Source organism: Antennarius striatus, chromosome 23 (assembly GCF_040054535.1).
Source record: "Antennarius striatus isolate MH-2024 chromosome 23, ASM4005453v1, whole genome shotgun sequence".
Taxonomy (NCBI): domain Eukaryota; kingdom Metazoa; phylum Chordata; class Actinopteri; order Lophiiformes; family Antennariidae; genus Antennarius; species Antennarius striatus.
The window spans coordinates 1,350,719-1,472,614 of record NC_090798.1 but is presented as its reverse complement, the minus strand read 5'-3'; the positions used below and the strand labels follow the sequence as shown (position 1 = coordinate 1,472,614).

At 43.6% G+C, this 121,896-nt stretch overlaps 4 protein-coding genes across 6 annotated transcripts; 3 read left to right on the top strand and 1 right to left on the bottom strand.

Annotated features, from left to right (window-relative positions):
- The first annotated feature begins 6,167 nt into the window (after nucleotides 1–6,167).
- Nucleotides 6,168–35,304, top strand: rbpjb (recombination signal binding protein for immunoglobulin kappa J region b). Of its 2 annotated transcripts, none has more exons than XM_068308098.1 (11): nucleotides 6,168–6,311; nucleotides 26,353–26,391; nucleotides 30,957–31,052; nucleotides 32,269–32,434; nucleotides 32,643–32,817; nucleotides 32,995–33,132; nucleotides 33,225–33,337; nucleotides 33,588–33,728; nucleotides 33,810–33,965; nucleotides 34,046–34,149; nucleotides 34,598–35,304. In XM_068308098.1, the coding sequence occupies exons 1-11, from the start codon at nucleotides 6,292–6,294 to the stop codon at nucleotides 34,914–34,916; spliced, it is 1,467 nt and encodes a 488-aa protein (XP_068164199.1). In that variant the 5' UTR covers nucleotides 6,168–6,291; the 3' UTR covers nucleotides 34,917–35,304. The 2 variants fall into 2 exon arrangements, with proteins under 2 accessions (XP_068164199.1, XP_068164200.1); XM_068308099.1 differs by lacking the exon at nucleotides 6,168–6,311 and adding an exon at nucleotides 26,051–26,137.
- Nucleotides 35,305–35,406: 102 nt separating this feature from the next.
- cckar (cholecystokinin A receptor) lies at nucleotides 35,407–44,912 on the bottom strand. The gene is made up of 5 exons (XM_068308630.1): nucleotides 44,745–44,912; nucleotides 43,894–44,145; nucleotides 41,418–41,679; nucleotides 40,741–40,868; nucleotides 35,407–40,620 (listed from the first exon to the last, which is right to left on the bottom strand). Exons 1-5 carry the CDS (start codon nucleotides 44,869–44,871, stop codon nucleotides 40,034–40,036), a joined length of 1,356 nt encoding a protein of 451 aa, XP_068164731.1. The 5' UTR covers nucleotides 44,872–44,912; the 3' UTR covers nucleotides 35,407–40,033.
- Nucleotides 44,913–47,048: 2,136 nt separating this feature from the next.
- Nucleotides 47,049–61,246, top strand: tbc1d19 (TBC1 domain family, member 19). Of its 2 annotated transcripts, XM_068308575.1 has the most exons (21): nucleotides 47,051–47,243; nucleotides 47,324–47,396; nucleotides 47,538–47,583; nucleotides 50,351–50,426; nucleotides 50,582–50,656; nucleotides 51,150–51,213; nucleotides 51,856–51,902; nucleotides 51,980–52,087; nucleotides 52,166–52,238; nucleotides 52,719–52,757; nucleotides 54,402–54,514; nucleotides 55,354–55,428; nucleotides 55,570–55,632; nucleotides 56,364–56,448; nucleotides 57,642–57,686; nucleotides 57,800–57,832; nucleotides 57,942–58,051; nucleotides 58,134–58,225; nucleotides 58,894–59,009; nucleotides 59,156–59,226; nucleotides 59,786–61,246. In XM_068308575.1, the coding sequence occupies exons 1-21, from the start codon at nucleotides 47,088–47,090 to the stop codon at nucleotides 59,858–59,860; spliced, it is 1,635 nt and encodes a 544-aa protein (XP_068164676.1). In that variant the 5' UTR covers nucleotides 47,051–47,087; the 3' UTR covers nucleotides 59,861–61,246. The 2 variants fall into 2 exon arrangements, with proteins under 2 accessions (XP_068164677.1, XP_068164676.1); XM_068308576.1 differs by lacking the exons at nucleotides 59,156–59,226; nucleotides 59,786–61,246 and having other exon boundaries at nucleotides 47,049–47,243; nucleotides 58,134–58,229.
- Nucleotides 61,247–61,490: 244 nt separating this feature from the next.
- stim2b (stromal interaction molecule 2b) lies at nucleotides 61,491–88,813 on the top strand. The gene is made up of 12 exons (XM_068307872.1): nucleotides 61,491–63,068; nucleotides 77,644–77,774; nucleotides 81,970–82,081; nucleotides 82,259–82,370; nucleotides 83,376–83,491; nucleotides 83,566–83,743; nucleotides 83,821–83,998; nucleotides 84,074–84,235; nucleotides 84,959–85,059; nucleotides 85,245–85,483; nucleotides 85,572–85,761; nucleotides 86,460–88,813. The coding sequence occupies exons 1-12, from the start codon at nucleotides 62,933–62,935 to the stop codon at nucleotides 87,097–87,099; spliced, it is 2,295 nt and encodes a 764-aa protein (XP_068163973.1). The 5' UTR covers nucleotides 61,491–62,932; the 3' UTR covers nucleotides 87,100–88,813.
- Nucleotides 88,814–121,896: the final 33,083 nt, after the last annotated feature.

The following is a 121,896-nucleotide window of genomic DNA, read 5'->3' as shown; positions in this document are numbered from 1 at the left end:
TCACTTCTGCTCGCATCCGGCTTCGCTCATTCGCTCCTTTTCTCGGTTTCATTTCTGTAATCAGAAATCAGAAATCTGGTTAACGCTTCAAAAATGGCTCCGTTTTTATTACTGTATGGCTGTGATGCTAACAGGTTAGCAATCAAGATGCCAACATTTTGATTTAGCATTTGCAGTCATAGTTTAGCACGTTTATCGTCTATAAAATAATGATTCTTGTGTAAAAATATCAAAGTAAGGCCAGTAATCCGTGTGTGTGTTTTATTAAGGGCCACATCAGCATCACGGCTGTCCTCAAAGGGCCAGATGTAAATAATACATGTGACTAAATGTAATGTAAACTAAATGTAACTACTCCTTAATGCTGAATAATGTTTGACACATGTGTCCTCAATATAATAAAACCAGGACGAACAGGTAATCACGACGGAATCAAACGGTTCTGATTTCACCATCTTGTTTACGTGCAGAATAATTTCATTTATTTACACCTCAGATTAACGAGAACCCGGTAATCTGACCTCTCTTTCGACCTTTTGTGACAGCGTTTGGCCGCTGGAGCCGGGGCTGATGGGAAGGTTGTTGGTTTTACAGGTTTAGGTCATAAAAATAATCATCAGACCAACGTCATTACGATCCATCCTCAGGGGACCATGACCGTTGTTTTCAGTCCAAACAGAGCCGCTGCCCGTCGTGAGTGGACGTCCTCTATCTAATCTGAGGGTGGGGGTCCGTCACAAATATTTGCAGCCCCCCCCCCCCCTTTCTGTACTCTCCTGGAGCGGCCGGGGCAGCTGCCAAGAATGGGACAGAGGGTCAGGGGTATGTTCACCCCCCCTATACTAATCACCAGTCCCCTTCCTGTTGCAAAGCCCCCGCCTCCTTCGCCTCCATCGGCCACCAGACACACAGCCTGGATGGGGAGGGTTGTGCATGTGTGTGTGTGTGTGTGTGTGTGTGTGTGTGTGTGTGTGTGTGTGTGTGTGTGTGTGTGTGCATCGCCTCTTCCCTTATTTTTGCAGATGAGGCTGCAAAAACCCTCGCTGGGGGAGGGAGGGAGTGTGTGGGTGTTTCAGAGGTGAAGGTCAAGGTTTTAGAGGTTCTTTTGGCTGAAGGCTGGTTCCCTCCAAACCCCCCCCCCCAGCAGCCAAACACTGCAGTTCCCAAACTGAAGCTTTCTATCTAAACTCCGTCTCCTAAACAATTGCAAAAGCAGGCCGGAATTTTTTAAAGTAATATAAATATCCGATATATCACGCTTTACGAGTTCACGAGTGCACAAGCTGCAGAAAAATGAGAGCAAAGCTGCAGGAATATTAGTTTCCTAATCACCATTATTCTTTTGGAGCGATCCATCTGAGATGAAACCGTTATTTCCTGGGGGTTCGGCTCGACCTCACCATACGTTCTCCGTCCATCAGTCATGTTGTGATATAACACAACCCGTCACTCGCTGTTGTTAAAAAAACATTAACATTCAGGGCTCAGAGAGCGACGAGCCTTCGCTTTAGAAGTCTCTCTGACCGGGGGGGGGGGGGGGCGGGCCAAACTAAACGACTTATGCTCTTAGTTTACTGGATGTTGAATCTCCCAGGAGGGTTTCCACAAAGTGGAGAGCTTTACTTTTGTTGGAAGGTTCCATTGTTATGACATTTTGACCCTGTTCCTGATTAGTCTCTTAAGGGTTTGGATTTTGGAGGAGTTGTTGCTCTTTTCTTTCTCTCCGGGACAAAACCTCTCAAAAAAACCCCCCAAAAAACAACGTCTTTCTCCATCACAATACCAAATCTGAAGGCCTGGGAGATGATGTTTCAACCACATCCTGAAACAAACAAAATAAATAGCATTTGTAGATCAGGCTTTAGATTTCTGGACATTTAAAAGAAGTCAAGAAGAAACCAGAACCAGTATTTAGCCAAAGCTCCTTATTCAAAGTGTAATGATCACAGTTTATCACTCTGTAATTGCTTCTTTATGAGAATTCAATCAATTCCAACATCATCTTTTCATGGTTTTCAGAGTGTGATAAACTGAAGTGGAGATGTTAGATAGTTAGCATCACTTAGCATGAAGACTAAGCAAAGCAAAGCAGCTAAAATCCATATAAAACATTTAGCGCTCACAAGTGAACAATATAATATCCTAAAATCTTGACTTTTATTTTAAACTGATTTTGGAGAGTCAGATTAAGCTAAGTCTGTGATGCGCCGGCGTCTTATCCGGGGTGTACCCCATCTTCTACACACAAGAGGGATAAATGGCTTCAGACAAGAAGATTGCAATGGAAAATGGATGGATGGACTAAAATAAGTAAACTAGTGTTATAGTGCATTGTCTTTGTGCAGAGTCAGGGTAGATTTTATAGCATCTATGCTATGTTTAAGATAAGTAATATCTGAGGACAGTTAATATCCTTAACATCCATGAAATACCGAATAATAGTACTATAATTAAATCATTGAAACAAAAGCGTGATGAAAGTAAGGCAAACGTAAAGCATGAAGACAAAATTCCTTTCATACTTTTAGCTGAAAATGAAATTTAAGTATGCTCTATAATATATTGTATTCAGTATATCGTGATCAGATTGAAGGAGACGTGACGGCCTTTGTTTTCCTGTCTCTCTGTGTTTGTAGCTTCTGCTGATAAATCCATTACAGTATTTATTGGAATTACGGCTCCTTCTGATTATGTCATGTGTATGAAACCTCACAATCAAGCCCTGCTACCACAGTGGGAAAGACTGGAATTATAAACTCTCATTGCTCTTCATTATGAATCTTGGGTGCATCAGTATGAACAAACTGAACAGATTGTAAAGATTTGAATTAAAGCCATAAACAGTTGGACGCTTTATCCTCTGCAGAGCCACTATAATATAAATCCGTCATATCTCAGTGCTTATTTTCCGCTGTCGTCTCCAGGCTGTGTCAGAGGCTCCACATCGCGTGCTGCGCCGTTCTCACCCCACATCCATTTTGGCAGCTTGAACTCGCCGTGAACCGAGCAGGTCGACGAAAGGGGAAACGTCTCGTTCCTCACGCTTCTGATTCCTCTTTTCTTTCAAAACAGTCAGCTTGCAAAACAGGCTTTAGTTCCTTTGACAGTCTGCAAACCGGGCGTTCTGTCGCTGACGTGTTTGGACGCTAAAGCTGGGATTTGGACAGGGCGTTAGGGCGTGGCCCCTCCTGGACCGAACTCGCCCCTGGCCCACCCTGGGTTACCCTGTGAAGCTGGGGAAGAAAGACAGATGGACTTAACGGATGGATGGACGGACAGACGGGGATGCCCTTTCATACGCTGTAAACTTAGACTGAATCAAGCCTGACTTAATTAATCCTGACTTAATATTTTTACATATAATGAGGGAATATGATATTAACTTTCTGTCATTGCTGCTTGGGTTGAATACTTTCAGGGTATTTGTTGCTCTGTCTTTTTCTGATACTCATTTCCACCTGGTTGTGTTGAATAAGTTAATCTCAAAGTTAACCTGCATTTTCTTAATTATCTCACCTTCATTTCTGAGCTTTCCTTTTGCTTTTTTTATAACAAATGTCGTCGATTCATCAGCTCGGCGTGATAAACTGGGTGTGAAAGTTTCTTGAACCGCAGTGTGAAACTTTCTCATTTCGCAATTTCAGCTAAAGCGCTCAATAGAAAAGGATTACGAGACTTAACTGTCGATCTGTGCAACGCCAGTCGCAAAGTTGCTTCATCTGGTGACCCTTTCAACGTTTTTCAAGAGCGAGTACGTGTGCTGGAAGACAAACACGGTTGAAAAATTGACACACGTAAGCGTAGGAGGCCAAATTTAAATAGAGATAACACGGATGGGATGATCTATTGGTGAGTAATGTTTCCACATTGGGACCAGAATCTTTCAATCTAAATCTCTCTTTCCTTCTGAGCCATGAGCTTAAGCAGTCAAGTGAGTGGATTTATAGACCTGAGGCTTATGAGTTAGTCACAACGGCTGGAATTGGCCGTGTCTCAATTAATATAAATGCTTTTACTCCTAATGGGACGTGTGGGAAGGTTGAGACATTTGTGGAAACTCGATGACGTCTAAATGATTAAAATAAAATTGTTGAAAATGTGAGTTTTGGTCTTTTTTACTGAATATATTTTTAAGAAATGACAAAAATCATCTTTCCAGGTATGAAAAAAAACAAGCTGTATGTTCAAACCCCAAACAGCTCCAGATTTAGTTAACATATCCTGAAAAATTACTTCTAGTCCTCTATTTCGCTCTCATTTTCGGTGTGAAGCTCTTGCACTTGTACTCTCTCTCTCCATATTTGTCTTTCTTTCATTCTTTTTTTTTTTTTTTAACTGTGTTCAGCTGTAAAACATTTGAGGAAACTTTACGCTCCCCCCATTCAAGCCGGAGTGTAACTGGAGGTTCTCTGCTGACCATAAAAACGAGAGGGAAAGGAAAAATGGTTGAGGGCAGGATGAGGTCCTGGTCCCAGCGTCTTCATAGCACGGGCCCGGGGCCAGGCACACTCTCATGCAAAACCTCATCCCTCCAAACTCTTCTCTCTAACCCTTTTTTCCTCCTTCTTTCCTTCTGGCAGAACAGTGAAACTCCATAAAATTGAAATATGCCTTTGAAAAATCTGAAATGTGTAGATTTGTACGGTTTAAATTGCACAAAGCTGCATTAAATGCACTACTTTTGAGTGTATTTATTGATTAATATAAATATTAGCCTCTTAATTCCTTAGTTTCTTTTTTATTCATCTCTAAAAGCATGTTTTTTGTTGTAAAAACTCTTTCAGGGAGAAAATTGATGTGAAGCAGGTGTCAATTAGCCTAGCTATGACGAAAAAGAACAAGGGGGAAATAATTTGTATTTTCTGTACAAAGGCATCAAAATTCACTGCAAAAAAAGTTCCATCTGCACAAAAAGTGTAAAAATGAACAATTGAGCTTCTGGTATCTTAGGAAGAAAATTGATGAAGCTTATTTCCTAAAACTCTTCACCAGTCACACCCACCCATTTTAAGAAAACAAGTAAACCTAAACAGCTCAAAATATTCACTGCATTCCAACATCGTGGCAACTCTGCCAACTTTTCACTTTGTATTCGTCTTTTATGGTGTTATTTCATCCAGCCAACAGCGACTTTTTCCACACAAAACAGCCCCGGGGCAGATAAGACAACATCTAACAAATGAGAGTATTGACTTGAGATCACTGTAGTCTCACAAGTATTCACTTTTATCTTTAAAGTTGGAAAACTCCTTCAAGAGATACGTGAACAAAGATGCCAAACATATTTAAATTAAGGCTTTAGAGATAACAACATGCAGACCTACATGAAGGTTTACGGCTTTCTGACCCTCCTCTCAAATAAAAAAGAATGACCTGACAAGCTTGAGGTGGGGAAGATAATACACACACACAAACACACACACACACACACGCACATGCATATTTTTGGAAATGCAATCTAGCTGGAGGAGAAACCAAAGCAGTCAGAAACAGAAGGGAAAATAAAGCCAATGCCACATTTCCAAGCATGAGCCTTTTAAATAATAGCCTCTCTTGTGTTTTAGCTGAGGTTTGGGTGGTGATGATGGTGGTCATGGGGCTCCCCAATGTGATGGCAAAGTGCTGCTCTGTCCTGTATGGCCCATTCACACGTGTTCACACCATTGTTTCCACATTCTAAACAGGAACTGCAATGTTACCCAAGGGAATTTTAAATGTGGCGTGTTGAAACCATCTATTACTGTCTGCTTTTCTTTGAAAAAAGAAGAGAAGACATCATTCTTGTTTCACTTCTAGGAAAAGAATATGAAATAAAAAAAATATTATATTACGATGAAGGAAACAGGATGCAAATTATGACATCTGTGTGAGTCTGGGAAAAAAATCAGCGCAACCGTTTTTCTTCCTCAAACCAACCGGCGCTGCTCTTTATTACACGGTAAACACGTGGGAATAGTATTTCAGCGCCACAAGATAAACAACTAGTGGACTTGGAGCAAATCTCGCGATATCTGACGTCCCCTCTGTGCTCGCCTATTGTGAGAGTTTTCCAACTCTCGCGAGAGTTCGGAAGTTTCCCACGCCTGTTTTTGTGGCGTCTGCCCTTTTCTCTCACTCTCTCTCGCTCTCCGCCGCCTCCCCTTTTCTCCGTCTTCCTCACCCACCCCCTTTCTCTCCGACTCCCTCGTCCCTACACCTCCAGTCTGCTTCTGTTGTCTCGGCGGATTGTTGCGCTGCTTGGGAGAGAAAGGATATCGCGAGTATTGGAGTTTTGGTGAGAGTTTGTGGAAGATGGCGCCTGTTGTGACAGGGTGAGTCTGAAATTCGGGGTCGGCGGTGGGGAGCGGAGTTGGGGAGAGCACAAGTTATTCCCTCTAAACTGATCAATTTCCATAAATGCGTTCCAGTTTGTTATTCCGACTCCAGGGACGTCTGATAGAAGTCATTTCTTCCCTTTAACGTGTTTGCGTGCGGGTGTTTTTGCCCCCCGGAGCAGTGAACGTGACTTGCCTGACTGTTGCTGCGGTGTTTGGTGAGCTAGCCTCGGCTACTTCGCCCTCGGTGGTCCCTCTCGCCAGACAACGGCGAGCTGTTAGCTAGCAGGCTAGCCAGCGAGCTAAACACAAGCAGTCAGACTTGGCTTGGAAATATTTAACTCTGATATGCTAATGTTTAACCCCAAATGAAAGTAATTAAATAATTCCTGACCGGTTTTAGTTGTTCGGTTCTAATGTTTACGGTTTGCGTGTGCGACTCACTCTAGCTAGCTGTCCGATAATGGAAGCCGGCTAGCGATATCTGACTGAAACACGTTGTTGCTTTTGTGATCGAGGCATCCTCTGCTTGTGTTTTACAATGTTTTTTAAACTCGTATTTTTTTGGTTTTAAATATTTAAACCCATTCCTGCCACACTTTTACAACCTCCACCTATTTTAATCAGGCAGCGGTGTCAGAATAGAGTAGTTGTTGGTGACATGGTGACAGCATCTGGGCTGTAAGCAGACACAAGCTGTGGACAGGTCACCGCTAATCACGCAATTACGTTTATTACCTACAAGATCCACGTATTATTATTATTATTATTAAAAAAAATTTTATTATTCCAAACATTTGGTTCAGTTTTAAATGTTTTCTATTAATGCAAATTTTTCTTAAATTGTTTTTATTTTAATTTTATGTACTTTTGTGAAGGGAAATTAAGTTACATGAAGTTGCTTTTTTTTATTAACATTTTTTTCCTATAACTTTAAAATTGTTTTCCTTCAATGATCTCGAATTATTTTTCAAAAAAACCAGCTGCTTTAGCTTTAGATTTGAAATACTTATTCGACTGGGAAAATGTAGGCTTTATTCATGTTCAGTCATGGCTTCTAGGTGATTCAGTGAGTCTGTAATAAATGAAATAGTGAAGGATTCATTCATTCATTCATCTTCCAACCCGCTTAATCTGCTAACGCAGGTCGCGGGGATAGTGAAGGATGTTGATGGAAAAATTGTGTTGGTTAGTATTTCCAAGCTGTCTATTGAATTCATTGTGGAGGATGCCACAAATGTATTTATAGGAGAGCTGTCTTGTTTTGTTTAATTGCATCATGGGTAATATGATCATATTATTTGGTATAAATTGGCTTCTGTCAGGATCTGCTTGTTTACATTCCTTATTGTCAGTCCTTTCAGTAAAACCTTATTAAAATTATTTTCCTGCACATTAGCTGGACACAATCCTATTTCTGCTCTCTTAAGGCTGTAATCCCTACAGATAGCTCAGTGGGCTGCAGACATTTCATTTGGGGTTTTCCAGCAGACCTGATTTCAGTTGCAGGGGGTGTTTGGTGGAGGGGGGGTAGACAGAGGGAGGGAGCTAGAGGGCAGGGGGGTCAGGTCTGGGTGGCTGGCCACCTGTCCAGATGATACCTCCAGATTCATGTGTGTTTGGCTGTGTGTTTTTCCATGGGTGGGGAGGGAGAGTGGGGGTCAGTGTTTGAGAGGAACATGGGGGGGGTGTACATGCATGAGAGAGGCTTACAGGAAAATTAGAGTGCCATAAGGGGTCTCTTTAGCCGATTGCAGGCCATGTTCTCAGTAATGGTTGGTGGCATCATGGAGCTCGACCACAGCCTAATGAGCGTGTATGATATTTGAATGGATCAGATTTTACAAAGGCAGGGGCTTTACAACCACAGGTTTTCACAGCTCTCCCTTTAGTACATCGTGTTTGTGGTATTTGATAAGTATAAAAAAAATCTATAAACATGTATTAGATTATGACAAATTAGTAATAAAACCAATAAAACTGTTCTAAATCGTAAATGGCTCGTTTATTACAGTCTCTACGCATATAATGTCAGGATGGGTGTTTTATCATTTATTGTGATATGTTTTGCAGTAAGCCACAAAATATTGCCATGCAGAAATTCATTGCTATGCCCGACCCTGGTAAATTATTAATGTGACCGTAAAGCTTTTGTTATGCAGTGTATTGTAAAGAGCATCTATTTAATGTAGAAGCTCCTGTCGTCACCAATCAGATTGAGCTGCTGAGGAAAAGTAGACCAAATGTCAAAAATATTGTGAATTCTGATGCAGCATGTTTAACAGGAGTGTAATGGATCGCCAACCAGGGAGCAAAGCTGTTGATTTCATTTTTTAAAATGTAAAAATATGTCGTACCTGTTGAAGTCGGGATCAGACTGGAAAGATGAGTCACATTCTGAGAACCGATGCTGCAGAATTCTGTGTTTATAGGTCAGATGCACCCCCACCACCACCACTAAAACAAACACGTAGGAGGTGTGATTATTGTCTGCGGATATTTTTGGGGTTTTTTACATCTGGTGTTGGTTGTGCAGTGGGAAATGTTGATTGAAAGGGTTGTTTCCATTCCAGGATCACCAGCTCTTAACCAGTAGAGAATAATGAGGACACGTCAAGACCGAACTGGATGGTGGACGTTGTAGACACACTCACCTGTTGTTGTTGTTGTCACTTTCAAAGGGTTTTGAGCAGTGAATGAGAAAGGAAAAAGCAGTCATAAACCGGAATTAACTGTGCACATAGAAGATTATGTCCTATTGTTGCTTTTTAAATGTGTTTGTTCAACTAGGAATATTAAGAAACATAAATAGTGTTTACACAACCCAAACATGACGACTATTGTTCTAAAATTCAAATCATTCACAAAATATTATAAATGAATGACTTCTGGGGAAAGAAATACTAGTTTTACATAAACCATTGTGAAATTGAAACTGTCGGATCAGTTAAAAAACATTCCTTAAAGATAAAATGAATAGAAACACAAAGAACTGAACACATTTATTTGAAACGCGTCTCAGAAACGACTGAATTTTCAGGTCGTATTTTTCTACCTGCCGTCTTCTCCCACAATGCAACAGCAGCGTCACACCCATGACCTCCGTTTGTCACAATAAGACAGATTCGACAAGGAGAGATCTTGTCAGAAAGGCGGTCGCCAAAATCCGTGAAAAAAACTGTTGCTTTGTTAATTTTTGCGCCTGTTTTTCGGAGTAACTGATGAAGCGATAGCTGACGGAGCAGCGCTGTTCACCTGGGATGATAAAAGCATGAATCACCTATTTCAACACGGCTCTGCCTTTCGCTGTGCCCCTCGGGGATGGGATTCCATTTAGCTCCCCCCCCCCCCCTTCCATCCATCCATCTGCCAAAAAAAAAAGAAGAACGATGGAGTCTTTCAGGCTGAAAGCCAAGCGTCTGTTATGATACCGAGTCCGTCTGCGAGACGCAAACCTGGTGCTCTCGCGTTTGTTAGCAAGTGAATGAGTGTTGTGTTGGAGCTTTAAGGTGATTGTGGAAGAGAGTGAGTGTACCTTGACATAATTATATGTGTGTGTGTGTCTGTGTGTGTGTGTGTGTGCGTGTGCACGTGCATCCATTCCCCAGGGTCCTCTCGTCTTCCCTGCTTCCCTTTATGAAAGGAGAGGTTCATAGAGAGCAGCAGATGTTGAAGCGCTGACCTTTATGGTGGCGAAGGCTTGGGCTGGAGTTAAAAGGCCCCCTGCTCCCTCAAAGTAGCAGCCCCCATGTCCACACACACACACACACACACACACACACACACACACACACACACACACACACACACACACACACCCAGTGCTACATCGCTGATAGGTTAACGACAGACGCTACCTGATCTGCGCCTCACCTTCGTTTCCTGCAGCCTCCTGCGTCCACACAGAGATGTGAAAATCTTCAAAGTGTGTGTGGATGAGTGTGGTACAAGCCTGTGTGTGTGTGTGTGTTTGTGTGTGTGTGTGGTGTGGTGTGGTGGTACAGAAGTCGCAGGAAAAAGTACCAAAGGAAATGCACTCCTGCCAAATATCTTCAGGGGGATTTATCCTCATGCTTACAGTAGCCTATTGTTTTGGAAGTTCATGCATATACATTACTCCACATGGTTGAAATATCCCCCCAAAGATTGTAGTTTCATCCAGGGTTCAGATTCATCTCTGCTAGTCGACTGATGATGATGACTGCCTTCATTCTGCTTGTTTGTGTGCGTCTGTCTGCGGGGAAACAACCGCAGGAGACCCCCAGGGGTTCGAAATGCACATTTTTGCATAATTTGTCCTGGTGAGTTGCCAGATTGGTACTTTGCATTCTTGATCCTCAGCCACGTGCTATATGTGTGCACGATCCAGATACACCAGGACGCACACGCGTGTCCCAGGTATTCCCATCATGCCCTGCACCAAGGAGGTTGTGTTTTGCATCAGTTTGCCTGTCGGTCAGCAGGATTACTCAAGACGTTATGGGGTTGTGCTTTCGTTACCTTTATTTCTCCCGGGGGTGATAAAAGGTTTGCATTTCTCCCACTAAGCCACGACAAGGGGACTTTTATTTACTTGTGAAAGACTTGGAATGCATTAGCGTGAGCTCATATTTCGAATTTTCTCTCTCTGCTGTTAGGATGAGACAGAATATTCTGATGTAAATCTAAAGCCGGTGGGGTTTTGAAAACAGCCCCAGTGTTATGTTTGATAGGGGCCCAGATCCAGTTGCTGATTGGCTCAGACATGAGTGATCCTCCGGTGTTCTCCATTCCCCGTCCTTCACTGTTTTTAACGATTGCTGCCTCATCAATGGAAGGTTGGGTTCTTCTGTGTCAGCAGTATTTTGCCCTTGCTGTCCCTCCACGTTCAGGACATTTTATTGTAAAAACATGGACAGATTTTTTTTGTGGCCTTAAATCGTTTTCTGTGTTCAAGTCTTTTAATAGAGGATACATGCTAAAGGCTTGAAATGTGCAGCATGAGGTGAGAAAATGCTGCTCCAGTCTCCCAGGAGAGCCAGGCTTAAAGAGAATAGCTTCATTTGCTGCATCCAGCAGCAGAGATAGGGTCGACACATCCCTGATATTCATTAATTTTATTGAACCATGTGTTTATTGAACCGTTTTTATCCACTGAAGCTCTATAGAAAAATTTTGAAAAGTTGATTTTTCCTGCAAAAACACTAACTGAGCCGTAGAGCTGGAGTTTTGTGAGTGTATAAATACGTTTATGAACCCGCAGCTTTCCCGAAATTCACTCTTGTTTTCAATCTGGCTCCAATAATCACTTTTTTAAAAAAAAAATTTTTTATTTGAGGGATTGCTCAAAGACCCCCTGCTGCTGTCGGAACCGTCTGTCTATTGTCTGACGGCTACTTTTAGCCCCGTTCTGCATCCACATAGAGGAAGGTTACAAATACGCCTCGGATCTCCCTGGTTGGGAAATCCCCCAACGAAGCCACCTCCCCAGGCAGTTGCCACTATTGCTGAATTAGATAACATGGGAGTGGCGAGCTGCGAGCCGGCCTGTTGTAACGCTTCTGGAAAGAAACGTGTTATTGAAGCCTCAGGACATTTAGTGGCGGTATATACGTTCTGTTGAGCAGCATCTCACTTCCTTTGTCTGTAGGTAAATTAATTCAAACTCGCCCATAGACTAAATATAGGAATAACACTTCAGTAGGACCTTCCCAAATAGATTTAATTATCTTTTGCATGCATGCAAGCGAGTTAGCTTTTTGTGACTCATTAAACTGCATGCACGGCAACATTTAGCATGCATGTCAACTCCAACACCCTCCTGATTCCTGCAAGCTAACCCTCCAGGGACCCGACTGCCGGTGTTTGCACAGACAAGCGATGGCAGCCCTGGGGGGGGTGTTGAGAAAGAGGCAGAAGGGCACGGAAAGGAGTGAGCGAGTGTCAGGGAAATATTCAAGGGAAAGGGTAAAGACAGATAGGAGCTGGGATTCCGGGAAAAGGCTCATTGTTATCTCTCGATGTTTCTTTGCATTGTCTGGTTGTTTAACTAAGGCTGCTGGAGAGTTTGACTGAAGAATCTGCCTGGTGGCATTCCAGTGGCCGGTGACGTCAGGAGGTTTTGGCCTTTAGCTGAGAATCACAATGAAGTAATAGACATAGTGTGCCTTTTTGTGGAACACTCTCTTGATTGTGGTTGAGCAAACAATGGCATTTTTTTTTTTCCCAACGTTGTTCATCTTGCGGTTGATCGACTCACACTTGCGGCCGGAGTTCTGATGTTCTTCACCGTTTCGCCGTCTAGTTTGGAAGCGTTGCTGAAGAATTGTCCGTGAGGTTTTCACATGAGCTCATGGAAGGAATCTAATTTGTTGGTTTATCCTTAAAAAAGTAACTCACCAGCGAAGTTTCTTTATTTATCGCCCCCCACTAGATTTATTAGAATTGGACCTCAAATATTCTAACCTCAACCCCCAGCTCGCCAAAGTTACTGGCAGACAAATGAAGTTGGCTTCGTTGGAATTTACCAGCATTCAACTTGTGTTTATTATTCCCCTACTTCCCATTTATTTTATTTTTTTTTACGTTTTATGCGTTTCTCATTCATGCTGTTTGAACTGGGGCTTGTCAAACACGCGTTTAACCAGCAGCATCACAACACAGAAACCAGACAGTCGTCTACATAACGCACAGAAACTGTTCAGACTCTACGTTTGGTTCAGTTTGCCCAGGATCGTCTCTCCGTATGTTGGCTAAAGGTCACGTCTGTCCCTCTCCCTCCTTCTCTCTCTCTCTCTCTCGCTTTCGCTCTGTTTCTGCCAGGAATTCTATTTTTTTCTTGTGCCACAACACAACCGATCCTCCAGACGGTTTTCAGGCAACGAAGACGGCGGTTAAATAAACCGATAGACGCCGATAGAGGGTCGGTGCCTCCTTTCAACAGTTAGGCAACAGTCGCTGTTGAGCTGAAATGAGTTGCAATTAAGTTGATTGGTCAGTTATGCTTTTATTCTCAGGTTATATTATGAGTATTATGAAAGAATAAAGTTCTGATAATATAAACTCAAAAGAATTAATTTAACTGACTTCAGACCCTAACCCTATTTCTCACATTACCTGTATCCAGATAATGCATAATTATTTGCATTATTAATTTGTGTGGACACTTTATCTGACTTTTTCTTCTTCAGCATGTAAATATTTATAATTTCAAATTATTCAACTCATTTAGGACATGTGTGGTTGTATCAGTGTCTTTTATATTTTCAGTTTTAACAATAGTGACTGCAAACCGTTGATGGTGATTGGCTGATCAGGCTGTTGCTCTTTTGTTCGTATTACAGTTTATTAGCGCTCAACATGCAGATTGTTTTGTGCATCTCTAAACTTGCATGTGCAGGTGTGAGTTGATGACCAGCGATGCGTTTAAACTGCACATGTCTGAACACACACACAGCTGTGGGGAACCCATCCTTCACCAGAACCGCTGTCTGCTCCCCACTGATCTTCTGCACAAAAGCACCGCCTTACAGTAGAGCTGCAGACGTCCATCGGACTCCCAGGATTCCCACTGAGATCCTTATCGTTCCAGTGTTGAGTCATCAGCTCAGCAGGGAACGGGAAAAGGAGAAAAGGGGGGAAAAGGGACGGGGTATCTTCTGGTTCATGCAGGGTTCAAGGCTCGCTTGCCTCATCCCATCTCTTCTCTTTACTGACAGTTTCCCCTGAGCGAATGACCTGTCCTGACCCCAAAACCTCAGGCGTTATATGTGGCTTTGTTGCTCCAGTCCCGCTTGTCACTACAAGGCAGTCATTTTGTAAGATCGCCTTTCTTGCGTTTCTTCGTTCCAGACTTGAAAACTTCTGTTCTTTCTTTTTCAGCTGTGTTTATGTACAACACCCCACCTGGCTTTGACCTGTCATCTTTTTTTTTTTTACATTACCAATACGAACGAGCAGACAAGCCATCACCAGCTGTAATCGACTTGTTGGTTCAGGAGTTTTCTCATTCACCAGATACTGCTTTGATTTTTTCCCGAAACTAAACACTGTTGTGATTGGATCGACCTGATTATGTACATTTTCATTCCAGTACTAACTTATCACCCTTTTTTTGTGTGCACAGACGTGTTTTAACTGCTCCTTTACAAGACTGGAGAGTAAAGCACATGCTGAATTTATTGTAGTCTTGTGCAATTTTAGCAAATCCAAATACCTCTGCAAGATTTCTGCACGACAGCTTCAATATTTCTCCATCTCCTCCTTATTCGTGCAGCATGATGAGAACAGTAACTGTTGTAGGCTGTGGTTTGCATGCCAGGCCAGTAGTTAGCAGTGTAACAAAGACATGCATGCTTTGAAAACAGCTGAATTTGAACAATGAAATTGGTTTGTTAATCAAAATGTTCCCAGAGAAGTCTTAACAAACTCAGCAGATTCTGCAGCACAAACAAAATTTGATAGTCTTGTATTATTTTTGTGGTTTTGTGGTCACGTTTGATTATTAGGCTGAAATTGTAAGAGAAATGCGCAAATTAGGGTTGCATCACTTCAGTTTTTACAAAAATTGCTTTTTGCCAGTTTACATGCGTCACCACGTCCATCTCCAAGGTGGAGTGACGCCGACAATCCCGGTATACCTGCATTACTTTCATGCCTACCACTGCCCTACCTTGAACCAGTCTCGGGTAAATGGGGTAGGAGCTACTGGGTTTTTGCAATGGAGACTTCATCAGAGATAGAAGGAGAATCAGGGACGTGCGTCTGCAAGTTTGGCTCCACAGCAACACACTGGAAATTTCATTATTGTGCGGAGGGACATACTGTACTAAACGCACACGAGGGCTGCAGCGCGGAATCGCTGCCAGATTACACTTGTTTAATATGTACAGTTTGTGTGCAAGTGTAAGTCAAGATGTCTTATTGATTGTGTGCCAGGCAGAGACAAGTTTTAAAAAGTCCGTCCAGAGAACTCCATATGGAGCATTGATGTTGGAGCGTGTGGTCAAGAAGGGGGGGAGGACGGGGGAGGGAAACGAAGGGAGGGAGTGAGGGAGACGGAACGAGGAGCCTTTTCTTTGGCTTTTCTGCCTCTGTCATTAAGCTCTCCCATGTCAAAGACAGATGGAGCTTGTGCCCTGTGTGTGTGTGCGTGCGTGCATGGAGGCACTTGTAAGTGTAGACTGATCTGACCGCCCTAACTCCACACACACACACACACACACACACACACACACACACACACACACACACACACACTGGTGTTGCCCTGCCCTTGGTTCTGCCTGAAGCGGGGCGTCTCGGGGCAGCCAGCAGACCTCTGCCATCTGGAGTCAGTCAGCCTTGAGGGTCGGACAGCATCATCAGCCGTCGTTTAACTTCTCTGCTTCTGCCTCGATCTGCAACAGTTAACATTTTATTCCTGAAAAAAGATCCATTCCGCATTTTCTTGCCTTTTCTTCCATGTCAACGAGAACTTCCTTTTTTTTTTTTGTAGACTAATATTTTTTTTAGCTTGCAGCTCGACTCTAAAAAGGAAGAGATTTGAATGTTGCTTTAGGAAGCAGGGCGGAGGAAGTCATGTGAGACACGAGATGAATTTAACTTCCAGTTTTGCAATAGATTAAGTAAAGATGCACACTGTGCAGCCTTTTAATTCACACGCCTGTTAATTCATGTTCATGCATTAAAAACGCTGTCACTGCCATCGTAAACGTTCTTGTAGCTCCGTCCTGCAGGTCATCCTGTGATCTCCCTTTCTTTCCTGCACCATTATCCTCTCCCCATCCACAGGAATAATGTGGACACTCCGCAGTGTATTCGCAGCGACTTTGCCCTCGCCGCTCCTTGCGGCTGCTGTGATTATTGGCATGCATGCTAGCACATGCCAGGCGCTGATGCCAAGCACCCAGCGAGCCTCCAGGCCACATCTCTCTGGTGTTTCGCTGTCTGTCTGCAGACCTTCTGCCAGCGCTTCTCCTTCCTGTTGACGCGTCTCATTGTCCCTCCTGCCCTCGTTCCCTCTAGAAACACTCACACAGGGTCGACTTTGTGCCCAAACTTGGCCGCGTTCACTCCCGACGGTTGATTGAATACGTGCTAAAGCGATGCGTGCACGCTTACCTTCCCTACAGGCCACACACACACACACACACGCTATGAGGTGAGAGTGTGTGTTAAGCAGGAAAGGCCTGCGTGTTTCAAGCTGTGACGAAAACATGCTGGTATTTTTAAATTTTTTTATTTTTTTTTAAATTTCATGTGGATTCCAGAGCGAGTGTAGCCAACGGGCTTGAATTTCCAAATTTTTCTTTCGTGGTCTTGTGTTCACACAAACGTTCACTCGCCTGGCGGGACGTGTTATTTCCACCCATTTTTCCTCGTCCAGTCTTGACTGTTTTGGAAACAATGGCATGTGCAGGTAATTGTAGCGCGGAGCACAATGTCTCGATTCCAGCCTGCTCTTGTCTCTTTCATAGAGCTCAAAATTTTGGCAGGACTTCAACAAGTAAAGACACGACTTGGCACTTCTCAGAAATCCTTTTAGAAGCCCGATAGCGAGTTAGCCTGGAAACTCCAGTCCAGGGTTTTTTCCTTCTGATTACGTCTGAAGAATATTAATAATGCTGCAGACGGGCATCAGTTTGTGATGCAGCTGCAGATTCATTAATAAAATGTTGTTTTTAAGAACTAATTTGATTAATTCTCCTGGAGTTACGAGCGGTACGTCAACACCACTTACTCACGTCATCTTAGTCAACATCACTTGAATAACGACGTGTTATTTAATACCCAAACCTACACATAACCTCGCAGACATGGAAACAATAGAAGGCTTTCTGATTGGATGAATTATTTCACACGGCTGCTCCAAAGTTAGTAAAGTAACGCGAGGCGAGTTATGGCTGCCAGCGTGACGGATGACGAGTGTGTACCGCGTCTACATCAGGGGTGTCAAACTCGTTTTAACCAAGGGCCACATCAGCATGATGGCTGTTCTCAAAGAGCTAGATGTAACTAATAAATGTGACTAAATGTAACTCAACGTAATGTAAAATACTACTCCTTAATGTCAAATAACTGAATTTATTTTAAGAAAAATAACATCAAACACAAGTTAGGACATTAACTTTGTTCAAAATGTTTTAGTCAAAGTTAAAATGGGCTGAATTACTGCATTATGGGAAATGTAGTTTTTGTCAAAACACACTTTTGACCTATTTATTTTTGACACTGACCTTTTATGCTCTCGTGGGCCACATAAAATGATGTGGAGGGCCACATTTGGCCCCTGGGCCTTGAGTTTGACACATGTGGTTTACACAGAAGAGAGGAGCTTTTTTTAAAATTTGTTTATGAGGGATGTTATTGTTCAGAAGCACCTCATCCACTGTTTTATTGTTGAGTTTTCACTTTATTTTCTAGACTTCCTGTCTGTGTTACCTTCCAGGTCCTGATAATACACGTAAACTCAGTTGTAGACAAATTGATTTTGTTTAAAAGACTGAATAAACTTGCTATTGGAAATAACTGTCGGTAGAATCTGTATGCAGGCTTCTTTCTCATATATTTGGTGTCTCCAAAAGGCCTTTGGCGATGGAGACCGCTGGACGCCGGGGGGGGGCCACGGGGTCGATAATGAGGTGTACAGCCACACGGAGGAGTTGTGATATCTGCTATCATCCCTCAGGCGGAGAAACCAGACACCTTTTTATAGGCCTAATCCCTCGTCCCTACCCTCCTGTTGGCCTCACACCAACGTGTGTGTGTGTGTGTGTGTGTGTGTGTGTGTGTGTGTGTGTGTGTGTGTGTGTGTGTGTGTGTGTGTGTGCGCGCACTGTCCTGGAGCACCGTGTGTGTAGTGTGTCAAATGTAAATCCATGTATGCACAAGGACAGATATGTGGACTTGTATGCACACAGAGTGTCGTCGACCCGCCCTGGGGTGTGAAAAACGGCGTGATTGGGCGCACGCAGAAGCTTTATGCAGCACGTTTTATGAAATTAAAGATTTAGAGCAGACTGTTAAATATCCTTTAAGGGGTCTTGATGATGCAGGAATAAACTCCACCATAAAAAAACATCGACACTAGAATATTTAAATCCTAACAAGCACCTCACACACACATCCGAGTTACTTCTTAATTAACAGTAAGTAGGTCGGGGCTGTGGAAACACGTTCACCTTCCTCTGAGCTCAAAATATCTGCAGTCGTTATTTAATGAGTCGGAGATAAAAACACCGACATCAGCTGTGTTTAAGCGTGAAACTCATCTGGTGTAGTCGCATTTCAGGCGGCATCAACACGCGTGACCGCACCACCTCCCACATGACCCCAGAGGTCACAGCCCAACCCTTGACCTTGAGGATGTGAATACGGCGTCTGGCGTCCGTTGGTCGTGTTTGGGTCCCTTGGGAAGTTCTGTGTCTAAGTGTGATCGTCCCAAATTTAGACTAAACAGGAAAATGTTGAGCCAAGTGTTTGTGTGTGACGACACCTAGTTTTCTTGGAACCATGACGATGAGCGTTGCATGCTGGGTTGAGATCAGTCGAGTGCAGCATCGGCGGGTAAGCCCACAGGTAGAGGCGGCGGTGTGGATCTCATGACGTCTGCCTCCAGGACGTTTGACTGAAAACTGCTCGTCTTGTTTTTGCGTCAAACCAAAAGTCAACGTTGACTTTTGACTTTTTCGCCTGAAGCCGCGGTGACCTAGAAAGAACCGAGGAGCTGCTTAAACTTACATGAACTGTGACCAATGACCAAAAAATGCATATGAATTTCTTTTTTTTAAAGAAGTCTGTTGGTTTCACAGAGGACACAAACCTCCTGGTAGAACATCTTGTGTTTGACCATGTCCTCGTCCATGACAGCTTTATTACATACGCCATGATATTGCTTTCCTTGCTTATTATGTCTGATATGTTGTCGCTTCACTATCGTACATTTGTGTAAAGCATACGGGTCAAACTCAAGGCCCGGAGGCCAAATGTGGCCCTCCACATAATTTCATTTGGCCCACGAGACCGTAAAAGATCAGTGTCTAAAAATAAATAGGTTGAAAGTGTGCTTTGACCAAAAACTACATTTCCCACAATGCAGTAATTAATCCCATTTTAACTGACAAAAACGTTGTGAACAAAGTTAATGTCCTTACTTGTGTCTGATGTTATTTTTCTTTATTGATTGATAGTTTCATCCTTGATTGATGGAGTTCTGTGGTTTTAATAACCTGACAAATTAAAAGTATATATGTTATAATAGAGAAACAAGCAAACATGTTTCCAAGTTGCAAACTTAAATGTTTGTAACTTAAATTAGTCATAAATTCAGCGTTTTTTTTACATATGTTACATTTATTTTACATTTTTGTTACATTACATCGAGTTACATTTAGTTACATTTATTAGTTACTTCTGGCCCCTTGAGGACAGCCATGATGCTGATGTGGCCCTCGGTGAAAATGAGTTTGACCCCCCACTGCCGTAAAGTTTGCTAAACAGAAAACTTCTGTTCACGTTTACATGTGTGTACTATCTTTTCCGAGGCGTGGGAGTGCGTTTTGGTTCGTTTCCGAGCTATATTTATTTATTCTTTGGACTGTCATTCAACGTCGTCAAACGTCGCCGTCTGCCCTCACCTCAACCGACGTCGGTTGGCGTGCGCGCGTGCGCCGACGCGTGTCAAAGCGTGTTTGTTTGTTAGCGCTTGGAGGCGGGTGGTCGATGCTCTAGATAACAACCGTCATCTCTCTCTGTCATCAACGCATCATGTGTCACACTTCCTGTCAAAGACGGATGAGCGACGATGTTCCATATGTTCACACAATGTTCAGATGTTTACCTGAGCTAAATATAAACCCTGCCTTCTCAGTTTTAGTCTTTACTTTAAGTGTGTGTAGGAGTTTCCTGGAGGGAATTTAAAGTCGGGTCCTTCCTGAACGTTTTTGAACGCATTCGTACCTGCTGTCGGTTGGAGGTGTTGGATTTTTAATAAGCTGCAACAAAAAAATGTGGTCAGTCACACCCTGCATATGTGGAGCCGCTGAGTAATTTTACTGTCAGTCGCTGCATATTTGTGGGCATATTTGTGTTTGCTGTAAAGCAGCTAATGTGTTGTTGTTGGAAATTCAGTCAGGAAAATTAATAATTTGTCATTGTAATTTAGAAAATGTGAAAATTGTGTGTAATTAATTAGCAATGTTCAATTTTAACATTTTAATGGCCACGTTTTCTCTCCGTTGCAATGTTGTAGGAAAGTTGGGGCTTTTATTATTTTATTTTATTTTTTTTCCCATGATTCTCATGCAGTTTCAGGCCATCCATCAATGTTACAATGTCACGCCATCCATCAATGTTAACAGAAAAACCAACAATGTCAAAGTGTAAATCTTGACAGATGATTCCCCCCCCCTGCCTCAGATTAATGCGTACACACACAAACAAACAGCTGACATGACGAGAGCAAGTGTGTGTGTGTGTGTGTGTGTGTGTGTGTTACCGCCATGCTCCGCTCATCTGATTTATATTTCCCTTCCTGAAAACTTCCAGCCAATAGGAAACTCTCGCTGTGGTTCAGTTCAGGACCCTCAATCTGTCAGTCACAAATCCGGTCGAGCCAAAATGGTTCGGTCCGTAAAGTTAAATGGAAAATAAATTTAAAGTATTTTCTTTCAACGAAGGCATAAAAAGACAAAGAAGTCGAGGTTTCCTCTTGAATAACTCCAAAATTCCCGCCTGGAGATGAGATTCACACGACGTGAATAATAAAACGTCCTGCATCCGATGAAAAAGTAGACCTGCAACCAACATAAATCTGTCAGCTCCTGTTTTTAATGAGCTGCTTGTGTCGTCTTTAGCATGTAGTGTAAATAGGGACATCACGACAAGTTCCCAGTGAAAGAGTCAGCTTCCTCCGATTCCACCGCTCAAACATTATAAACCGAACAACAGTTTGTTCACAAGCCAACTCAAGCCACACGTGAGCAGTTTAATGGGGTTAAACTTTAATCAGGTTCCTAATTCAATTCTATTATGGATATAATAATACATATTAATCATAATTAATAACTTAATAACATAATGATGGGCCTGGAAGACTTGAGGAAATAGTCTAAACTAACGGACATTTACATTGGTGTAGAGCAGGTGGGTCAAACTCAATTTCACTTGAGGGCCACATCAGCATAATGGCTGAAAGGGCCGGATGTAACTAATAAATGTAACTAAATGTAACTCAGTGTAATGTAATATAAATGTAACTACTTCTTAATGTTAAATAACTCTGAATTTATTACTTATTCAAGTTACAAACATTAGTTACACAGAAAAAAATGTGTTTGTTTCTCTGTCATAACATAAATCCTTGAAGTTGGGACATTAACTTTGTTCACAACATTTTTGTCAGTGTTAAAATGGGCTGAATTACTGCATTGTGGGAAATGTAGTTTTACTCAAAGCACACTTGTGACCTATTTATTTTCAGACACTCTTGATCTTTTATGCTCTCGTGGGCCACATAAAATAATGTGGAGGGCCACATTTGGCCCCTGGGCCTTGAGTTTGACACGTGTGATGTAGAATCAGACTGTTGTGTGTTCGACGACTCACGTTGCTGGTACTGTTTTCTTATGCCTTTCAAACTCTAATGGGGATTTTTTGCTGCAGTTTTTATTGTTTCTCTCTAAAGGTCAAAGGACAGCAGATTTGAAATCCCCTTGTTTGTTCCACTGTGAACAAACAAGGGAATAAATAAAGGAACATGTTTTTATTACAGCTTTATAAATGTGCGCCGCTACGCTCTCTTTGCTGAAGCCTCCAGAAGAGTCGCTCCTCGGGGCGGGACATTGAGCTCCGATTAGATGTGTTATAACAGCAGCTACACAATCAGATAAATAAACGGCATTCACCACAGAGCAGTTTTCCTTGTTACGCGACATTAAACTGTGATTCAATTGAATTTTACGATCCTTCGCAACCCCTAAAACTAAATATGTTTGAAATAGTGCAGATGCAGACTAAAGAGATTTCCCGCTGTGTTATTTGTGGTCTCATTACAGTTGATTTAGGCGTTTACTGACACATAAAGTAACGTCTCCTGAGAAAACAAGCAGGATGTTTTAAAGGGCATAAAATGTGATCCACAGGTGATTTTTCTTTTCATGTTTAATACATGTAATGGTGTGGAAATACATAAACAATTTGCTCATTCCCAGGTTGTTAAATTGCTCAATGAGGTTTGTATTTATACTCTTCTTTTTCTCCGGTATTAAGTCTTATTGCTATTGTCATGTTGCTTGATTTCTCGCCACTGCAGTTTCTGCTGCAGCGTTTGTCATCCTCCTTGTTTCCTGAGGATCGGTGACAGCGAGCAGGAGGTGAGGAAACGAGGGAGAGAGAGGAAAGGAGGAGCGATAACCCCTCTTATAACAGAGCCTCCTCTTCCTCCATTAACCTCTGGTCTTATGAGAGTTCCTGCGTCGGAACTTTGAATACTCGTGTTTGCTTGTAGGGCATCATTTAAATGAATTTTAGTTAGGCCTGAAAAGGTTGCATATTTCTTACAGAAAAGAAGCTGCTTCACAAAATGAATTTAAATTGGATAACAGAGTTTGGTAGAATTACATTTAAATTAAATTTAGGCGTGAAAAAGTTGCATATTTTTTTCTTTTTTCTTTTTTGCTCCTTCACAAAATGAATTTAAATTAGATAAGAGAGTTTGGTAGAATTACAGCAAAAACATGTCATATGAATACATTTAGTGATGGAAACCAAACCATGGCAACGGCATAAACAGTTATAAGAAATAAAGCAACACAAATAAGGCAAGTGTATCATGCTCTCGGTTTGTTTGTTTTTTTTGTTTTCTCTGTGAAACTTTGTGTGTAGCCTCCAGCCGTTGAGTCATTTTGATTTGATTGAGATAATTCTTGAGCTCATTCAGACTCTCCTCTTAAATGAAGTCAGGATTCGCTGCTTGAACTTTCTTGAACTTTTGCTGTTTTTGCATGTCGATTCAATCCGAGGCCGCTCTTGGAAAAACTGCAGATGCATCAGTCAGCATTGCCTTTGTTTGCCTTCATGCAACTTTACCTTTTTTTTGTGGTTTCCTGCCTTTGGTCTCCTGTGTCTTGTTGGTGTTTGCATCTCCAGTGTGTTAAAATGAGTTTTTTTCGGAGGTGGTACAAACGGCGGTTTTTCACAGAACTTGCAAACCCGACTCTTTTAACACATCTGACCGCCTTCGCCTCTCGTTTTTACACCAGTGTCATCAGCATAAAGTATTTCTGACTGTCCACAATAGTTTCACATGTTCCCTTAGATCGCTTGTAGATGCCAGGGATTAGCGATGTGAATTTGCATGAATAGTATAGATAAAACAAACATATATATATGTATATATAATATAAAACACTGTCTTCTTTGACGTTGGATGTTTAGAATCCCTTTTTTCTCCCTTCACCTCCCTCTTTATTCAGCACATTCACTTCTAAATCCTCACAGTTCATCTCGGCATCTTTCCCAACGCGCCAGCCGTTTCTTGCCTCTAATCTCACCTCACACTTTTTTCCCCGCAGTATCCTCCCTTTCATCGCCCCCCCCCCCTGTTTGCGGTGGAAGGGGTGAGGTGGGGAAAGCGAGAGGCGAGCTGCCTGGAATCCATTAGCTGGTCGGAGCATCACTGTTTCTCTGTGGGAACCTTATTGATCGCCCTCCTTTAAAATTGTAATTATTCCACCTCCGCTCCCTCCTTCCGCCCCACGCGCCAATAAGATCCTCCAGCTCCCTCTCCCTATTTCTGCCACGTCCTGCAAAAAGAGCACGTCTGACTCGCATTATGTGGACCTACGCTTGCATTATGCTACGCTAGCCGTGTCACCTCTTTGGACAGATACAGTAGTCAATATTGAGCAAGTTTGTATTTAAAGATTGTAAAGACCTGAACTCTGAACGGTTGTGCATAAAGCTGCTGATAACATTTCTGAGCAATCAGAAGGTAAACTGAATGACAACAGAAGAACATGTGCAGTGCTAACGCTCCTAGCGGCGTGGAGATTATTCCGGCGATAGCCAATGTTGTTTTTGTGCTCACATATCTGTGGCGGCTATCTGTGAGTTTGCTGAAGCTGATTGAAGGCCGTGAGGTGGACTCTGACGCTGACCCATAATGCACCTCCAGAATCTCCCAACACCTCGTGGATGAGAGCAGCGTGAATGTTTGGGGATCCCTACCCCCCACCCCCGATTCTCCCTCCATCGCTATCAACCGATTTTTCAAAAATAAACAAGAAACATCTGTAAAAAAAAAAAATCAACTGGGAATCTCTTTTTTAGGGGGAAACTTTTTTTTATTGGTGGTGTAGGTCAGGGGTGTAAAACTCATTTTCAGCATCATGTCGGTCCTCAAAGGGCCAGATGTAACTAATAAATGTACCGTAATGTAAAGTAAATCTAACTACGGCTTAATGTTAATTAACTCTGAATTTATTACTTATTCAAGTTACAAACATTAAAGTTTGTAACTTGAAAAAACATGTTTGTTTGTTTCTCTGTTCTAACATAAATCCTTTTAATTTGTCAGGTTATTAAACCCACAGAACTCCATCAATCAAGGATCAAACTATCAATCAATAAAGAAAAATAACATCAGACACAAGTTAGGACGTTAACTTTGTTCACAACGTTTAGTCAGAGTTAAAATGGGCTGAATAACTTCGGAAATGTAGTTTTGGTCAAAGCCCACTTTTGACCTATTTATTTTTAGACACTCTGATCTTTTATGCTCTCAGGGGCCACATTAAATGACATGGAGGGCCACATTTGGCCCCCGGGCCTTGAGTTTGACACATGTGACGCAGACGCTGTTAATCTGACCGTTTTAGGCCATTAAGGTGAAAGTGTTTTCATTTGAACGGAGCCCTGAGCGGAGAGCCTTGTACTTACTGACCCGGTGACGAACACGTGGCGTTCACACCCCCCAGGAGAAAGAAGCTTTTAGAAGGAAACGGAAACTTCCTGCTTTTCACTTTTCACTCTTTCTGGTCTTTTGCTCTGGTCGTGATGGCGTTTGCGTGTGGCCTGGATCTGTTATAACTCAGGGAGATGTCAAAAAGCCCAGATCGGAGTGTTAGTCGACGAGTAAAAACGTCTTTAGCTGTGATGTGAAGCACGATTACAGCCGTTTCTTCAGACCTTTCCTTTTCGTATTGAATCTATGACGATCTTCGGTTAACATGAAAATGAAACCAAAATGCTGGTTTCTTTCATATTTTTTTAAGCAGGAGAAGAAAAATTCTTACTCTATTTCAGCGAATGTTTTGATTCACATCATGCTTTTAATATTTATTTTGAAATATTTGTAGAATTTTCATCATCTAATGGAGAATTTCCATCCAAATGTGAATCAGTGTTGATAAAATAATTTTTTTCCCACTGTTATGAGATTAAAAACAAAGCAGCGCCTCATTTTGTCCCCGGCAGCGTTTTGGTTTTTAAAATCCTGCGTGATGCTTCAGGCCGAATGAAATCCGCCTTCAGCAGTCTGAATGTCAGGAAACGATCATGTCAGATACTCTAGTTCTTGTTTTTACAATGCAGATCGGCAAACAAGAAGACTCAGCGCTTCTATTTCTATTTCTACAGCTCTGTTTTCACTCGTCTTTGGATTAAAACCTGTGGTTTCTGTCACCACCTCTGTCTCATGTGGCCGTCTGATCATCTCTGGTCGCTCTGCCTTTATTTATTTTTGTAGGATTGATGTGAATGACAAGAACGACGATAATCAAACTCCAAACTCGTGTTTCCTGATGTCTGATTGTGACTGATTGTTTGACAGCTGGAAACCAAAGGTACAAAACGTACACACGCTGTCCGTTGATTCTGTTTGAGCTCAGTGCCGCTACGCAGTGTCAAGGCCACAGTGATAAGTGTGTGTGTGTACCAACATGTGTGTGCGTGCGTGTGTGTGTGTGTGTTTGATGGCGTTCTGTATTGCAGTGTTTGCTCTTTCTGTGCGGTTGATCTCCATCCAATCATGCTCTCTTCTCACTTTGTGTCTTTGCAGGAAGTTTGGGGAGCGCCCTCAGCCACAGCGCCTAACACGGTGAGTGCACACACACACACACACACACACACACACACACGCACATGCATACAGTGAAATCTGCTTGGATTTCTGCAGCACATCAGAAGACATCGTCTGCACGCGAATCCGAAATGTTGCAACGACCACATTAAACATAATTCTGATCGGCTGGATGTTTTTGCTGCAGCAATTTTTACGAAACCAAAAAATTCAACTTGGAAAATGTCTTGAAAAACGTTGCTTTGTTCCTCGTTTTATCTGCTGCGATTGTTTCCCTGCTGCCGTTTGAAATAAATCGCACTCCTGTCAGTTATTTGTGAAGAAAGCGATGATTCACCTTTTCAACTTCACCTTGCGGTCCATCGTGTGTGTGTGTGTGTGTGCGTCACGCCGTTCTGTTCACGGCTCAGACCTGCGGCGCTGCAGCTTTGTGATTATTCCTCTTCCTCTTCTGTTTGTTCCAAGTCGGTTTGAGCAACGTTTGAATGAGAACACGACGATAAAAGGATGTTACGGTTCGCTTCTGGTGATTCACTCGTTTGCCAGTTGACTTCTGTATCTTACTGGGAGTCTGTGTGTGTGTGTGTGTGTGTGTGTGTGTGTGTGTGTGTGTGTGTGTGTGTGTGTGTGTGTGTGTGTGTGTGTGTGTGTGTGTGTCTGTGTGACCTGCGTGTGCTACCCTTTACATGCGGTGCTCAGCAGGGAAAATGAAAGGCTGTTTCTAGCCTGGAACGGCCGTGCCTGGTTTTTGGGAAACGCTTGAACCTCCGAACTCTTCCTCCAAACGCCGCCAGCGTGTGAGCGTCCTCTCGATTTCCCGTCCGTCCGATGTCCAGAAATATGACGCACACGCGCCGTCAGCCATCCAGCGTGTTGATGTGTGTGTTTTTGCAGTGTGGAGGTGTGTGTGTTCATTCATATTTGCCTTCCTACCGTTGATTCAAGGCTGCACCCCATTGGTGTCAATGAAGCGCGTGTCCTTCCAGGGATCGGATAGCAGCAGACGTAGCACCTGGCTGCAGACCCCCCCCATACACGCACACACGCGCGCACACACACACACACAGTCTGATTCATCATCTCTTAACCGAAGCGTGACACCGCGGACGTGTGTAATCTACCTTTTGTGATTCACAACAGCGTACACTAATTGGAGTCTGGTCATCTTAATTGAGCTATTTCGCTGCGCATATGTGTGTGTGTGTGTGTGTGTGTGTGTGTGTGTTCACAGGAGGTCCTCGCTTGGCTGTAGACGCTGTGACAGATGTAGAGGACAGATGCCTGTCTGCTCTGCTGCATCTGTAGCCCGGTTTAACACACACACACATGCACACACACGCACGCACACACACGCACACATACACACACTCCTGACCTCTCATTTACTTTCATTTGATCAGAACCTCACATCATCAAAGATCTTTCTCTCTTTTGTGAGACCCTTTCCTCTGCGTGGCTGTTTTGCATAAACCGTACAGTCCGGTTAGTTCAGGTAAACGGTTACCGTTGGCGACGCAAACCCGCTTGGATCTACGATTAAAACCTGCAACCCTGCAGATAAAACAGCGTTTTGTTTCTGCAAAGTCTCCTGGTTGGGCTGTAATTGCCGATTGCGTTTCTGCTCGTTGTTGTGTGACACGCGGATGTGGTTTTTGTTTGTGTGTTCAGGGACAATTGAAATGCCCCTTTACCCCAATTCAGTGTGAGAAAGCTGATTAAATAGGACACCGCATCCGCCGCTAGAGACACGCGTGAAGGTGTTTGAAAAGCATCCTGACCTTTATTCTGTTTCATAGTAAGTAAATGAGTCGATTCTGGATGCACAGAGTGTGTGTGTGTGTGTGTGTGTGTGTGTGTGTGTGTGTGTGTGTGTGTGTGTGTGTGTGTGTGTGTGTGTGTGTGTGTGTGTGTGTGTGTGTGTGTGTGTGTTAAAGTCTCTCTAAATCCTTTTGTTTTCCTCACAACCCCAAAAACATCTCAGTTCCGATCCAAAACCCGACCGCAAGAGAGAATGATCTGGAATATCTGCTGCGAGTTTTTCGCTGCGGAGCCTCAAAACAGAATCGTTAGGTTAGCATGAAACTTGGAGGCGCGGCGTCGTCGTCGATGCCAACATTTGAGAAACTGACTCTGAAACGTAACTCGTTGTGGATCCGTAACGACGTTCCACCACAAGCTAGTTTGAGATTTGGCTGCCCCGTCTTTTCCCCACGCAAAACGAGAGGTGAAAGTTCATTTGGATGCTGAATCTTCCATGTTTCAGCTGGACCCTCGCCGCCCGTGTGCACGCCGGCCTTGGACAGGAAGCGGCGTTTGCGTTACTGGTCACTGTCTCTCTCACTTCTGCTTCCCTTCAGCTCTCAGGAAGAGACCCGATCCGACGTGTGTTTTTGTTCCAGCGGGCGCGAGAGAAACCAGCCATTACTCACATTCCCCTTTCATCCCCTGCAGACTCATCGATCGCCGCGGTTATGACTTTCAGTTTACATAGTTTCCGCCCTCTTTTCCTGGACGTTAGCGCCGGCGCGTCGCGTCACCGTCTTTGTTTTGTTTTGTTCCTTCTGTTTCGTCTTTTTTTTTGCTGACGATGCACTCCTCCGTATTTCCCCCTTCTCTGATGTCATCAGTCTTGATTTCACTCGCACCGTCTCCATCCTAAATGTCATTCTCTCTCTCTCGTCATTTATTTTCAAGTCTTTTTCCAACGTTTTGTCGTTGTCAGGAACTAGTAAACGTATTCCGTATTCCAATTTTTACATCCCATAAAGCGGTGATGTGTTGTTATTGTCAGTGTTCGGCTTTTTGTCCACCAAATATCTTCAAAACCGCTGCAGATGGAGAGATGAAACAAAACGCACATTACTCGGGCAGCAGATGGGATGATGACCTTGACCTTAAGGAAACTAGGTCAAGGTCAGATTTTAATTTTTGTACATTTTTTTGCCCACATCTCAGGAACCGGATTAGATAGAAAGACGAAACAAAAGGCGTTATATTCAGGGGGGCAGGGGGATGAACATTAGATCGCAACCTTCACCTTGAAAAAGTAGGTCAAGGTCAAATTCGCACTTTTATACGTTTTTCAGGTACACGTCTCTGAAACCTGATGAGATATAACCACGAAACAAAAAGCAACATTTTCAGGGAGCCAGAGGCACAAAAACGTGTCGGTCAGGGTAGAATGTTGAATTCAGGGGTGTCGCAGGATGTTACAGTCTCTGACTGCCTTGTTTGTTGTTGTTGTCACGCTTTGGGGCATCTTTGCGTGTGTTTGGGTGGACGGGAGACGGACGGTGACGCGTTAAGAACGACTGAGAGCGAAGTGTTAATCTTCTCTGTCTTGACGGGGGGAAACCGTCTCCCTCCAGCCTCGCCGCAGCGGTTTGGAAACATCGGCGAGCGGAGAAACGGCGTTAACCACAAGCTGGGCCGATCACACGGGAGACCGACGAGCGGCGCTTTGAGATCCTGATGTCATAAAAACTCCCGGCGATGGTTTTGATTCCGTCCTGACAGACGGCTCCACAGTAGAGGATGACATTCATTATAGAGACGTTTAGATGTGGAGGGGCTGATTAAACGTAAATGCGGTGCTGTTGTGGGTGAGATGCATGCTGGGACATCACGTTTGAATATGGTCGGTGACATAAAAAGGAAATGACTTTTTCCCCTCCACGTGGCGTTAATGATGTCAGATTATCGTGAGTGGGTTTTAGCGGCTTCATGCTTGTGGAATTCCAGGATTGTGTGTATTAAAATGTTTTTAAAAAAATCACGCCTTCGCTGGAGATCACCTGAAAAATAATCGTCCCGTCGCACGGTGGAGCGAAAATAAAACGTTTCCCCATCGAAGCAGATGAAGCAAAATACGCTTCACCCTTCATCCAACCCCCCCCCGACACACACACACACACACACACACACACACCGCGAGGGGCCCCCTTGCTTTTCATAACAAAGGCTCCGTCTAACCCGAGCGTGCGGCCTGGTATTACATGGCTGTGTGTGTGTGTGTGTGTGTGTGTGTGTGTGTGTGTGTGTGTGTGTGTGTGTGTGTGTGTGTGTGTGTGTGTGTGTGTGTAGCCCTCTGAGCGCCCTGGCGTGTCAAGTGTCACTGACATCTGGTCCTGCGTGCTGATTGGGTCGTGCTGTCTTAATATCAATAAGTGTGATGACTCTCAATTGAACGTCTGAGTTCGTGAACTTTGACCTTTCTTGCTCCAAAATATGAGTAGAATTTGAGTGGAAGAGGGACTTTATTTTTGTATTTTGACACAAAACTCAGCTCTGGTGTTTTCATCTCTTACTTTTTTTACTTTTTTTTCCCTCCCCCCCGTCTCCCTCCCCTCTTCACTGTCCCTCTGAGGCACCCCCCCCCTCCGATGAACCCAGCTGGGGGAGAACTCAAGTCTTTTTCCAGAGGTCACAGCGAGTGTATTGTTTGTGTTTCTGCTTCAGCTTTGAGCTTCAAGACGTTGTTTTACTTCAGCTCTTCTGCCGGACCACAAACGCCCCCCCAATGACCCCCGTAATGACCCCCGTAATGACCCCTCTGTTCCTCTTCCTCTCTCCTCGTCATGCAGAGAAGCAATGAGGAATTACCTGAAGGAGCGAGGCGACCAGACCGTCATGATCCTCCACGCAAAAGTTGCACAGAAATCTTACGGCAATGAGAAAAGGTGAGTGGAAAAGACCAATCTGGTGTTTCTCAACCTGATTGTGGGTCGACTCCAAGTTTCAGTTCCTTCGTGGACGTATGAGTGGGCCACCCGTCACTGCTGGGGGGGGGGGCATCCCGGGCCCGAGGAGCGACTGGAAACCACATTCCAGCCTTCCCCTGAGCTTTTTGACCCTCCTGACCTCCCGTATCAGAGGAGGTCAGAGGAGGAAACTAGGGCCGACCTCCTGGGAAAGGCCACGCCCAGGTGAAGGCCACAGGAAAGGGAGTTGGGGGTGGGGTGGGGCGATGGGAATAGAGGAGATAAACCACTCCTGGGGGGCCGCGGGTTTGGGTTTGAACCCCAAACGGGTGCAGAAAGGATCCGCAGAAAGAGTGTGAGATGAATTCCTCTTGTTTCTGTTCGGTGTGACGCTTTGTGGTGAAAGTGAAAGCGGGATCTTATGTGTTGCACGGGTTCGACCGGCTGCGGGACCACAGATCGGTGTATTGATGGGACGTCCCAGAGGGGGAATTCTGCTGCGTTATAGTCGTGTATACAAGTCATGCAAATCCCCACGGTTCTAGTTCTGTTCACGAGTGTCTGGCACCTCTGATTCCTCCTGAACTGAGTGCACAGAAAATGCAAATACAGCCGTCGTCTTCTCCCCAGCAGCCTCTCTGTTTCTTTTTTTCTCATAGGAGGTGAAAGTAGACAAACACCCACAGAGACTGACACCGGCGTTGCGAAATAGGTCGCTCTGCAGTTCCACGCTGACGCACACCGACTCGGATTTTTTTTGAAGTGCGCAGCAGCTCCGGAGCTGCTTTTCACGTTTTTTGTTTTTCTCAATGGGAGCGCTGGATTGGACGGTGGGATGGGATTGATAGTAGGAAACAGTCTGAGGAAAGAGAGAGAGGGGGGGGGGGAGAAAAGTATGAAATCACCGAATGGAAAACACTGACCTTTATCCCCCAAATTCTGTTTTATTTGTGCTTCTGCTGATCTGATGCATTCTGGAACCGCTCGTGTTCACATCTGCTAAATGAGGCTCGACCAAAGAGTTCAGCTGCACGTTTGAGCAAGAAAGAAGCGCGGCTATCTTATTATAGTGCAGGTCTGCCCTCTAGTGGTCAGGATCGGGATGCACGCGTTCGCCATCACAGAAAATAGTCGTAAATATTTGTAGACGTCAGGTTTTAACGAAAAGTCTTCAACGTTTCCACCGTTTTTCCAGGTTCTTCTGCCCCCCTCCCTGCGTTTACCTGATGGGCAGCGGCTGGAAGAAAAAGAAAGAGCAGATGGAGCGAGACGGCTGCTCCGAGCAGGAGTCGCAGCCGTGCGCCTTCATCGGCATCGGGAACAGCGACCAAGAAATGCAACAGCTTAACTTAGAGGGAAAGGTACCAACCCCCCCCCAGAATCAACCAATCCTGACACAGATGCTTCAAAATCACACACCCCGCCTACAGGAATCCTAATTTGACATTTGTGCATCTTAAGCAGATGATTAATCTCCTCGTGATGCTTCAGACGATGCACGGGATTCTCTCTGCAGCGGAGGACGTGATGTAACGCGTTGTGATTTGTTGTCTCCCTCTTGTCCCGCAGAATTATTGCACAGCCAAAACCTTGTACATATCCGACTCTGACAAGAGAAAGCACTTCATGTTGTCTGTCAAGATGTTCTACGGCAACAGCGCTGACATCGGCGTCTTCCTCAGCAAGAGGATCAAAGTCATCTCCAAGCCCTCCAAGAAGAAGCAGTCGTTGAAAAACGCTGACTGTACGTCTTTATATAATGTTATTAATAATATGTGACCCGCAAAATAAAATAAAAGTATCATCTCATAAATATTAACTCCCTTTTAATTCTGTTTTTTGGGTCAAACATGTTTTTCCCCACTAGGGGGCGGTATATGCTCCCATCATAGGTCATATTTGGGTTTGTTTTTCCTCACAGTGTGCATCGCATCAGGGACGAAGGTGGCGCTGTTCAACCGGTTACGGTCCCAAACAGTCAGCACGCGCTATCTCCACGTGGAGGGGGGCAACTTCCACGCCAGCTCCCAGCAGTGGGGGGCCTTTTACATCCACCTGTGTAAGCACGAGTCGTCCCGATTCGCCGCTGACGCGCAAAAACGTAGACGTGATGTCGGGTTTGAGGCTGACTGACGTGTTCTTTATTGTCAGTGGATGACGAGGAGTCAGAGGGGGAGGAGTTCACTGTGAGGGACGGTTACATCCACTACGGCCAGACGGTCAAGCTGGTCTGCTCCGTCACCGGCATGGCCCTCCCCAGACTGGTAAAAGAAACCATGTGAACCATTGTTCAAATGGGCTGAACTACTGCATTGTGGGAAATGTAGTTTTTTTTTTGGTCAAAGCACACTGTTGATCTATTTATTTTTAGACCGTGACCTTTTATGCTCTCGCGGGCCACATAAAATGATGTGGAGGGCCACATTTGGCCCCCGGGCCTTGAGTTTTACACCTGTGGTTTCGAGCTAGATCCTTTCACATCGCCTGACATCGGTTTCTCCGTTTCCGTTTCAGATCATCCGTAAGGTGGACAAGCAGACGGCGCTGCTGGACGCCGACGACCCCGTCTCCCAGCTCCACAAGTGCGCGTTCTACCTGAAGGACACGGAGCGCATGTACCTGTGCCTTTCCCAAGAAAGGATCATCCAGTTTCAAGTTAGTGACGCCTCCGTTCACACCTAGCGGCCGTCGTTCGGCGCCACTGGAGCTCATCTCTTCCCTCCGTTCGCTCTCCAGGCTACTCCATGCCCAAAGGAACCCAACAAGGAGATGATCAACGACGGCGCCTCCTGGACAATCATCAGCACGGACAAGGCCGAATACACTTTCTACGAGGGCATGGGTCCTGTCCACTCGCCTGTCACCCCCGTGCCTGTTGTGGAGAGCTTACAGGTAACGCCGCTCCGTGATGTCATCACACTTACGCCTCGTAGCGCTCCATCCTGATGGAGGCCGTCTCCTTTTGTGCGCAGCTAAACGGCGGCGGCGACGTCGCCATGTTGGAGCTGACGGGACAGAACTTCACTCCAAATTTGCGGGTATGGTTCGGAGACGTGGAGGCGGAGACCATGTACAGGTACATCCCATCTCTCCTTCCAGTTTTAATCACATGACCTCATGGTTGGGTTTTTTTTTTTGTTTTTTTTGCTCTGTAATTTCCCACGACACACCAAAGCCTCTTTCCACATCTTAGCCGGAGGGACATTAGCATGCTAATTGTCCATTACAGCTAAGTGGAGGATTTATTTGGGATCCTGCAAACATGGAGAACGATTAAGTGTAAATCTAATTAATTAAAGATTTCAAACTTCTCTGTGTCAGATCCTGTGATTATCTGATAGAACTTTGTCCCGACGGAGCGGATAAAGTATTTTCTGCAAAATAAATGTCCTTTTTAAAAGCTTTTTCATACATAAGGCGCTCTGGATTATAAGGCACACTGTCGGTTTTTGAGGACAGACTTTTGGGGTGGGGCTTGTAGTGAATAAAGTCCTGACCCATCCGTGTCCCCGTGAACCCTTCAGGTGTGCGGAGAGCATGCTGTGCGTGGTCCCCGACATCTCGGCCTTCCGCGAGGGCTGGCGCTGGGTGCGGCAGCCCGTGCAGGTGCCCGTCACGCTGGTCAGGAACGACGGCATCATCTACTCCACCACGCTGACCTTCACTTACACGCCGGAGCCGGGGCCGCGGCCGCACTGCAGCGCCGCCGGCGCCATCCTGAGGTCCGGGAACGCCAGCCTGCTCAGCAGCAACAGCCAGGAGGCCGGCGTCTACGGCCCCAACAGCACCTCCAACGCCGGCGTCACGTCCTCGTCCTCCACCGCCGCGGCCGTGGTCTCCTAACGCACACACACACGCGGGGGGAGGGGGGGGGTCGCCAAACACGATATGCCTTGACAGGAAACGTACCGACAAGGCGTGCAAAGACTACGGGAAACCACAAACTGACTCATTCTGAAGTGCTGCGTCGAAAATTCGGATACCGAGAAGCTGAAAAAAAAATTGGTGTGAGAAAAAGGAGCGACCAGGTGGAACCTCGCCCCCCCCTGTCCTACCCCCCCCCCCCTCCCGTGGTTACTTTCGGGACCTGTCTATCCAGTTCTGGTGTTTGGAATGAGTCAAAAGTTCCCGCAGGGCTCCGAACACCAGCAAGAACGGGAACCACGGCAACGATACATCCAAAGTGCACAAAAATAAAATCTTGAAAGGAAAGTATACGCCCCCACCCCCCCACACCCACCCCCACCTCCAACTCCACCCACTACTCTAATTTTTAATTAATTCCTATTTTTTTGGTGTGGTTTTTTTTAAACTTTTTTTTTTTTGTCGGTTTTTTAACGTGGGGGGGGGGAGCTGGATGTATTGTTGTTGGGGGGGGGGCGCGAGGATGCAGAGGGACACACGGAAAACGTGATAACATAGTTTCTATGGACCAAGGATCCTGTATAAGCTTTAGTAAAGGTACATTTTTCTCCATACCTTTTTTGTATTAAACATATAGTAAAACTTTTGTTACCAAATAGTTTCTATTCTTCCTCTGAGCGCCGGCTTTATTTAAGGTCCACCCCCCCCACCCCCCCAATCTATACGTTATTGCGACCTTAAATCAAACGCCGGCTTTCTCAATCTCTTGTTTTTGTTTTGATACTCTTCTGTTTTTTTTTGTTTTTTTAATTTTTTTGGGGGGGGGTTTAAAAAAAAAGTGAGGTCTGGGTTGTTTTAATTTACACGAGCAAAATATTTTTTGTTCTGTTCATTTGGGAATAACCTCAGAGGGCCTTTTTTTTGTTGTTTTACGGTTGGTTTTTATGAAGTCTTTAAGAAGAAAAAAAAGCTTTAAGCAACGCCTCTGCCTTGCCTGCGACGCGCTCGTGTGCGCGGCGGCTACGTCTCCTCTGAATCGTGTGAACACATCCGAAACATCCCATAACGGAGCCATAGCAACGCCTGCAAGATCACATCCATCAACTCGACTTTGTGACGGTTACGAAAAAATGAGCGACGTAACCAGATCGCAGTCGCCGATTTAAGGATAGCCTTAGTACTGTATATTCAGACTCACATATCTAAACCACGTCTCTTGTTATCCGCCGCTTTTACTCGTCGCCGACGACGACGCGTCGTCACGATGATGTTGTGGAACTCGTCTCAACACCCAGACAGGTGTCTTCCTCTTCCGGTTTTGTTGTATTTCTGGTGGCATTTAAACGACAAAAAAAACAACAAAAATTAAAAAGCAACCAAAAAAAAAAAAAAAAAAAGATGGACACTTTCCAATTTGATGTGGCCTTACTAATAATTAGAAAAAAGGAAAGACTTCTTTCTTTTTTTTCCCCCCTTCTCTGCTGTTTATTCACCTCGGAAAGAACATTTGCATAGCACAAAAACAAGCTCACGCCTCGTCCGTCGTATCCCAGGATTCAGCTGTTTCTGCCTTCGTTTAATGTTGTATTTCCAGTAGTTTTTATTCTCACGCGGCGCCCAGCGCCTCTTCACCTTTTTTGGTACAACGTCTCGCGAGCGTCAGCTCCTCATCTCTTGTTTTTAATGACCTTTTCGCAGCAACGAGAGGTTTTTTGGTTTTTTTTTACGCTCGTCTTGTTTCCAACTTCTTCTCCCGGCGTGGAGGAAATAAACGGCCTTCTAAATGTGTAATATTGAAGAAATGTGCATTTGCAAAACAGAAAAAACAGCAATATTGTACAGGTCATTTCATCTTTGTCTTTGTTCCGCCTGAGCACTAATTCACCAGCCAGCAAACGTACGCGCCTGTGTGTGTGTGTGTGTGTGTGTGTGTGTGTGTGTGTGTGTGTGTGTGTGTGTGCGACTTTTCAAATGTCGTGGCTGGAATGGAAGATCGAGTCAGACTCGCTCCATTTCAAAGTGAGCTTTTTCCAAGAGGTTTTTTTTCTGTCTTCCACCGGAATCCAAATGTCTGAAAATTTTTCAAAAAATAAAAGGTAATAGTTGGGAGTTTAGTCTAAAGTCACACCAGGAAAACAAACAAACAGTAAAAGTGACGTGAATGTCTGCTTGATGAAGTGTTTCTGATTTTTCTTTACTCAAAAACCCTTGAAATAGGAAGAAAAAAACGGATTCTCTTCGACCACCCCCCCTCCTCTCATTCTGCCGCTCTCACCTGCCCCGCCTGTCCGTCATTCATGTTAAATGTTTTATATTGTAATATTGATATTTTTTTAAATTATTGATACCAAGCTTCCCCTTGTTTTTTTTTGTTTTTTTGTTTGTTTTTTTTGGTCAAGATAAAAGTGCATTATTGCCCGTTGCTGCCTGGGTATTTTTAAAAAATAAAAATAAAAAAAAATAAGAGGCCACTTCCTGTCTATCCTGGAAGCTGGATGGAGACGGTGCTGCAGCGTTGATGTAGCACCCAAACCCAAAAAAAACTTTGACGCGTCATCACGCCGAGTTCCCGCGGGAACCAACTTGAACCCTTTATCATTGCAGGATGGAGGTGGTGAAATCATGAAATCACGACTGTAGATCTTTAAGTGTTTACTAGTTTGAAACAAAATCACACCCCGACTTCCGCTTTACGTTTGGTTTTATTTGGGTTTTTGTTGATCTTCTTCTCTTCTTCTTCTCGCTCAAACTGCTAAAAAAAAAAAATAAGGGGGTGATGCATCCTTTTTTTTGCATCGCCATGACAATCCCAGCTGGTTTACAGTTTTTAATTTCCTCTCTAAAGGCGTGGAGATTTTAAAAAAAAAAGAGAGAGCGATGAATACAAAATACAAATCGATAAGACGCTCTTTGGGGTCACGAAAGATCTTAAAATTGGTTTCTTTTCTGTGTTTCTGGTCATACTTGTTTTGCTCTTCCAAAAGCAGCTCTACTTGTGTGTGTGTGTGGTTTTTTTTTTTTTTTTTTATATATAAATGAGCTCTGAACAATGTATGTATCCTCTAATATGCCAAATGTCTTTTTATAATGTAGTTTTCATGCACTGCTAAACGAAACGGGCGCCGAGCGAGAGGCAGCTTTAAACAAATACGAAAAAGGAGTGTGGAGCCCTTCTCTGTCGCACTCAGCCTTACTTTTCTAGAAGACTCTTTTTGGCTGTTTGCACTAACTTTCTTTCCCTCCCACACATTTCATCTTCACTCTTGACCTGCTCTTTACATTTGTTTTTTCGCTCTTAACATGCAGCCTGTCGTGCTTTAGCTTCGCTACCGTTGGATCATACTTTTATTTGGTCATCATTTCCTTCTTCCTTCCCTCCATATCCTTTCACTCTTGCTGTATCTGTGTATTATTCTAGTAGATGGTAAGCAGAGGTGTCATTGTGGTAGTTTGCTCAGTGCTCAAAGGGTTGCTGATGGTAGAAACCTGTGCCGTTTGTAACATTTAGCAATAACGTCAAAACAAAGGGGACAGATTTTTTTTTTTTTTTTTTGATAACATACGTTAGATTGTTTTTGTACATATTGCAGCTCCAGGTCATGCGCAAAATCTGTATGTCATAAAAAGAAGAATAAAAAAAAAACAAGAAAAAAAATTTGCAATATTGGCATAAAAACAAGAAATAAAAAAGTGATATAAAATGTATTGGGGTTTTTTTTTGTTGTTGTTGTTTTTGTTTTTAACCGGAGTTTGTCTTTCTTTGACTTATTGATCCGGTTCCATCTTAACACAAAACCATTTTCTGCTTATAATTTAAAAAAAAAAAATCAAATTCAGTTACTCGTCCACAGCTTTAATATGACTTCTGTCAAAATGAGGCACATTCTCATGCGATAAAACAGGAATATTTTATGCGACAACATTATACAAACAAACGATAAGAAAAAAAACAAAAAACGAAATGTGAGCGATGGTACAGTGTGTCCGTTGTTATGCTAACACTGCAGTATTTTTAGTGTGAACTGGTGGACATCAGGTGGGTCGTGGTGGGAAACCACAGGTGTGTAAAGTGTGATGGCGTGATAAGGCCTCGCGGCTGCTTTGGGATTGGAACTGAACAATTTGTACGCCGGAGGTTTATTTTGAAGGCGTGGCGTCTGAGCCACCTGTCATGAGTCATCGGAGGTAAATTTTTGGCTGCATGGACGCTTATCCATCACGTGGAAACAACTTGGCCAAGAAGTAGTTAGCTCCTAATCAGCCTAAACCAGGAGCAAACTAAACTAGTTTTAAATAAGCTAGTTTTAAACTAGTTTTAAACTAAGCTAGTTTAGTTTAAAACTAGCTTTAAACTAAGCTAGTTGTTTTTAAAAGGCTTGTTTGAGTGTTACACAACTGAGATCAGTTGCACATGTGAAAACAGGGCTAATTGCTAAGCTAACTACCTTTCAGTGCTGAATACATAAATTGTGTATATTTTGGACTAAGGCGAATTAACGACTTAAGACGACGTCTTTAATGTTGCTTGTTTTAATCAGTGGATCGGCGCCAAAATGTGATGACTTGCACTCCGGATTAAGACCCACCCTTCCATCGGATAATCCTGTCCACAAACAAAAAAACACTTGGGTGAAAACACGCAGTGGTTGAAATACGATCATATTCTTCAGATTACACGAGATTAATAGATAAAGTTCAGTCGTGACATTTGGATTTCCCCTCCCTTTGTTTATTCTAAGAGCTTTTGTCCCATGACACTCGGCGGTGTGCGGAGTGGGCGGGGTTTTACCGCAAGAGGCCTTAAAGGGAAAAGATTCCATTCCATTGTTGTGCTGATTGTAGTTTCAGGTATTACCTCAGGTAAACTATTCCAGGCGTGTCTGTGAGATGGCGTTGGCTCTGCGGGTTCTGGAAGCTTCGGAGAACATGTTGGCGCGGCGTCGACCCGGAGCGGCTTCACGCCACCTGGCCTCCAGCCCGCTAATGGATGTACCCTCTTCATTCCGCGCTCCAAACCGAGCGTGGAGCTGCCGAACCGGTCCGGTGAGGACTCCGCACCACAGATTCCCTTCAGGTGCTCCTCACCACCAACCGGTTTAAGTCAGCTCGTTCCAGGCTGACCCGCGGACGCCGTTGCAGGCCGATCGAGCGACCTCGCCCGGCATTGCGCGTCCGTTCTGCTCGGCGACCTTTGGCGCGCCTCTCGTTTTACCCGCCTCGCCTCTAGCCCTCCTGATTGGCTCTTTGGCCCTCAAGGAGCCGGCGATGCGTTCGCTGGTCTTCCTGAAGCAGGGGAACGTGGCCAGCATGCCCTGACGGAAACGTTTGTTCATGAAGCAGTAAATGAGGGGGTTGACGCAGGCCGAGGTGTAGGACAGCAGGTGGATGAAGGAGATGGGCGCGCCGGTCAGGCGGTAGGCCGAGCGCCGGTCGAACGCCTGCCACGCGTTGACAACGAAGACGGGAGTCCAGCACAGGAAGAAGAGGAAGACGATGACCAGCAGCATGCGGATCACGCGCTTCTTGGCCACCAGGCTTCCCGCGTAGTTGGTGCTGCAGACGCGACCCAACGACTGCTGGCCGCCCATGTTGCCGTGGTTACCGGTGATGCTCCTCCTTTTCGGCAACATGTAGCAACCGTCGCTGTCGCCCGGTTTGATGCTGCTGGAGCGAGATTGTTTGTCTGTCAGGGGAGAGGAGGTGAGAAGATGGAGCTGGTTATCAATGTCGAAGAAGAAGAGGGAAAAAATACGACTTTCTCTGGATTTATCTCCGAAGCTTTCTCCGCGTTTTGTTTCCATACCTTTGATGGATTTCCGGCTGGAGATCTCAAATCGGATGCCCCGGTAGAGCTCCATGGAAATGTGGCCGTAGGCCGTCATCATGATGATCCCTGGGATCAGGAAGAGCAGCAGCAACAGGGAAACGTACCTATGAGGGGCAGATTCAGGGTAATCAGCGGAGGCAAAAGAGCAATAGTTGTGTCTAATCCAACGTGGCACAAACAGCCGCGCTAAAATTAGAATCCGCCGCCTTCAAGTCGAGAGTAATACCATCACATCGTCATCGTATCGGCCGTCGTGTCGGCATCTTTTATGGTATCTTTCATCACATTTTTTTAAATTAAACCTATTTTTCAGCGTGATGATAGCATTTTTAATTAAAGCAATGAGTCCAGTGATGGTTCTGGAGGATTCGATCTGTTTCAGATTCCCCCCATGTGGTCGTCTCTGGCCGGCGGCACCAGACTGACAATATCAATAAAGGGGCCTTCTGACATTAGCCGCGAGCTAATTTAGCCGCGCTCTTTGGTAGAGTGCGTGCTTAGCATGCTTCAGTCCCTGGCATCTGCATTCCTACGGGGGCAGAAGCCTGTGTCAACAGTGTCAAGCCCGGGTAAATGCAGAGGATTGTGACAGGGAGGGCATCCAGCACAACAAGCTTTGCCAAATCAAATGCGAGAGTTCGTCTAAGCCTCACCAGGCCTGCTGGGTGATGTCGTTGGGCCACAGCAGGCGACACATGTGCCCCGTGCTGTTGTCCCGGCGGGTGAAGGGCTTAAGGGTGCTGGAGATGGGGTAGGGCAGCATCAGAATGAAGGACACCACCCAGGTGGCGCTGATGACCTTGGCAGCGTGAGATTTGGTCTGCCACACCCTGGAGGTCAGAGGGTTGCAGATGGCGCTGTAGCGCTCCAGGGAGATGGCCACCAGGTTGAAGGTGGACACGCTGACGGAGATGCCTGGGAAACGAGAACAACACAGGAAGTGAGAAGACGGCAACAATAAGAAGGATCGAAATGTAGGAATAAATATCTTTTCTTTCCAGAACAGCGATAAATAGTTCTCTATGAGGAACTGGATCCTGTCAGAGAGACGCCACAGCCATAAATTTGAGAAACATCTGGCCTCCATCGGAACAGAACCAAACTACCAGCGCCGTAATTATCACATTAGACAGACTGTTTCTTTACTGCGAGCCTGTTTCTGTGTTCGAACAGGATCAGATGTCTCAACTCAAATTGTGAGCACAAACGCCACACGAGCAGGAATGCAATTCCGAAGGAATTGTGTGTTTGATACGTGCAAAAAAAAACCAAGTTGTCAGCGTAAAAACACACGTGGTGATTGGTTTGTGGTCCTGTTGTTGAATCCAGTTTGAAAAAAATCTGCTCTAATCTTGTGATCTGCCTCATCTGCTGGTCCTCACATCCCACATTCCCCAGATTTCACTTCGGGGATCATTACAGTATGCAACATACATGAAATAAAAATTTAGGTGACGTCATAAAATAATATAAAATAATAAAAAGGTAATGAAAACGGAAAAGAACAAACAGATTTCACGTTTCAGTGCAGAATCCAGATTATAATCCAGTGTTGTCCTTCCGTCAGAGGTCTCAATGCTGAAGAAGTTCACGTGAAAGTGCCTTTATAACCTTTTAAACGTCGTTAAGATAACCTCACCTCACCCCCCAGCAATGAAGAGAAAGAAAGAACTCTATTGTGCTTTTATCAGCCATAACAGTCAGGAATCTGTGTTGAAACTAGTCCTGTTCTCATTTTATTTCACCCTGGTGTCACTTCACCCCAGAGACCACATCTGTCTCCAGATCGTTCTCAGACCTTCACCTTCAACAAAAGCAACAAATGAGATTAGAACCCGCTCTGATCTCACCGTCCGGCTATAAGGAGCAACAGGAAACAGGGAGAAAAAGGAAAATCAGATTTCCTGTAATCTGATTATAATGAACTATTGGTAAAGGTGCGTCATCCCTCACGACCGCACCTGATTAGGAAGCTCCCATGAGGCTTCCTGAGAGGTGACTGGAGGAACCTGGGAAATCGAATGAAATCACAAGCAGATTAAAGCCGAGGAAGGATTGATTATCGCTGCAGTGACTGATGGATGAACTCATAAGGAGTGATTCTGGCTGCTGGTTAAAACTCATAATTTAAAGTCATGACATTTAAATCTCACCAAAAACTAAATCAGAGGTGAACGGGTTTGCTAGGATGACTTCTCAGGCCATTATTATGTTCATTTTCCCACATTTAAAGGTAATAAATGGAGAAAAGAACAACTTTAAAGGGGTAATATTCAATATATTTATAATATTTAGAACAAATATATCTTATAATTAGTTTTAATTCATTCTTAAGCTGCAGTTTTTGTTCCCTTCAAAGTATTTTCATCCTTTTTGGGACACGACAGGCAGCAGATTCAATGACTGAGTTCTAAACAGTCACTTTAAGCTGCTGTGTGTGTGTGTGTGTGTGTGTGTGTGTGTGTGTGTGTGTGTGTGTGTGTGTGTGTGTGTGTGTGTGTGTGTGTGTGTGTACATTACATTTGCCAGGTTTCCAGTGGCATGACACTAAAATGAATGATAGTGTTGCTCCATTGCCTCTGCAGTAAATTTAAAAAAAAATATTCAGTGTTTGTTAAAAAGAGTGAAATGTCTTCTTAGAATTTAAAACCTCACACACATGCAAACACACACACACACACACACACACACACACACACACACACACACACACACACACACACACACACACACACACACACACATCTCTCATCAGAGCGAAACCCAAACATCCAAAAAGCGGCTTTCAGATGGAGGTAAATATATTTAATATTTACAGTTGTGACCAACATGGCTTCAGGTGAGTCTGAAGGCATGTTTGCTTTTACCTGAGCTGCTTCGCAATTACTTCTTAGGGTTTTGGGTTAGGATTACTTTTTTTTTTTTTTTTTTTTTTTTTAAATATCAAGTAAAATTAATCTTGAACAAACAAAATATTCGTGGGAATTCCAGTTGTTTTTGTGAATATTTGAAAGAATATTTTCTTTTTTTCAATCAGAAAAAGTCAGAATGTGTCTCCAGAGGCAATTATTTGGGCAAAGTAGACATTTATATCACAGTTTAAAGATAAATAACCCCCACCTCACTCACCCATGAAGTACATGACCAGTTTGCACATGCCGGTGCCGAAGATGAAGTCCCGCATCAGGTTGGGGATGAGGGTGAAGGGGATGCAGACCAGGGACACCATCAGGTCGCTGATGGACAGAGACAGGAGGAACAGGTTGGTCACGGTCCTCATGCGCTTGTTGCGCACCAGGACGGCGATGATGAGGCTGTTGCCCGTGACGCTGAGGAGGAAGATGAAGCTGTAGAGGACGATCCGAACCGTCTGGTTGATGTCTGGATGGATGGAGACACGTGGACACACAGACGCGCGTAAAACACGGGATTCTAAATGTCACCAAGAAATTCATTCACGCACCCTGCGCGTAAAAATATCCCTCATATTACCAACATTATATTCAGTGACCACCTCAGTAAAGAAGTTCAACACTTCAGTGGTCAGAATGTGCAAAATAAAATCTTCTCCATTAGGTTTTAAAGGAGTTTGGAGGTCGGGATTCTTCCTCTTGGATTTAATCCAAATAAATGTGGCGTTTGATTAAAATCTCGTGGCCACGCAGTGTGTTTTGGAATTGTGACAGTTTGCATACATTTAAAACATGTGTGTCAATACGCATGTATAGCAGATTCCATTAGCTTCACATAGGACCTGAGCCATATGCGTAATGCGCGCTGACTCACAAATGCCCAAAGCGGTCGAGTGTCTTCACAAAAATCCACCCCCCCCCACCCAAAAAAAAAGAAAAACTGCAGATATCTGGTCACATTTTCTGCAAAATTACTATCATATTTTCTTCATGACACAATCAAACCTTTGACGTTAACGCAAAAAAATAAAAATAAAATAAAAAATAAAATAGGTGGATCAACTCTACCTTGAGGTTCGGATCGGGCTTTCTGTTCACTCTCGCACTCCGAAATATTCTTGATTCCAAAATTACATAAAATCTTATTTAAGTCAGTGGAATTTATCAGCATGTCCTGGACTGTAAACGTCTCCATTTCTGCGTTTTCTCCACAAGCCTCAAGTCAGATCAGTCATAGGAACAGGATCCTGCATGCTCTTGTGCGTAAAAAACAAAATCACCGAAGAGTCAAAATGGTCTAGGCTCTGCCATTTGAGTTTAATTCGAGACGAAAAAAATACATTTATATGATATAAATAATAATTTCTACAAGTAAGCAGCGCTCTTGTCGGTATTTCCAGCTACTGACGGCTGGCGGCGGGTTGCGTTCTCTAAAACTCAGCCCGCCTTTGGAAGCAGTGCGCGTAACCTCCCTCCCCCCCGTCTCCATCCATTCAAGCAGCATCCAATCCTAAATCTGCAACCCGACCGATTTCTGTGGATTATTGTAGATTATTGATACCTCAAATCTTTTTTTTTAAATTCAATACAAGAACGACATGACAACACGGATCAAGAGGAATGATGATTTATTTAAGATGTCAGCGGAGTTCTGCGCCGCAGCCTCTGTGGGGCATCCGTGACCCCGGTTCCCCTGACCCATTTCCACGCGCACACGTCGGGGTGGATGAGTCGTGATGGTTCTGAAGGGGGGGGGGGGGGGGGTGAGCTGTCCCGCCGTAGAGCCGACGTTTGGGTCACACGTGTTTCTGCGCACCAACGTCAAATTTAAGGGAATTTATTGAAATGAAAAGTCTGTTATTTAATATAATAGTATAATCCCACGTGGTGACATCACAAATAAACACAGTTTATTGTTTTACAATAAAAATAATCTAAAAAAAACAATGAGAATTTAGAAATAGTCTTATCATCCCGTTGATTCGTTCTGTGTGTTTGCTGGACACCACGTGACCTTTTATGTAATCAGGCTGTCAAATAGAATTTTAAAAAAAAAAGTCTGGTTGTTTAATCTATCCAGCAGTCTATTTTAATTAAAACAACCCAAATCCAACTTCTAAGAAGACGTATCCATCATCAAAAGTACAACACTCAAGTTTCTGTCAAAGTCAATGAAAAAGTTGATCCACGGCGTGATCCTGACTGAACTTGAGGTTTGGCAGATTCTCCACTCTTCCACCAGGTTATCATGAAAACCTGTCAGGTAAGTTACACAGAACTGATGAAAGGGCTCAGAAAAAAATCTCTATCTGGATATGTTCAAGGAAGTGGGGGGAAATTCATGGCTCCGTCCCTTCATCTGGATTCACTCTGGGATGATTCGTGGTCATCTGTCAGGTTTCTCTGTGAAGAAGGAAAAAACCCAGCTTTAATCAGTGGAAGCATGGAGTCCACTGCACCTGTGGAGGTGTGATGGAGCGTCTGGCACCAAGATATAAGAAGAAAATCATTAAATCCTGCAAAATGCAAGGTGAGACCTTCATGGATTGGACTCAAACCATCCTTTTTCTCGAGATCTGGTCCTCACATATTCTTTATTGGCACTTTCATCCCATGGGTGGGGGTCCTGACAGCCCCTTTTGCAGGTACTGACCAGGAACGCCCAAAAAACACATACAATACCAAAATGCTGTCTATTTTTTTCATGCTTCCAATAGATCAACTGGACAAAACGAATATATTTTCCCATGCTGCTCAGTATATCCCTTCCACTGACCAGGGCCATCGCAAGAAAACAACAATATCAATCACTTCACATGATGTCATAATGTTATGGTCGATCTATGATGTCATAATGTTATGGTCGATCTGCCTTGGCATTAAACTTTAAAATCATATTTTAAAAAAAGCCAAGTTTGGGTTGTAGTTGGGAAATCTGTCGCTCTTCACAGCTCCAATATAATGTTTTCAGACACCCATAATGTAAACTCTAATTTTCCCTCAAAATCAGTGCGCAGTTGCAGTTTGTTGGTGATAAAATTAAAATTAAAGTAAAAAAAAAGAAGTAAAATTTGAGCCCAAATGGACTAAAAACTAGATGTTATTATAAAATAAGACCAATTACGTTAAACATTTTTGCTTCAAACATCCTCACTGCAATAAATAAAATATCTACGATGATAATTTTAAAAGTCTCCCCCTTCAAATCGCTCCGACATTCCCACGGGCGGAACGGAGATGCTCGGACCGGAACTAATGTCAGTCCTTGTTTCTCCTGCCCTCTGACTGACCCTCCTCTGTTGCTAGGTAACTTCTGCAGGGGGGCGGAAACCGCATCGCCGGATGCTGCTAACGAACAACCCGACAAACTGCGCTGTTCCAGCCGCCGAACCGGTGCAGTCCGACCGGAGGATGGAGGGGGGGACTAGTTTATCCGTGACCAGGGAGGGGGGGACTAGTTTATCCGTGACCAGGGAGGGGGGGACTGGTTTATCCGTGACCGTGGGTCGGATCGTGGAGCGGCTAAAGGGAAGTTATTTACACTCACAGATAGAGAGGCAGGCTAAGGTGAGCTAGCTCGTTAGCATGTAGCTCTCAGCTAGGACACTTCACCACGTACTGACCCGTTATTCTCCCGTGTTATTCAGGAGTGTTTACACCAACCCGACATTAAACTGGAGTCCATTAAAGATGACGTGCGCAGTTTTCTCAGAACATCAGGTGGGCACAGGTTTGTTTTCTTCCACTGGCTAATTACTGCTAACGCTAATTCATCTGTGTGTGTGTGTGTGTGTGTGTGTGTGTGTGTGTGTGTGTGTGTGTGTGTGTGTGTGTGTGTGTGTGTGTGTGTGTGTTTCACAGGTTGGGAAAGGAAGCTCCAGAATGCAGTGTACAGAGAGCTACATGTGTGAGTCACGTGTTCTAATGTGATGTTTGTGGTAAACAAACACATGTAAACACACACAGACACTACTCACCAGTAGATCACTACTCACCAGTAGATCACTACTCACCAGTAGATCACTACTCACCAGTAGATCACTACTCACCAGTAGATCACTACTCACCAGTAGATCACTACACTACTCATTAGTAGATCACTACTCACCGGTAGATCACTAGTTTACTCACCAGTAGATCACTACTCACTAGTAGATCACTACACTACTCATTAGTAGATCACTACTCACCGGTAGATCACTAGTCTACTCACTAGTAGATCACTACTCACCAGTAGATCACTACTCTACTCACCAGTAGATCACTACTCACTAGTAGATCACTACACTACTCATTAGTAGATCACTACTCACTAGTAGATCACTACTCACCAGTAGATCACTAGTCTACTCACCAGTAGATCACTACACTACTCATTAGTAGATCACTACTCACTAGTAGATCACTAGTCTACTCACCTGTAGATCACTACACTACTCATTAGTAAATCACTACTCACCAGTAGATCACTACTCACTAGTAGATCACTAGTCTACTCACCAGTAGATCACTACTCATTAGTAGATCACTACTCACCAGTAGATCACTACTCTACTCACCAGTAGATCACTACTCTACTCACCAGTAGATCACTACACTACTCACCAGTAGATCACTACTCACCAGTAGATCACTACTCACCAGTAGATCACTACTCTACTCACCAGTAGATCACTACATTACTCACCAGTAGATCACTACTCACCAGTAGATCACTACACTACTCACCAGTAGATCACTACACTACTCACCAGTAGATCACTAGTCTACTCACCAGTAGATCACTACTCACCAGTAGATCACTACACTACTCACCAGTAGATCACTACACTACTCACTAGTAGACCACTACTCACCGGTAGATCACTACACTACTCACCGGTAGATCACTACTCACCAGTAGATCACTACTCTACTCACCAGTAGATCACTACACTACTCACTAGTAGACCACTACTCACCAGTAGATCACTACACTACTCACCGGTAGATCACTACTCACCAGTAGATCACTACTCACCAGTAGATCACTACTCTACTCACCAGTAGATCACTACACTACTCACTAGTAGACCACTACTCACCGATAGATCACTACACTACTCACCGGTAGATCACTACTCACCAGTGGATCGCTACTCACCAGTAGATCACTAGTCACCAGTAGATCACTACTCACTAGTAGATCACTACTCACCAGTAGATCACTAGTCTACTCACCAGTAGATCACTACTCACCAGTAGATTACTACACTACTCACCAGTAGATCACTACACTACTCACCAGTAGATCACTACTCACCGGTAGATCACTACTCACCAGTAGATCACTACTCACCAGTAGATCACTACTCTACTCACCAGTAGATCACTACTCTACTCACCAGTAGATCACTACACTACTCACTAGTAGACCACTACTCACCAGTAGATCACTACACTACTCACCGGTAGATCACTACTCACCAGTAGATCACTACTCACCAGTAGATCACTACTCTACTCACCAGTAGATCACTACACTACTCACTAGTAGACCACTACTCACCGGTAGATCACTACACTACTCACCGGTAGATCACTACTCACCAGTAGATCGCTACTCACCAGTAGATCACTAGTCACCAGTAGATCACTACTCACTAGTAGATCACTACTCACCAGTAGATCACTAGTCTACTCACCAGTAGATCACTACTCACCAGTAGAGATTACTACACTACTCACCAGTAGATCACTACACTACTCACCAGTAGATCACTACTCACCGGTAGATCACTACTCACCAGTAGATCACTACTCACCAGTAGATCACTACTCTACTCACCAGTAGATCACTACTCTACTCACCAGTAGATCACTACACTACTCACCAGTAGATCACTAGTCACCAGTAGATCACTACACTACTCACCGGTAGATCACTACTCACCAGTAGATCACTACTCACCAGTAGATCACTACACTGAGAACAGGTTAAATCAACACAACAGATATTTCCAGTGTTTTTAATTAAATTGACATAAAAACTAACTTTTATGAATTCCGGTCTCTGAATGGTTCCACCTGACTCAGAATCAGCCTCTGGGTCTGTAATGTTCCTCCGTTCACCTTCTTCCAGTCTCACCAGAGATTTTGTCTGTGATTCACGTCGGGTCACTGGTGATGGATCAGGATAAATCCTGGGTTCTGTTTGCATCTCTAACAGCTGATTGCTGGAAATCCTTTGACCTCGTAACTGTTGTTAAAACGTTCCTGTGCTCTCTGACCTTTGACCTGTCAGAATCCTCTCCTGTCTCGATGCATCGGGTTCTTAATGCTTTGACTCGTCACATTGACTAATGCCTCCCCAGCCATTAGTCCCGTCCCTCTTATGGGTGTTTAGATGGGCTTTAATGTTGTTTGACACACTGAGACCTTTAGTCACTCAATACGCCCCCGACACACTTAATGGGGGGGGGGGCACCAGAGGAGACCCCATCGGTGGGGAGACATCTGAGTGTTTTATTAACCATTTGTTTGACAGCTCGCTGCTGCTGAACGCTTCCTGAAACACGTCCTGTTCGTTTCACCGAGCCGCAGATTTCTTTTGTGTGTGTGTGTGTGTTTTTACCGTGTCCGTTGTACCGTAACGCTTCTCACCCTCGTTCTTGTGCTTGTGTGTTTTTTTCCAGCCAGCCGCCCCCGGGTCACCCTGCAGCTCCTCCGGAGCATCTCAAGGAGCCGCTGGCCTACATGAGGAAGGCGCAGGTCGGGCTGTCGGCTCTCATCCCGTCACTCCTCACCTCCACCTCCTGAAATTAGTTGTTCCTGCTCGCTGAATTAACCCAGATTGCCCATTTTAACAGGATATCTGAAGACGTGTGTGTGTGTGTGTGTGTGTGTGTGTCCACTCTCCTCCACAGGCCAGCTGGGAGAAGCGCGTCCTGAAAAGCCTGAACAGCATGAGTACGGAGCTGGAAGTGCCTCTGGCTCGCATGGTACATGAAATATTGTCCATTTTTTTTAGAGTTTTATTTTAATTTTGTGGGTTTTCATAATTAAATACAATGAAGAACCTCAAATCAAAAGCAAAGACGCAAAGAAGAGACAATTTCATATTTTCATCAATATCTGCGGCGCGAATAACTTCATACGGTTTCATTTCTGTCCTGTTCTGTGTTATTTAAGCGTTTTCATGTGCATAATTGAATCTTAATACTGACTCTCTAAATAGCCCCGACCTATTTGAGTCTATTTGAAATGAATTAGCATTGATCCTGGAGCTGTAGAATGATAATTAGCAGGCGGTGATGTTTGGAATCTCATTATCGGTGTTGTTCTGTGACACTGTGCACACATACGGACCGGAATGCAAAATTCTTCTCACAGGAAGCTCATTCCTGACGTCTCGGTTTTTTCTGCGTAGCTTCTGTTTTTTTTAGCTGAACCTGGCGTTGAAACCCTCTCCTCTCTCCCCCCCCTTCCCCTCAGAGGCCCCCGGCGGAGCAGAAGGAGCTCAGCGACAAGTGGAACGAGATGGGCGCGGACGAACCAGGTCTACAGACGTTACCCGTAATGTCCCCCCTCCCCGTCCCTGAATCATTAAGGGTGTATCAACACATCTCTGAACCAGATCTACAACTTCTTTAATATCTAGTTTCTGACTGTGTTGTTCATGGGACCGATTCACGGAGCGTCGTGGATATTTATTAGATACTTTTTCTCTCGCGGGCCACTTTAAATGATGTGGAGGGCCACATTTGGCCCCCCCCGGGCCTTGAGGTTGACACATGTGATGTAAAAACGATGCAGCCACAGTTTTAGCATCGCTATCGCAGCGTAGCGTATCATAACATTTAGGATGCTGCCCCCCCCCAGCTATAAACACTTTGGACTGGGAATATCAAAGCTGCCCAGACTCCTCGCACCCCTCCATCCGCCCCCGTACCTTAATGCCCCTCTGTTCTGGTCGGACGACACGCCACTTGAATCTGCTGAAGCGTGTCTGAGCCGTTGGGTTGAATCTCTCCGTCAGAGTCACGGTTGAAGTGAATTGGAGTCGGATCTTAAATTGGACCGGGTCGGTTTGTGTAGTCTGGCTTTCTGGAGCTGCATATGTAAACTTGGCACGCGTCTAACAGCTGGAGGAACCATTAGGAAGACATTATTATGATCATTATCTTTTTTTTTTTTTCAGATCTGAGTCGTTTCAGGCCCGTCTACGCCCCCAAGGACTTCCTGGAGGTGAGAATTATTCCTGGAACGCGTTCCTTGTTTTCTAATTTAAATGAAATAAACGTTCGACGCGTCTCTCCTCTCAGGTGGTGACCGGATTACGGAACCCCAATCACGACTGCAGCGACGTTGGCGTCCGGAGCCACTGGGGGCTCATCCAGGTTCCGCTGAACGTCCGGGACGTCCCGCAGCTGGTAGGGGGACGCGTGGACGTCCTGATCGCCCCAGAAAACACACCTGATCGTAAACGTGTGTGTGTGTGTGTTTTACAGCGACAGGCGTATCCAGAGCTGAACCTGAACACGGGGCAGCTGGGGATCGACGACCACGCACACATCCATCCAGGTATCCGTTCTGTTTCTGTTTCCTGTGTCAGTCCTATCAGGAAGTGTAAACCGTCCTTCCCATCATGCCCAGCAGCATCCTGCCATCAGCGCGTCGTTACCCAGTTATTTCCTGTTTGGATTAAGCCTTATTTTTATCCTCCCATGTCCATCACGAATGCGACTGTTATAAACAAAGACGTCTAATCAGGTTCTTTTGCTATCAGAGCCGACGTTTGTCGCCTGTTGGAGCTGCAGATCAGTGGATCGGGTTCTAGATGTGTTTATCGAACGAAGCGCTGCTTAAAACACTCCGTCCTCCTATCAGCCGCTGCGTCTGGGTTTCCTCACACAGTATCTGTGAGGAGTCCACAGATTGACATCACTGCAGTCTGGAGTTTAGACTCTAAATAGAGTAGTGTCCAGTAGTGCAGTATCTCTGTGTGTGTAATTCAAAAATGTGCATTTCATTTGAAAAACCTTCTGTCGTGTCTTCCTACAGATTTGTTTGAAAGCGAGTTCGTTCAAATCGGGAAGAGAGGTGAGCGTCTGCTTCCTGCTTTAAAAGTCTTTCTGTACATCCTGTTTTCTTCTAGTCGGTATCAGGTAGTAGATTAATGTCACGACTTAAATGTCGTGCATTGTCTCCACACACAGATCTAAATTAAAGCCTGAATCTGGAGACGTAAAACCAATCAGAGACTCAGAGGAACTTTACTTTTGTTCAAAACTCCTGGTGTTCGCTCTAAACTCCACATTCAGGACAGGAACATTTCTGTCTGTCTAATGTTTATTTTTATTTTATTTTTTTACATTATACTTAATTTAGACCATTATTGATGTGAAGTTTCAGAAAAAGTGTCAAAAAAGTCTAATTATATCCCCTTTCTGACTGAAGGAACACCTAAAATAGAAGGATGGATGCTGATAACTGGCACTGCTATAAAAAGTACAGTCATTTGTGACGGGTTATATAAGAATAATAATATAACTGAACACATCCATCGTGTTTGTGGTTGTCTGTTCGACCCCCCCCCCACCTTGTCGTCAGTGAATCCTCTTCAGGTGCCTTCACGGCCCGGGTGACAGTCGATGTCTGATCTCAGCGCTCCGCTATGAACCCTGAGTAAACATCGACCAATCAGGACACAGATCCACCAGAGACGTGAAAACACAAGCCGTACTTTATACACACACAAGCACTGGGCCGGGGGCCGTTCCTCCACACCGGGTGGGGGGGGAGGGGGCGCAGGCCAAGTGTGAAGAGCACTCAAAGAGAAAATTTAAGGCTGGAGTTGGTTTATGTTACGAGCGGCCGGCACGTCCAGGCGAGCGTTTCTGTGTTTCTGGCTTCTGTCAGCGAGAGATTTAGGCCTCGTCCACGTGTTTACAGACGCAACGCGACCGTTTTGGCGTTTCGTTCCAGAACGGCATTGTGGGTCAGGAAAATTGTAGTTTTTAAACACCCTTACATACACGTTTTATCCAAAACTTTGGTTTCTGTGTGTGAAAAACAGGTGAACTCTCCCCAGCATGATGATTATATTATTATTCAAATTCTAAATCTCATATTGAACCTTCCCACGTTTGACGGATCGTCGTAGATTTTGCTGACATCTCTGTTTGAGCAAACAATTTGTATTTATGAAAGTAAATACAAAAAGTTGTTCAAACAGTCTTTTTGTTAAACAGAAAGGGAATTTTTTTTTTACATACTCCCAGCCTGAGCCTGAGAGCTTTCATTAGAGTTACGTCAGAAACAGTGATTGTGATTTGTTGCTGTTTAACGTTTTTCTGAGGGATGGAATAAAATTTCGATCCACCAACCTGATGCTGTTTGGCCCCCTTTCTCCTTCAGATTTATAATTATTTGCAGTCCTTATTGAAATACGCTTTATTTTTACCCTCGTGTTCCAACGTTTTATGATAAAAACAAACCCTTTTTACAGCTTTGCAGTTCAACTGCTTGTTTTCTTACGATCTTCAGAAAAGCACACACAGGTGTTCCTTTTCCCAGCTGAATCATTGGTTATGTCATCCCGTCAGCCAATCAGGAGTGTTCCTCTGCAGGATTTTACTTCCTTTTCTTCCATCTTTGTGTTTCTAACTATACAAACTAACTATATTCTATATTTTCTAACTATATTCTGTATTTTCTAACCTTTTCGTTCTGATTCTGGTCCAGTGGTTTCCGAGCAGGACAGCGCGGCGGCGCAGCAGTACAGCCGGCAGGGCTGCCCCACCGGGCTGCGGGGGGACCTGTGGGCCCTGATCCTGAACGCCACCAACCAGCCACAGGTCCCACCCACACACACACACACACACACACACACACACACACAAAGTGTTTATCACTATGCAGACGTGCACACACAGCTGCTTTGACTCCCAGACTTCCTGTATTTCTCAGAACGCCCCACACGGGTCACAACTGATGTGCAGCTTCTATATCATCTGACTGATTCAACCCCCGGGGGCAGGTTGAGTTTTGCTGCAAAGCAAGTAGGCGGGGGCAGTAAAACATGTGCGGGGTGTGACACGCTAACAATGTTTAGCATGCGTGACTCACACCTGTAATATTTAAAATGAAAAGCAGCTTTCATTTAGACGCTAAATCTGGATCAGCAGCCTCCTTTGTTCAGAGTCTGGAGTCGATTGGAAGATAATGAGAAATGTGTCTCCATTCAGAAGGACGTGCACCTCCTCCCCGGGGGGGTGGGGGTGTCATCATCTGAACTACATCAGAATCAGCTTAGCGACGCACCGCCGACGTGAATCCGCTCCAAGAGGCGATTCTGAGTTTTTAAAAACACAAATTTCGACTCAGACGTCTCCAGAGAAACCCTCCAGTGACCCCCCCCCCCACCCCCCACCCCCATTCATTCTATCCGTATCAACATTACGTTCCGGAGGTCATCCTGTCAAACGTCCGCCGCCGCCAGGCGTTTGAGTGTAACCACACGCTCGGAAACACGATCGCCATCCGTCAGACTGGTGTTTAGACCTCCTGTCGGAATACGCGACCTGAATTTAGCGGCGTCCATTAAAACGTACATTACTTCACTCAATCACGCTCCCATTATGGGATTAAGAAAGGTAATAGCTGTAAATTATTACCTGATAATCTGCTCTTGCAGGACGTGACGCACTACGAGCAGCTGGCGGCCGGAGTCATCCAACACGACCTGCTGGTGGACAACCTCATCTACAAGGTGCACATTTAGCATCGATCCGACCGCAAAGACGCAACGTTTGTGCTGCGAAGCGTCGAACATCTGTTTCCGGAAGAGTTTCACACAATCTCTGCTCACACATTTACAATCCTTGTGTTTTTTTATTATTCCCCCCATCAGGACGTGAAGCTCACAGCCAGCAACGACGACTACTACTTTGTGTTTGAGGACTTCCTTTATCAGGTAAAAGTTTGCTTTTTTAAGCATTAAACATCTGTGAATCTGAATTATTACGCATCATTTATTCAGGATGAACCCGTTTCCTGTCCACATAGCGATGCAGGCTGTCAGATTGTGCGCGCAACAAACCGGTTTGTGCATTTCGACTCACTCCTGATGTAAGCAGACAAAAAAAAAAAAAAATTATTGCCGTGAATGCGTGTCGGGAAAATCACCTGGCAGTCAAAGAGGCCATTGTGAATGAATTCACTCAGCCACCAGGAACGTGAGACGTCAGGCTGTCTTGAGGAAGTAGGAATCTTACCAGTCAAACCTCTCACTGCTGCCTGTGAGGATGAGTTCAGCTCTGGTGTGAAAAGAAAGATCTCTTTTTTACTCAGGTCCTCGAACTCGGTGTATACATAGAAGTGCAGCATGTTGACCGACCTGTTCTGTTATTTTTAACCAGAGCAGGAACACTGACAGCTATAGAAACAAGCCATAGTTTCATTTGGCTCTCTGCCTCCTGTTTGCACCAGCAGAATTTTTCCCACGATGCAACGTTTCTGAGTATTTGGTGGTTTTTCTTTGCAAAACTTCAGAGACAATTTCAGACAATTTCACTTCATTAAATCTGAAAGCGAACCCTTTTCTCTTCAATTCAGTCAAATGAGTCTGCAGGTGTGTGTGTGTGTGTGTGCGTGTGTGTGTGAGTGAGTGAGGATGCTTAACACCCCACCCCCGTCTGCTCTCAGGTGCTGCTGTGTTTCTCCAGAGACACCGCCGTGTTGGATCACTTTAAGTACAACAGCGCTTCTCCCCCCACTTCCTACATCCAGGGTGAGGCGCCGATCCCATCCCCGAGGACACACACACACACACACACACACACACACACACACACACAAAAGACACTTACGAGCCCTGGTGTCACTCATTTTCACCGAGGGCATCATACTGTCCTCAAAGGACCAGATGTAACTAATAAATGTAATGTAACTAAATGTAACTACTCCTTAATGTAACTAATAAATGTAACTAAATGTAACTCAGTGTAATGTAACTAAATGTCACTACTCCTTAATGTAACTAATAAATGTAACTAAATGTAACTCAGTGTAATGTAACTAAATGTAACTACTCCTTAATGTAACTAAGAAATGTAACTAAATGTAACTCAGTGTAATGTAACTAAATGTAACTACTCCTTAATGTAACTAATAAATGTAACTAAATGTAACTCAGTGTAATGTAACTAAATGTAACTACTCCTTAATGTAACTAATAAATGTAACTAAATGTAACTCAGTGTAATGTAACTAAATGTAACTACTCCTTAATGTAACTAATAAATGTAACTAAATGTAACTCAGTGTAATGTAACTAAATGTAACTACTCCTTAATGTAACTAATAAATGTAACTAAATGTAACTCAGTGTAATGTAACTAAATGTAACTACTCCTTAATGTAACTAATAAATGTAACTAAATGTAACTCAGTGTAATGTAACTAAATGTAACTACTCCTTAATGTAACTAATAAATGTAACTAAATGTAACTCAGTGTAATGTAACTAAATGTAACTACTCCTTAATGTTAAATAACTGAATTTCTGACTGATTCTAGTTCCAAACATTACAGTTAGACAGAAAAAACATGTTTGTTTGTTTCTCTGTTCTAACATAAATCCTTTTCATTTGTCAGGTTATTAAACCCACAGAACTCCATCAATCAAGGATCAAACTATCAATCAATAAAGAAGAATAACATCAGACACAAGTCAGGACATTAACTGTTTTTTTAATCAGTATTAAAATGGGATTAATTACTGCATTGTGGGAAATGTACACACTTTTGACATATTTAGACACATCTGACCTTTTATGCTCTCGCGGGCCACATAAATTGATGTGGTGGGCCACATTTGGCCCCTGGGCCTTGAGTTTGACACATGTGCTTTATGCGGTAGTAATTAATTCTCAAACACACCGCATGTTAGTTTAAAGTCATGTTTGTGTTTGTACCTAACAGGGAAGGTGGGAGATGAGGAGTGTGTGGTTGTGTATCCTCCCAACGGTGAGCCGCCAGCTTCACGTTAACTTCACAAAGTTGATTCCGATCTGATATTTTTACTTCGTTAAAGTTTTAAAACTGAATTTATTTCTTGTCCTCACTGATGCTGCCGTCAGGCGTGATCCCTTTCCACGGCTTCTCGATGTATGGTGAGTATTTTTAACCGCCGTTGTCACGTTAAGCCGAAACGGAGTGATGCTGCGAGGGCCAGGCTGTAACAGGAAGTGTGTGTGTGTGTGTGTGTGTTTGTCCCCTCAGTGGCACCTCTGTGTTTCTTATACAACGAGCCATCCAGGCTGTACAGCGTGTTCAGGGAAATGTACATCCGCTACTTCTTCAGACTGCACTCCATCTCCTCCTCCTCTTCGGTAAAAAAACCTCACGCTGAATTTTCTACGTGTTGAAACGTTGGTGCACGTGTTTGAACGTCTGCACGCGTGTTTCCTGCAGGGCGTCGTGTCGCTGTGTCTGCAGTTTGAGCGGCTGCTGCAGACCCACCTGCCCCAGCTCTTCTACCACCTGCGACAGATCGGAGCGCAGCCGTGAGTACGAGCCGCCGCCGCCCCTCCCCCGCCGCCCAAAGCGGCACGCCCACCGGGCGTGGCACACGATGACATCGTTCATGGATGAAATACTTTCACTTCCAGAACAATGGGGTGTTATTCCAGCAGTACATACTTTGATTTGGTGTTCCGTGTTTCCTTCAAGGCCCCAAAGCACTTTCACCAAAATATTTACCGCAGATACAAAAAGGAAATAAACTATAAAATACTCAGGGGAATTCTGATTTCAAAGAAAACAGGAACAATAAAATCGATTGAGTTTGCAAATCCAAATTGATTTCTAAAATAATTTTTCATTGCCATAGAAACCTGTTAATGCACATGTGCAGTTTTTTCTCCATCATATCTGATTTCACTTTGCCATAAAATACGTTTGTCCTCACTTTTAAAAAAAGAATGTTATATTTGTTTTAAATACTTTCAGATACTTTCAGATAGAAATCCAGAAAACTTCACGCTCAGTCACCTTTGATTTCTGTAATTCAATACTGCCATCTTGTGGCGACTAGCCGTAATTACAATTACCCGGTAAGGACAAGAAACATTTCAAAATACTGTAAGTGTTTGGTTTTTTTTAGCTTGTTCTGAAACTATTTTGTCCTTTTCAGCTCCAAAAAGTTTCCTCACACATGTGTTCATGTCACCAGGTTACGAATCGCCTTTAAGTGGATGGTTCGGGCCTTTTCTGGCTACCTGTCCACCGACCAGCTGCTTCTTCTCTGGGACCGAATTTTGGGGTACGACTCGCTGGAAATAGTTTCAGGTGAGACCTACTGCCCTCCTGCTGATGTCTGTACCGACATTGTTATAACCACACAGCCTCTTTTACTTCCATATTCTGATCCAGAACATCTTGTTTTCCCCCCCCACCTCTCCGAACACCCCTCCCTTCACCGACACCTCCTCCAGTCTTAGCAGCAGCCGTGTTTGCCTTCCGCGCTGAGAACCTGATGGAAGTGACATCACTGGCCTCCGCTGAGGTACGTCCGTCTCACGTTAGACTGCTGTGTGTGTGTGTGTGTGTGTGTGTGTGTGTGTGTGTGTGTGTGTGTGTGTGTGTGTGTGTGTGTGTGTGTGTGAGGGGGGTTAAACTGCAATATGACGCATGATCCCGCTCCTTCAAGACGCTATCCGGCATTTATCCGCTCACTTAACCACCTGCCCCCCCAGCAGAGAGAGGAGATATCATAACATACTTCTCCTTCTCTTATATTTAGAAGCTCGGGCCCAGCGTTGAAATATTAAACCGGGTCTCTAAACGCGACCGGGTCCCTAAATTTAATCCCCCCCCAATCCCAAAAGGACAGAGTGCGGCGCGGCGTTCTCTTAAGATCGGATTGTCGCAGCCTGAGAATCCTGCATCATCATTAAGCAGCGTGTTCCTCCTGTGTGGGTTCTTTTTTTAAATCCTGAAACATGCCTCTGGGTAAGGGGGGGGGGGTGTGGTTTATAGCTCTCCTCATGGGTCTGGTATGGTGAGGGGGTGTGTGATTTATTCTTATTATCATTTTTTGTATGATAAATCTCGTGTGTGTGCAGGCTGTCCTCGCTGACCTTTCCACCTTGAAGGTCATGCCGCTCATCCAGGTCTTCCTGTTTGCCACCGCCATCTGAGCAGCATGGGAAACCGGAGTGTGAGAGCAGCGATGCGATACATACACACACACACACACACACACTGCGTGGAGGATGACTATAGGAATGCCATAACGACACCGATACCTTTAACCTACCGGCGAATCGCGATGGCTGCAGGCTTATATGTCGGGAAAAAAACGTCCTATCCTACGCAGGCGTCATCAGCGGTTCATCAAACTGTGCAATACTTTTCATCTGTGACCTGAAATAATGTTTGTTATGATAAAATTCAATCCTGCTGAATCCAGTCCACTAATTTATTGCTTCAAACTTGACTATAAAGACTCTCCATCTGAATGTTGAGGTGTAACTATTTGCACAGGGATTATTTTTTTCTGGATTCTCATCAGAGGCGTTTCTGCAGGAGGCAGGAGGAGCAGCAGGTCGCGGCGTTGCGCTCCTTCCTGCACGGAGCATCTGCTCGATTCCTCCGTGGTTTGTTGGCTGCCTTCCTCCCCACCGCCCCCCTCTGTGGGCTTGTATCGAATTCTGCTGCCCCGCTCGTTCGTCTCTCCCCCTCTCTCAGTTCCTGCTACTTCTGCCACCTGTTTACTGGGATTCCCATGGCTTTTATCATGCACCCCCCCCCCTCCTTCATACGCCTGCGCCTCCTGTGTGGTTGGCTCCCACAGAGGCCCCCTCCTGGTGGCTGGCGCGATGCATTCAGTCTATCAACACTCTGGGGTCAAAAAGCCGCATTAAGCTCAATGAGTGTTTGGACGGCAGCGTGCAGCTCCGTGTTCTCATTACTGATGATATAAAATAACACAACAACTGTAGGATTAGACGATCAACCACATCAAGTGTAACATTACACAGAGACTGGTCTGTGTTCACGATCGTATTTACATGCTGCTCCTCTGGTGTCGCATTTAAACATATATTAAATGCTTATGACAGTATTAGAAAAAGTAGATCCCTGCAGAACGCCTCGATGACCAGAATCAACCTATTAAAGTTAAAATAATACATTCTGAGGGTGAGCACCATTTAATTCAGAACTTGTGAAAGAACAGGGATCTTATTTGTATTTAGATTCTAATAAGGATATAATCTTGACTGTGATTTCAATATGACATTTCTCACTTAATAAATGCTCTTCAGACAACCATCACGTGGTCTTTTTTCTTATTTGTTAGCCCAGATATAGAATTATCAAGTGTAATTTTAATACACGCAATCACATAGCCTGATATTCAAATTAGACAATTTGCTTGGAAACCCTACGATGGACATGCAAAATGCTTCTTACTGTGGAAACTGAAGTTTGGTAAAATAATAATGCTTTCAGCCCATTTATACAATGTTGTGCAATACATATAACTTGAAATAAAAATAATGGATGTGAGTGTTTTTGTGTTTTTAGTCCATCTTTTTATAGATTAAGGTCACATGTGTTTGTAATCAGTAGCTAGAGTGTGCTTTCTTAATTTCCCTTCGGGGATCAAACCAGTATATAAAATTAAAAATTAAAAATTAAATTAATTAAAACATACTGCATATTACATAATAGTAGTTGTAATATCTAGATGTCTTAAATAGTTATTATACATTTCAAAATAAAAATAAAACAATGGCAGGTATCTTAAATATCACGGTTAAATCAAGTGGACATGCTTTAAAATCAGCTGTATTATAATTAAATACACTACATTTCCCGCGGTGAGTGCTTTCAAAACAGGAAGACGTGTCCGAATCAGCCAATCACGCTCTGCCATGTTGGGACACTCCAGCCAATGGGAGCGCTCCATCGCCCGGAAAAGTTAAGGCCCCCCGAGTGGCGAAGAATGACGCCGGCACCGTCCGCCGCGTCACCATGACAGGAAAAAACGTCAAGTTTAAGAGGAAGACGCCTCCGCCGCGGACGGGAATTGGTGGAAAAGCCTCGTAGCGGGTTCGTGGACACCCGGGGAGTCACGGAGGGCCCGTTAAGAGCCACGCAAACCCCCACCGGGAGCAGCGAGAGACACGGTGAACCCCCGGTTTCCCCCTTAAACCAGAAAAAGAAGTCCCGCCGGAGACGGAGCGGTGGGCCGAGCCGAAGTCCCGTCCGCCTCCGTGATGTCAGCCCGTTTTGCATACCGACTTCCGCCCCGCTCGGCTCTCCCTCCCCAGCCCGCAGCAGCCGGCGAGCAGCTAACATGACAGGAGGACGCGGTAGCAGCCGCCAGCCGCGACACCTTCAACTCCATGTATGAGTCCGCGGATGTTGTGCGCGGATAATATAGGTCGGGGACGGATTGACGGAAACACACGAAGAAGTCTGGTTTTTTGTCTGTTTTTTGTGTGTTTTTTTTGCTGCAATGGGATTTGCTACTTTGCTATGAAGAGGCGGATCGCTAAACCTGCGAGTCCAATATGCTGAAACCGTCCCCGGTGTCGGTGCACCGTACATGTGTTGGGGTCGAATCTCATTCATCCCGATCCTGGTAATCTGGTAATCCCAATCCGGATCTTCTGGGGTTCTATCCCCTCTGTATGGAAATACAAAGACTGTTTTTCTTCCAACTCAGGCCCGCTGAGGATCCCACACAGCACCTGATATTATTATTATTTTTATTATTTTTCCAGATAGCTGTTATTTCATAGGGAATTCCTTCACGTAATCTGCATGTGCGCGATATTTTTATTTGCTTAAATTTTTTTTTAATTTTTTTTTTAATCCATAAAATCCGATATGGGGGTCTGGCTTGCAGCCTGCAGCAGTCTCCCTGTGGAACAGCCAGTAAAGCCATTAGAGGCTATTAGTTTTTCGTCTGGGGGGTTTTTCTTTCAAAGTTGTCGTTGACCCACCATGAACTATTATTCCTTTGGTATTTTTCACGCTTGCGTGTGGTTTTGTATTTTTATCGGTTAACCGGTGCCTCTTTTTTTTTTTTTTTATTTTTAATTTTTTTTTTTGTGAAACTCTTCCACTGGTTTATTTACGTGGGGGGAAAAGAAAAAAAAAAGACTCGTTATTTATTTATTTATTTATTGCTCTTTGGCGCGTTTATCTGTCATCTCTGATCGGGATTAAGACCCATCTTCCACCTTCATTTTTCCACCATGAGTTACATCCACCAGGTTCTGAATGTATTGATACGTGGATTCGTCATCTATGCGGTACTGGGCTCGGAGTGGACTTACCCCAATCACCTCCCGGGCCACCAGACATCTGATGCTGCAAATGTGGCCACCACAGGTAAGCCATCAGCCCACCTTGTCATCAATTTATGTCAGCATCATCATCCTCACCCCCCCCCCCCTCCCTCTCCCCTGATCCCCATGGCCTTCCCCGGGAAAGCCGAGGAATTCCCCTCGCAGGGGGGGTATTAAAGGGAAATGTCCACATCCACCCGTTTGCTTTGCTCTGGACGCTGCAGATGACATGTCAGGGCTGCGTCCTCACACAGGCGTGATGATGAGGATGATGATGATGGTGATGCCCACGACAGATGAAGATGTGAACCACACACACACACACACACACACACACACACACGCACCCACCCCCCTCCCTAAAGAGAGGAGGATTTCCATCTGTTTGCAGAGACTGTATGAATGTCGGGGTTCTTCAGTAAAGTGACGTCAGAGTCGTGTTTATTATCGCGTTACGTCACCTCAGGAAGGGTGAGGAAGAAGGAGAGCGAGGGATTGTGGGAATTCTGTCCTGTTCCTGACAGTTTTTGACAAATAACAGCAGTGGCTCAATAGTCCAAGGTCATCACTGTCGTGCTTCGTGATGTAACACATGTTGAAGGTGGGGGGGACAGGTCTGGACTGCAGATAGTCTGGTCTAGTACTAGTCTAGAACCAGTCTAGTACGAGTTTAGAGTTGTACTACGCTAGTACTAGACTAGTACGAGACTACTACTAGACTAGTACTAGTCTAGAACTTGTCTAGAACTAGTCTTGAACATGCTGTTGACAGGTGGACGTTCCTGGAAGGTGGAATTCAGCATTCCAAAGCTTGATGCATCTGTTCAAGAATGTCTGTACCTGTAAACATTCGATGTTTAAGTCGCAGACAAGTCTTTAACTTCTGGCTTTCGCAGATTCTTTCTGTCGTTCAAGAAACGCCTCAAATGCGTCGAATTCCGCCAAACTGTTTTACGAGTTTTAAAAACATTTTCTTCGTCAACATTTTTTTAACCTAGTGACAGAACTTTTTCGTCGTTAGCCGTGATGCTACGGCCGTATTACCGTAGGTATGACACTCCTGACCCGTGGAACGATCCAGTCAGGTGTGTTTGAACATTCACAAATTTCATTTGTAGCCCCTTTTCGAACTGTCTTCCTAGACATTTAATTACAAAAACCGTCGACGCTGATGAGGTATAAGTGGAGATATATTCTGTCATGTAAACTAATTTTCAGAACTGCTCAGTACAGACGGAACAGGCTGTTGACGTGTCAGTGGACTGATATTAGTGTCTACATCTGAATAATTGTCGTTGCCTATGTGAAGAAAGTCACGTTGTCGTGTTAACTACATAAATTTCTCGCTTTCGTTCAATCAGACGTAAAACTTTATCGACACAGTCATGTCTGGAACCGTGAATTACAACCATCGATATATTAAAAGCGTTTCCGTTGATCTTTTATTTTTAAATTCATGGATTGTTTTTTAGCTGATTAGCTGCTCTCCAAACACAAGCAGGCAACGTTTCCAGGCAACCAGAGGAGAGTCCAGGAAGTTCCTGGTCCTGTCCCAGAAATGGTCCAGGTCCCCCCCCCCCAAAATTCTCTTAAACAACTCTGTGCTTTTGTTCAAATGAAACAAAAACCCGGCTTCAGACACGCTGGTGGATTGTTGTTCCTCTTGCAGTGTTTGGCTCAGCTCTAAGCTGACTGGCTGAGGGCTGCAGCCTCATACATCACCCTCCAGCGGCACTGATATCGTCTCTAACCTTGCAGTAAGTTTGTGCGTTTTCCTCCAGCTATAAAACACCTCCTCTCTACCTCGTCTGTGGCTCATTTTTAACCTCCTTCTTCTTCAGTTTCCTCTTCTTCGTCTTCTTTTGTTGAGCACTAACAGTAGTTCTGTAATTGGTCCAAAAGCTGAAGCAAACACAGGAGTTCTTTCATGCGGGCCAAGAACACCTCTTTGTGTCGGACCATTATCTGATCTGGACCCGGGGGGGAGGGTCAGACCCAGCGTTCATATTAAAGAAACATCTCCTGCAGCACCGATTCATCATTTTTGCGTCACCTCCAACATTGAAGACGAGTCTAACAACTTATTAATGATACAAATACAAGAAGTCATGTTTTAGTTTGCACAGTATCCAGAGGAAACTCATTAAAGTTAATTCTGAGCATTAAGTTTCGACTCTTTACAGTGTTGACTGAGTTCTGTGCCTCCAACATGTCGACATATTGACTCATCTGTTAGGGGTGTCAGATAGAACATGAACTACCTGTGTTTGACTGTAATGTCATATCGTCCTCCTGTGCAGCTGTTAAACAGTCCAGTCTCTGTCCCTGTAAATAAACCAGGGATTTCCAATATATTGATCAATAAGTCGTTTCCCTCAGCGGCATTTAATGGAGCAATCATCCCTCTCTCCCTGGGATCGGTGCAGTGCTGTGGATATGGTGGTGACTTAATACAGTGTCAGTAAACATGACCGCGGTGTTACCCGTCTACCAGCCTGTAAAGGTCAGCTGCCTCTTCACTTGTCTTGGTGTCAGGAAAGGAAAACACACATCTGTGTGTGTTCGTGTGTTACAAAAATTCCTCTGCAGTCGGTCAGCTGACGGCGTGAGCCTTGAGTTGTGTTTGTGTTGTTAAGACGTGCCAAAATGTCCCCAAAACAGGCAAACGTAACGCTCTAAACTACTTCCTGTTTCACCTTTGAGTGATTAAAATTGACTTTTGTTAAAGTGCAATATAAATAAAATGTATTATAATTATTATTATCATTATTATAAATTTTTGGACTCCTTTGCTGATTTTGCAAATGTAATCTTAAAAACTAAATTATGATCAGTTTTACTTTTCACTTACTTATGGGGATCACCCTTAGATGTTTCATGTGTCATTAACCACACTTTCAGGTGTGTGTGTGTGTGTGTGTGTGTGTATTCAGCGATTATTTGTCATTGTCGCTGGCTCGTCTTCTGGCGTGACTATTTTGTCCTGCATCCATACCTGCATCCATCTTGACATGCACTTCCTGTCGTAATGAAGGGATTTCATGCCTGATCATGATGTTAAAGTTTTTTTTTTACAATTGTGGTAAACTCTGCGGCCGCAGGAGGAGTTTTCACGTTTCGATCTTTGTTTAGACATGAAGGGAACAGTTGTCTGTCTGGTTTTGTAGTATTTTCATTTGGATGTCACTTGTGATCTGGTTTGATTGGCTTGACAAATTACGGCGCCTGTCCCTTGTCATTCTCGTCGAAAATGATTCGTTAGTTCTAAATTGTTGTTTCCTTTTCAATACATCTGATGAAGCTGATGTTTCCATATTGCAATCTATATATTTTTGAGAAAACAACATTCTGTAGAGTATTCCCTTGTGATTTAGGATTTTAAAGCAGCTTTAAAATGAAGTTATTCATCATGGGTAAAGATCCAATCTTGTGTAGATCATCTTTTTTATCCCTTTAACCACAGCGAGCTGCAAACATTAATTTTATGCTGATGACGGTTTGTTATTACCAGTGTTTGATAGATTATGATGAAACTAGAACGGTTTAGCATTTAGCGAGGAAGACGGATTACCGTGGAAGTGTGGGGCACTTAAAACCAAATTTAAATATGAAATATACTCGAGAAGTCACATCCTGGGACTGTTACTTCCTGGTGTGGCTTATTTCTACTTGCAATATAATTTAAACATAAATGATTGATGGATGATGAATCTGGAACTCTGATAGTCACTCGTGTGTTTTCTGCTCGTAACCAGTTGCACATGCTATCAATTTAATTCATTTCTGTGCTAGTGCTAAACTCATTTCACAAACTTGTTCTTCATCGTGGGGCCAAATTCAGAGCGGATGCAAACAATAGGAACCATAAATCATCTGTGTATACACCGAGGATGAGAGAATTTGAGATTATCAGCAGAAATATGCAGCGTTTTGTTGGGGAGGATGTGCCGAGCGGCCGTGTGAACGTGTTCCTCCTCGGATTTAATCGTGTTCATTTAGCTTGTTTGGCATTTCAACAAACAAAACCCTTCCCTCAGACCACTCAGAACGTTCAGTCCTGGTGTAACGTGCCTGCTGGGTGATATCCGTCTCAGATATAGCACCCCCCATTTAACATAAGCTTTACATAACACCGGGATGCTGAAAGGGTCTGCTGCAGGCTACATGATTACAGACTCCATGAAGGCAACATGACATCTTTGTCATGAACATTTGTGATCACAAATCAGAGGCTGCAAACGCAGGATCACCATTTACCTGTCGTTACTAGGATGTTCTGCTGGGCCGGCCTCTTTGTGATCAAACCCACACACACACACATGCAGAAACACACACACACACACACACACACACACACACACACGCTTGAGGTAATCCAGGCTGTGGCGTCGCAGCCCCTCCGGAGACACTTTTTTTGGGTTCAACATGGGGCTTAAAATGACAGATTATCAGAGCAAACGAGCCATAATGTCCCGGTTTGTGTTTAACAGCTCGACGGGCAAAGTCATTTCCTTTTTCCTGATGAGAGAACAGACTGTTCTGAAGGGGTCTTCATGAGCCAACAGCCAAAAAAAAGAGAGAAAAGAACAGAAAAGAAACGACTGTGTGCTTCAGAAGCTAAATATTTGAGTGTTACGTCAGCGAAAATGGATTTAAATTAAACATTTCATTACCTAATCTTCTGTTTCCACAGAAGAAGAAGAAATGAAGGGAATCATTCGATGACGTTTCTGCTGCGTTCAACTGGTCCAATAAATCAATCAATTGGGCGTTAATGCCAAATCCATCTGCCCGTGGACATCATCGCCACGCCGACGCCTCGTCGGCTTCCCACCCCCCCACCCCCCTCCAGAAGCGGGCAGCTGCCAGCCGTCTCAATCGGGGGGCTTTAGCGTTGTTATCCAGCTTGATGAGGCCGATCGGCGATCGGAACAAACGCCCTCTGGTGTATTTATAAAGTTTTCCATTAGCATTTTCCATCGTGTCGCTGATGCTGATGCTTCTTATTGCTGAAACCAGTCGGACTTTCAATCAGCTTCGCCGGTGGGGGGGATGATGGGGCTTTATTTAATGGCTCGCCATCGCCGGCGGACACCAGAGATTTGAACCTAACGCACACGCAGCCGGCTAACCAATCCACTGGTGCAGGAAACGCCTCCGTCAGACATGTAGGTCACAGCGGTTTGTGCTCATCCAGTCCTGGGGGGGCTATTGTTGTCCGGTTACACTTGAGGGCGTTGATCCCCTAAGCCGGGGGGCTCAGCCGGACCCTCTGTAATGGATACGAGCCGGCGACATTACCTGTCAATGGGCAGGAAGAGATCAACAAATACAAGAATGATGTGTTTGCAGAGCAGATGTAGGAAATAGTCACTCCTCTGTTTCTTCCTCACTTCCTGTTTGACGTGGAAACACATGAAACGTCTTTAAGTGATTTATTATCTCTGCTTTCGATGATTGGAAACCGTCTCTGGTGAAGAATCGACTTAAAGATGTCGTTAAAGCTTTTCGACGGCCGGTTTTCACTGTTTTCTCACACAATGTCGGGGGTCCCAGCCGTGTCCGGTTACTTGAGGGGCATCTTCCTGTGATAATACTTGATACCTTAACACAGGAAGGAGCCAATGTCATGCCCCACATAGACGGCTAAAAATGTCACAAAGGCTTTCGGCGCTTCGCGCGTCACTTTACGGCCGATCACGTGTGAAACGAAGCGTTGGTTTTCTCAGCGCTGTGAGGAAAATGGTGGTTTTAACAATAAAATCTCTTTATTTATCCAGTGAGAGCCCTTTGATATCGGCCTCTCTCCACTTCAACGATATGTCTGACTAGAAATAAGAGAGGAGAACGGATATATATGATATGAATATATTTATATACGCACACAACATGCATATCTGAGTGAGATTCAGAGTTGGATTCTGGACACAAGGAGCAGTCACCTCTGATTTCAGGGACTTTCCCTCGTCAAAGGGCACGTGATGCGAGGGCCCGGCGCAGAGGGCCAAGGAGCGGTGTGGATTTCTTTGGTATGTCGTCCCCCCTTCAGTCCGTCTCTTCAAACGCTCCTGCTCTTGTCTGCTCAAACCAAACCGACACACCAGAGCAGAAAGAACACAACCGTGGGACTCAAATTTGATAAATGAAATGTGTAACTGTATGTGTATGAACTCCATCAGGTGTGATTGAGGTATTTATAGCGACGGTAGGTCAGACTAGAAAGTGCTAAGAGAGGGAGAGGGTAAGATAGGCCACAATAAATTTTAGATTTATTTACCGAAAGTAAAATAAATCTAAAATTTTAAATATATATATATTTTAGTTAAAAATAAGCTATAAAACTAAGAAATATAATGAAAATAAAGCAGTAAAAAGGTGAAATTAAATATTTGTGAAGCCACACTGACTTAATATTACCGTCCCGTCCGGCAGTTATTGCTATTTATTCTGTGGTTTGGTCACGTCACGTCTGCTTCAGACGTGCTAATTGCTGATTTCGCTTTGGCTTTATCGGGTTATTATTTATCGTTGGGTGTTGACTCAACATCTAACTATCAAGTAAACACTTGGGCGGCATTTGGCTGTGAGGCTGAGATCACCGCCGATCTGCCACAGCGTCGCTAACAGTAGCATGTCTGGATTTTCCCACGGAACGACTGTTATCACCTGACCAGTGGCTACTGGGTCAGAGGTCAGTTAAAAGTTTAGGACCCCTAAGTTTTGGCTGATGAGAACCATATTTACAGGAAGTGATGTTGAGAGCATTCTCTGTTCATTCTGTGACACTCTTTCTTGTTGAGATAGGATGTGTCTCTTTGTTTGGTTCCTCTTAGCTTCGTTTCTGAGGTGTGTCACCGATCTATAACTTCCTTACTGGATTTTGTGTACAGGATCACCAAATTAAAAACAACAAGAGAACAACAACCTGTCAAGCAGGAAGGTAAAAAACTTTCATAGACAGGTGGCAGACATCCAAACCTGAAGCCTGCTGACAGTTACAAGTCATCTGACTGAGATGAAAATGTCTAAAACCATTAAAGAAGTCTTTTGAGTTTACTCTTGAAACTACAAACTTGTTCCTGCACAGATATCGCCTCCTTTTGACAAACCGTTGTGGGTTTCAAGGCAGAACTTCCTTCAAAAAAACTCCATTTATCAAAGACAGGCAGATGTCTGAGATGAGGAGTTTGGCAGTCCATTAATAGATCCAACAAGGTATCCATGCTACTACTAATAAATCCTACAATAAACCAGGGCATTGGGTGGTGTCTACTTGTTTTACTTCTTGTCGCCTCTTTTGGTTTTCCTGCAGCCTACTTTTTTGGCATCACCTATGTTGATGTTCTTAGACAGCAGAACAGACGCTCAAAGCTGACGTAAAAACACTGTTGACCAGGACGACAGGAAGTACAGAACCATCTGTACTTCCTGTCCCTTTTGCATCCACATTGACGACCTCGCTCGAAGACGCCGCGGCGATCAGGAGCAAATCTTTCCAAATGGTTTCATTCAAGGAGGTAATTTGTATAAAGGCAGCTGCGTATATTTGCTGACAATGATGTCCTTTGGGAAGCGTCATTGGGTCAATCATGGTGACATGGTAGAATTCAGAACATTTGTCACGGCTTAAACTTACACAGCATGACTTGCATGAGTTGCATGATCTTTTGGTTAAGGTTGTGTCAGGATTAAGCCCCACCTCTTTGGAGGTGTGTCTTCAGTTCTTTGCTGGTGCCTGTCTAAATGTCACATGTCTGACTGAAACAATGCAGACCATTGATGGACCATTAAAGGTCCCAACACGGCACCCAGATGAAAGCACGTGTGGCGTGAGTTGTATTTGCACGCTGTTGTCCCTGCACTTGTGATGCCATCATCGACATCGAGTCTCAGGCCGTGATTTGGATGACAAATGGATGTGAAGGCTTGTTATCTTTGTCTCGATCTTTCAACCCAGAGATTGTCCTGTACTGATGCATCGAGTACATGTACGGTCTGTACTCATGTGTGATGTGCTCGAGATTTTCCACCGTGAAATACAGACTCAGTCTCTCTCTCTAGGACGTGAAAGGATAAAATGAGGGATGATTGTTTTTACGCTGTCCTTGAAAGAAGAACAATTTTTATGGTATCTGCAGGGACGAAATATTGTTTATTATCCGGAAATCCATCATTCTGAGCTTCTTCCTCTTTTGATGCACGATCGTCATCATCCCAGCATCTCTCACGTCCTGAGGATCTCCTCTTGAGGTGAACTCTTTGACCTCTCTGTTACCAGGTGTCTTTAATGCCATTCATTCATCTGTCCTTCCTTCAGTCCCTCCTAGAACTTTAGACATTGTTTTGTTGTTTTTTGGATTCATTTCTGCCCGTTTCCTGTTTACCAGCTGGATGCCCAATGGACTTTTTTAAGGTAGTAGAAACATCTTTCTCTTCTACCGATGACAGAAAGGAGGATTTGTATTCAGTTCCATGGATTGAACCCAACAGAATTACCCACTGCACCACCGTCTTGCTCCTGTCTAGACGTATAAGGGCCTAATTTTGCAAGAGCCCAAAAGTGAAACTGGGAATATTCAAAGAAATTACATTAAAACTGAGTAAACCACTTCAATTCCATTTAACTTCATTTATCAGTGACTGAATGCCCCATCAGGTGTTGGTCTGCTTCTCCAATTCAAATGCTTACAGTTGCTATTTGCTTCCACTCACATCTGGTTTCTGTTTTTAGTCACCGTTGTTCCATCTGATATTTCTTTTACCCAATCATGATCTGGTCAGGGAACACCACCAACCAGAAAGAGATGCTTCCCAGAGGTCCAGTGGGAAAGTCTTAACCCTCGGCCTTCCTTTCCTGAGGCGATGACACGCTTGATGAACACTTAATCCCCGTCAGTTACTTCAGGCTGCGTCTTCTGAACATCGACGCAGAGTTTCCCCTGTGATGACTGTGTTCTGCCTGATGCTCACAATGCTTTTCATTGTTCATTGTTCACTTTCAAGAATCAAGCATAAGATTTCTTCCTCGGTTCAACGGTCTGCTCTGTCTCTCTTTCTATGGGCATTCAATCCATTGCTCTTGGAGGCCTTGGAAGCTTTTTACATCCCGTGAAGCGGTGATGTATTGTAATTGTCAGTGTTTGTCTGTCCGTCCGTCCACCAAATATCTTCACAACCGTTGCAGATAGAAAGATGAAACAAGAAGCACATTACCCGGGCAGCAAAGGGGATGAAGATGAGATGATGACCTTGACCTTGAGAAAACTAGGTCAACGTCAAATTTCAACTTTTATACATTTTCTGCACACATCTCAGGAAACCTGATGAGATATAATCGCAAAACCAAAAGCAACATTTTCAGGAATCCAGAGGCACAAAAATGTGTAGGTCAGGGTAAAATGTTGAATTTATGGATGTTCCGGGACGTTGCAGTCTCTGACTGCCTTGTTAAGTCTGTTCTTGCCCTTCTTCTCATCTTTTCACCCCCTCCCTGAGCTGACTCTCCTCAAGACGTTTGCATATATCACACATCCCGTGTTCAGGGATATTATCGAAACATTCCTGCGTCCAGGACCAAGAATCATCTCCTTTTCTGGAAATTTTTAAATCAGACTTGATCCCATGTTTTGCTCTAGTTGCTGCCCGCCCCCCACCCGGCCTCTTTGAGCTACCCATTAGGGAAAGGTTACCCGTTTCTCTGTGTTTCCAGTGTAAAGTCATGCAGCTAATGCCCTACAGGACGCCGTCAATGCACTCCAAACCTTTATTCACACGCTGAAAACAGACACTCGCCCCCCACCCCAATGCCTGCAGTCGCCTGAGCTGATTCAGCTCCACCCGTATTGTTAGCATGACCCACTAGGATCAGGTTTAAACCTGTTTGAATGTGGATGAATGTAGTCTAGTGTGAACGTTACGGCTGGAAAAGACGTGAAATCTGGATCACGTTCATCGATGGATGCGGTTTGAAAAACAACGACTTTGACACCCACAAATTTTCAGATCTTTAAGAATCCCAAAGTCTTTCCGTACCTCACTCCTTCTTCCTCTCTCTCTCCCTCCCTCCCTCCCCCTCTCAGTGGCATTTGTGAGCAGCTAATGATATTTGTGTCGTACTAATGCCTGCTGATGAGCTGAAATGGTAGACTCTCCACAAGCTTTATTTACTTGCCTTTAATACTGACCCGTCACTTTGAATTATGACACTGACATATGGGCAGCGGTTACAGGGGACACGCCGGGTACACACTGACATCACACTACCCCCGCCCCCTCCCCACTATATCACAGTTTGGAGCATCTAATTGGTAAATGTAATGCAATTTTTTTTATTTTATATACCAGTGATAGCAAATGGCTGCTGGTAAAATATAGAAGTTAATAAGAAAATGCATTTCCTTCATCTTCACACATGCCGCGGCTGCCTGAATGAAAGTTTCAGTTTGCAGGCAATCATGTCGCATCTGATCTCCTGGAAATGAATCATAATCTGCATACACACTCTTTGTTATGCATGAAATAGCAACGGCATCATCCTCACCTGCAATCTCATCCACCCACCTGATTCCATCTGATCTAGAGACTCAGGAGGAGAGAAGTTCTTTCCTTAACTCCACGACTGCATCATGAGGCTATTTCTGCATGAAACCAGTTAAAACACGACTGGTTTGAATCCATAGTAAACAACAGGTCATCAATATGTGATGTGACATCATAACCCCCTTCACATCCTCATGTCAATCTCATCACATTCTCATCACATCCTCATCACGTCCTCATCTCATCCTCATCACATCTTCATCACATCCTCATCTCAATCTCATCACATCCTCATCACATCCTCATCACACCTTCATCTCATCCTCATCTCATCCTCATCACATCTTCAGCACATCCTCATCTCATCCTCATCACATCTTCATCACATCTTCATCACATTCTCATCACACCCTCATCATATCCTCATCACATCCTTATCTCATCCTCATCACATCCTCATCTCATTCTCATCTCATCCTCATCACATCCTCATCCTCATCTCATCCTCATCACATCCTCATCACATCCTCATCTCATCCTCATCACATCCTCATCTCATCCTCATCTCATCCTCATCTCATCCTCATCTCATCCTCATCTCATCCTCATCACATCTTCAGCACATCCTCATCACATCTTCAGCACATCCTCATCACATCCTCATCACACCCTCATAACATCCTCATCACATCCTCATCACACCCTCATAACATCCTCATCACATCCTCATCACATCCTCATCACTCTGTCCTGGACTGACTGGACGTGTCTCCACCTGTGCCCCCATTCAGCACCACGTCGGACACTGGAGAGTGTGTGTGAATAGGTGCTGCATGTGTGTCTCTGATAGTGTGTGTGTGTGTGTGTGTGTGTGTGTGTGTGTGTGTGTGTGTGTGTGTGTGTCGAGGACACAGTGAATTCTCAAGGGCTCTGTGGGAAAGAAGAGTCCACTTCAGCCCCCGTTTGGCTCCCCTCGCTGGAATCTCGAGCCCATCATATCCTGCTACCTTAATTCCACGTCGCGCCTGCCCACTCCCACCACACGGATCCTCTTACGTTGAATCTGCCTCCTCATCTGAGATCAGATTTGAAGTGAGGTGTCAGTGGAAGAGGGAATGTCAGTCCGTCTCCTCCTCCGCGATGGAGAACTCCGACCCCGGCTAACGGCTCCGATCGAAACCTTTGAATCTAAATTTTTAAACTCCTGAAACTCAAATGAGTTTCGGATCAGCCCGTCGAGTCTTTGTGTGTATTTCACGTCCCAAAGACGTCATTCTTTCAACTGGGGACAAATATTGTTATAACACATAATTACCTGAGACAACTGGGAATGTTTTTTCTGGTAAATGATACTCAAACAGAAGCTGTTGATATAAACCCGCCAACTGATGTGGTTGGACGCTTTAGAAATACGACTATGTATGAGGGATTAAAAACACAGTACACTACATTATGGTGATGTTAAAATTAGATGCTAAAAAAAAAAAAAGTTCATCTTTGTCAGTTTGAGGAAACATTTGCATAAATTGAAAACGAACGTCCCGTCACCTGAGACTTAGAATTAGACTGGGTATCAAACACTTCACCAACATCTCTGAGAAGACAGAATACACACTCTGGGTTGAAGGAAGTCCCCCCCCCCCCATATAACACATCAGAGACACCCCCCCCCCCCCAGTTTCTCATGTCCATGGCGTTCTGCAAAAATAAGAACAAACCCCGTCTTTGACATCCGTATATTGTTAAAAAAAATCAGTTTGAAGCTTTGGGATTTTTTTTTTTTTAAAGGAAGTAGCTGACAGCTAAATGCTTTTGTTGTCCCATTCTTTTGAACCCCCCCCCCCTCCTGTAGTGACAGCTCACACACATTTGTGATACATCTTTTGGGATTGTGTTAGCGTACGGCTGGTTAAACTGTGTGTGTGTGTGTGTGTGTGTGTGTGCAGAGGGAGACCTCTGCCATCGTCGGGCTTTTACATCCTGACGTCCGGGTGTCTGACAAGTTAAAAATAACGCAACGCTTTCCAGTTTTGTCATCTTTTGGGACCACGTCTTCCATCTGTTCTGATTTTGCGTGCGTCCCCTCGGAACGCTCGGGTCACTTCCTGTCACATGGTGCCTCCTAATTGTCCCGAAAACCAACTAAAACATCCTCAAAGGTAGAACGACAAAGACATTTTTTTAGCACGCTAGGTGTCCCAGCCTAAACGCTGACAGGGAATGACAGGTTTTTTTTTTCTTTTTTGTGGTTTTTTTGTTGTTGTTGTCGTCGTTTTATCTCAGTTATTTGTCAAAGTTTCATGAAGGCTTGTGCACACATGCAGAACAGAATTAGGCCACTTCCATGGAAGGAAACGACAGTTTTCGAGACACAACGGTGTCTCAAAAGCACGCCGTCTTTTGCAGGATAAAAAACAATGAGGCCACCTTTAACACTCATAATAGCCTGCGCCGCCACCTGCGAGTGGCGTGTAAAGTTTGAGCGTCTTAGTCGCTGCCTGCCAAGTAAATATGCATGCTATGCAAACAACGGGCTATGTAAACTGCTCTGGCAAGCTAAGCAAATGTATTATGCAACTTGTTCTCAGGCAGGCCGATGGTTCCTGGCTGCAGACAGACGCGGCCCGTCTGAGGCGTCATCGCCTCCATCGGTCACAGGTCGATGCAGACGCTCCGGAAAGGAAGTTAGAAAGTGAATTTCCTTTTCATTTCTGCGCTTTGTTGTCGGGGTGAACCCAGATGTTTGTCAGGGGTCAAAGGGTCCATTTCCTGACAGTTTTTAGTCTGGCACCACCTCATTGGTTAACAGGTGGAGGCTTTTCAGACACTCCGGTTTCACTGTCCTACTGTATTTATTTATAATAAAACAAACACACACGCTGTTATCCGGCCTCTGGTATCGTGACGAGGCTCCGTCCGCTCGCCGGTTTCTTGACACCCCCTCCCCCAGCGTCCTCTGGTCCAAACTTAGCCCCCGGGCAAACGTCCAGTCCAGCGTCTCCGTTTGCTTCTTCTGCCGTTTGCCAAGTGGCAGCGCCATAGCTAACATGTCAAGTCTTGATTCAGCGCGGACACCCCCACATCAAACAGCCCCCGAACGGTCAGCTGTATTGTATGGCGGTTCTCGAACTGGCATCATTTACCCGTTCGTTCCAGGGGGTAAATAATGCCCTAACCCAAGGGGGTCAGACCACATCAGCATAACGGCTGTCCTCAAAGGGCCAGATGTAACTAATACATGTAACTCAATGTAATGTAATATAAATGTAATGTAACTAAATGTAATGTAATATAAATGTAACTACTCCTCAGTGTTAAATAACTCTGAATTTATTACTTATTCAAGTTACAAACATTAAAGTTTGTAACTTGAAAAAACATGTTTGTTTGTTTCTCTGTTCTAACATAAATCCTTTTAATCTGTCAGGTTATTAAACCCACAGAACTCCATCAATCAAGGATCAAACTATCAATCAATGAAGAAAAATAACATCAGACACAAGTTAGGACGTTAACTTTGTTCACAACGTTTAGTCAAAGTTAAAATGGGCTGAACTACTGCATTGTGGGAAATGTAGTTTCTGGTCTAAGCACTTTTGACCTTTTGTTTCGACACTGACTTTTTATGCTCTCGCGGGCCTCATAAAATGATGTGGGGGGGCCACATATGGCCCCTGGGCCACGAGTTTGGCATGTGCCCTAACAGTATGAAATCACATCCTGTTAGCGTAGCTTAGCTAGCATGTCCAGTGACTCACACAGACCCAACATTTTAGACAGTATGACCCAATTTTTTTTGTCACGCTTGTGTTTTGTGTCCCTTCATGGCTTCACATTTATCCTGAAACTCCTTCAACACGTTTCAGGATTTGTCTCCGTTCCAAGTTGACACAAGGAGGTTGTGTCAGAACCTGGAGGAAAGGTGTGACCACGCCCTTGGAGATGGGCGGAGCCAAGGAAAACAAATATCTTCATATTCTTTACAGTGTAGACAATAAAAAACCGATTTGTTTGCTCCTCACCTGATCTGACTCGACTCCTTTACCCCCCCTCACCTGTGGTTCTTCTCTTTCTGGCAGATCCCTGTCTCACCGTGATGCCGCCATGCATGGGCGAGGCCGACCGCTTCAGTCTGGAGGCGCTGCGGCACATCCACAAGCAGCTGGACGACGACAACGACGGGGGCATCGAAGTCAACGAGAGCGTGGAGGTGAGGCGCCAACAGCTAGCGCGCAGAGCTAACAATACCTGTAATCACAGCAGTGACGTAACACACACTCACACACACACATAGACACACACACACACAGACACACACAGGTCCTCAGTTCTAAAGACACTTTTTATCTGAAGAAAGAAACTGTAGGAGGCCGGGTGTAGCGTCTGGAGACAGAGGGCGGGTCAGGCTAACACCTGGGAGCAGCCTGACCCGCCCTGATATCTGGGTCCATTTGGGAGTGTAGTCACTGTGTGTGTGTGTGTGTGTGTGTGTGTGTGTGTGTGTGTGTGTGTGTGTGTGTGTGTGTGTGTGTGTGAGAGAGAGAGAGAAACAGTTCTACCTTACAGCTCGGCATTGGACCCTCGGTAAAGAGCTGCCCCCTCCTCACGCCAGAGGCGGTGTGTGTGTCTGAGCATACATCAGCGCTGTGTGTGTGTGTGTGTGTGTGTGTGTGTGTGTGTGTGTGTGTGTGTGTGTGTGATTAGCTCCTTTGTCTTTATAAGGGCAGCGAGTCGTGTTCGCGTTTTTCCTGCAGAGAATTGTTCTTGGCCGTGTCTTATTGCTGTGATGAAGGTTTCCCTCCGGGGGGGGGGGGGGGTTTGATCGATGCTCTTTATAACCCTATGAGTCTCAGTCAGTCAAGACTCGGGTCATGCTAACAGGAATGCTATCATTAGCGTGCATGTAGCCTGATTTCCATGAAACTTTGTGTGTGTGTGTGTGTGTGTGTGTGTGTGTGTGTGTGTGTGTGTGTGTGTGTGTGTGTGTATGGGGGGTGGGGGGGGCATCACCCCAGTAAGCCACATGAACCCTTTAACATCTGAAATGTCACTTCCTCCATCACCTGCTACGTCGGTCGCTTACCGGCAGCGAAGGTCAGGAGTGAGGATGACTGATGCATGATGGGAGGAGACGTCATCGCTTCCCTTATCTGAAACCTGAGACCCCCCCCCCCCTTTCAACAAAGACTTGACTGGTAGTTCCTCACACCAGGTCTCTCATTACACCCCCAGCCCCTCCACCACACACACACACACACACACACACACACACACACACACCTTGTAACCCAAAATGTGAGAGGATGACTCAGACACACGTTGGTTCTGACACCGATGACGAGCAGCAGCATCGGATTATTCAGCAAATAAATCGTTTCACACGTATTTATGATGTTTTTATTTATCATAAGTTTATTTTATTTTTATGGTTCAGCTGAAGCTACATTTCCTCCGTATCTTAACAACAGAGATTTATCGATGCTTCACAGGTCCTGTCAGTGTGTTTGCAGGTAAAACACACACACACACACACACAATGCCGAGGATGCTGAGTCATTCCTATCGAACTGGTCGCCAAAGCAAAAAATGATCCGGAGCGCTGGAACACCAGATCAAGGAGAACAAAAGAGGAAGTGGAGCAGCCGGTCTGAGATCCGTTTGCTGCCGACGTCGGATGAACGAAACGGTTTGGCTGCTGTTGGAGTTTCTCTCTGGTGAACACAAACGTCTGTCTGTTCAGACACGACGGGTTTGGCGTGAAGCTTCTGAGTCGATCTGAGACCTTACAGGTTCTCCATCACATGATCACATGACACCGGGTATGTTTTCATTGTCTCAACCAAAAGAAATATAAATATTTAACAGTCTCCTAAAAGAATCCGTAACTCGATCGCGGTGGAAGGGGGGAACTTTTTATTCGGACTCGGATCCCGTTGAGGAAGATCGCGTCCCTGATTACAGAGCGTCTGGACAATGTCGGGGCGTATCGAGTGTTGCCAGGGGGGTCGCCGGGGGCGACAGGTGTGCGCTGTCTCCCGGATGCTGAGCCGGATTGCGTTGCATCAAAAGAGCTTCGACCTGCGTCGCGACGGCGGGCGGAGGCGCTGTGACGTCACTGGATCTCACCCGGATAAGAACTTCCATCAGAGCCTACATGCGTGTGATCACACTATGTGGACGACCTACTCGTGTTAATATGAGTGTGATCACAAGAAACTTGAGAAGTGACTCCCAAAAGGTTCGAGGAGGTGTGTGTTGACTGTCTGGGAATGTTCTACAGGAAATATTCATGACTTCATTGATGACCTACAGTTTCTTTTCCCCCTTTAAATCCGGTGATGCTACGAGCTAAACCTGGGATTATCTTTACATTAAATCTTAATTCAGGCTCAGGTTTTTGTTGTAAAATGTTTTTTCTCGTGAATCGCAGCAAGTTTAGCTTTAGGTTTTTGGACTAGCGTTAGCTTGAAATAGAAGTTGGCATCACATAAAAGCAAGATTCTATCAGACATGTGAACGTTTTCCACCACGCTGTCATGCGTGAGGAATCATCTGTCCAACACGCGTCATAAATCACCCCCAAGAACAGCTGAGTTTTTGTCCCGAATTCATCACGGCTTCATAAAAATCAATCAATCCCATAATCTCTTTCTTGCTGCTCCACATTACCCACGACTGTGATTGACGCTCGGATTGGTACGGCGGCGTGAAGAATGTTCTTTCTGATTCCCGGTGATGTCATCGTCAGTCACGGAGATGAAGTGATGCAGGCAGATCGGCTCGCGCCGGAGACGTCAGGAGTGGCCTGGAATCCGATTGGACAGACGCGTCTTTGTCTGCTGCCCCTCGGTCGTGTCTGGAGACGTAAAGAATCTGTGTTCAGGGTGACGCTCGCTCCTCAGACGGAGCGGAGCGCAGGTGTGGAACACACCCTTAATAGTTTGATTTCTCAAATGTAGTTCATTGATTCTACAAATAAATCAGTTGTGACTGTATTATTGACAATGAACACAGATTGAACTCTGAATTTTATTACTCATTCAAGTTACAAACATTACAGAAAAAAAACACGTTTGTTTGTTTCTCTGTTCTAACATGAATCCTTTTAATTTGTCAGGTTATTAAACCCACAGAACTCCATCAATCAAGGATCAAACTATCAATCAATAAAGAAAAATAACATCAGACACAAGTTAGGACGTTAACTTTGTTCACAATGTTTAGTCAGTTAGAATGGGATGAACTACTGCATTGTGGGAAATGTAGTTTTGGTTAAAGCACACGTTTGACCTATTTATTTTTTGACACTCTGACCTTTTATGCTCTCGCGGGCCACATAAATTGATGTGGAGGGCCACATATGGCCCCCGGGCCTTGAGTTTGACGTGTTATACAGCATGCTACACTACGCTACGCTAGCTTGGCTGGATCGCCCTTGAAGCATCGTTTCCACCGGTGTCCCACACATCGAGGTCCCCCCGCTGCTCGAGCAGACAGGCGGTTCCTTCTGTTGGTTCCCAGCTCAGAGAGGAAACACGTTCTTATTGTGTAAAAAAAAAAAAAAGAAGAAGAAAAAGTTCCAGGATGTTGAGGATGAGGTTCTGACTTCAGACTCCATGAAGATCTTTTTAAACTCGTCAGCGCTGACAGGTTTGATCTGCAGGTTCCTTCACGCGGTTTCATGTTGGTGGAGGTTTTTTCTTTTAAGCGCCGTTGCTTTAATGTGTCATTAGAATATTCAAATGAGGCCGACGCCAGGAGTGAACCTCCTGAGGGAAATGTTTCCGTCTGACAGGTAAAAAAAAAGAAAATTTTGAAGCCCTAAAAATATTTGTCGCGGTTCAGGATTTTAAAAGCATTTATTTATTTGTTCGTTTCTTTTATTTACGGGAAACACGAGACAAACAAACACGAAGCGTCGCCATGGATCTGCTTGTTCTTCATGCTGATGGGGTTGATTTCTGGGGCTTTCTCTGCAGGGAATGGGGGAAGAAACACACACACACACACACACACACACACACACACACACACACACACACACACACACACACACACACACACACACACACAGACAGGTGGAACTGCATGTTCTCTTTTTAAAAGTCCCTAAAAGGAAGAAAGGAGAGTGAAAAGAAACGTGTGTGTGTGTGTGTGTGTGTGTGTGTGTGTGTGTGTGTGTGTGTGTGTGTGTGTGTGTGTGTGTGTGTGTGTGTGTGTGTGTGTGTGTGTGTGTGTGTGTGTGTGTGTGTTTGAGCTTATAATCCAGACTTTTGGGCCGAGCAGCGCTCCTCATCTCCAAACCACACATGGACACGCAGCCAAGCGCCGGCGGCGTCACCTCCTGACTTCCTGTTTCTAAACCGTAAACCTTTGTCACTCGTCTTCCTCTGTTTGCTTCCTAGTTCATCATCGAAGACATGAAGCAGCAGCAGACCAACAAGCACAGCAACCTGCACCGCGAGGACCAGCACATCACCGTGGAGGAGCTGTGGAAGGGCTGGAAGACGTCCGAAGGTGAACTCACGTCCGACGCCGGAATAAAAACCAAAAAAAAACACGGATTTATCGCCTTCCTGTTGGTGTTGTGACGTGTTTTCAATCCGTTCCCGCAAACCAACAACGACAAACAGTTCACTCAGCATCTTCACATTGAAACGGCGGTGACCTTTAACCTCTCCTCTTCCTCCTCAGTTCACAACTGGACGCTGGACGACACGGTGCGCTGGCTGAGGGAGTCGGTGGAGCTGCCGCAGTACGAGAAGAACTTCCGGGACTTCCGGGTGACGGGGAACACCTTACCTCGGTCAGTAGGGCCACGCCCCCCGATGACATCACGACCCACAACGTGTGTGTGTGTGTGTGTGTGTGTGTGTGTGTGTGTGCAGTGAGGAGTCTTTATGATATTCTAGGTTCTGATCCCCAAAGGCTCCTTTGGGTTTCATCAGTCTGTGTAATGCTGCCCCCTGCTGGCCGTTAAAATCAGCGCAGGGGAGAAGAGGCTTATTTAATTCTGGAAGACTTAAGTTTTTTGCCCCAAGGGGGTGGGGGGGGGGCACATTTCGTCACATGATGGTAGAAGCAGACATCATCAGCATAAATCAACAGATTATTAATCCGAACGTGAAAAACACACAAAACGTTCCCGCTTTGTCCTTCCAGCAGCTCAACAAACGAATCCGTTGCCAAGACGATTGAACTAACAACCGATTGGAATGCGACCCACTGGCATGACTAGACAGAGAGGAGTGGGGGGGGGGGTGTCTCTGGGGGGGTGCTGACTCATTCAGTGACGTCACAGGAAGCGGATCCTGTTCCCACCTGCTGCCATGTTGTCTGAGCCTTTAAGATGGTGCTGGAATGCAGAGATGGGGGGCGTGGGTGGGTGGGGGGGGGGCGCTCCTACCTTCAGGCTCAATCCGGCTCCTTCGCCCCACGAGGGTTTGAGTGATGGGGGGGGGGGGCGTTGGGGCCGACGGCAGTATTTTTAGATGAAGGCCAAAGGCAGACTGGATGCAGCCGATCCATCTTGTCCCACCAGGACTCAGCATGGGGGGTGTGACACCTTCGAGGGGGGGGGGGGGGCATGGCGTTTTGGAATGATAAAAGACACGCATGAAAAACGTGATGACATCATCCCAGCGCTGCAGCGTCGACTGAAGACGCGAGCGCTTGGTGTTTTTACCTCTGCTTGAACGTTAGGCGTCGTTCCAGGCGTGACCCCCCCACCCCACCCCACCCCACCCCACCCCCCCGCCTGCAGGATGACGCTGACTTTTATTTTTATTCCTCTTTTCCTTCCTTGTTCCAGAATAGCAGCAAACGAGCCGTCCTTCATGTCGCTGCAGCTGAGGATCTTAGACCAGCGGCACAAACAGAAGCTGAACCTGAAGGCGCTGGACGCGGTCCTGTTCGGGCCCCCCCTCCGTGAGCAGACTCAATGTCAACCAGCAGGGGATGGGGGGGTAAAACCTCTTGACGTGTCCTCCTCTCTTCCACAGGCCCTCAACATAACTGGACGAAGGACTTTGTCCTGATGGTGTCCATCGTGATCGGGGTGGGGGGCTGCTGGTTCGCCTACGTCCAGAACAAGTCCAGTAAGGTCCACATCTCCCAGATGATGAAGGACCTGGAGAGCCTGCAGCACGCCGAGCAGAGCCTGCTGGACCTGCAGAGTCGGTAAGAGGAGGAAACCACATTTGGGGGGTGTCCTCCCCGCCGGTTTGGACTCACGCTTCCTCCCCCACCTCCTCCAGGCTGGAGAAGGCTCAGGAGGAGAACCGGACGGTCGCCGTGGAGAAGGAGAACCTGGAGCAGAAGATGAGGGACGAGATCACCGGCGCCAAGACCGAGGCTCACCGGCTGCGTGAGCTGAGGGAGGGGGCCGAGTGCGAACTCAGTCGGCTCAAGTACGCCGAGGAGGAGCTGGTGCAGGTGGGGGCATCCCAGAATATACACACCTCCCCCCCACCCCCAGTCAGATGGCTCCATCATCTCCGTCTCTTCCAGGTGAGGAAGGCTCTGAAGCGGGCGGAGAAGGAGATGCAGTCGGAGCGCTCGGTGCCCGAGGCGCTGCAGAAGTGGCTGCAGCTGACGCACGAGGTGGAGGTGCAGTACTACAACATCAAGAAGCAGAACGCAGAGCTGCAGCTGTGTGGCGCCAAGGAGGAGGTCATTCAAACGCACAAAACTTTATTCATCCCCGTTAGAAGCACATCGAGCACGATCGGTGTAAAAGTGGAAACGTACAGGAAACATAGTTCAAATAACACAGTAATTCAAAACCTAGTTGGCTTAGAACCTAGTTAGTGGATTAGTTTAAAAACCTAGTTAGTTGGTTCAAAAACAAGTTACTTTAAAACCTAGTTAGAGTCTAGTTTGCTTGAAACCTAGTGGGTTAGTTAGTTCAAACACTAGTTAGTTTAGAACTTAGTTAGGAGGTTTTAATTCTAGTTTGCCAGAACCTAGTGGGTTAGTTAGTTCAAACACTAGTTAGTTTAGAACTTAGGAGGTTTTAAGCCTAGTTTGCTTAAAACCTAGTCGGTTAGTTAATCCAAACACTAGTTAGTTTAAAACCTAGTTAGTTTAGAGCCTAGTTTGCCTAAAACCTAGTGGGTTAGTTAGTTCAAACACTAGTTAGTTTAGAACCTAGTTAGTTTAGAGCCTAGTTTGCCTAAAACCTAGTGGGTTAGTTAGTTCAAAAACTAGTTAGTCACAGTTTCAAACCTAGCAACGATGCACTGTCGGCGTTTGTCTAGTGATGTGATAAAACGTTGAGTTCCAAACCCGTTCAAAGGAAAACATCGGGTTCTTCTCGTTCTGAATGAGTTCACGAGACTCCGCCCACTTTTTGGGGCGGAGTCTCATGTTTTGTCTCGGTTTTTTGTTTCTCAGGCGGAGAAAATCAAAAAGAAACGAGGCTCTGTGTTCGGAACGCTTCACGTCGCCCACAGCTCATCGCTGGACGAGGTGGACCACAAGATACTGGAGGCGAAGTGAGGAACACACACACACACACACACACACACACACACACACGCTCTAGATCTTTATTTGGTCTCCGTTTGTTTAAAGATTCAGTTTTATAAACGAGTGAGGATCCTGTTGCTCAGACCCGTGTTCTTCATCTTCATCATCTTCGCCCCCCACCCCCACCCCCCACCTCCCTTTACCATATAAGGAAAGCGCTGTCGGAGGTGACGGCGTGCCTCAGGGAGCGTCTCCACCGCTGGCACCAGATCGAGAAGCTGTGCAGCTTCCCGGTGGTGAACAACTCGGGCCTGCCGAGCCTGACGGCCAGCCTGTACGCCGACCACAGCTGGGTGGTGATGCCGCGCGTCTCCGTGCCCCCCTACCCCATCGCCGGGGGGGTGGATGACCTGGACGAGGACACGCCCCCCATCATTCCGCAGTTCACAAGTGAGTACGACGACGGCCGATGAATCCCACACGTCGGAACGTAAAGGAATGCTAAAACGAATTGTAATCGCTTCGCCCCCCCCCTCAGCGACCACGCTGATCCGACCCCCCCTGACGCGCAGCAGCAGCCTGTGCCGCTCCCGCCGGAGCCTGCTGAGCTCCCCCCAGTCGTCCCTGATGTCCCCCGACCCCGACCTGCTCTCCATGTCCAGCGCCTCCCTGTCCTACTGCCCCGAGGGCGACGACGAGCACATCGTGTTCGGCTCCGACAGGAGGGGGTACGTATGGGGGGGGTACATGGGTGGGGGCAAATAAGGTTTTATGTCTGTTTCACGCGTCGATCAATAAAATAAACGACAAACAGCTGCAGAAAAAACAAACCGTCTTAAAATGTCAGGATTTAAATTCAAAGGTTTCAGTTTTACTAATTAGAAGCAAATTAATTAAATTAGCGAGAAACTGTTTGAAAATTCAATTCAATTCTAAAAACTTTATTGGTCCCCAAGGGGCGATTTGACAGTACGTAAAACAGGATTGATGTAAACAAACAATAAACAAATAATCATTAAATAATGAAGTAAATAAACTTTATGTTAAATAATCAATCAAAACCAAGTTTAGAACCTAATTTGTTCAAAACCTAGTGGGGTAGTTAGCTAGTTAGTTCAAAAACTGGTTAGTTAATTAGTTCAAACACTAGTTAGTTCAAAAACTAGTTAGTTTAAAACCTAGTTAGTTAGTTACTTAAAAACCCAGTGAGTTCCAAACCTAGTTAGTTTAGAGCCTAGTTTGTTTAAAAACTAGTGGGTTCGTTAGTTAGTTAGTTAAAAAACTATCTAGTTAGCTTAAACTAATTAAACCTAGTTAGTTTTAAACCTAGTTAGTTTTTTAGTTCATTTATTTCTCTAAAATCAACATCAACACATTTCTTTTTGGTGGGGGTCTGATGCTGGTGCCTTTGCTGCCCCCCCACCAGGGACCCGGTGCAGGACGACTCGGACCCCCACTATTCCACGTCGGGCCGCAAGCAGCTGAACCACGCCCCCGCGTCGGGATTGGACGCCCCGTATCGTAAGATCTCCCGCGAGGAGCTGCTGCTGTTCGGTCAGAACGCCGAGCACCACCCGGCCCCCACCCCGACCCCCTCCACCCACACCAGCAGCAGCAGCAGCAGCAGCAGCAGCAGCCCCCGGGACTCCGCCCCCCCTTCCCTGCCTCCCACGCCGGCCGCCACGCCCTCCGGCCCGCCCTCCACCTCGCCCTCCCCGGCGTTGGAGCACCACCCGTTCGCACAGAGGGGCTCCCCCGACCTCACCCGCGTCCTCCCCGAGTCCCAGAGCGCCACCTTCTCGCAAGGGGGGGGCGCCGCCTCTCAGAAGGGGCGGGGCTCCTACAACGGCGTCCTGGAGAAGTCCTACAGCTTCGGCCAGCTGCCCGCCAGCATGCTGCCCCACATGGGGCGCTACCCCTCCCTCACCTCGCTGGACTCGGAGGGCCGGAGCGTGGGGAGGGAGTCCAAGCTGCAGAGCACCTCCTCCCAGGACTCCAGCGACAACGGAGAGAAAATCAAGCGCTCCTCCTCCAAAATCAAGAGTTTATTTAAGAAGAAGAAGTAAAAAAATCCTGCAGAGAGAGAAAAACCAGAGAGAAACCAGAGAGAAACCAGAGAGAAACCAGAGAGAAACCAGAGAGAAACCAGAGAGAAACCAGAGAGAAACCAGAGAGAAACCAGAGAAACCAGAGAGAAACCAGAGAGAAACCAGAGAGAAACCAGAGAGAAACCAGAGAGAAACCAGAGAGAAACCAGAGAGAAACGGTTTCAGCAGAAATACTAAGAAACCCGAAGCAGGACGTCGCTGTCAGCTGAAACATTCTCTCTTCTCTTATTTCTTATTTTCGTCGTCAAACACGGAATGTAGGTCAGACTGGGGGCCTTCAAGCGCCGCAGACTGCTAGCCTTATTTTTCAATAATGCCTTTTTCTTTTCTTTCTTTCTTTTTTTTTTTTTTAGTTCACTCATAGCCTCACAGGGGGAGGGGGGGGGACCTGCAAAGGTCAACTAAAGGTCAAAGATCATGGCGATTGTCAAACGATGCTCGACCCGCTACGACAGAAGCGTCGTTTCATTTATCGCTCAGCCGCGTCTCGGCGTTCAGATCACGGAGCTTCTCGCGTCGTCTTTGAGTTCCTCAAACTGTACTTGATTAATTTCTTAGGGAGGGGGGGGGGGGTAAATAAATAAATAAACAAGAAAGTAAATAAATAAATAAATAAAAACAATCCTGCTAAAAGTTTGTTGCACTACTGCTTTCCTGGCGTTATGGGAAAGAGCCGCCCGCTTGCAGAGAACGTACGAATAAAGTTGTAGATACGAGCGGCGCACGCGGGCGGCGGCGGCGGAGACGCATCAGCGAACGCCAGAGCCAAAGTTACCTGATGCTCCTTCAACGCCGCCGCTCACGGGCCGCTTCTTATATACAAATACATATATATATATATATATATACTTTGTTTTCACAGTTATGTTCCTAGAGATGTTTTTAATAGATTTCTATAGGTGGGGGGGTTCCTCTGAACTGATCGATCAAGCCGATCGAACCCGATCGAACCCGTTCATCCAGCCGGTCCTTATTATTACTTGATGAACTCTGTGCCGACAAACCATTTCCACGTTCGTCTTAAAAACCCCTGCCACCCCCCTTGTAAAATTTGGTGTCCCTGCTAGGTTTGTTGTGTTGTTGATGCAGGTGGGGGTGATCCGTCCACCTTCAGAGACACGCTGCAGGAATGTCTCTTTAAAAAAAAAAAGAAACCGTTTTTCTGTCTGTAACCGACTCTCTGCTGACGTCTGTGTTCTCACGCTTCTTCAAGACAAACTGTGACGGTTAAAGATCTGGTTCTGATCCATACCGCCCCCCCCCTTCCTCCCCTGTGTCCACACAAACCATGCAAATGCAATACGACCCCCCCACCCTCACCTCCCGGGCTCGCAACCGAGGCCCTGATGTCAAGAGCTCCTGCTTCACACTGTGATTTCCTGACTGCCTCCCGCGTCCGCCTGTCGCCGCTAACAGGTTCGAATAGGTCACGTGACCACCGAGGGAGGGGGGGGGGGAACACACACGCAATGACACTTCAAGGATGGGGTTTTTGGATTTGGTGGCTTCTGCTGTCGCAGGAAACGTTTCTGACAGCACACAATGAAGGAAGATGCAAGAGGAGGAGAAAATCAATGTTTACGAGGCATTAGGTTGTTTTTTTTTTCTTTTGAGAAGATTTTGTGTGTGAATATTTGTATACTGTAGAAGAATTAATAAAAAATGGAGCCATTGTATTTGTCAGATTTGTTTTTGGTGAGAATCCGGTTTCAAATCTGGAGAAAGGGTCATTTTAGACCATTTGTGTCAAACTCAAGGCCCGGGGGCCAAATGTGGCCCTCAACATCGTTTTATGTGGCCCACAAGAGGAAAAGGTCAGTGTCTAAAAATAAATAGGTTTGACCAAAACTACATTTCCCACAATGCAGGAATCAAGCCCATTGACATTAACATTGACAAAAAAGTTATAACGAGTTATGTTATAACAGTATTAAGTAACTAATTTTCGTAACATTAATAAGTAATAAATTCAGAATTATTTAACATTAAGGAGTCGTTATATTTATTTTACATTACATTGAGTTACATTGAGTTACATTTATTAGTTCTGGCCCTTTGACGACAGACATGATGCTGATGTGGCCCTCAGTGGAAATGAGTTTGACCCCCCCTGTTTTAGAGCTTCTAAATTTTGTCTGTTGTGGAATGAAGTCTTAAAACGAAGGAGAAACGTTTCACATTTTGTCACCTGAAAAACGGCTGGAAAAAAAAAAAGTTTCATTATTTTCCAAAATTGAAGAACTAAAATCAATGGACATCATTGATATCTTGATTGGTTCTAGATTTCCTAGAGGAAAAGAAAAGATCGGTTTTAAAATACCAACACCCAGGAGGAACAGCCTGATGGTTTTTCTCCTCAGCCGAGAGGAAGAGCTGTTGGAGGGAACCCCCGGCCCTGACACCCCCATTCGTCTTGAGCGTGAGGAAAATGTGACACGCAGAAGAAAAGCGTTGCATGATTGCTTTATCAATATAAAGTGAACCTGATGCATCTTGTGCTGACGGATCATCCATCGGGTTCTAGAACGGGAGCGGAAATGTCTGCAGGTGATGAATGTGTTGTTTGGTCACCAGTGCACACATCCACCAATCCCAGTCTGCTGCCACCAGTTCATCCAACCTCAGGGGTGCAGTTCAAGGGATGACCACATGGTGGCAGCAGAGCATCGGGCTAAACAAGCAGCAGCAACCACTTCCTGTGGAATGAACCCACAGGAAGTGGGTGTCTAGTGGGGGTGACAGAATTTATTTTTTACAGGATTTGTAATTTTTTAAATATATTTTTAAAAATTTTATATGCTATATTAATGTATGTAATGTACATTTAAGACAAGTTCCTGAGTAACATGCAATAATCAATAACCCTAACCCAAATGAATAATCAAAGATTGAATGGCTATAAGAGTCTATTCAAATGCAACTTCAAAACACATGTCTTTTAAATTTTCTACACATGAATTAAAAGGTAGAAGCATCACTTCCTGTGTCCCATTACTTCTTGCCACTGGTAGTCTAATATTATACTTTGATGCTAAATGTATGCGGACATCCAGGCATGCATACATTAAGTATCTGTCCACACACTTTTGACCAATAGAAGTAAATACTCTGATCTAGATGACCATGTCATCCCTATTTTGATCGTTTTACAAATGAATAATTCTTAATTATCTCATCAGCGTTTTGCGACTTGACCTAAATTAAATTCGCGTTGACGTCTGTAACCGTTCGCGGTGACCTCACAAACAAAAAGCGAATTCCGCTGCGCCTTCATCTCTTTGCCCCTATTGTCTCCTCCTCCTCTTCCTCGTCTTCCTGGTAGGAGCATTGCAGGTCGGGGGACACATTGTGGATATTTATGGCCCCTCCAATCCGCGCCGCAGTGTTGTAATTGGCCCCGCAATGACGCAGGAAGAGGAGCGGCGTAGGAGCAGAGCGATGCAAACCCTCTGGCGGGGGCGGGCAGATCGTCCTCTTAATGAACGCTGGTGCAAAATGTAACGAACACACACATATAAGCGTATATAAGGTGCACATAGATAGAGTAAATGTGCATCAGTGGGGATTTTTACCCAACATGCCGTTGGTTTTTGCGTCTTTCACTTCAATCTCCCACCCCCCCTTGCCGAAGTCAGCCTCCCTCCTTTATCCCCATCACTCACCCCCCCCCTCCCTCTCTCATGCTCTCGTTTGGATCCCATTCCATTGCAGTGTAATGGGTTTATTAGTGTGGTTAATGCACTGTGACCTACTGGGGCTCGCCGTCTACCTTTTTGATGTGCTGGGGGGGGGGGGCAGAAAAATGAGAAAGGAAAAGGTGGAATGTTTTTAAAAGGGAAGCACGAATAAGGTGTAAAAAAAGGCAGCGTTAAAGAACGTGTAAAAAAACGAGCGTTTTACAACCGAAAGCCGTTCGCCTGACTTGTCTGGGGTGCATCCCATCAACTCCCCAACATCGACTGGGATGGACGCAACCCTGCAAAGGCTGTGTAGACAGATTGATGGTTAATGACGGTGGATAGGACTGAACCTCCGCTACAGATGTGTGCATTCGCAGCCTATACAGTGACCCCCCACCCCCCCCAGCAGAGCGCCGGGGCTAATCCGTGTGACGGCTGCCATGTTTGCTCAGACTGGGAGAGACAAAGTCAGCTCTGGCACCAGACACGCTTTTTGGCGCAAACCGAGTGTTTCTGCTCGCCAAAACTCTGCCAGACAGACTCGCAGCCAGTTAGCGGTTCAGTATATAATGAAGCTGCATCAGGCGGGACTGAGGCGGCGCCGCCTCTCGAGCGACGAGCCAGAATGGATGTTTACAGAGCGGCGGCTTCACACCAGAGAGAGTCTGGGTTTGAACAATCACAGCGACACGCTGTCAGGATGAAGTTCAGAGAACAGTTAGAGCCTCACCAGTGAACGTTTCCCCGTCGACCGTGTTCAACACGACTGACGCCACGGGTGTTAGCAGCGGCTAATTAGCACTCGAATCGGCAGCGTCTGAGAATTTTAGCGACTTTCAGCTCGTTGTTTCTGTTTTACTTCTGTTTTAACTCGCTGTAAAGCTACCGATCTACCAAAAAAAAAAGAATCTATCTTCATCTGAATTGTGATTGGTTGTAACCTCACAGAGCTACAGACTATTCTACCTAAGGTTTATTAATTCCCCACAATTTTAGGACATTTATGTCCAGGTAAAGTTTTTACCAATAAGTGTGACAATGTGTGTATCTTCAGCTGGAATCACAAATCATCTAAGATTAATTAATTATTATTACTATTATTATTAGTTTTATATTATTTTTATGAGCTATTATTATTATTATTATTATTATTATTATTGAGTTCTTAGCATTAGCATTTGTGCTAACTGTTAAACGTTATGTGAAAAGCCAGGCTTGCATGCGTGATGTCCTCTTCACCGATCTACGAATCAACAGGATGCTTAAACAGGATTGCGAATAAGTGATGCAAAGAAAGATCAAGTACCATTATTAATTATACTTGAGGGGATTAAAAGTGAGGAATGTGTACTTGAAAAGGTCATCGGTGGAAGAAAAAAGAGAGTAAGAATAATATATAGGATGGAGAATGAATCTGCTGCACATTTGGTTCACAGAAGTGGAAATTATTCAGCTTGAACTCCATCCTCATTTTTTTTAGCAAAGGTAGAAACTCCTCTAGAAGTAATAACGCCACATTTAAGCGCCGCACACATCTTTCCATTAAGCAATTATAAGTTTAATTTGTCAGCCCTAAAGCAGCTGAAACAGATCAAAAGGCCTCATTAATATAAATGAACAAAGCATCAAAATGTTTGTTGGTCTAAGATGTCTTTTTGACTTGACTGATTCGGTGCGATTAAACACAGCTTAATCAGATTTGCGAAGGTGATGCGAAGAATCGCATCAGTGGAGATTTAGTTCACACAAATAATAAACAACTTCATCACGCGGGACGAGCCAACAAAATCTTTCTTATTGATTTAATCAGTAACACACACCTGACTGTGATATACTGTATGTGAGATGGTTTCATCCAAAACACGTCGTCCGGATCTTAGTTCTGCTTAAATTTAAGACAACATCTATTTTTTTTCTTCACATGGGAGCATCAATTTTATCTTTTTGGAGTATTTTTATGCACGTTTTGTATAATAGAAGTACTCCAAAAGTACACACACATGCATGTTCTGCATCATTTCAAATAATCTGTATATTTACATGTTTTCATTCTAACTGTAGTGAATTTCATATCATCTAAATGACTTTTAACCCCCATTTTGCTCAGAGATTAAACTCTGTAGGTGTAACAACAGGCACTTTTTTAATATCACTGACATTACATGCAACTTTACAGCCACACTGGCTGCACACGGCGCTAATGCTCAGCTAATGAGGGGCCTGAAGATCTATTTTACATAATGATGTGTGATCAGAAACGGCTCAGAAGAGTAATCCCTCTCTTCTCCAGCGTATTGTTGTGATGCTGCATAAACTACTAACGCATCTTTTATCATGCAGGATGTTTTGTCTTAAAAAGTCTTTAACGAAACAAGGAGGCGACCCTGAGAATCCGTTCACTTCCTGCAGGCGTTTCTTTGTGCAAAGCATCGACGTGAAAACCACACGCTCATCCGCGTTGATGTGAATTCATTAAAACAGAGTTTAAACACGCAGCAACAAAAGGCTGCAAGTTAAACACCAACATATGCGGTTAGCGCAGCTGTTAGCACGTGATGTGTTTAATGTCACCAGAACAAATGCACAGCTGTCTGTATTTACAGTACGGTAGTTTATTAGTAACATGTAACATCACTGAAGTTCTAATGTGTGAATAAGATGTAAACAGATGGTTTTAAGTGTTCAAGATGAAGTTGGAATCAAATCACGATTAGCAAAACGTAGCTAGATGTAGTAAATACATGTAATTTTTTTAATGAAAAAATTCAATTTAATTTAAAAATTATTATTTTTAATTTTTTAATTAATAAAAGTCTTTTAATTTTTTTAATTAAAAAATCAAAAAAATTAAAATGAATGTATTTACTACTGCTAGCTAAGTTTAATTTTAATTTCATTTATAATCTAATATAAACAATCTACCAGGTAATTCAATGAATATTCAATTAAAGCAGACAAAGAAACAAGGAAAACATTCAAAAATACTATTTTTATGACATACAGACGAGGTAATGAACCCGTCAGATAGTTTTGTTTTTGCGCTAAAGCTCATTTTTATTGATATTAAATTTTCAAGTCATGCATTTATTTTTACACTTGCTGACTTTTATTCTATTTAGGTGCGTTAGCTGTCGGTTCTTCCCTGCAAGAAATAAGGCTAATAGTGTTAGCAATCTGCATTTTATTACAGACGCGTGGTTTCATCTACAGAGTGGGAGCGGGTGACGCGGTGACATTGCTGGTTGTGACCTCAATCACATTATGAGCTCTGCTGACATAAAGTGGATGGAGTCTGAGGGGGTTTAGTTCAATTTACTTTAGTTGATGAAACACCGCGAAACAGCAAAGACGATAAAACAAGAACAAAAGGAAGTCGAGATTAAAAAAACAAACACTTATAATAAAAATTCATTCCTAATCAGGTTAAATTCCTGCAGGGATCAACTCGGGTTTATTGTGGACTTATCGAGCGACGAGACCTTTCTTGCAGTCTGCGGGTAAAAAACAAAACTCTGGTGTTACATCTGGCCTCGCCGTGCACCGCGCTGAAACTATTTGAATTCCTTTGACGGCGGGAGATCAGAGCGGGAGAGAGGAGGGATGGAGGAATCTGAAAGAAAGGGAGGCATGAGAGGAAAACACACGGGATGAAAGAATCGCAAAACAAAACAAGTGGATCAGCGGGGAGCCAAGGTCACGCCGCCGTGTGACGCCCGACTTATCAGGAGACGGCACCGCGGCAGATCGGCTGAGAGGAGAAAAAAAAGTTCTGTGTGGACTTTTTCCTTGAAAATCCCACATTTGTAGAGAAGAAATTAAACAAGTTCAATTATTAAACTACATCTTAGATGTATTTAAAATGAATCTATACTCGTTCAAAGCGAGGAGGAGACACCATCCACTCCTCTCTCCCTCCTGTTTCTTTTATAAAGTCGACGAAATCCAATCATTTCTACGTGTCAAACCTCCAGTTTGATCTCTCAAACAAAGGCGGGCGAATTTGATTTGAGCGAATTCGCCTAGCTTTGTGCCGATGAATAAAACATTCGCACTCCTTGATGTAACCCGGACTTATCAAGTCACAGATTCTCCCTTTGAGCTCGGCGGTGACACGGCGCAGGAACCTCTGCAAGAACAGATGAAGCTCCTCCTGTATATCTTCAGCAGAGACGAGATAACAACTCCGACGCTGACACACACAGGTGTGAGCGACACGCGCTGACATGATGGAGAGGGACTTTTCATCAGGTTTTGATGAATAATACACTCAGAATGAAAGAAAGTAAGCAAGAAAGTTGATCCGCAATTTCATCCCGTCTGTTACGAAGAACAAATCCCTTCGATTGCGTAAAAATTGCGTGTGTACCGAAGATATAGAACGTATATATTCTTTCTTAACCAATAATTCTACTCGTAGGATCGCTGCGATTACTGTAATTTTCATACATAATCAGGTATTATGGAAGCTTCTGAGGGTTAAATTCGAAATTGAAATGGGACTTGTTTTCCAAACGTAACCAATCAGCGGTGGGACGAAAAGCGTCGGGTGCAGAAACTCCTACGCACTTGATTGTTTTACTCCGTTCTGCCTGCGTTTCGGTGCTTTGGTCCAGAACTTGTGGGTGGTTAAATTACAGTAACGCTGTGAAGCAATCAAAGATGAGCAAAGTAGTCAAATTATTTTCTCTCTCCAGCTTTTTCTGTTGCATCAGTCAGTGATGGAGAAATTATATAGTTTTTAAAACTTTTTTTGGGATATTTTAGAGATAAAAACACTTTGTTTGGATGAAGTTGATCAGTGCTCCATCGGTTTAGGGTTAATTTTATGGTTAGGGTTAGGTTTATGGTTACGGGTTAGAGTTGGGATTAAGTTTAGAGTTAGGTCTTGTTTAGGGTTAGACTGGAGAGAGACAACATTTCATCCTGATGTAAAGAAGGAAAGAAAAACCAGGGAGAAAGTTTATAATCACAAGAAAACTGCTTCCAATCAGACGAGTCAATCAGAATGACATTTTAAAAAAATTTATCGTTTTTACACCTAAAATAGACAGAAAGCCTGATTTATATGTAAATTATAAAGACACCAAGTAAAAAAGAAAGTTCTACTTACTTGTTGTGTTCTTTGTTCCCTCGTAGTCCAAGTGTTGAAATTGGTGGAAATTCAGAAATTCGCAGATGAAATTTGGAAATTCGTAGATGAAATTCGCAGATGAAATCCAGAAATTCGCAGATGAAATTCGGAAATACGCAACGAAAATGCCCGGAAATCGCTTTTGTTTGTTTTTTGTTTGACCCCGCCCACACACGTAGTTCGGTGTCCTACCTGTCGCCCAGGTCAGGATTCGATCCAGGATCTCCCGGCGTCGCATCGATGTCTTTATCCACTGAGCCATCTTCAGCGCTGAGGAGCGATGAAGACCAGAGAGAGGAAGAGCTGTCTGAAGGAGCGCCTGCAGGAAAAGGTTTCCACCTGTCTACTGTCTGACGAGGCGGCAAGCCCCAACACTAACTGTAGCTCAGGTGGTAGAGACGTTAGTCTGTGGATCAGATGGTTGTTGGATCCAATCCCTTTTGGTCCGTTTTCATTCCGTCACTAAATTTCTCTTCTTCTCTCCTGTGAATTAACCAACAATGATGTCTACACATCAGGAACGATTTATAGCTGCGTCTAAACCGTTTAATGGTGGTGATGGTTAACAAAAAAACATTCATGTAAATCTCTGGTTCCATTTGTCCTTCAACACCTTCAACATTTACTAATCAATACTGATTAACTCCAGCTGGTGATGTTGCTAAGCAACAGCGCCTCCTAATGGACAAGATGAGAAAGGAGGATTGGCTGAATTTCGTTCAGTTATACCTCTTGATAAATGTGTTCAACCTGAGTAGCTCAGTGGGTAAAGAGGCTGGTTGGATGTTTTGTGGTTCAGGAGGTTGTGGGTTCAATCCCCTCACCCATCCAGAGCTATTATCTCCAAAGTTTAAGGTCTTTATTCATTTGATATTTTTGTATTAAATCACATTTTTAGTGTAAACTGGTTGATTTTATGCACCTGCTTAATTAATTTCATTGTTTCTTATTTGTTTATTCTCCACCACTCATTTTTATACTTTTTCTTAAGTTTAAGACAAAAAGGGCTAAATATTGTTGGTAACTCTAGCTAACTTCTTATTGTTGTGTTCTGTGGTTCAGCACCGTTTCACAGTGAGTAACTTAAATTCCAACAAACATCACATGTCATCTGATTGGCTGTCCTGTATGTCAATCAGGTGACTGGCTGTCTGATTGGCTGATGTCTTTTTGAATGTCACGCAATCTCCCCAATCGCTACCGAGCTCGTTATCGCGTATATATCTTTTAAAATCAGACAATCTACCCGAACAACCGTGATTATTTAAATCAGGGGGACTCATTGCGTCCATTGCGTTCGTTTTGTAAACTACAATGGTCCTGCAGGTAGATTGTCTGACATAAACATGGACACTAACAAGCTAGCTAGCAAATGGATAGAAGGCGTGACATTCAAACAGAAGTCAGCCTATCAGAAGGCCAGGAACCTGATTGACATACAGGACAGCCAATCAAATAACATCTGATGTTTCCTGGAATTTAAGTCGAAACGATGTTCAGACACGGCACTAAGACAAAGAATATAACAATAAGAAGTTAGCTAAAAAGTTACCGACAATATTTAGCCCTATTATTTGTCTTAAACGTAACAAAAAGTATAAAAATGAGTGGTGGAGGAATGAAGAGAGTTGAAACAATGAAAATAATTGAGCAGGTGGATATCTTTTTTTCAACCGCTTTACATTAAAATTTTATTTAATACAAAATTATAAAATATTGAAAAAGCTCAAATTTGAGAGATTATGATGGGATTGAACCCACAACCTCCTGAACCATAAAGAACCAACATCCAAACCAGCCTCTTTACCCACTGAGCTACTCAGGTTGACCATTTACCAAGAGGCGGAGCTAAAGTAATTTCAGCAAATCTTCGATCGTCATCTCATCCATCAGGAGGCGCTGTTGCCTAGCAACATCACCAGCTGGAGTTGATCAGTATTGATTAGTAAAGGTCCTTTCAGTCAAATCAGAAACAATGATGTGTTTGTAGTTCAAGGAGAAATAGAATCAGAGATTTACATAGCTGTTTTTTTTTTGTTTTGTTTTTTTGCTAACCATCATCACCAGAGTGCATTCTGGGACGGGACCGCCCAATACAGGAAAAGGTTTAGACAAAGCTATAAAATATTCCTGATGTCAGTTTTGGTTAATTCACAGGAGAAAAGAAGAGAAATTTAGTGATGGCTTGAAAATGGAGCAAAAAGGATTGGATCCAACAACCATCTGATCCACAGACTAACGTCTCTACCACCTGAGCTACAGTTAGTGTTGGGCCTCGGCGCCTCGTCAGACAGTAGACAGGTGGAAACCTTTTCCTGCAGGCGCTCCTTCAGACAGCTCTTCCTCTCTCTGGTCTTCATCACTCAGTGGATAAAGATTTAAACTTAAAGTCTGAGCGAAGATGAGATGTTGATACCACAAACCAACATTCAGCTTTAGTCCAGAGCTCGTGGACAGTTCTGGAACTTATATAAATTAAACAGAATTGACCCCAGAACAGATCCTTGAGGTACTCCACAGGTAAGAGTCCCTCGATCTGAAGATTTATTATTGACATGGACAAACTGATAAATTTATGTGAGTCAACCTTTTCCCACATAAAGATCCTGAAGTCTAAGTCCCGTCTGACCATGACCGATAATCATGGGCTCACGCAAGGTACAAGGTACATGAGGCTAAATTGTACACATAAAGATTTTCAATATATTTCTAAGTTAATTAATATATATTTTACATTTTTGTAAGAGATATATTATTTTGACTTGATCATTTTATAGGTAGCTTTTGTAATGTTTGAACATCCAGATTCAAACAGAATTTAAATGAGTAGTTCTTACACCTAAAATAGACAGAAAACCTGGTTTATATGTAAATTATAAAGACACCAAGTAAAAAAGAAAGTTCTACTTACTTGTTGTGTTCTTTGTTCCCTCGTAGTCCAAGTGTTGAAATTGGTGGAAATTCAGAAATTCACAGATGAAATTCACAGATGAAATTTGGAAATTCGTAGATGAAATTCGCAGATGAAATTCGGAAATTCGTAGATGAAATTCGCAGATGAAATTCGGAAATACGCAACGGAAATGCCCGGAAATCGCTTTTGTTTGTTTTTTGTTTGACCCCGCCCACACACGTAGTTCGGTGTCCTACCTGTCGCCCAGGTCAGGATTCGATCCAGGATCTCCCGGCGTCGCATCGATGTCTTTATCCACTGAGCCATCTTCAGCGCTGAGGAGCGATGAAGACCAGAGAGAGGAAGAGCTGTCTGAAGGAGCGCCTACAGGAAAAGGTTTCCACCTGTCTACTGTCTGACGAGGCGCCGAGGCCCAACACTAACTGTAGCTCACCTGGTAGAGACGTTAGTCTGTGGATCAGATGGTTGTTGGATCCAATCCCTTTTGGTCCGTTTTCATTCCGTCACTAAATTTCTCTTCTTCTCTCCTGTGAATTAACCAACAATGATGTCTACACATCAGGTATGATTTATAGCTGCGTCTAAACCGTTTAATGGTGGTGATGGTTAACAAAAAAACATTCATGTAAATCTCTGGTTCCATTTGTCCTTCAACACCTTCAACATTTACTAATCAATACTGATTAACTCCAGCTGGTGATGTTGCTAAGCAACAGCGCCTCCTGATGGACGAGATGAGAAAGGAGGATTTGCTGAATTTAGTTCAGTTATACCTCTTGATAAATGTGTTCAACCTGAGTAGCTCAGTGGGTAAAGAGGCTGGTTGGATGTTTTGTGGTTCAGGAGGTTGTGGGTTCAATCCCCTCACCCATCCAGAGCTATTATCTCCAAAGTTTAAGGTCTTTCATCATTTTTTTTTTTTGTATTAAATCACATTTTTAGTGTAAACTGGTTGATTTTATCCACCTGCTTAATTAATTTCATTGTTTCTCATTCGTTTATTCTCCACCACTTATTTTTATACTTTTTCTTAAGTTTAAGACAAAAAGGGCTAAATATTGTTGGTAACTCTATCTAACTTCTTATTGTTGTGTTCTGTGGTTCAGCACCGTGTCATGTGCAGGAAATTAAATTCCAACAAACATCACATGTCATCTGATTGGCTGTCCTGTATGTCAATCAGGTGACTGGCTGTCTGATTGGCTGACGTCTTTTTGAATGTCACGCAATCTCCCTAATGGCAACCGAGCTCGTTATCGCGTATAAATCTTTTAAAATCAGGCAATCTACCCGAACAACCGTGATTATTTAAATCAGGGGGACTCATTGCGTCGATTGCGTTCGTTTTGTAAACTACAATGGTCCTGCAGGTAGATTGTCTGACATAAACATGGACACTAACAAGCTAGCTAGCAAATGGATAGAAGGCGTGACACTCAAACAGAAGTCAGCCTATCAGAAAGCCAGGAACCTGATTGACATACAGGACAGCCAATCAGATGACATCTGATGTTTCCTGGAATTGAAGTCACCACGATGTTCAGACACGGCACTAAGACAAAGAATATAACAATAAGAAGTTAGCTATAAAGTTACCGACAATATTTAGCCCTGTTTTTTGTCTTAAACGTAACAAAAAGTACAAAAATGAGTGGTGGAGGAATGAAGAGAGTTGAAACAATGAAAATAATTGAGCAGGTGGATATCTTTATTCAACCGCTTTACATTAAGATTTGATTGAATACAAAATTATAAAATGTTGAAAGAGCTCAAATTTTAGAGATAAGAGATTATGATGGGTGAGGGGATTGAACCCACAACCTCCTGAACCACAGAGAACCAACATCCAACCAGCCTCTTTACCCACTGAGCTACTCAGGTTGACCATTTACCAAGAGGCGGAGCTAAAGTAATTTCAGCAAATCCTCGATCGTCATCTCATCCATCAGGAGGCGCTGTTGCCTAGCAACATCACCAGCTGGAGTTGATCAGTATTGATTAGTAAAGGTCCTTTCAGTCAAATCAGAAACAATGATGTGTTTGTAGTTCAAGGAGAAATAGAATCAGAGATTTACATAGCTGTTTTTTTTTTGTTTTGTTTTTTTGCTAACCATCATCACCAGAGTGCATTCTGGGACGGGACCGCCCAATACAGGAAAAGGTTTAGACAAAGCTATAAAATATTCCTGATGTCCTTTTTGGTTAATTCACAGGAGAAAAGAAGAGAAATTTAGTGCTGGCTTGAAAACGGACCAAAAGGGATTGGATCCAACAACCATCTGATCCACAGACTAACGTCTCTACCAGCTGAGCTACAGTTAGTGTTGGGCCTCGGCGCCTCGTCAGACAGTAGACAGGTGGAAACCTTTTCCTGCAGGCGCTCCTTCAGACAGCTCTTCCTCTCTCTGGTCTTCATCGCTCCTCAGCGCTGAAGATGGCTCAGTGGATAAAGACATCGATGCGACGCCGGGAGATCCTGGATCGAATCCTGACCTGGGCGACAGGTAGGACACTGAACTACGTGTGTGGGCGGGGTCAAACAAAAAACAAACAAAAGCGATTTCCGGGCATTTCCGTTGCGTATTTCCGAATTTCATCTGCGAATTTCATCTACGAATTTCCGAATTTCATCTGTGAATTTCATCTGCGAATTTCTGAATTTCCACCAATTTCAACACTTGGACTACAAGGGAACAAAGAACACAACAAGTAAGTAGAACTTTCTTTTTTACTTGGTGTCTTTATAATTTACATATAAATCAGGCTTTCTGTCTATTTTAGGTGTAAAAACTACTCATTTAAATTCTGTTTGAATCTGGATGTTCAAACATTACAAAAGCTACCTATAAAATGATCAAGTCAAAATAATATATCTCTTACAAAAATGTAAAATATATATTAATTAACTTAGAAATATATTGAAAATCTTTGTGTACAATTTAGCCTCATGTACCTTGTACCTTGCGTGAGCCCATGATTATCGGTCATGGTCAGACGGGACTTAGACTTCAGGATCTTTATGTGGGAAAAGGTTGACTCACATAAATTTATCAGTTTGTCCATGTCAATAATAAATCTTCAGATCGAGGGACTCTTACCTGTGGAGTACCTCAAGGATCTGTTCTGGGGTCAATTCTGGTTAATTTACAGATGGTACCAGTGGGAAGTATTATAAAAAAACATAACATTAATTTTCATTGCTATGCAGACGATACACAATTATTTTTATCAATTAAATCAAACATCTGCCCAACTAATTAAATTAGAAATCAGCCTTAGTGATATTAAATCCTGCATGCTTCATAATTTCTTAGGGTTAGTGTTAGGTTTAGGGTTATGGGTTAAGGGTTAAGGTTAGGGTTAGGGGTTGGGGTTAGGGGAGGAGAGAACACATCTCTCCTGTCCTAGCATCACTTCATTGGCTCCCAGTTAATTCTAGAATACAATTCAAACTCCTTATGATCACATTTAAAGCTCTTCGCTGTAAGGCTCCGTCTTGCATTGAAGATTTCATTGAAGTGTAGATCCGAGGATGCAGGATTTCTGGTAACCCATCAGGCCTTTAAGAGAACAGGAGGCAGAAGCTTCAGCTATCTGGTTCCTTTACTCTGGAACGATCTCCCAGCCTCGGTCCAGATGACAGACACCCTTACCTTATTCAAGAGTAGACTAAAAACCCTCCTCTTTGTTAGAGCCTACAATTAGAAATGACACACATTCCACTGAATATGCTGCTATAGGCTTCGGCTGCTGAGGGTATTTTTCTCTGTCTAAAGGGAGATACTCAGGAGCTTCTATCACTTATCTTAATTTATTTTTCTCTGCTTTTGTAATTTACTACTAATGTTAAATTGCACTTTTTGTTTGCAAAATACTGCCGCTGTCTTTGCCCCTCTGCTCGACAGGTGGGGAACACGCATGGAAGACAGGAAGTCCAAAGGCCTGGAAATCCCACCCCCACTTCAGCAACAACAGCTCAATATGGACATGAAAATTCAATCTGGCCGATCTGCCACTCTCTGTCTGTCTCTCTCTTTTCCTTCCTGTCTCTGTCCCCAGTGTATTTCTTTGTCCCAACCAACAGGTCAAGGCGGATGACCGCCCTCGAGAGTCTGGGTCCTGCCCGGAGTTTCTTCCCCTACGTAGGAGTGTTTACCCGCCAACGTCACTTATGCTTGTTCTGGAGGGTTCAGTTGGGTTTCTGTCTGTTAAGCGTTTGATTATCTGAAGATGTGATTAAGTGCTATATAAACAAAAGTTGATTGATAAATAAATGGAGCTGGATGATTTGTAACACATTCCTTCATGTTGGGGGATTTTCTTGTCAGTAAGTTCCAGAACTGTCCATGAGCTCTGGACTAAAGCTGAATGTTGGTTTGTTGTGTCAACATCTCATCTTCGCTCAGACTTTAAGTTTACATCTTTATCCACTGAGCGATGAAGACCAGAGAGATGTCTACACATCAGGAATGATTTATAGCTGCGTCTAAACCGTTTAATGGTGGTGATGGTTAACAAAAAAACATTCATGTAAATCTCTGGTTCCATTTGTCCTTCAACACCTTCAACATTTCCTAATCAATACTGATTAACTCCAGCTGGTGATGTTGCTAAGCAACAGCGCCTCCTAATGGACAAGATGAGAAAGGAGGATTGGCTGAATTTAGTTCAGTTATACCTCTTGATAAATGTGTTCAACCTGAGTAGCTCAGTGGGTGAAGAGGCTGGTTGGATGTTTTGTGGTTCAGGAGGTTGTGGGTTCAATCCCCTCATCCATCCAGAGCTATTATCTCCACAGTTTAAGGTCTTTCATCATTTTATTTTTTTGTATTAAATCTCATTATTGGTGTAAAGTGGTTGATTTTATCCACCTGCTTAATTAATTTTATTGTTTCTCATTTGTTTATTCTCCATCACTCATTTTTATACTTTTTCTTAAGTTTAAGACAAAAAGGGCTAAATATTGTTGGTAACTCTAGCTAACTTCTTATTGTTGTGTTCTGTGGTTCAGCACTGTTTCACGTGAGTAACTTAAATTCCAACAAACATCACATGTCATCTGATTGGCTGTCCTGTATGTCAATCAGGTGTCTGGCTGTCTGATTGGCTGACGTCTTTTTGAATGTCACGCAATCTCCCCAATCGCCGCCTAGCTTGTTATCGCGTATAGATCTTTTAAAATCAGGCAATCTACCCGAACAACCGTGATTATTTAAATCAGGGGGACTCATTGCGTCGATTGCGTTCGTTTTGTAAACTACAATGGTCCTGCAGGTAGATTGTCTGACATAAACATGGACACTAACAAGCTAGCTAGCAAATGGATAGAAGGCGTGACACTCAAACAGAAGTCAGCCTATCAGAAAGCCAGGAACCTGATTGACATACAGGACAGCCAATAGGATGACATCTGATGTTTCCTGGAATTGAAGTCACCACGATGTTCAGACACGGCACTAAGCCAAAGAATATAACAATAAGAAGTTAGCTAAAAAGTTACCGACAATATTTAGCCCTGTTTTTTGTCTTAAACATAACAAAAAGTATAAAAATGAGTGGTGGAGGAATGAAGAGAGTTGAAACAATGAAAATAATTGAGCAGGTGGATATCTGTTTTTTCAACCGCTTTACATTAAGATTTGATTGAATACAAAATTATAAAATGTTGAAAGAGCTCAAATTTCAGAGATAAGAGATTATGATGGGTGAGGGGATTGAACCCACAACCTCCTGAACCATAAAGAACCAACATCCAACCAGCCTCTTTACCCACTGAGCTACTCAGGTTGACCATTTACCAAGAGGCGGAGCTAAAGTAATTTCAGCGAATCCTCCATTGTCATCTCATCCATCAGGAGGCGCTGTTGCCTAGCAACATCACCAGCTGGAGTTGATCAGTATTGATTAGTAAAGGTCCTTTCAGTCAAATCAGAAACAATGATGTGTTTGTAGTTCAAGGAGAAATAGAATCAGAGATTTACATAGCTGTTTTTTTTTTTTTTTTGCTAACCATCATCACCAGAGTGCATTCTGGGACGGGACCGCCCAATACAGGAAAAGGTTTAGACAAAGCTATAAAATATTCCTGATGTCATTTTTGGTTAATTCACAGGAGAAAAGAAGACAAATTTAGTGATGGCTTGAAAACGGACCAAAAGGGATTGGATCCAACAACCATCTGATCCACAGACTAACGTCTCTACCACCTGAGCTACAGTTAGTGTTGGGCCTCGGCGCCTCGTCAGACAGTAGACAGGTGGAAACCTTTTCCTGCAGGCGCTCCTTCAGACAGATCTTCCTCTCTCTGGTCTTCATCACTCAGTGGATAAAGATTTAAACTTAAAGTCTGAGCGAAGATGAGATGTTGATACCACAAACCAACATTCAGCTTTAGTCCAGAGCTCATGGACAGTTCTGGAACTTATATAAATTAAACAGAATTGACCCCAGAACAGATCCTTGAGGTACTCCACAGGTAAGAGTCCCTCGATCTGAAGATTTATTATTGACATGGACAAACTGATAAATTTATGTGAGTCAACCTTTTCCCACATAAAGATCATGAAGTCTAAGTCCCGTCTGACCATGACCGATAATCATGGGCTCACGCAAGGTACATGAGGCTAAATTGTACACATAAAGATTTTCAATATATTTCTAAGTGAATTAATATATATTTTACATTTTTGTAAGAGATATATTATTTTGACTTGATCATTTTATTGGTAGCTTTTGTAATGTTTGAACATCCAGATTCAAACAGAATTTAAATTAGTAGTTCTTACACCTAAAATAGACAGAAAACCTGGTTTATATGTAAATTATAAAGACACCAAGTAAAAAAGAAAGTTCTACTTACTTGTTGTGTTCTTTGTTCCCTCGTAGTCCAAGTGTTGAAATTGGTGGAAATTCAGAAATTCGCAGATGAAATTCACAGATGAAATTCGGAAATTCGTAGATGAAATTCGCAGATGAAATTTGGAAATTCGTAGATGAAATTCGCAGATGAAATCCAGAAATTCGCAGATGAAATTCGGAAATACGCAACGGAAATGCCCGGAAATCGCTTTTGTTTGTTTTTTGTTTGACCCCGCCCACACACGTAGTTCGGTGTCCTACCTGTCGCCCAGGTCAGGATTCGATCCAGGATCTCCTGGCGTCGCATCGATGTCTTTATCCACTGAGCCATCTTCAGCGCTGAGGAGCGATGAAGACCAGAGAGAGGAAGAGCTGTCTGAAGGAGCGCCTGCAGGAAAAGGTTTCCATCTGTCTTGTGTCTGACAAGGCGGCAAGCCCCAACACTAACTGTAGCTCACCTGGTAGAGACGTTAGTCTGTGGATCAGATGGTTGTTGGATCCAATCCCTTTTGGTCCGTTTTCATGCCAGCACTAAATTTCTCTTCTTCTCTCCTGTGAATTAACCAACAATGATGTCTACACATCAGGAATGATTTATAGCTGCGTCTAAACCGTTTAATGGTGGTGATGGTTAACAAAAAAACATTCATGTAAATCTCTGGTTCCATTTGTCCTTCAACACCTTCAACATTTACTAATCAATACTGATTAACTCCAGCTTGGAATGTTGCTAAGCAACAGCGCCTCCTGATGGACGAGATGAGAAAGGAGGATTGGCTGAATTTAGTTCAGTTATACCTCTTGATAAATGTGTTCAACCTGAGTAGCTCAGTGGGTAAAGAGGCTGGTTGGATGTTTTGTGGTTCAGGAGGTTGTGGGTTCAATCCCCTCACCCATCCAGAGCTATTATCTCCAAAGTTTAAGGTCTTTATTCATTTGATATTTTTGTATTAAATCACATTTTTAGTGTAAACTGGTTGATTTTATCCACCTGCTTAATTAATTTCATTATTTTTTATTTGTTTATTTTCCACCACTCATTTTTATACTTTTTCTTAAGTTTAAGACAAAAAGGGCTAAATATTGTTGGTAACTCTAGCTAACTTCTTATTGTTGTGTTCTGTGGTTCAGCACCGTGTCATGGGCAGGAAATTAAATTCCAACAAACATCACATGTCATCTGATTGGCTGTCCTGTATGTCAATCAGGTGACTGGCTGTCTGATTGGCTGACGTCTTTTTGAATGTCACGCAATCTCCCCAATCGCTACCGAGCTCGTTATCGCGTATATATCTTTTAAAATCAGGCAATCTACCCGAACAACCGTGATTATTTATATCAGGGGGACTCATTGCGTCGATTGCGTTCGTTTTGTAAACTACAATGGTCCTGCAGGTAGATTGTCTGACATAAACATGGACACTAACAAGCTAGCTAGCAAATGGATAGAATGCGTGACACTCAAACAGAAGTCAGCCTATCAGAAAGCCAGGAACCTGATTGACATACAGGACAGCCAATCAGATGACATCTGATGTTTCCTGGAATTGAAGTCACCACGATGTTCAGACACGGCACTAAGACAAAGAATATAACAATAAGAAGTTAGCTATAAAGTTACCGACAATATTTAGCCCTATTTTTTGTCTTAAACGTAACAAAAAGTATAAAAATGAGTGGTGGAGGAATGAAGAGAGTTGAAACAATGAAAATAATTGAGCAGGTGGATATCTTTTTTTTCAACCGCTTTACATTAAAATTTAATACAAAATTATAAAATGTTGAAAGAGCTCAAATTTCAGAGATAAGAGATTATGATGGGTGAGGGGATTGAACCCACAACCTCCTGAACCACAAAGAACCAACATCCAACCAGCCTCTTTACCCACTGAGCTACTCAGGTTGACCATTTACCAAGTGGCGGAGCTAAAGTAATTTCAGCGAATCCTCCATTGTCATCTCATCCATCAGGAGGCGCTGTTGCCTAGCAACATCACCAGCTGGAGTTGATCAGTATTGATTAGTAAAGGTCCTTTCAGTCAAATCAGAAACAATGATGTGTTTGTAGTTCAAGGAGAAATAGAATCAGAGATTTACATAGCTGTTTTTTTTGTTCTTTTGTATTTTGCTAACCATCATCACCAGAGTGCATTCTGGGACGGGACCGCCCAATACAGGAAAAGGTTTAGACAAAGCTATAAAATATTCCTGATGTCCTTTTTGGTTAATTCACAGGAGAAAAGAAGACAAATTTAGTGATGGCTTGAAAACGGACCAAAAGGGATTGGATCCAACAACCATCTGATCCACAGACTAACGTCTCTACCACCTGAGCTACAGTTAGTGTTGGGCCTCGGCGCCTCGTCAGACAGTAGACAGGTGGAAACCTTTTCCTGCAGGCGCTCCTTCAGACAGATCTTCCTGTCTCTGGTCTTCATCACTCAGTGGATAAAGATTTAAACTTAAAGTCTGAGTGAAGATGAGATGTTGATACCACAAACCAACATTCAGCTTTAGTCCAGAGCTCATGGACAGTTCTGGAACTTATATAAATTAAACAGAATTGACCCCAGAACAGATCCTTGAGGTACTCCACAGGTAAGAGTCCCTCGATCTGAAGATTTATTATTGACATGGACAAACTGATAAATTTATGTGAGTCAACCTTTTCCCACATAAAGATCCTGAAGTCTAAGTCCCGTCTGACCATGACCGATAATCATGGGCTCACGCAAGGTACAAGGTACATGAGGCTAAATTGTACACATAAAGATTTTCAATATATTTCTAAGTGAATTAATATATATTTTACATTTTTGTAAGAGATATATTATTTTGACTTGATCATTTTATAGGTAGCTTTTGTAATGTTTGAACATCCAGATTCAAACAATTTAAATTAGTAGTTCTTACACCTAAAACAGACAGAAAACCTGGTTTATATGTAAATTATAAAGACACCAAGTAAAAAAGAAAGTTCTACTTACTTGTTGTGTTCTTTGTTCCCTCGTAGTCCAAGTGTTGAAATTGGTGGAAATTCAGAAATTCGCAGATGAAATTCGGAAATTCGTAGATGAAATTCGCAGATGAAATTCGCAGATGAAATTCGGAAATTGGCAGATGAAATCCAGAAATTCGCAGATGAAATTCGGAAATACGCAACGGAAATGCCCGGAAATCGCTTTTGTTTGTTTTTTGTTTGACCCCGCCCACACACGTAGTTCGGTGTCCTACCTGTCGCCCAGGTCAGGATTCGATCCAGGATCTCCCGGCGTCGCATCGATGTCTTTATCCACTGAGCCATCTTCAGCGCTGAGGAGCGATGAAGACCAGAGAGAGGAAGAGCTGTCTGAAGGAGCGCCTGCAGGAAAAGGTTTCCACCTGTCTTGTGTCTGACAAGGCGGCAAGCCCCAACACTAACTGTAGCTCACCTGGTAGAGGCGTTAGTCTGTGGATCAGATGGTTGTTGGATCCAATCCCTTTTGGTCCGTTTTCATTCCGTCACTAAATTTCTCTTCTTCTCTCCTGTGAATTAACCAACAATGATGTCTACACATCAGGAATGATTTATAGCTGCGTCTAAACCGTTTAATGGTGGTGATGGTTAACAAAAAAACATTCATGTAAATCTCTGGTTCCATTTGTCCTTCAACACCTTCAACATTTACTAATCAATACTGATTAACTCCAGCTGGTGATGTTGCTAAGCAACAGCGCCTCCTAATGGACGAGATGAGAAAGGAGGATTGGCTGAATTTAGTTCAGTTATACCTCTTGATAAATGTGTTCAACCTGAGTAGCTCAGTGGGTAAAGACGCTGGTTGGATGTTGGCTCTTTGTGGTTCAGGAGGTTGTGGGTTCAATCCCCTCACCCATCCAGAGCTATTATCTCCAAAGTTTAAGGTCTTTCATCATTTTATTTTTTTGTATTAAATCACATTTTTAGTATAAACTGGTTGATTTTATCCACCTGCTTAATTAATTTCATTGTTTCTTATTTGTTTATTCTCCACCACTCATTTTTATACTTTTTCTTAAGTTTAAGACAAAAAGGGCTAAATATTGTTGGTAACTCTAGCTAACTTCTTATTGTTGTGTTCTGTGGTTCAGCACTGTTTCACCTGCAGGAAATTAAATTCCAACAAACATCACATGTCATCTGATTGGCTGTCCTGTATGTCAATCAGGTGACTGGCTGTCTGATTGGCTGACGTCTTTTTGAATGTCACGCAATCTCCCCAATTGCTGCCTAGCTTGTTATCGCGAGTATATATCTTTTAAAATCAGGCAATCTACCCGAAGAACCGTGATTATTTAAATCAGGGGGACTCATTGCATCGATTGCGTTCGTTTTGTAAACTACAATGGTCCTGCAGGTAGATTGTCTGACATAAACATGGACACTAACAAGCTAGCTAGCAAATGGATAGAATGCGTGACACTCAAACAGAAGTCAGCCTATCAGAAAGCCAGGAACCTGATTGACATGCAGAACAGCCAATCAGATGACATCTGATGTTTCCTGGAATTTAAGTCGAAACGATGTTCAGACACGGCACTAAGACAAAGAATATAACAATAAGAAGTTAGCTAAAAAGTTACCGACAATATTTAGCCCTGTTATTTGTCTTAAACGTAACAAAAAGTACAAAAATGAGTGGTGGAGGAATGAAGAGAGTTGAAACAATGAAAATAATTGAGCAGGTGGATATCTGTTTTTTCAACCGCTTTACATTAAGATTTGATTGAATACAAAATTATAAAATGTTGAAAGAGCTCAAATTTTAGAGATAAGAGATTATGATGGGTGAGGGGATTGAACCCACAACCTCTTGAACCATAAAGAACCAACATCCAACCAGCCTCTTTACCCACTGAGCTACTCAGGTTGACCATTTACCAAGAGGCGGAGCTAAAGTAATTTCAGCAAATCTTCGATCGTCATCTCATCCATGAGGAGGCGCTGTTGCCTAGCAACATCACCAGCTGGAGTTGATCAGTATTGATTAGTAAAGGTCCTTTCAGTCAAATCAGAAACAATGATGTGTTTGTAGTTCAAGGAGAAATAGAATCAGAGATTTACATAGCTGTTTTTTTTTTTTTTGCTAACCATCATCACCAGAGAGCATTCTGGGACGGGACCGCCCAATACAGGAAAAGGTTTAGACAAAGCTATAAAATATTCCTGATGTCATTTTTGGTTAATTCACAGGAGAAAAGAAGACAAATTTAGTGATGGCTTGAAAACGGACCAAAAGGGATTGGATCCAACAACCATCTGATCCACAGACTAACGTCTCTACCAGCTGAGCTACAGTTAGTGTTGGGCCTCGGCGCCTCGTCAGACAGTAGACAGGTGGAAACCTTTTCCTGCAGGGCTCCTTCAGACAGCTCTTCCTCTCTCTGGTCTTCATCACTCAGTGGATAAAGATTTAAACTTAAAGTCTGAGCGAAGATGAGATGTTGATACCACAAACCAACATTCAGCTTTAGTCCAGAGCTCATGGACAGTTCTGGAACTTATATAAATTAAACAGAATTGACCCCAGAACAGATCCTTGAGGTACTCCACAGGTAAGAGTCCCTCGATCTGAAGATTTATTATTGACATGGACAAACTGATAAATTTATGTGAGTCAACCTTTTCCCACATAAAGATCCTGAAGTCTAAGTCCCGTCTGACCATGACCGATAATCATGGGCTCACGCAAGGTACAAGGTACATGAGGCTAAATTGTACACATAAAGATTTTCAATATATTTCTAAGTTAATTAATATATATTTTACATTTTTGTAAGAGATATATTATTTTGACTTGATCATTTTATTGGTAGCTTTTGTAATGTTTGAACATCCAGATTCAAACAGAATTTAAATGAGTAGTTCTTACACCTAAAATAGACAGAAAACCTGGTTTATATGTAAATTATAAAGACACCAAGTAAAAAAGAAAGTTCTACTTACTGGTTGTGTTCTTTGTTCCCTCGTAGTCCAAGTGTTGAAATTGGTGGAAATTCAGAAATTCGCAGATGAAATTCACAGATGAACTTCGGAAATTCAGAAATTCGCAGATGAAATTCGGAAATTCGTAGATGAAATTCGAGATGAAATCCAGAAATTCGCAGATGAAATTCGGAAATACGCAACGGAAATGCCCGGAAATCGCTTTTGTTTGTCTTTTGTTTGACCCCGCCCACACACGTAGTTCGGTGTCCTACCTGTCGCCCAGGTCAGGATTCGATCCAGGATCTCCCGGCGTCGCATCGATGTCTTTATCCACTGAGCCATCTTCAGCGCTGAGGAGCAATGAAGACCAGAGAGAGGAAGAGCTGTCTGAAGGAGCGCCTGCAGGAAAAGGTTTCCACCTGTCTACTGTCTGACGAGGTGGCAAGCCCCAACACTAACTGTAGCTCACCTGGTAGAGACGTTAGTCTATGGATCAGATGGTTGTTGGATCCAATCCCTTTTGGTCCGTTTTCATTCCGTCACTAAATTTCTCTTCTTCTCTCCTGTGAATTAACCAACAATGATGTCTACACATCAGGAACGATTTATAGCTGCGTCTAAACCGTTTAATGGTGGTGATGGTTAACAAAAAAACATTCATGTAAATCTCTGGTTCCATTTGTCCTTCAACACCTTCAACATTTACTAATCAATACTGATTAACTCCAGCTGGTGATGTTGCTAAGCAACAGCGCCTCCTGATGGACGAGATGAGAAAGGAGGATTGGCTGAATTTAGTTCAGTTATACCTCTTGATAAATGTGTTCAACCTGAGTAGCTCAGTGGGTAAAGAGGCTGGTTGGATGTTTTGTGGTTCAGGAGGTTGTGGGTTCAATCCCCTCACCCATCCAGAGCTATTATCTCCAAAGTTTAAGGTCTTTATTCATTTGATATTTTTGTATTAAATCACATTTTTAGTGTAAACTGGTTGATTTTATGCACCTGCTTAATTAATTTCATTGTTTCTTATTTGTTTATTCTCCATCACTCATTTTTATACTTTTTCTTAAGTTTAAGACAAAAAGGGCTAAATATTGTTGGTAACTCTAGCTAACTTCTTATTGTTGTGTTCTGTGGTTCAGCACCGTTTCACGTGAGTAACTTAAATTCCAACAAACATCACATGTCATCTGATTGGCTGTCCTGTATGTCAATCAGGTGACTGGCTGTCTGATTGGCTGATGTCTTTTTGAATGTCACGCAATCTCCCCAATCGCTACCGAGCTCGTTATCGCGTATATATCTTTTAAAATCAGACAATCTACCCGAACAACCGTGATTATTTAAATAAGGGGGACTCATTGCGTCGATTGCGTTCGTTTTGTAAACTACAATGGTCCTGCAGGTAGATTGTCTGACATAAACATGGACACTAACAAGCAAGCTAGCAAATGGATAGAAGGCGTGACATTCAAACAGAAGTCAGCCTATCAGAAAGCCAGGAACCTGATTGACATACAGGACAGCCAATCAGATGACATCTGATGTTTCCTGGAATTTAAGTCGAAACGATGTTCAGACACGGCACTAAGACAAAGAATATAACAATAAGAAGTTAGCTATAAAGTTACCGACAATATTTAGCCCTGTTTTTTGTCTTAAACGTAACAAAAAGTACAAAAATGAGTGGTGGAGGAATGAAGAGAGTTGAAACAATGAAAATAATTGAGCAGGTGGATATCTTTTTTTTCAACCGCTTTACATTAAGATTTGATTGAATACAAAATTATAAAATGTTGAAAGAGCTCAAATTTTAGAGATAAGAGATTATGATGGGTGAGGGGATTGAACCCACAACCTCCTGAACCACAAAGAACCAACATCCAACCAGCCTCTTTACCCACTGAGCTACTCAGGTTGACCATTTACCAAGAGGCAAATCCTCCATTGTCATCTCATCCATGAGGAGGCGCTGTTGCCTAGCAACATCACCAGCTGGAGTTGATCAGTATTGATTAGTAAAGGTCCTTTCAGTCAAATCAGAAACAATGATGTGTTTGTAGTTCAAGGAGAAATAGAATCAGAGATTTACATAGCTGTTTTTTTTTTGTTTTTTTTTTGCTAACCATCATCACCAGAGTGCATTCTGGGACGGGACGGCCCAATACAGGAAAAGGTTTAGACAAAGCTATAAAATATTCCTGATGTCATTTTTGGCTAATTCACAGGAGAAAAGAAGAGAAATTTAGTGATGGCTTGAAAATGGAGCAAAAAGGGATTGGATCCAACAACCATCTGATCCACAGACTAACGTCTCTACCACCTGAGCTACAGTTAGTGTTGGGCCTCGGCGCCTCGTCAGACAGTAGACAGGTGGAAACCTTTTCCTGCAGGCGCTCCTTCAGACAGCTCTTCCTCTCTCTGGTCTTCATCACTCAGTGGATAAAGATTTAAACTTAAAGTCTGAGCGAAGATGAGATGTTGATACCACAAACCAACATTCAGCTTTAGTCCAGAGCTCGTGGACAGTTCTGGAACTTATATAAATTAAACAGAATTGACCCCAGAACAGATCCTTGAGGTACTCCACAGGTAAGAGTCCCTCGATCTGAAGATTTATTATTGACATGGACAAACTGATAAATTTATGTGAGTCAACCTTTTCCCACATAAAGATCCTGAAGTCTAAGTCCCGTCTGACCATGACCGATAATCATGGGCTCACGCAAGGTACAAGGTACATGAGGCTAAATTGTACACATAAAGATTTTCAATATATTTCTAAGTTAATTAATATATATTTTACATTTTTGTAAGAGATATATTATTTTGACTTGATCATTTTATAGGTAGCTTTTGTAATGTTTGAACATCCAGATTCAAACAGAATTTAAATGAGTAGTTCTTACACCTAAAATAGACAGAAAACCTGGTTTATATGTAAATTATAAAGACACCAAGTAAAAAAGAAAGTTCTACTTACTTGTTGTGTTCTTTGTTCCCTCGTAGTCCAAGTGTTGAAATTGGTGGAAATTCAGAAATTCGCAGATGAAATTCACAGATGAAATTCGGAAATTCGTAGATGAAATTCGGAAATTCGTAGATGAAATTCGCAGATGAAATTCGGAAATACGCAACGGAAATGCCCGGAAATCGCTTTTGTTTGTTTTTTGTTTGACCCCGCCCACACACGTAGTTCGGTGTCCTACCTGTCGCCCAGGTCAGGATTCGATCCAGGATCTCCCGGCGTCGCATCGATGTCTTTATCCACTGAGCCATCTTCAGCGCTGAGGAGCGATGAAGACCAGAGAGAGGAAGAGCTGTCTGAAGGAGCGCCTGCAGGAAAAGGTTTCCACCTGTCTTGTGTCTGACAAGGCGGCAAGCCCCAACACTAACTGTAGCTCACCTGGTAGAGACGTTAGTCTGTGGATCAGATGGTTGTTGGATCCAATCCCTTTTGGTCCGTTTTCATTCCGTCACTAAATTTCTCTTCTTCTCTCCTGTGAATTAACCAACAATGATGTCTACACATCAGGAATGATTTATAGCTGCGTCTAAACCGTTTAATGGTGGTGATGGTTAACAAAAAAACATTCATGTAAATCTCTGGTTCCATTTGTCCTTCAACACCTTCAACATTTACTAATCAATACTGATTAACTCCAGCTGGTGATGTTGCTAAGCAACAGCGCCTCCTGATGGACGAGATGAGAAAGGAGGATTGGCTGAATTTCGTTCAGTTATACCTCTTGATAATGTGTTCAACCTGAGTAGCTCAGTGGGTAAAGAGGCTGGTTGGATGTTTTGTGGTTCAGGAGGTTGTGGGTTCAATCCCCTCACCCATCCAGAGCTATTATCTCCAAAGTTTAAGGTCTTTATTCATTTGATATTTTTGTATTAAATCACATTTTTAGTGTAAACTGGTTGATTTTATGCACCTGCTTAATTAATTTCATTGTTTCTTATTTGTTTATTCTCCACCACTCATTTTTATACTTTTTCTTAAGTTTAAGACAAAAAGGGCTAAATATTGTTGGTAACTCTAGCTAACTTCTTATTGTTGTGTTCTGTGGTTCAGCACCGTTTCACGTGAGTAACTTAAATTCCAACAAACATCACATGTCATCTGATTGGCTGTCCTGTATGTCAATCAGGTGACTGGCTGTCTGATTGGCTGATGTCTTTTTGAATGTCACGCAATCTCCCCAATCGCTACCGAGCTCGTTATCGCGTATATATCTTTTAAAATCAGACAATCTACCCGAACAACCGTGATTATTTAAATAAGGGGGACTCATTGCGTCCATTGCGTTCGTTTTGTAAACTACAATGGTCCTGCAGGTAGATTGTCTGACATAAACATGGACACTAACAAGCTAGCTAGCAAATGGATAGAAGGCGTGACATTCAAACAGAAGTCAGCCTATCAGAAGGCCAGGAACCTGATTGACATACAGGACAGCCAATCAAATAACATCTGATGTTTCCTGGAATTTAAGTCGAAACGATGTTCAGACACGGCACTAAGACAAAGAATATAACAATAAGAAGTTAGCTAGAAAGTTACCGACAATATTTAGCCCTATTTTTTGTCTTAAACGTAACAAAAAGTATAAAAATGAGTGGTGGAGGAATGAAGAGAGTTGAAACAATGAAAATAATTAAGCAGGTGGATATCTGTTTTTTCAACCGCTTTACATTAAAATTTAATACAAAATTATAAAATGTTGAAAGAGCTCAAATTTTAGAGATAAGAGATTATGATTGGTGAGGGGATTGAACCCACAACCTCCTGAACCATAAAGAACCAACATCCAACCAGCCTCTTTACCCACTGAGCTACTCAGGTTGACCATTTACCAAGAGGCGGAGCTAAAATAATTTCAGCAAATCTTCGATCGTCATCTCATCCATCAGGAGGCGCTGTTGCCTAGCAACATCACCAGCTGGAGTTGATCAGTATTGATTAGTAAAGGTCCTTTCAGTCAAATCAGAAACAATGATGTGTTTGTAGTTCAAGGAGAAATAGAATCAGAGATTTACATAGCTGTTTTTTTTTTGTTTTGTTTTTTTGCTAACCATCATCACCAGAGTGCATTCTGGGACGGGACCGCCCAATACAGGAAAAGGTTTAGACAAAGCTATAAAATATTCCTGATGTCAGTTTTGGTTAATTCACAGGAGAAAAGAAGAGAAATTTAGTGATGGCTTGAAAATGGAGCAAAAAGGATTGGATCCAACAACCATCTAATCCACAGACTAACGTCTCTACCACCTGAGCTACAGTTAGTGTTGGGCCTCGGCGCCTCGTCAGACAGTAGACAGGTGGAAACCTTTTCCTGCAGGCGCTCCTTCAGACAGCTCTTCCTCTCTCTGGTCTTCATCACTCAGTGGATAAAGATTTAAACTTAAAGTCTGAGCGAAGATGAGATGTTGATACCACAAACCAACATTCAGCTTTAGTCCAGAGCTCGTGGACAGTTCTGGAACTTATATAAATTAAACAGAATTGACCCCAGAACAGATCCTTGAGGTACTCCACAGGTAAGAGTCCCTCGATCTGAAGATTTATTATTGACATGGACAAACTGATAAATTTATGTGAGTCAACCTTTTCCCACATAAAGATCATGAAGTCTAAGTCCCGTCTGACCATGACCGATAATCATGGGCTCACGCAAGGTACAAGGTACATGAGGCTAAATTGTACACATAAAGATTTTCAATATATTTCTAAGTGAATTAATGTATATTTTACATTTTTGTAAGAGATATATTATTTTGACTTGATCATTTTATTGGTAGCTTTTGTAATGTTTGAACATCCAGATTCAAACAGAATTTAAATGAGTAGTTCTTACACCTAAAATAGACAGAAAACCTGGTTTATATGTAAATTATAAAGACACAGAGTAAAAAAGAAAGTTCTACTTACTTGTTGTGTTCTTTGTTCCCTCGTAGTCCAAGTGTTGAAATTGGTGGAAATTCAGAAATTCGTAGATGAAATTCACAGATGAAATTCGGAAATTCGTAGATGAAATTCGCAGATGAAATTCGCAGATGAAATTCGGAAATTCGCAGATGAAATTCGGAAATACGCAACGGAAATGCCCGGAAATCGCTTTTGTTTGTGTTTTGTTTGACCCCGCCCACACACGTAGTTCGGTGTCCTACCTGTCGCCCAGGTCAGGATTCGATCCAGGATCTCCCGGCGTCGCATCGATGTCTTTATCCACTGAGCCATCTTCAGCGCTGAGGAGCGATGAAGACCAGAGAGAGGAAGAGCTGTCTGAAGGAGTGCCTGCAGGAAAAGGTTTTTACCTGTCTTGTGTCTGACAAGGCGGCAAGCCCCAACACTAACTGTAGCTCACCTGGTAGAGACGTTAGTCTGTGGATCAGATGGTTGTTGGATCCAATCCCTTTTGGTCCGTTTTCATGCCAGCACTAAATTTCTCTTCTTCTCTCCTGTGAATTAACCAACAATGATGTCTACACATCAGGAATGATTTATAGCTGCGTCTAAACCGTTTAATGGTGGTGATGGCTAACAAAAAACCTTCATGTAAATCTCTGGTTCCATTTGTCCTTCAACACCTTCAACATTTACTAATCAATACTGATTAACTCCAGCTGGTGATGTTGCTAAGCAACAGCGCCTCCTGATGGACGAGATGAGAAAGGAGGATTTGCTGAATTTAGTTCAGTTATACCTCTTGATAAATGTGTTCAACCAGAGTAGCTCAGTGGGTAAAGAGGCTGGTTGGATGTTTTGTGGTTCAGGAGGTTGTGGGTTCAATCCCCTCACCCATCAAGAGCTATTATCTCCAAAGTTTAAGGTCTTTCATCATTTTATTTTTTTTTGTATTAAATCACATTTTTAGTGTAAACTGGTTGATTTTATCCACCTGCTTAATTAATTTCATTGTTTCTTATTTGTTTATTCTCCACCACTCATTTTTATACTTTTTCTTAAGTTTAAGACAAAGAGGACTAAATATTGTTGGTAACTCTATCTAACTTCTTATTGTTGTGTTCTGTGGTTCAGCACCGTGTCATGTGCAGGAAATTAAATTCCAACAAACATCACATGTCATCTGATTGGCTGTCCTGTATGTCAATCAGGTGACTGGCTGTCTGATTGGCTGACGTATTTTGAATGTCACGGAATCGCCCCAATCACTGCCTAGCTTGTTATCGCGAGTATATATCTTTTAAAATCAGGCAATCTACCCGAACAACCGTGATTATTTAAATCAGGGGGACTCATTGCGTCGATTGCGTTCGTTTTGTAAACTACAATGGTCCTGCAGGTAGATTGTCTGACATAAACATGGACACTAACAAGCTAGCTAGCAAATGGATAGAATGCGTGACTTCAAACAGACTTCAGCCTATCAGAAAGCCAGAAACCTGATTGACATACAAGACAGCCAATCAGATGACATCTGATGTTTCCTGGAATTTAACTCGAAACGATGTTCAGACACGGCACTAAGACAAAGAATATAACAATAAGAAGTTAGCTAGAAAGTTACCGACAATATTTAGCCCTATTTTTTGTCTTAAACGTAACAAAAAGTATAAAAATGAGTGGTGGAGGAATGAAGAGAGTTGAAACAATGAAAATAATTGAGCAGGTGGATATCTTTATTCAACCGCTTTACATTAAGATTTGATTGAATACAAAATTATAAAATGTTGAAAAAGCTCAAATTTTAGAGATAAGAGATTATGATGGGCGAGGGGATTGAACCCCCAACCTCCTGAACCATAAAGAACCAACATCCAACCAGCCTCTTTACCCACTGAGCTACTCAGGTTGACCATTTACCAAGAGGCGGAGCTAAAGTAATTTAAGCAAATCCTCATTTCTCACCTCATCCATCAGGAGGCGCTGTTGCCTAGCAACATCACCAGCTGGAGTTGATCAGTATTGATTAGTAAAGGTCCTTTCAGTCAAATCAGAAACAATAATGTGTTTGTAGTTCAAGGAGAAATAGAATCAGAGATTTACATAGCTGTTTTTTTGTTGTTGTTTTTTTGCTAACCATCATCACCAGAGTGCATTCTGGGACGGGACCGACCAATACAGGAAAAGGTTTAGACAAAGCTATAAAATATTCCTGATGTCATTTTTGGTTAATTCACAGGAGAAAAGAAGAGAAATTTAGTGATGGCTTGAAAACGGACCAAAAGGGATTGGATCCAACAACCATCTGATCCACAGACTAACGTCTCTACCACCTGAGCTACAGTTAGTGTTGGGCCTCGGCGCCTCGTCAGACAGTAGACAGGTGGAAACCTTTTCCTGCAGGCGCTCCTTCAGACAGCTCTTCCTCTCTCTGGTCTTCATCACTCAGTGGATAAAGATTTAAACTTAAAGTCTGAGCGAAGGTGAGATGTTGATACCACAAACCAACATTCAGCTTTAGTCCAGAGCTCATGGACAGTTCTGGAACTTATATCAATTAAACAGAATTGACCCCAGAACAGATCCTTGAGGTACTCCACAGGTAAGAGTCCCTCGATCTGAAGATTTATTATTGACATGGACAAACTGATAAATTTATGTGAGTCAACCTTTTCCCACATAAAGATCCTGAAGTCTAAGTCCCGTCTGACCATGACCGATAATCATGGGCTCACGCAAGGTACAAGGTACATGAGGCTAAATTGTACACATAAAGATTTTCAATATATTTCTAAGTGAATTAATATATATTTTACATTTTTGTAAGATATATTATTTTGACTTGATCATTTTATAGGTAGCTTTTGTAATGTTTGAACATCCAGATTCAAACAGAATTTAAATGAGTAGTTCTTACACCTAAAATAGACAGAAAACCTGGTTTATATGTAAATTATAAAGACACCAAGTAAAAAAGAAAGTTCTACTTACTTGTTGTGTTCTTTGTTCCCTTGTAGTCCAAGTGTTGAAATTGGTGGAAATTCAGAAATTCGCAGATGAAATTCGTAGATGAAATGTGCAGATGAAATTCAGAAATTCGTAGATGAAATTCGTAGATGAAATTCGGAAATTGGAAGATGAAATCCAGAAATTCGCAGATGAAATTCGGAAATACGCAACGGAAATGCCCGGAAATCGCTTTTGTTTGTTTTTTGTTTGTTTTTTGTTTGACCCCGCCCACACACGTAGTTCGGTGTCCTACCTGTCGCCCAGGTCAGGATTCGATCCAGGATCTCCCGGCGTCGCATCGATGTCTTTATCCACTGAGCCATCTTCAGCGCTGAGGAGCAATGGAGACCAGAGAGAGGAAGAGCTGTCTGAAGGAGCGCCTGCAGGAAAAGGTTTCCATCTGTCTTGTGTCTGACAAGGCGGCAAGCCCCAACAATAACTGTAGCTCACCTGGTAAAGACGTTAGTCTGTGGATCAGATGGTTGTTGGATCCAATCCCTTTTGGTCCGTTTTCATGCCAGCACTAAATTTCTCTTCTTCTCTCCTGTGAATTAACCAACAATGATGTCTACACATCAGGAACGATTTAAAGCTGCGTCTAAACCGTTTAATGGTGGTGATGGTTAACAAAAAAACATTCATGTAAATCTCTGGTTCCATTTGTCCTTCAACACCGTCAACATTTACTAATCAATACTGATTAACTCCAGCTGGTGATGTTGCTAAGCAACAGCGCCTCCTGATGGACGAGATGAGAAAGGAGGATTGGCTGAATTTAGTTCAGTTATACCTCTTGATAAATGTGTTCAACCTGAGTAGCTCAGTGGGTAAAGAGGCTGGTTGGATGTTTTGTGGTTCAGGAGGTTGTGGGTTCAATCCCCTCACCCATCAAGAGCTATTATCTCCAAAGTTTAAGGTCTTTTTTCATTTGATATTTTTGTATTAAATCACATTTTTAGTATAAACTGGTTGATTTTATCCACCTGCTTAATTAATTTCATTATTTCTTATTTGTTTATTCTCCACCACTCATTTTTATACTTTTTCTTAAGTTTAAGACAAAAAGGGCTAAATATTGTTGGTAACTCTAGCTAACTTCTTATTGTTGTGTTCTGTGGTTCAGCACTGTTTCACGTGGGTAACTTAAATTCCAACAAACATCACATGTCATCTGATTGGCTGTCCTGTATGTCAATCAGGTGACTGGCTGTCTGATTGGCTGACGTCTTTTTGAATGTCACGCAATCTCCCCAATTGCTGCCTAGCTTGTTATCGCGAGTATATATCTTTTAAAATCAGGCAATC

Excerpts from the sequence above, each read along its gene's own strand:
- tbc1d19 (XM_068308575.1), top strand. The coding sequence starts at position 47,088 with ATGGAGGGGGGGACTAGTTTATCCGTGACCAGGGAGGGGGGGACTAGT. Across the intron at positions 50,657-51,149 it reads AAGTGCCTCTGGCTCGCATG|AGGCCCCCGGCGGAGCAGAA; the intron begins GTACATGAAATA and ends CCTTCCCCTCAG. Across the intron at positions 52,088-52,165 it reads TCCGGGACGTCCCGCAGCTG|CGACAGGCGTATCCAGAGCT; the intron begins GTAGGGGGACGC and ends TGTGTTTTACAG.
- stim2b (XM_068307872.1), top strand. The coding sequence starts at position 62,933 with ATGAGTTACATCCACCAGGTTCTGAATGTATTGATACGTGGATTCGTC. Across the intron at positions 63,069-77,643 it reads TGCAAATGTGGCCACCACAG|ATCCCTGTCTCACCGTGATG; the intron begins GTAAGCCATCAG and ends TCTTTCTGGCAG. Across the intron at positions 85,484-85,571 it reads CATCATTCCGCAGTTCACAA|CGACCACGCTGATCCGACCC; the intron begins GTGAGTACGACG and ends CCCCCCCCTCAG.
- cckar (XM_068308630.1), bottom strand. The coding sequence starts at position 44,871 with ATGGAGACGTTTACAGTCCAGGACATGCTGATAAATTCCACTGACTTA. Across the intron at positions 41,680-43,893 it reads ACTGGTCATGTACTTCATGG|GCATCTCCGTCAGCGTGTCC; the intron begins GTGAGTGAGGTG and ends CTCGTTTCCCAG. Across the intron at positions 40,621-40,740 it reads CAGCCGGAAATCCATCAAAG|ACAAACAATCTCGCTCCAGC; the intron begins GTATGGAAACAA and ends CTCCCCTGACAG.
- rbpjb (XM_068308098.1), top strand. The coding sequence starts at position 6,292 with ATGGCGCCTGTTGTGACAGG. Across the intron at positions 33,729-33,809 it reads AAAGGATCATCCAGTTTCAA|GCTACTCCATGCCCAAAGGA; the intron begins GTTAGTGACGCC and ends TTCGCTCTCCAG. Across the intron at positions 33,966-34,045 it reads CTGTTGTGGAGAGCTTACAG|CTAAACGGCGGCGGCGACGT; the intron begins GTAACGCCGCTC and ends TTTTGTGCGCAG.